Source organism: Solanum pennellii, chromosome 8, assembly GCF_001406875.1.
Source record: "Solanum pennellii chromosome 8, SPENNV200".
Classification (NCBI taxonomy): domain Eukaryota; kingdom Viridiplantae; phylum Streptophyta; class Magnoliopsida; order Solanales; family Solanaceae; genus Solanum; species Solanum pennellii.
The window spans coordinates 69965578-70106447 of NC_028644.1; the positions used below are offsets into that span (position 1 = coordinate 69965578).

General features: G+C 32.3%; 18 protein-coding genes and 1 long non-coding RNA gene across 21 annotated transcripts in view; 11 read left to right on the top strand and 8 right to left on the bottom strand.

Annotated features, from left to right (window-relative positions):
• Window positions 1-3269: 3269 nt before the first annotated feature.
• LOC107027190 (auxin response factor 9) lies at window positions 3270-8050 on the top strand. Its single transcript, XM_015228369.2, has 15 exons — window positions 3270-3360; window positions 3693-3775; window positions 3872-3984; window positions 4223-4318; window positions 4667-4726; window positions 4813-4965; window positions 5065-5149; window positions 5250-5340; window positions 5483-5647; window positions 5772-5885; window positions 6158-6230; window positions 6306-6459; window positions 6568-7112; window positions 7220-7407; window positions 7520-8050. The coding sequence occupies exons 2-15, from the start codon at window positions 3721-3723 to the stop codon at window positions 7602-7604; spliced, it is 1977 nt and encodes a 658-aa protein (XP_015083855.1). The 5' UTR covers window positions 3270-3360; window positions 3693-3720; the 3' UTR covers window positions 7605-8050.
• A 5217-nt stretch (window positions 8051-13267) lies between these two features.
• Window positions 13268-24168, top strand: LOC107028903 (cellulose synthase-like protein G2). Its single transcript, XM_015230144.2, has 7 exons — window positions 13268-13955; window positions 15316-15468; window positions 15666-15791; window positions 15989-16432; window positions 16822-17169; window positions 17442-17970; window positions 23939-24168. Exons 1-7 carry the CDS (start codon window positions 13320-13322, stop codon window positions 23962-23964), a joined length of 2262 nt encoding a protein of 753 aa, XP_015085630.1. The 5' UTR covers window positions 13268-13319; the 3' UTR covers window positions 23965-24168.
• LOC107028905 (cellulose synthase-like protein G3) lies at window positions 18271-24173 on the top strand. The gene is given in 7 exon segments (XM_015230145.2): window positions 18271-18950; window positions 21069-21221; window positions 21671-21796; window positions 21919-22362; window positions 22808-23155; window positions 23411-23576; window positions 23579-24173. Coding segments are annotated over 7 exon segments (2250 nt in total). The 5' UTR covers window positions 18271-18323; the 3' UTR covers window positions 23965-24173.
• A 132-nt stretch (window positions 24174-24305) lies between these two features.
• Window positions 24306-26255, bottom strand: LOC107027257 (probable E3 ubiquitin-protein ligase RHA4A). Its single transcript, XM_015228440.2, has 3 exons — window positions 25823-26255; window positions 25544-25629; window positions 24306-24923 (listed from the first exon to the last, which is right to left on the bottom strand). Exons 1-3 carry the CDS (start codon window positions 26033-26035, stop codon window positions 24530-24532), a joined length of 693 nt encoding a protein of 230 aa, XP_015083926.1. The 5' UTR covers window positions 26036-26255; the 3' UTR covers window positions 24306-24529.
• Window positions 26256-29697: 3442 nt separating this feature from the next.
• On the bottom strand, window positions 29698-32426 carry LOC107028872 (30S ribosomal protein S6 alpha, chloroplastic). The gene is made up of 2 exons (XM_015230108.2): window positions 32015-32426; window positions 29698-30119 (listed from the first exon to the last, which is right to left on the bottom strand). The coding sequence occupies exons 1-2, from the start codon at window positions 32363-32365 to the stop codon at window positions 29880-29882; spliced, it is 591 nt and encodes a 196-aa protein (XP_015085594.1). The 5' UTR covers window positions 32366-32426; the 3' UTR covers window positions 29698-29879.
• A 1249-nt stretch (window positions 32427-33675) lies between these two features.
• Window positions 33676-38269, bottom strand: LOC107026998 (immediate early response 3-interacting protein 1-like). The gene is made up of 3 exons (XM_015228151.2): window positions 38075-38269; window positions 34713-34964; window positions 33676-34066 (listed from the first exon to the last, which is right to left on the bottom strand). The coding sequence occupies exon 2, from the start codon at window positions 34959-34961 to the stop codon at window positions 34728-34730; it is 234 nt and encodes a 77-aa protein (XP_015083637.1). The 5' UTR covers window positions 34962-34964; window positions 38075-38269; the 3' UTR covers window positions 33676-34066; window positions 34713-34727.
• A 2275-nt stretch (window positions 38270-40544) lies between these two features.
• LOC107028920 (26S proteasome non-ATPase regulatory subunit 8 homolog A) lies at window positions 40545-45424 on the top strand. The gene is made up of 6 exons (XM_015230163.2): window positions 40545-40733; window positions 42449-42527; window positions 43182-43284; window positions 43621-43884; window positions 44755-44866; window positions 45050-45424. The coding sequence occupies exons 1-6, from the start codon at window positions 40629-40631 to the stop codon at window positions 45188-45190; spliced, it is 804 nt and encodes a 267-aa protein (XP_015085649.1). The 5' UTR covers window positions 40545-40628; the 3' UTR covers window positions 45191-45424.
• Window positions 45425-47372: 1948 nt separating this feature from the next.
• Window positions 47373-51779, top strand: LOC107029069 (protein ABIL2-like). Its single transcript, XM_015230370.2, has 9 exons — window positions 47373-48123; window positions 48970-49052; window positions 49168-49318; window positions 49707-49806; window positions 50032-50115; window positions 50538-50604; window positions 50672-50760; window positions 51014-51150; window positions 51370-51779. The coding sequence occupies exons 1-9, from the start codon at window positions 48019-48021 to the stop codon at window positions 51553-51555; spliced, it is 1002 nt and encodes a 333-aa protein (XP_015085856.1). The 5' UTR covers window positions 47373-48018; the 3' UTR covers window positions 51556-51779.
• A 200-nt stretch (window positions 51780-51979) lies between these two features.
• LOC107029068 lies at window positions 51980-62068 on the bottom strand. Its single transcript, XM_015230369.2, has 14 exons — window positions 61853-62068; window positions 60387-60615; window positions 60186-60260; window positions 59828-59902; window positions 58927-59024; window positions 57796-58030; window positions 57071-57168; window positions 56605-56740; window positions 56353-56469; window positions 55918-56025; window positions 53996-54335; window positions 53337-53527; window positions 52951-53015; window positions 51980-52528 (listed from the first exon to the last, which is right to left on the bottom strand). Exons 1-14 carry the CDS (start codon window positions 61958-61960, stop codon window positions 52346-52348), a joined length of 2058 nt encoding a protein of 685 aa, XP_015085855.1. The 5' UTR covers window positions 61961-62068; the 3' UTR covers window positions 51980-52345.
• LOC114078353 lies at window positions 53006-55800 on the top strand. The gene is made up of 3 exons (XR_003579988.1): window positions 53006-53340; window positions 53902-54435; window positions 55583-55800. It is a non-coding gene; the product is annotated as an uncharacterized LOC114078353 (long non-coding RNA).
• Window positions 62069-63224: 1156 nt separating the features above from the next.
• LOC107026821 lies at window positions 63225-68249 on the top strand. The gene is made up of 11 exons (XM_015227910.2): window positions 63225-63382; window positions 64282-64415; window positions 65621-65702; window positions 65904-65974; window positions 66072-66173; window positions 66268-66357; window positions 66761-66835; window positions 66934-66966; window positions 67081-67161; window positions 67650-67709; window positions 67800-68249. The coding sequence occupies exons 1-11, from the start codon at window positions 63328-63330 to the stop codon at window positions 67980-67982; spliced, it is 966 nt and encodes a 321-aa protein (XP_015083396.1). The 5' UTR covers window positions 63225-63327; the 3' UTR covers window positions 67983-68249.
• A 319-nt stretch (window positions 68250-68568) lies between these two features.
• On the bottom strand, window positions 68569-71862 carry LOC107027052 (signal recognition particle 19 kDa protein). The gene is made up of 4 exons (XM_015228216.2): window positions 71725-71862; window positions 71378-71565; window positions 70017-70116; window positions 68569-68912 (listed from the first exon to the last, which is right to left on the bottom strand). The coding sequence occupies exons 2-4, from the start codon at window positions 71552-71554 to the stop codon at window positions 68782-68784; spliced, it is 408 nt and encodes a 135-aa protein (XP_015083702.1). The 5' UTR covers window positions 71555-71565; window positions 71725-71862; the 3' UTR covers window positions 68569-68781.
• Window positions 71863-82681: 10819 nt separating this feature from the next.
• On the top strand, window positions 82682-87931 carry LOC107028461 (protein NLP7-like). The gene is made up of 5 exons (XM_015229537.2): window positions 82682-83242; window positions 83808-84385; window positions 85428-85475; window positions 85570-86488; window positions 86615-87931. Exons 1-5 carry the CDS (start codon window positions 82885-82887, stop codon window positions 87739-87741), a joined length of 3030 nt encoding a protein of 1009 aa, XP_015085023.1. The 5' UTR covers window positions 82682-82884; the 3' UTR covers window positions 87742-87931.
• A 621-nt stretch (window positions 87932-88552) lies between these two features.
• Window positions 88553-91894, top strand: LOC107027899 (protein NLP7-like). 2 transcript variants are annotated; one of them, XM_027918798.1, is made up of 6 exons: window positions 88553-88767; window positions 88922-89403; window positions 89578-89625; window positions 89713-90445; window positions 90572-90760; window positions 91274-91894. In XM_027918798.1, the coding sequence occupies exons 1-6, from the start codon at window positions 88596-88598 to the stop codon at window positions 91723-91725; spliced, it is 2076 nt and encodes a 691-aa protein (XP_027774599.1). In that variant the 5' UTR covers window positions 88553-88595; the 3' UTR covers window positions 91726-91894. The 2 variants fall into 2 exon arrangements, with proteins under 2 accessions (XP_027774599.1, XP_027774600.1); XM_027918799.1 differs by having other exon boundaries at window positions 88658-88767; window positions 88930-89403.
• A 476-nt stretch (window positions 91895-92370) lies between these two features.
• On the top strand, window positions 92371-97597 carry LOC107026990 (mitochondrial pyruvate carrier 1-like). Its single transcript, XM_015228142.2, has 5 exons — window positions 92371-92524; window positions 95457-95573; window positions 95661-95715; window positions 95807-95942; window positions 97350-97597. Exons 2-5 carry the CDS (start codon window positions 95481-95483, stop codon window positions 97381-97383), a joined length of 318 nt encoding a protein of 105 aa, XP_015083628.1. The 5' UTR covers window positions 92371-92524; window positions 95457-95480; the 3' UTR covers window positions 97384-97597.
• Window positions 97598-101408: 3811 nt separating this feature from the next.
• On the bottom strand, window positions 101409-104301 carry LOC107028137 (bidirectional sugar transporter SWEET4-like). Its single transcript, XM_015229189.2, has 5 exons — window positions 104052-104301; window positions 103752-103788; window positions 103126-103504; window positions 102560-102679; window positions 101409-101871 (listed from the first exon to the last, which is right to left on the bottom strand). Exons 1-5 carry the CDS (start codon window positions 104095-104097, stop codon window positions 101698-101700), a joined length of 756 nt encoding a protein of 251 aa, XP_015084675.1. The 5' UTR covers window positions 104098-104301; the 3' UTR covers window positions 101409-101697.
• Window positions 104302-120206: 15905 nt separating this feature from the next.
• Window positions 120207-125114, bottom strand: LOC107026703 (beta-amylase 3, chloroplastic-like). Its single transcript, XM_015227776.2, has 4 exons — window positions 124438-125114; window positions 121479-121689; window positions 121292-121402; window positions 120207-121203 (listed from the first exon to the last, which is right to left on the bottom strand). Exons 1-4 carry the CDS (start codon window positions 124944-124946, stop codon window positions 120439-120441), a joined length of 1596 nt encoding a protein of 531 aa, XP_015083262.1. The 5' UTR covers window positions 124947-125114; the 3' UTR covers window positions 120207-120438.
• A 2505-nt stretch (window positions 125115-127619) lies between these two features.
• On the top strand, window positions 127620-131848 carry LOC107028456 (luminal-binding protein). The gene is made up of 8 exons (XM_015229532.2): window positions 127620-127808; window positions 128897-129164; window positions 129255-129469; window positions 129559-129801; window positions 130080-130559; window positions 130665-130819; window positions 130936-131018; window positions 131101-131848. Exons 1-8 carry the CDS (start codon window positions 127751-127753, stop codon window positions 131597-131599), a joined length of 2001 nt encoding a protein of 666 aa, XP_015085018.1. The 5' UTR covers window positions 127620-127750; the 3' UTR covers window positions 131600-131848.
• A 575-nt stretch (window positions 131849-132423) lies between these two features.
• Window positions 132424-140870, bottom strand: part of LOC107029011 (glutamine-dependent NAD(+) synthetase) — an 8720-nt gene continuing 273 nt past the window's right edge. Inside the window, exons 2-14 of one of the 2 annotated variants that reach the window (XM_015230292.2) lie at window positions 140653-140857; window positions 139870-140175; window positions 138153-138376; window positions 137885-137988; window positions 137346-137480; window positions 136558-136726; window positions 135703-135838; window positions 134778-134916; window positions 134409-134585; window positions 133974-134141; window positions 133629-133724; window positions 133392-133520; window positions 132424-132812 (exon numbers count right to left, since the gene is read on the bottom strand). In XM_015230292.2, coding sequence (XP_015085778.1) covers window positions 132678-132812; window positions 133392-133520; window positions 133629-133724; window positions 133974-134141; window positions 134409-134585; window positions 134778-134916; window positions 135703-135838; window positions 136558-136726; window positions 137346-137480; window positions 137885-137988; window positions 138153-138376; window positions 139870-140175; window positions 140653-140846 — 2112 coding nt within the window. In that variant the 5' untranslated portion in view covers window positions 140847-140857 and the 3' untranslated portion in view covers window positions 132424-132677. Of the gene's footprint in view, window positions 132813-133391; window positions 133521-133628; window positions 133725-133973; window positions 134142-134408; window positions 134586-134777; window positions 134917-135702; window positions 135839-136557; window positions 136727-137345; window positions 137481-137884; window positions 137989-138152; window positions 138377-139869; window positions 140176-140652 lie in introns of both variants that reach the window. The other variant, XM_027919212.1, reaches the window with a different exon arrangement.

The window sequence follows — 140870 nt, forward strand, 5'->3', positions numbered from 1 at the left end:
AACGTAAATTTCTTCACATCTAAAACTCAAATCTAATGTCTTCGATAAGACTAAAGCAATCCCACAATTACATAATAATTAATATTCTTGACTTATTTTACACAATTTTTACGGTAGTAGTTGAGCCATTACACGACAAGCGGTGTTAACTCTACTTAGTTAATAACCAAGTGTTACAAACCCAACCCCCACCCCGCCCCGCACACACAAACACACACACACTTATATCCAAGGCAAGATTAAAGAAATCCCCCCGTTACATAATAATTAATACTCTTGACTTCACACGCTTTTACTTTTTAATACAAATTAACAATAATAGCATAATCGACAATCTTGACTTTCACACGGTTTTACGTCTGAATACAATAATGGTATCACTCGTAACATAAATTTCTCATCGTCTAAAACTTAAATTAAATATCCCTGATTAAGACTAAAAATGTCCCGTCGTTACATGATAATTAGTACTTCTTGACTTCTCACGCGCTTTTACTTTTTAATACAATAATCGAATCACTCGTAAGTCGTAAAGTAAATTTATCCACATCTAATACTTAAATTTCTATTAATGTGTGATAAATTTAATAATATTTGAATAATTTATGCAATATACCTAAAATTTCATATTGTCAATTGTGTAAATTTAGCAAGATTATTCAATATATTACTATTGTTCAAGAGTGTTATTATAACATAGTTTGCAATTGTTTTCTATTGTTGCAACATATATTATTACATGGAAAATTATATTTTCACTTTCTAATTTGAAATACTTATATATGTATGTTATATTAAAATTCATCTCATTTTAGAAAGTTTGAAATACACGATGGATATACACGTGCAATGCACGTGTTCATAACTAGTACATTAGCTATGTTTAAACATTAAATTTAAGGTTACATTGCTACTTTTTTAAAGAGGTGTGACATTTTTAATAACGTACGATAAACCTTTGAGTAATTCACTAACGCCAAGGTTTTACGCAATTTTCACGGTAGTTGTTCCGCTATTACATGACAAGCGGGTTAACTCTACTTAGTTAATAACCAAGCTTTACATATCCAACCAACCCACCACACACTTAAATCCAAGGTCCAATTAATACTCTTGACTTCACACGTTTTTACTTCTTAATACAATAACAGAGTCACTCGTAATGTAAATTTTTTCATATCTAATATTTAATTTAATGTCAGAGTAAAGAATTCTCAACATGATAATAAGTACTTTTTAATTTTCGCACGCTTTTACTTTTTAATATGATAGCGGAGTCACTTATGACGTAAATTTCTCCACATCTAAGACTACAAATCTAATGTCTTCGATTAAGACTTAAGAATTCTCACCGTTACATAATAAATAATAATCTTGACTTTTATGCAATTTTTACGGTAGTTATTCCACCATTACACGACAGGCGGTGTTAACTTTACTTAGTTAATAACCAGCCGTTACTTACCCAACCAACGCCCCACACACTTAAATCCAAGGTCCCCAATTAAGACTACAAAAATCTCGCGGTTACATAATAATTAATTCTCTTGACTTTCACACTTTTTTACTTCTTAATAATATAACAGAGTCACCCGTAACGTAAATTTCTCCACATCTAAGATTTAAATCTAATGTCCTCGATTAAGAGTAAAAAACTCCCACCATTACGTGATAATTAGTACTTTTTGACTTTCGCACGCTTTCACTTTTTAATACAATAACGGGACCACTCCTAAGTCGTAACGTAAATGTCACCGCATCTAACACTTAAATCTAATGTCCTCGATTAAGACTAAAGAAATCCAACCATTACATGATAATTAGTACTTCACGAGTTTCGCACGCTTTTACTTTTTAACATAATAACGGAGTCATTTATAACGTAAATTTCTCCACATCTAAGACTCAAATCTAATATCTTCGATTAAGACTTAAGAATTCTCACAGTTACATAATAATTAATAATCTTGACTTTTATGCAATTTTTACGGTAGTTGTTCCACCATTGCATGACAGGCGGTGTTAACTTTACTTAGTTAATAACCACCCGTTACTTACCCAACCAACCCCCACACACTTAAATCCAAGGTCCCCGATTAAGACTAAAGAAATCTCGCCGTTACATAATAATTAATACTCTTGACTTTCACACTTTTTTACTTCTTAATACAATAACAGAGTCACTCGTAACGTAAATTTCTCCATGTCTAAGATTTAAATCTAATGTCCTCGATTAAGAGTAAAAAACTCCTACCATTACATGATAATTAGTACTTTTTGACTTTCGCACGCTTTTACTTTTTAATATAATAACGGGGTCACTCCTAATTAGACGTAACGTAAATGTCACCGCATCTAAGACATAAATCCAATGTACTCGATTAAGACTAAAGAAATCCAACCATTACATGATAATTAACACTTATGAACTTTCGCACGCTTTTACTTCTTAAAACAATAACGGAGTCACTTGTAACGTAAATTCCTCCATATTTAAGACTCAAATCTAATGTCTTCGATTAAGACTAAAATAAATCTCACGGTTACATAATATTAATACTCTTGACTTTTACGCAATTTTTAGGGTAGTTGTTCCACCATTACACGACAGGCGAATTTAACTTCACTTAGTTAATAACCACCCGTTACTTACCCAACCAACCCCTCCACACACTTTAATCCAAGGTCCCCGATTAAGACTAAAAAAATCTCGCCGTTACATAATAATTAATACTCGTGACTTTCACACTTTTTTACTTCTTAATACAATAACAGAGTCACTCGTAACGTAAATTTCTCCATATCTAAGATTTAAATCTAATGTCCTCGATTAAGAGTAAAAAACTCCTACCATTACATGATAATTAGTACTTTTTGACTTTCGCACGTTTTTACTTTTTAATACAATAACGGGGTCACTTCCAATTAGTCGTAACGTAAATATCACCGCATCTAAGACATAAATCCAATGTACTCGATTAAGACTAAAGAAATCCAACCATTACATGATAATCAACACTTATGGACTTTCGCACGCTTTTACTTCTTAACACAATAATGGAGTCACTTGTAACGTAAATTTCTCCACCTTTAACACTCAAATCTACTATCTCCGATTAAGACTAAAACAAAACTCACGGTTACATACTAATTAATACGTTTGACTTTTACACAATTTTTACAGTAGTTATTCCGCCAATACACGAAAACGGTGTTAACTCTACTTCTAACCAAGCTTATAAAACCCAACCAACCCCCCACTCTACTTCACACTACACAGATGAAAAAAGGAGAGAAACACGTTCTCTGCAGGGAGCGGTAGAAAGCAACAAATCAAGCCATATATTAAGCTGTTTTTGGGTAAACTCCGTTACAGAGTTTTCTCTTTCTCTCTCTCACTTTCTCTCTTTCTCTCACATACAAAATAGAAAGAAAAAAAAATGAAATTATTAAGCTGTTGCTTCTTCTGTTGTTGCTCCTGTTTGTTCCAGTAGAACTAGTACTACTATTGTTAGTTAATTTTTTTTTTATTCAGCACTACTTTAAACTTTATTTTTAGTTGTTGGGGGTGTTTCTTTAAGGCTTTTATATGTGTTGTTGTTATAGCAGGGAAGAAATGTGGTGAATTTTAGCTAGTTTTGTGATGTTTTTTTGAGCTAATTAGTTGATTTTGAATTCTGGGTGTTCTTTAGTTTTTGGAATTGAAGGTTGATTATACTCATGGCAACTATAAATGGGTGGTGTTGTCAGTCTCAGCCGAATATGAATTCTTCAGGTGAAAGTTTGATTTTTTGAAGTTTAATTTGAGAATTTTGGAGCTTTTTTTGTTTTTGTTGTTTAAAATGTGGATTTTTTATTTTTTGAGTTTCAGGTAAAAAAGATGCTCTGTATCATGAGCTATGGCAGTTGTGTGCAGGTCCAGTAGTCGATGTTCCCAGGGAAGAAGAAAGAGTTTATTATTTTCCTCAAGGCCACATGGAACAAGTAAAAAAATTTATTTTAAAAAAATAATTGAATTCTGTTTGTTTTTTTTTCTTCTGTTTTAGGTGAATCTGGTTGATTCAAGGCTATAAGTCTTGTTTTTGAGTTATGGAGTTATGAATTTTTATTGAATTTCTCAATTTGAGTGTATTTTTTTGGTTATTTTTAGTTATGTTTTCTGGGGATTGTAAAATCTGTATCTTTCTCTTTTTGTCTCACTTTTTTTGGTTTTGTGGAAAAGTTGGTAGCATCAATTAATCAAGAAATGGATCAAAGAATTCCATCATTCAATCTCAAATCAAAGGTCCTTTGTCGAGTTATCAATAGTCATTTCCTGGTATGTTTATATTTCATTGTGTTATTTGATCAGTTTATTTTACATACATTGTATTCATACTTGTTAGTAATTCATCCAAAAAAAGTGATGAATTTATTGTTGGGTTCAAAATTCAAACATCGGAAGGTGAGCCTTGGCGTATTCGTAGCTGGCAAAGTTGTCGGTTTGTCGCCAAGTGAACGACCATGAGGTCACCGTTCAATGCGTGTAAGCAATCTCTTGCAGAAATGCAGGGTAAGGTTGTGTCCAACAGACCCTTACAGTGGGAGCTTTAGTGCACCTGAATGCGTTTAAAGTTCATACAATTTTGTATTTGAAATGTAAAATGTTTTTGATGATTGCTTGTAGGCTGAAGAAGACAATGATGAGGTCTATGTCCAGATCACTTTGATGCCAGAGGCACCACATGTAAGAAGTTAAAATTGTTGTAGTATTCACTTGTTTATATGCATTTTATTGATCAATTTGGTTTTAATTATTGATCTGATTTTTAGGTACCCGAGCCGACTACTCCGGATCCATTAATTCCGCAGGATGTAAAGCCTAGATTCCATTCTTTCTGCAAGGTCCTGACAGCCTCCGATACAAGCACTCATGGTGGATTTTCTGTTCTAAGGAAACATGCTAATGAATGCCTTCCTCCATTGGTAATATAAGTGTGATCATTTTGTATAGGCTAGACTACATTTCCCCCCCTGTTTTGACAAGTTGTTGAATTAGCTCTCCTGTTTGTTATACTTTGTTAGGACTTGAACCAGCAGACTCCGACCCAGGAATTGATTGCGAAAGACCTTCATGACGTGGAGTGGCGCTTCAAGCATATATTTAGAGGTAATTGTTTTGTTTGTAGAGTGTAACAGAAGATATCAATGAAGCTTTATCATGTATTGTAAAGGTCAAAAGTCATCCGTCTTTGTTTTAATTATAACAGGCCAACCTCGGAGACATTTACTTACCACAGGGTGGAGTACCTTTGTTTCTTCAAAGAAATTAGTGGCAGGGGATTCTTTTGTATTCTTGAGGTATCTCTCTCTGGTCCTAGCTTCTCGTATGAGTATGATATTTGATTGCATTGTCTATCACTATTGCATGTCATGTCATATATCCAGAACAGTTAATGTTGGTTTGTTAATAATCATATTCTAATGGATATGTACGCTCTAGGGGTGATAATGGACAGCTACGAGTTGGGGTCAAAAGGCTTGTTCGCCAGCAGAGCTCAATGCCGTCATCGGTGATGTCAAGCCAGAGCATGCACCTAGGAGTCTTAGCTACAGCATCTCATGCTGTTACAACCCAGACAATGTTTGTTGTTTACTACAAACCGAGGTTTGTCACATACGCCTCCTTTCAATTATCCCGTCATCCTTATGCAGTAGAGATCATATTCATGCCAGAGAACATACTAAATCTTTCATATGCTCTTCCAATTTTCTGCTATGACAACCTTCAGAACCACTCAGTTCATCGTAGGCGTCAACAAATACTTAGAGGCTCTTAAACATGAATATGCAGTTGGCATGCGATTCAAAATGCAGTTTGAAGCCGAAGAGAATCCTGATAGAAGGTAGTGATATCAATTACTCGCTAGATCCATTTTGATTTATCTGTCTTACTTTCCTTTATAGTTTGTTTAAAAGAATGCATCTTTCCCTTTTTGGCTTTAATTCAACTTAAATTCCGTGCCAAGTTAAAACCAGCAAATAAAATTGAAATGGTGGGAGTATTCAGAAGTCCTCCAATTAGATGTGGAAGTCTTTGATCAAGATGTTTATTTGCCAACTGCTTAGTTCTGACATGTATTTGTTTTTTCTTGGGCTCTCCCCTGTTATTTCTCAGATTTATGGGCACTATAGTTGGAATTGATGATCTTTCTTCACAGTGGAAAAATTCTGCGTGGCGATCCTTGAAGGTTGATATCTACATTTATATTTCAGCAATATTCTTTAAGTTCAATTGGTAATCACCAATTCTCCCTTCGTTCCAGGTCCGATGGGACGAGCCTGCAGCCATTGCAAGGCCTGACAGAGTTTCTCCTTGGGAAATTAAACCTTATGTGTGTTCAATTCCAAATGTCCTTGTCCCACCAACCGCAGGGAAGAACAAAAGGCATCGGCTACATAGTGAAATCAAAATATCAGGTCTGAATGAAAATTCTCAACAGCATGGTGGTTTTTCATGTGTTGGTTGCTGATATTTTAATTTCCGTTTTCATTTTCTTAATTATCTTGCCTTTCTTTTCCTGTTAGAACAACCTTCATCCTCAAATGCTTCGGCGGTTTGGAATCCTTCCCTTCGATCGCCTCAGTTTAACACCTTTGGCATCAACAGCAGTACTAATTGCGCATTAGCGTCTCTTACAGAGAGTGGTTGGCAGCTTCCTCATTTAAATACTTCAGGTATGCTTGTGGATGAGCCAGAAGATGGTAGGAGTGCTCCAACTTGGTGTGGTTTTCCATGCGTTTTGGCCCCGCAGTTCGGTCAAGGGACTAATCAGCCGATTGTTATTCCTACTGATGGGAGAAAATGTGATACCAAAAAAACCTGTAGATTATTTGGTATTGACTTGAAAAGTTCCTCAATTAGCACTACTGAGGCACGACTACAGCCACAGCCAGCCGGCATTTCTTGTGTCTTTGCAGAGAGAGCACCTCCAAACACGGTGCCTGCTGGTGATTCAGATCAAAAGTCTGAGCTTTCAGTAGACTTCAAAGATCAAATGCAAGGCCATTTGCGGTTACCCCTAAAGGAGGTTCAAAGCAAGCAGAGTTGTTCCACCAGGTCTCGCACAAAGGTATTAAATCAAAACCCAAAAAATTGCATTCTTACCAACTCATTTTCGCCACAAAACATATTATTAAACTCTCTAACATCTTTTCACATGTGGAATCCCTTGAGAAGGTGCAAATGCAAGGCGTAGCTGTAGGTCGTGCAGTGGATTTAACCATATTGAAAGGATACGATGAGCTTACAAAGGAGCTTGAGGAGATGTTTGAAATCCAAGGAGAGCTTCAGTCACGACAGAAATGGGGGATCTTGTTTACAGATGATGAAGGGGATACAATGCTTATGGGTGATTATCCGTGGCAGTAAGTTCTCTCTCACTTAAAACAATTTAAGACTGAATACATATACAACCACTGCATAAGATCTTTTCTACAACCTGTAATTTAACACATCACTTAAATCACTTAATTGCAGAGACTTTTGCAATGTGGTGAGGAAGATTTTCATTTGTTCAAGTCAGGATATGAAAAAATTGACCCTGTCTCGCGCAGACAGTTAAGCAGCTCCTTTCAAATGAAATGATGGCGGAAGATGGTGAAAGTTAAAGACTCCGCCTTTTGAAGTGGTACCGTTTTGTGATCTCTTTGGCTTCATTCTCTATATATAGTAGGAAAGAACGACAGGTTGTTGACATAGCAAGGCGTAGAAGCTTGTTTTTACGCTCTTTTTAGCCTAGTGCAGCTCCGTTTTGAGAGCAGTTAAGTAAGTAACTAGTTATAATAGGATAAGACTAGTAAAAATATAGTACTAGAAGTTGTAAAAAGTTAAGGGTGTTCTCTAATGGGGAGTCTATATAGTAGTAGTTTATGTAGTTTTCTATTCGCGCGTTAACCTGTAAATACTCATGTGTCATTGTAGTATTCTGGAAATACTACAATGTATCGTCTTGTTAACGTGCTTTATGCCTTATCTTATATGAAAACTCCATGGTGGAGATTGCTCTATACTTGCTCTTGCTGTATGACTTTTGTGATGCACAATAGGGATTTCTTGTCTAAATTTAGACTCTTTTGGCACAATCGTGCATCACTTTGTAACTTTTCCCCTTTACTAAACAAAAAATCTTTCAAAACGCTCCCTCGCGTGTGTGTTTGTTTTATTCTTTGCTAAAGGGTGATCCTAACATTTAAATTTGATACCGTTTTCTTTACTATAAGGGTGACTTGAACTCAAAACCTGTTTTATTAGTATGTTACTCTATTTAGAAGTTTAATAATTTATTAGATATGACATTTCTATTTACCTTGCTATTTCTTTTAACAATATTTACCTTAGATTCTATAAGTTTTTGATTCATTAACTGACTTTGGTTAAGATGTTGAGTGCAAAATAAATAGATGGTTCATCTTTTGAGCTAGCGTAGAGTCATTTTCCTTTAAACTTTATAAAGCACTTACAATCACATATTTGTGCATTCTTAGTGCACGTTTGACCATGGATAATTTTCACTATTTTATGGAACTGTATATTATAAATTTTTTGGAATTAGAAGAACTCAAAAAGACTCTTCTCATAATTTTATTTCGAATCACTCCTACAAAAATCAAAAAAAAATTTCAACTTGTATTCATTTTCAAGCAAAAGTTCAATTTCTCAATATCACTTTTAACACAAATATTTTCCCTCCGAATTTCACAATTTTAATGTTCAAACGGCCACTTAAGTTCCTTTTTGAGAACTTTTAGTGAAATTGGGCTTTGTGAATTGTTTGGTCTTCAATATCCCTATCCTAGCTAGGAAGAGTGTCCATATAGTCATGGGCCTCATGAGTTGTCAAATGTCACGTAAAGGTATTTATCTTTGCATGAGTGCTTGCTCACGCTCAAAACTTCTTTATTATGAGTCTGAGTCTTTGTGTTATGTATCCACGCTTGGCTTACATGATGTTTTGTGTCATTCCTAATCTTATTGAATGGACTATGAAGGACTTAGTCAAGTATAACTATAAAATGACGATAGCTTTATAGACAACTTCGTAGTTGTTGGAGTATACAACACGCTAACATCGACTTCTTGGAGTTTAGTAATCATAATTTCTTTTTTTTTTTAAAAGACAAATCTCCTCAATCAACTTCTTGATTTTAGTAGTAATCCATCGATTCAGGTACATTCATGACGTGATGTGTTCGATTAATATTTATTGTACTAAAAAGATTCTGAATTTTAACATAATATTTATTGTGATTTTTTCGTGAATTTTATATATAGATCAACATAAAATAATATTGATCTAGATAAATTTGGTATCACCTACTGCATTGATCATTACCTATATGTATAATTTTAACTTATAAGGGGTCCTAACTGAACAGAGAGAGATATATGGGTCATATATGAACTTACTTAAGTTCAATAATTTTTATTAAGATTATATTAGATAATGGATAAAGTTTTTATTGTGATATTAACTTGAGATCATTATAAATTCATAAAATTAAATCTTAAATCCGTCTCTGACCATTTGTACAGTTTCTATAGCCACCGGCTAGGAGTATAAAATGCATCCTTATAACAAAAAATTGGAAGTAGCCACAAACTTCACAGCTAACATAACTTTTTAATAATCCGTCGTAAGTAAAATATTTTCAAATTAGCGATAACTTTTATTATTTAGCTACAAAAGTCATTCACTAAGTTTTACTATTTATTCATTATATTTTCTATTTCAGATTTTATAAATGTGAACAGGGACATAATTTTACTTATAAAGATATAGTTTTTTTTTTTAATCATAATTCATTATATTTAATATACTTTACTCTGGGAAAATACTCAAACTTAATAACAACTTAAGATAAATTGCTTATAAAGAACTTTTTCTCTTAATAATTTAATTTTCCAAATCCAAAGATTGTGGAGCGTAAAAAAGAAAAAAAATAATAAATGAATGTTTTAAAATATAAAAAAAGAAATAAACTAAAAGTAAGTTTTAATTGGCTAGCTATCACCGTTAAAGTTAACTGATCGTGTATAAAAACTCTATACAGTTAGTGTACACAAGTTAATCTCGATCACCAATCACTACCACTTATATTTTATGGCTATTATGGCATATCATTTATTAGTCAAACGCTAGTAAGAGCGAAATTAAAATTTTCGTTAATAATATTTAAAATTTTAATTAAAATAAAGGTAACGTTGCTAGTCAATTATTAAAATTAAATGACTTTTTGAGTTATTAATCATATCAAAATTTAGACAAACATGTGTTTTAGTACTAATTCTAGGATACTATCACTAAGTTTTACTTAGGAGTTAGAAATCAAAAGATAATGACATTTTTAAAGATAAGATAAAAAAGTGATTATATATTAGACGTATTTTTTTTTCATACGTCTTTTTAAAAGAGATAAAAGATAATTTAATTATGATTTTTTTTAAGTGGAAAAGACTAGTAAAAGAATGAATTAATCAAAATGCCTTGAAAGCTATATCTACGACAACTAATGCTTGTAAATTTTAAATTCCATTTCTTAATACATGGTGATAAAACATGATATTCTTGTTGAGGTATATATGGTCAAGAATACAAGAACAAGAATACAGAGAATCTCATTATTTTATTTAACAAATCAACCTAATTCCACTTTTTTAATTATTTAAATGTAAATATTTTTTAAAAGGGAAACTTACATAAATGTGCTATAATAAAAAATGTTTACCATTTATAGCAATAATATTTTTTTTTCACTTGATCACTTTTAATTCATTTATAATACAAGTTTAATACATATTACAAAGAACAATTTATTATTCACATATAATACAAATTCTAATGATGCATAATACATTTATCACATATTTTAAAAGACTTATAATACAATGTGACTTTTTTTACCAAACAAACACAATATATTTCAAAAACAATTATAATTCAAATATATTGCATAAATAATTCACTTTTAATACATATTACAGAGTTATCACAGTATTGCTATAAATGATAATAAACAAAAAGTATCGCTAAAATCAGTAATTCTTTTCTAAAATGTATTAATTCATGTAATTTTTCCTTTTCAAAAAGTAAGATCTTATCTTGAGATTTACAAGTGTAAAAATGTAATAGCATTTTTTTAAAAAAAAAACTAATTATGCTTTTGAATTTTGATACATGCTAAAGGACGTCGGATTTCGGATCACCAAAAAAGATGGTGAATTATAGGCTATAGCATATGAAAATTGACAAAATGGGGGTTTACCTACTCAGGGGCCCGTTTGACCTTGAAATGGGTTGTTTTGGTCGTGCTGACCAACTCACTCTAGAGATAAGGTATTAATCGATATCCATATAAATTTTCGATAAAAATAACATCGCAATTTCGGATCACCAAAAATTTCATGGACTATAGCACACGAAAATTCATAAAATGAGGGGGTTTACCATCTTTAGGCTCATTTGACCTTAAATATGGGCCGTTTAGGCCGTGGTGACCAACTGACTCCATAAATAAGATTTTAAAGGACGTATATGTAAAGTTTTTGCAAAAAATGACGTCGAAATTTTGGATCGCCAAAAAAGATAGTAGACTATAGCACACAAAAATCAGCAAAATAGGAGGTTTACCTACTCTTGGACTCATTCGACCTTGAAAATGAGTTGTTTTAGCTGTGGTGACCAACTGACTCCATAGATAAGGTCTTAAGGGACGCCCATGTAATTTTTCGGCAAAAATTATATCGAAATTTCAGATCATTTAAAAAAATCCCATGGATTATAGCACATGAAAATTGATAAAATGAAGTGTTTACCTGCTCTGGGCTCGTTTGACCTTAGAAATTGACAGTTTTGACTGTGCTGACCAACTAGCTCCATAGATAAGTTCTTAAATGACGTCCATGTAAATTTTCGCAAAAATGACGTCGAAATTCTGAATTATCAAAAAAGATAGTGAAATATAGCACATGAAAATTGACAAAATATGAGTTTTACCAGCTCGGAATAAAAGAAAATTCTAATATTTTATATAAAAATATATATATATATGATTAAATCAATGAATATCAAAATTTATGAAAAATATTTTGTTCTTACTTATATTTAGGGAGTAGTTTTCAAAAATTGATGTACTTAACTAGAGTTATAATATTTGTTAATTATAACCTTAAAAATTTAAATAAGACATATCTTATATCTAGATGTGCACCTGACTAAATAGAGAAAAGGAATAATGAAGGAAAGCTAAATCCTGCTTAAAGAGTCTTCTTTCTTTCTCAATTTTTATACACAATTAATGCAATAAAAAAAATCAAAGTGAGAAAGTAGCTAAATTATATTTATGGGGTGAAATATTGTACACTAACCATGCATATAACATGAATTTTTAAATGAAAATTAATTTTAAAATGTCCGTTTCGTCAGGAAAATCTATATTATTACGAGCATTAAATTTTCATTTTAGTTTATGAAATTCAAGTGTAATAGAGGACAAGTTAGGCAAAGCATGCTAGGGTAGTTAAACATCTTTATCATAAAATAATATTTATTCGAGATGAAAATAAAATAAAAATTAAAAAGAGAAATATACAAATACAAATTAATTATTTAAAGACGTATACCAAGGAATATAATAACTTCCTCTTGCAAAAGAATAAAAAATTCTAACCCCATCTTCAAGTTCAAACAAAATTTTCTAACATCCAGTAATTCTTTTTCATAGTTTCCACTTCAAGTACTTTTTAATACATATTAAAATTCAACTAAAAATTGCCCGTACACCAACAACAACATTTATTCATTTTTATTTATTCTGTTTGGACTTTACACACATTTTAAAAAGAAAAATTGACATAAATATTTTATCATAATATTCAGTAGCACTTTTAAATATCTTCAAGAGCTAGTTTGGAAGTAATTATTTTTACTCGTAAAATTTTAAAGTATTTCAAGTAAAATACATGTCTAAACATAATATTAAAAATTTTAAATTTTAAGATCCAATTTCAAATTTTATAATAAGCTTAGTCTTAGATTTTAAAAATAATTTGAACAATAAATAACTAAGATAGGATCAAAGTAAAACATGAATGAAAAATATTTTTCTCAATCTCGATATGACAAAAATAATAAATAAAAATAAAAAATATATTTTTAATATAATCAAACACATAAAAATAAATGGACGAAATAACTTGGAATCCTTCCTATAAATAACACTCCTCTCATCACAATATATCTATCACTCCATTCTACTCTAATAACACACTTCAAGTAAAAATGGAAACCACCACCACCTCCACCGCTGCCACCACCATCACCACCACCGTTAACAACGGCGGTCTTCACTCCATCGAGGTAAATCCACGACACCACATCATCAACCGTGCATTTGCACTTATTTACCTTTTTGCCATCCTAGTTCTTTTCTATAACCATATAATAAAACTCCTAAATTCCACAAATTCATTTATAACTTTCTCCATATCATTTTCCATCTTAATTTCAGATTTAATCTTAGCCTTTATGTGGACAACGATTCAATCTTTTCGTATGCGCCCACTAACACGTCAACAATATCCCGAAAAAATAACCAAAAACTTTAGTAACGAAATTAATAATTTTCCGCCACTCGATATATTTATTTGTACGGCAGATCCTTATAAGGAGCCACCGTTAAACGTCGTCAACACGGCGTTATCAGTTATGGCCTATGATTATAATCCAATCGAAAAAATATCGATTTACGTATCGGACGATGGAGGATCGGAGCTTACGTTATTTGCTTTTATGGAGGCTGCAAAATTTGCTGTATATTGGTTGCCTTTTTGTAGGGAAAATAAAATAATTCAAAGGTGCCCAGATGCATATTTCAATTCTAATTACACACAAAATTTTGAGACAGAAAAAATCAAGGTATGTTTTTTTTACCCTCTAGAATTTATATTAATAAACAGAACGTTTAATGTTTAGCGATTTTCTTAATTAATAATAAAAAGTTGGTTGATTTTTAATATTACTAAATCATGATTATAATGTTTGAATTTTTAAAAAGTATCTTAACGTATATGTTGGATATTCCTTCGAAAATATATCATTATTATTTTGATATGATGATATTTTTAAGAATTCGACTAATATAGGAAAAAGAAGTTTTTTGGTACTGCTATTTCTGCAAGCATGCATGTGCGATGTACATTTAATTTATATTATAGCTTGCTTTTGAGATCTGGCTAAGTTTATTTATGAGATATTTTGGTAAATTTGTCGTATATTACAATTATTGATCATATAGGTTTGGTACGATCTATTTTATGGTCTATTATAAATATTAATTTTGGTTAAATTATATGGTCTTCTCTATATATAGGATGTCGGGTCCCAATTTATTAATATAGTATGTGCTAACTTTTGCTTTTCGAAAGTTGATTATCTAAGGTTTAAAGTTAAATAGAATTTGATTAAACTAATATTAGTTAAAATGTTTATCAAAGTTTAGATAAAATGAGTCTTAAAAATTGAAAAATATCACATAAAAATGTTATTTGTGATGAAAAATCATATTTCTCGCTAAGGAAAATAACAAATAGAATATTTGTCTTTTTCTTACATCATATCTCGTATTTTTCGTTGTTTAAGATTCAAGTTACGTTGTATTTTAATTATTTTAAAATATATTTTATACAAGAAGATAAGCAACTAGCAATTTGATTGACTAGTATCTGCCTGAGTTGATTTTATCAGTTATCTGAACACATTTCATATATTTATTGATTTGTCATTTTGTTTTTGAATTCAATCTTTGTGACGCTATAGCTGAAGGAGAAAAAACAGTATTTTCTTTAATTTGTAATTATTCGCTTAGAAGTCAGAAAAATAGCTAAACTAGTAGCATATAGTATATGCTCATATATCATGTATTTGTTATATAATGTATTTGACTAATAAATTTAGCCAACTCTTGTAAGGACACCTTATATTATTTTAAAATGTCATAAAACCTTTTTACTATTATGCTAGAATCTTATCTTATGTTATTGCATAAGAAAAACAATTTATTTTCTTATGTAAATCACGTCATAGAATTTTAACAACAGAAAATAATATTTTTATCTATCTTTCAGCACGTTGACTCAAATTATTATCAAAAAACTTTTTTGATTATTTATCTTATTTTCAATCGATCAGCTCGACTCAAACTATTGTCAAAAAGTTTTATCGACTATTTTTATTATTTTCAATCGAGAATTTTATGTGATATATATTGTATGTGTAGTTGATGTATGAAAACATGAAAACAAGGATAGAAGAAGTGATTGAGAGGGGAAAAGTGGATGAAGATTATATCAACAATGAGGAAGAGCTTCAAGCTTTTACCAAATATTGGACTACTGGATTTTCTCGACATAATCATCCCTCTATTATTCAGGTATATATTATACTTTAGTAGTTCAACTTATTGGTGATATTATTGTTTTGAACTTAATTCTATATAACTTGTCACTATAATTTTACGCTCGTTTCCTTATATATAATATTCTTTCAATATTCTATCGATATGAGACTTATATAATTTGGTAATATCGTCTACTTGACTTTATCCTTTTATCAAATTGGTTGGTGTAGGTTTTGTTAGAAAGTGGCAAAGACAAAGACATAACAAGTCATGGGATGCCAAATCTTATTTATATTTCAAGAGAAAAAAACAAGAGTTCACCGCATCATTTTAAAGCAGGTGCCCTCAATGCATTGGTAAGTAAAATCTCATCAATTTTTATTCTTAAAAATAAGGGTAGTAATATATCCCTCGACTTTGAGATACGGAGGGGATATACCCTCGTTAAAAAAAATAATGTATATACACATTCTAAATAGCAAAGTCGAGGAATATATTTGTCTCTTCTCCCTAAAATCTTATCGAATTGATTATTAATTTCTTCTTGCGATAGCTTCGAGTATCGGGAATTATGACAAATGCACCAATAATATTGACACTTGATTGTGATATGTACTCTAATGATCCATCAACACCTCAACGGGCTTTATGTTACTTCTTGGACCCAACATTACGGCCCAATTTAGCCTACGTTCAGTTTCCTCAAACGTTTCATGGGCTCAATGAAGCAGATATTTATGCAAGTGAGATAAAAGGCCTATTCTTTAGTAATCCAATAGGCATGGATGGGCTTAATGGGCCTACTTATGTTGGAACTGGATGTTTTTTTCGTCGTCGGGCCTTTTTCGGAACTCCATCTTCGTTTGAGCAGCCCGAAATTCCAGAACTGTTTCCGGATCATGTTGTGAATAAGCCCGTTAAGGCCCAAGAAATCTTGCGGCGAGCTCATTATGTAGCAAGTTGCAACTATGAGAGTGAAAGTAATTGGGGTGCCAAGGTGAGCTTTATTTTACATTTTAAGTAAGTGAATGTAGAGTATTATTGCACTAACAACTTTTTTTTTGGTGGCAATTTGTTCGAACTTACCATGTGATATATCTGTATACATGGTATATTCGAACTAATTCCCACGAAAAAGAATAATTGCACTGATAACTTCTTCGTGGCAATTGGTTCGAACTTGTGAAATATGTAGATCATGTTGCCACGAAAAGATTGCTAGAAACGAAGACAACAAGTTCATAAGTCAGGAACTATGGTGTATAATATATGTATAATCCGTGTTTAATTTGTATATTATCAGTATACTCAGTGTATACTCTATGTATACCAGATAGAAAAAGTAAACAATGAATCTGTCGGGCTAACAATTTCAAAATTATGCAGATGGGCTTTAGGTATGGATCACTTGTTGAGGATTACTACACAGGCTATAGACTTCAATGTGAAGGTTGGAAATCAGTATTTTGCAACCCTAAAAGGCCTGCATTTTTAGGAGATATACCAATTTCTCTCTATGATGTGGTCAGCCAAAACAAGAGATGGTCTGTTGGCCTTCTTGAAGTTGCTTTCTCAAAATATAGCCCATTGACTTTTGGGGTTCAGTCCATGGGCCTTGTTATGGCCCATTGTTATGCTCACTATGCATTTTGGCCCATTTGGTCAATACCACTTACCATATATGCTTTCATCCCTCAACTTACTCTTCTCAATGGGGTTACCATCTTTCCAAAGGTATGCACCAATTCATTTTGGTACTTTTGATATATGACTCAGCATATTTAACGTTCAATTAATTAAGTTATGTGTTTCGGTTCCCTTTCATGTAGAAAATATATTATAATATCGACAAATACAAAGCAACAATACATATATAGAGCATAGCACATGAATAATTAATTGGTAGAACGACTAGTCTTATGGTAAATTTGTGGATATTGACATGCAAATGAATAAAAATTGTAATTTTTTTTGAAGGTTTAATGTTCTTTTGATATTGATTTCAGGTTTCAGATCCTTGTATTTTCTTATATGTTTTCTTATTTCTCGGAGCGTATGGACAAGATTGCTTGGTTTTTATGTCTAATGAAGGGACATTTAAAAGATGGTGGAGTGACCAAAGAATGTGGATGATAAGGGGATTAACATCTTTTCTATTTGGAACAATTGAGTATTTAACTAAACACTTGGGCATATCAACACAAGGATTCAACGTAACAAGCAAAGTAGTCGATAATGACCAAGGTAAAAGGTACCATCAAGGAACTTTCGAGTTTGGGGTTGTTTCACCTATGTTTGTGATACTAGCAACAACATCAATCATCAATTTAGTAGCATTTCTCAAATCATTAGCACAAATTTTCAAGGGTGATCAAAATTTGGATGGAATATTTATCCAAATGTTTATTGCTGGTTTTGTTGTTATAAATTGTTTGCCAATTTATGAAGCTATGATTTTGAGAAGTGATAAAGGAAGAATGCCTACAAGGGTCACTATTTTCTCAACATTTCTTGCTTGTACTCTCTATATGGCATTTGCTTTTCTTTTAGGAAACATGTAATAGCAAAGGTTTATTTTTGTACTTTGGGACCTTTTGTTATTGGTCTTGTAGTCTTATTACTTAGTTTAGTTAAGAAGCAATATTAGATTTATTTGAAATATTCAAGAATAAAAGGAGTATTGAGATTTTATATGTGGAATGAAAATATATTTTTCTCAATCTTCGTACGATGAAAATAATAAATAAAAGTGAAAAATATTTTTTTAATATAATAAACACGTAAAAATAACAGAAAGAACTTTTTAAAATCCTTCCTATAAATAGACTCCTCTCACCATAATAATCTATCACTCTATCATCTACTCTAATAACACAATTCAAGCAAAAATGGAAACCACCACCTCCGCCGCCACAAACACCACCACCAATAACACCGGGGGTCTTCACTCCGTCGTGATGAACCCACGACACCACATCCTCAACCGTGCATTTGCACTTATTTACCTTTTTGCCATCCTAGTTCTTTTCTATAACCATATAATAAAACTCCTAAATTCCACAAATTCCTTTATAACTTTCTCCATATCTTTTTCCATTTTAATTTCAGATTTAATCTTAGCCTTCATGTGGACAACCAGTCAACCTTTTCGTATGCGTCCACTAACACGTCAACAATATCCCGAAAAAATAACCAAAAACTTTAGTAACGAAATTAATAATTTTCCGCCACTTGATATATTTATTTGTACGGCAGATCCTTATAAGGAGCCACCTTTAGACGTCGTTAACACGGCGTTATCAGTTATGGCATACGAATATGATCCAATCGAAAAAATATCGATTTACGTATCGGACGATGGAGGATCGGAACTTACGTTATTTGCTTTTATGGAAGCTGCAAAATTTGCTGTATATTGGTTGCCTTTTTGTAGGGAAAATAAATTAATTCAAAGGTCTCCAGATGCATATTTCAATTCTAATTACACACAAAATTCTCAGACAAAGCAAATCAAGGTATGTTTTTTTTCCTCTCGAATTTATATTACTAAACAGAATATCAAACATCTAGTGATTATTTTTAATCAATAAATAGAAAATTAGTTGATTTTCAAATATATATTATTACTACTTCGATATGTTACTTTTAAGAATTCGAACAATATGATATTGGGTATGAAAGTGATTAGTGGTTATGCAGAAGCTTACATCACAAAGTATATGGTTGATAAACTACACGACAAATAAAAGTATATTAAAAACATATTATTAATGTATCTACATATTATAAAACTAGTATTGAAAAACTTAAATGTATTGGGAGAAAATCTCCTCGTAAATAAAACTCTCTAAACAACTAATTATAATATTATTATTGTGTTCTGCAATGAGAATAAGGATCTTGAATTTTTACATTTCTAAATTTTTCCTCTAAAACCAAATATGAAAGAAAATTATATTTTTCTTTCAAAAAAATTAAAGCATTTATGAAAAAGAAAAAGATTCTTCAAATTTTTTTTAGAAATAACATAAGAAAATCAGAACAAAACCTAACACACAGAAATAAGATTTTTGGCACTGTTATTTCTACCAAGCATGCATGTGCGATGTAAATTTTAATTTTTATTATATCCCACGTTTCAGATATTTTGGTAAATTTGTTGTCTATAACAATTATTGATAAAGGGACATAATAGGTTTGGTACGATCGATTATGGGACCATAAATAATATTTTTAGTCATATTATATGGTTTTCTATAGGATGAGGGTCCCAACTTAATATAAATGGGTAGCTTTCGCTTTCTAGAAGTTGATTTGTTTAATTTATGAAGTTAAATTTGATTAAATCAATAATTAAAATTTATAAATTATTTAAAATTTGTAAAATATTTAAAATTTATATTATAATATTATAAATTATAATTTTTTCCACGTTAATATAACAAAATATATTTTATAAAAATATTTATTAATGTTCACACAATTTAAGTCTAAAAAAAATGAACGTGTTACAAAAACTGAAATATAAAAATTAGTAACATAAAATCTTTATAAAACCATTTCCTTTTTCTCTTTAATTATATATGATTTGTGATAGGGAATCATGATTCTTGCTAAGGAAAATCACGATCAAAATATTTGTCCTTTTATCTTACGTCATATCTTGTATTTTTGTATATTTTTGTTTTTTGAGATTCAAATTACATCACATTTTAATTAATATTTAAAATATATTTATACAAGATATAGACAACTTGCAATTTGATTGACTAGTATCTGGCCCGAGTTGATTCATCAATTATCTGAATACATTTCATGTATATATTGATTTGTCATTTTGTTTTGATTTCAATCCTTTTGACATTATAGATAAAAAAAAATTGATATTTTCTTTAATCTGTCATTATTTATTTAAAAGACTCAAAATGACTAAACTAGTATATATTATATGCTCATATGTCATGTTTCTTTTTTTGTTATAATGTATTTGACTAATGAATTTTGCCAAAAATATTGTAACAACTCTTATAAGGACACCTTAATTATTTTTAAGAAGTCATAAAGCCTTTTTACTATTATACTAGAACATACCTTGTGTTATATAAGAAAAACATTTTTTTTCTTATATATGTACATGATGCAACTTTGCATTTAAAATAGTAAATTTTTACTTATCTTTTAGCGTGATTCAAATTATTATCAAGGAAGAACTTTTTCTATTATTTATCTTATCTCCGATTGAATTTGAACTTTATATAATTTATAGGGAAAAAGGTTAAACATGTCCATAAACTATTCAAAAAGGTTTACATATACCCTCCGTTTTAAGTTTGGTTCACTCGTGCCCTAGCCGTCCAACTTTTGGTCTAAATATATATCTTTCCATTTTCATATAAATGTCATGTGGTAAGGTCAAAATGACATGGCAATTCTATGTGGCATTTAAAGAAATGAAAAATAAGTTAGATATGTCCAACATGACAACTAACGCCCATAAGGACATATTTGGACCAAAAGTTAGATGGCGAGGGCATGAGTGAATCGAACTTTAAATGGAGGGTATATCTAGACCTTTTCAAATAGTATAGGGGCATATTTGACCCCTTTTCCCTAATTTATATTATATGGTGTAGTTGATGTATGAAAACATGAAGAAAAGGATAGAAGAAGTGATCAAGAGGGGAAAAGTGGATGAAGATTATATTAACAATGAGGAAGAGCTTCAAGCTTTTACCAAATATTGGACATTTGGATTTACTCGTCATAATCATCCTTCTATCATTCAGGTAAATATATGTATATCGTAATTGTTCAATTGACTCGTAATATTATCATATAGAACTTAATTCTATATGATTTTGAAATTTGTCAATATAAAACCTGTCGATCAGATATATTTTCCTCAGAGTCTCGGTAAGATTTACCCCATGCACCATCATCAAAAATGTAGGATTCATCTAAAGGAGTACTGATTTGAATATTATTTACAACAATTCAATCCACTAGTGATATTGTCTGTTTGAATTCTATACTAGTATAATTTTAAAATGTGTCACAATAAAAAGTAAAAAAAAAAAAACCTAATTAGTTATTAATTAAAAATGCTTAACACGTGTTGCCAAATAGTCTAATTTGCCTTTAATCGTAAACATGTTATATTAAGATCATATGTGTGGTTATTAATTTGGTAATATCATCTATTTAATTTGTCCTTTTATCAAATTGGTTGGTGTAGGTTTTGTTAGAAAGTGGCAAAGATAAAGACATAACAAGTCACGGGATGCCAAATCTTATTTATTTTTCAAGAGAAAAAAAGAAAAGTTCCCCTCATCATTTTAAAGCAGGTGCCCTCAATGCATTGGTAAGTAAAATATCTAATCAATTTTACTTATATAGAAATTCTAAATAGCAAAGTCGAGGAATATATTTATCTCTTTTTTCTAAAATATTATCGAATTGATTATTAATTTCTTCTTGTAATAGCTTCGAGTATCGGGAATAATGACAAATGCACCAATAATATTGACACTTGACTGTGATATGTACTCTAATGATCCATCAACACCTCAACGGGCTTTATGTTACTTCTTGGACCCAACTTTACGGCCCAATTTAGCCTACGTTCAGTTTCCTCAAACTTTTCATGGGCTTAATGAAGCAGATATTTATGCAAGTGAGATAAAACCCCTATTTATTACTAATCCAATGGGCATGGATGGGCTTAATGGGCCTAATTATGTTGGAACTGGATGCTTTTTTCGTCGTCGGGCTTTTTTCGGGGCTCCGTCTTCGTTTGAGCAGCCCGAAATTCCAGATCTGTTTCCGGATCATGTTGTGAATAAGCCCATTAAGGCCCATGAAATCTTGCGGCGAGCCCATTATGTAGCAAGTTGCAACTATGAGAGTGGAAGTAATTGGGGTTCCAAGGTGAGCTTTAGTTTACATTTTAAGTTGGTAAATGTAGAGTATAATTGCACTAGCAACTTCTTTTTCGTGGCAATTGGTTCGAATTTGCCACACGGTATATCTAGTATACATGGTATATTCGAACTAATTCCCACGAAAAAAATTGTTTGCACTTAAGGCAATATGAGCATAATTGCACTAGCAACTTTTTCGTGGCAATGAGATTGTACTTGTCACATATTTTAGATCTTGTTGCCACGAAAAAAGTTGCTAGAACTGAAGATAACGTAGTAACTGTGGTGTAAAATTGAACCAACAACACAATCATTTCGGACTTTCTGATTATCGTTGCCAATAAAAATAATAATAATATATCAATCAGATGTATAATACATGTATCTTTAATGTATAATCTGTATTTGATCATGTATGTTATATACAAACTAACAATTTCAAAATTATGCAGATGGGGTTTAGGTATGGATCACTTGTTGAGGATTACTACACAGGTTATAGACTTCAATGTGAAGGATGGGAATCAGTATTTTGTAATCCTAAAAGGCCTGCATTTTTAGGAGATAAACCAATTTCTCTGTATGATGTGGTCAGCCAAATGAAGAGATGGGATGTGGGCCTTCTTGAAGTTGCTCTCTCAAAATATAGCCCATTAACTTTTGGGGTTCAGTCCATGGGCCTTGTTATGGCCCATTGTTATTCTCACTATGCATTCTCCCCCATTTGGTCAATACCACTTACTCTATATGCCTTCATACCTCAACTTACTCTTCTCAATGGGGTTACCATCTTTCTAAAGGTATGCCCTTTTGATATATGACTCGGCATATTTAACGTTCAATTAATTAAGTTATGCGTTTCGGTTCCCTTTCATGTAGAAAATATATTATAATATCGCCAAATACAAAGCAATACTACATATATAGAGCATAGCACATGAATAATTAATTGGTAGAACGACTAGTCTTATGGTAAATTTGTGGATATTGACATGCAAATGAATAAAAATTGTAATTTTTTTTAAGGTTTAATGTTCTTTTGATATCGATTTCAGGTTTCAGATCCTTGGTTTTTCTTGTATGTTTTTATGTTCCTTGGATCGTATGGACAAGATTGCTTGGTTTTTATGTCTAATGAAGGGACATTTAAAAGGTGGTGGAATGACCAAAGAATGTGGATGATAAGGGGGTTAACATCTCACTTATTTGGAACAATTGAGTATTAACTAAATACTTAGGCATATCGACACAAGGTTTCAACGTAACAAACAAAATAGTCGATAATGACCAAGGTAAAAGGTATCATCAAGGAATTTTCGAGTTTGGGGTTGTTTCGCTTATGTTTGTGATACTAGCAACAACATCAATTATCAATTTAGTAGCATTCCTCAAATCATTAGCACAAATTTTCAAGAGTGATCAAAATTTGGATGGTATGTTCATCCAAATGTTTATTGCTGGTTTTGTTGTTATAAATTGTTTGCCAATTTATGAAGCTATGGTTTTGAGAAGTGATAAAGGAAGAATGCCTACAAGGGTCACTATTTTCTCAACATTTCTTGCTTGTACTCTCTATATGGCATTTGCTTTTCTTCTAGGAAATATGTAATAGCAAAGTTTAGTTTGTTTTTTTTTTTTCAACTTTGGGACTTATTGTTGTTATTCTTGTATTTTTATTTCTTAGTTTAAGTTAAGAAGCAATATTAGATTTAGTTTAAATGTTCAAGAATAAAAGGATTGTGGAGGTATTATAGAATGTACAATGTTGTAATTCTTTATATTTGTGTATGTGAATCAAGTCTTGTATTTTGGAGATTAGTTAGTAAATTTTTTCAAATTTTTATCTTCTATGTCCATAAGCTCCTTTTTTTTTTTTTTAAAACAAAATTTCAATTGCATTTTGCATGTCATATGTCTTATCAAAATTATAAAAGTTTGCCATATATGATGTCATTCTAAAGTTGTGTCTATAAACTATATATATATTCCAATATGCAACACTTTTGTTTGCCTTACAAATTCCAAGAAATGCAACAAAATTAGGCAGTCCTTTAAATTCCCCTTTTGTCTTTAAAAGGAAAGCTTGGATCATTTCTCGATTTGTGTGAGTCATCTTCGTGTATGGACCACACAAATTTTTTCTGTATCATTCTAATTTTTTCTGCGATTGGCATTTATGTGTTAGGAGCCTTATCAATGTTGATAACATGAGTTTCTACATTTGAAAAATCTCTCTCAATATTGTCAACAATGCCAGATGATGAACCACTAGCACTAGACAATTCTTCAACTATCACCACCACATGTTGCTCATGCTCCTCTCTACTAACCGTTATATCGCGTTGTTCCCTCTCCTCCTCGATGACACCCGGAGGATTGTGATTAGAAGGTGGTGGTTGTAGAGGTTGCGGATTTTTGTTGGTAACAAGGACATGGCATCGACAGAGTGGACAAGAGAAATTTGAACGAAGCCAATGGCGTATGCATTCAACATGAAAAATGTGCTTACATGAAGGTAGTTGGTGTAACTCCTCTTTGATCTCAAATTCTCCCAAACAAACACAACACCTGTGAAATTTTTCGTCCTAATATTAGTAAATAAAAATACAATATCTCAGTTTCAAGCTAGTAAAGGTTGACTATATATATGAATCCTCTCTGTTTCATTTTATTATAGAATGACAAGTAAAACAGAATTCTTGAAGTAGACCGTTAGCATAACTAACTTTTTTTCCGCATAGATTTCAGGGGAAATAGCTTTTTCGAAACCAATCCCAACAATATCGAGATTGAAATGAAATTATAGTTAGACCCCACGTCCTTTTTCTTGGAACTAACTTATAGGCACTTGGTTTTTTTTAGAACAAGCCGAAAATGATATGCAACTTTAATCAAGGTAAAAAGGTGGAGCACAAAAGCCCTCCACCCTACCAAAAAGTAAAAATCTTGGTGCTTGCCCTTGACACATAGGACATACTTTTTCGTGATTACTATGAGATGTCAAACTCAATTCATCAAGAATCGAAAGAATACAAAATCACTCTCGGAAAAAAAATTAAAGAATCGTCCTTTTAATTTTGACTATTCTAGTCTAGAGGACTTGACGAACCACTTTAAAGGATGGACGGACGGAAAAAAACATGAATTTGACAAGTAACACAAACAAAAATTTAAAGTTTTTAACTTACTGAGAATCCCTCATCATTGAATCTTCATCAAATAGTATAACAGGAAGCTTATAGTTCTTGACCATCCCCTTTACATCTACATCTCCCTGCAAAACAAGAAAACTATTAGCTAACTTTTCATGGTTTCTTGAAAAAAATTGTTCAGACTCTCTAAAAACGCTTTTTACTCATGTTACATCCTCCAAGAAACAACACTACTATTTTTAAAGGATCTAACATACGCTAGTCGATATTTTTGAAGAGTCTAAATAGAAAAAGAAATCAAGAAGAGAAACTCACATGAATAATAACTTGATTTGAACTTCTTGGAAGGATTACAAGAGGGGAATTAGAACCAATAGAAGCTCTTCTTTTGAGGTAAAACAAGTAAAACAAAAGAAACAAGATTATAGAAAAAAGAATTGGAATTGAAAAAATGAAAGCTTGATAAAGTTTAAGTTGAAGTGCTTGAGGATACAAATGAGGTGGACTAGGAGATTCAGGTAACCCCATTGAAAAAAAAAATAAACACTTAAAACTAAGTTCAATGAAAAAAAATAAGATTATAAGCTATAAGCTTAATATGTATACAGAAACCTTAGCTTATATAGCTTTTTTATATACAAATCAAGATCAAGAAAATGAAAAAAAAAAAGAGAGGATGTTTTAATTTTTGGATTTTAATTGAGATTTGAAAATTTTGAAGTGCTTTTTTGGAATCAAATTAAGTGATGAAAATTGTATGATTACTTTATTTACACTTTTTAATTGATGTGACTTGTTCATAACTTGCCACTAAGATATTTTTTAACATATAAAAAGATAAAAAGAAAAGGCCCCTCATTCCACTCTTTCATGTTTATCTTTTTTTTTTTTTTTTTTTAGCATAAGATTGAATCATAGTTTCTCCCATTGGGAACAGATTAATAATGATAATCATAAACTTTGTCACTTACCTTATCATTAATAATCAATATATCATTTGAAAATCATAGGATTGCACAGTGTTCAAAATATCTTAATTTTTACCTAGTGTTACAATTCACATTCTTTTATTTTTAACCAATCGTTTCATAATCTCTGATTTTATTTTTAATAAGATAAAATAAATTTTACGTGTCAAAATATTTTAATTAAAAATTCAAAACTTACCCCCTACTTTACCTATGTTTCATAATCTCTGATTTTATTTTTAATAAAATAGAATAAATTTTACGTGTCAAAATATTTTAATTAAAAATTCAAGACTTACCCCCTACTTTACCTATGTTATACTTTAAATTAGACCGTTGTTATGATAAAATTACTAATGTATAACGATAAGTGAAATTAAGATATAGATATAAATAAATTATTATCTTTACACTTTTCACTAAAGTAAATACAAATATCTTTCTTTCTTACTATATTCTTTTCACTTTTGACAAGACTCCCACACAAAACTAAGTTTTATTTATTTATGATATTTTTTAGAAAGTTTGATAATCAATCAACTTCATTAGATAGTCATTTAGGTGGTGAGCACTGATCACATAAGCCTGACTAACCTCATGACACCTTTCAAAATCTCATTGGAAATGGAAGATTAAAAAAAAAATCTTTATATAAAGTTAAAGCTCGTTTGATTAAGCTTCTAAAAAATTTAAAATATTTATTGAATAAATTTAAAATTATTGAGATAATTATTTTAGTTTTGGTGAAAATAAAAATATATGTTGATAATAGAAAGCAAGTATTTTATTGAAAGGCATATATATAACTTACACTCAACAATTTTTCTTTTTAAAAGAAACTACCTCTAATTGAGTACTTCTTAATATTTGGCCAAACTTACAGGAGTACTGAAAAAATACTTTTGAACATTAGTAATTTCTATTTAACTAATCAATTAGAATAATATTTTGTGCTTGATTAAATTCCTTTATAAAAGCTACTTGCTTCTCAAAAATAATTGTTTTTTTTCTCTCTAAAAGTGTCATATGAAAATAAATTATTTATTTTATCTAAATTCTAATCTAAACATTTGGAATTTATTCTGTTGGCATCAACAAAATAAGTGGTTCTTCCACAAACTACACTTAAAAGTGTTTTTTTTTCTCTTCATATAAATGAACTTTTTCTTATCTAGAAAATACCTAGCAATATATTTTTTTTAGTACTACTATATACTATAGTGGCCCCTACAACATGCATTTATTCATATGCTCCTATCACTTGTTGATTATCATAAAAATGGGTCCATCCATAACTCTTGAAATGTCATATCATATTTTGCACTCTCTATCCACCAAAGCAAGGGATATTCTCAAAGAATAATTAATAATAATAATAAATAATTATGTTTTAATTTCAAATTAATCATTTTTACTATATTTATGTCGATTTTAGAATATTTATCATAGTTAAATTATCTTTATGTTGATGGAAAGAAAAGATAATACATATAAGATAAAATAATTAAAATTTGTGTGAACTGATGTGAACAGTGTCGTGTCGTATTTTGAAAAGGAAAAAAAACACTACTAGGAGATAGACCTTTAAGTCAAGCCAAAGGATTGTAAAAAATAGGATTCAATCTAATGATGTGAAGATAAAGTAATTCAACTTTACACATATGAAGACAAGTTTACCAATTGTTAAGAGACTTATATGCATTAGTGGAAGATCTTGTTTCCTGGTAATGAGCATTAGCCGTTAATGACGGGTTGATCACTTACATTAATTAACTAATTTAAACTAGCAAATTATTGTTAAGAAAATATCTTGTCTATACTCCACTATATCAAACCTACTAGCTCTTTTTGTGTGTGAGATAGTCTGAATTAATATGCGTAAACTTTGATTATTTCTGTGAATATTTGCTATTTTGTATTCAATAGCGAATATACAATTTTCACGAAGAACTTTATTATCTTTCTCTGAATATTTCTAAATCTTAAAAACGGAAATCATCGCTTGAGCCAACTAGGTGGGGTTTGATCTTTTGTCGTAGGTTAGCTTAGTTATCCAGACAAGTGAAAGACTCCACGTATGATCAGATAATTTTACTCATCAAGATTTAAGTATAGGGGAATTAATACTCTATCCACTATTATTTAGATAATTACGAAAAATAATTGAATATCTAGTTTTATTTTATGATTTTCATTTCACTTTATTGATAGTTGAACTGAACATCTTGGAACGTAACCAACTTGCTCTTTCTTTATGTCTCCATTTACTAGTTTTAAATTCATAACTTATCCTTGTCCAACAACTTTACAAAGATGCAATCTCACTTAATGTGAGCATTTTCTTGGAATAAATTCATGTTTATTGTTTGTGGGGTGGAAAGAGATTCTCATAATTCCTTAATCTTTCTATCAAAAGTGGGAAATGTGGTCATCCTCAAACTACACCATTAAATCAGATTCTCAAGATTTTCCATAAAGCTTAAAAAAAATAATCTTTATTTCTTTATTAAACCTATCTAGTATATAAAGTAATCTAACTTTAGAAAAATTCTTAGCAATCAACATAAATGACTATTTTATGACATATATGTTAAGGTGGAAGCCTACACTGTTGTCTTAATGCAATCAATACAAAATTTTGAACCAAATGTCTAGATCATAACCCATAAAAATGGAAGTAACAAAAAGCAAGAAAATGTAGACCAATAGTTGGTTCTAAAACTGTCCAATATACAAACCAACCACCAAACTTAAAAGGACATTGGTGAAGTATAAGGCCCAGTCCAACTTTCACACATCTCAACTAATTTCACGTGGTACTTGCTACCTCACATAAGCAACAATAACATATCTAGTGAAATCTCACTAATTGGGGTTTGGGGGAGGGTAGAGTGTACATAGACCTTACCACTACCTCGTGGTGATAGAGAGGTGGCTTCCAAAAGACTCTCGGCTCAAGCACAAAGTACCAAATAACTCTCCATCAAGGCTTGACAGATAGGAAGAAACGACCTCTGGTGTTTCTCAACCCATTTCATTGTCCATTAGGCCACACTGTTAAGTTACATTAATACACCTTCTCATACTAAGAATTCTATGATAAAGAGAAATGGTAAATCTGACTTGAAAACCAAAGAGATCAGAAAAGTAAAAATGAAGGTAATCAAGTGCTCAATAATGCTACGATTATATATTATATTTAAGAGCCAAATTGGAGGATACTTGAGCAGAATGTAATGGCAACTTTCAGTAATATAAAAGAATGTTACAAATTGATTCTGTTTTACTGTGAAAAGGACTGTCATGACTTAAACATCTGAAACGCGCGATGAGGAAAACTTGCCTGCTCTCTGTTATCGTCTTTTACAACTGAACAGATACACAAATTAAACTAACCAACCAAACTAGTATTTTCTTTTCCTAATCTTGAAAGTGGACGACCGGATAACATCATCATCAGCTACCAATGTTGCCTCAAGAGCTACAATGGATTCAGGTTTAGTAAAATAAGTGAACAGGAGGTAGATACCGTCCAAGTAGGTATTGGTCTCTCCAGCTTTGTTTTTCCTCCTAATGCTGTATGCAAGTGGAATAACCCCTCGGTTGAAGACCTCCACATACATACCACCACCAGCAACCAGCAACTGCCCAAGAGAAAGAAAAACAAAAGATTATAACTTGCATCGTCAAATAGCATGTGCAACTGAAATTGATCGGAGACAATATTAGTTAGAACTGTTCAATCCATAACAGAGTTACTATAAGTCTATTATGTACTTTTAGATGAGATGGTCAAATATAATTTTAATATTTCCCTTCACGTGTGGACTTGTGTAAATCCTTTTTTTTTATAATGTGTGGCAATGAGAGCCAGATCCGATACCATGTTGAAGAGAGTTTCTTTGGTTGGTTAGACGGAGCATCTGACTAAGAGAAACACAAAACATTGGCACTTACCAGTGTGTCTATTTGATTGACCTGTTAGGCAAAAGCTGAAACGCAGTAAATGTTGGAACAAACATAGAACAAAGACACGTGTGCTGATGCTTAACTTTTTTCTCTCTTCAAGCTTATCAGGAATTTAACTAAGTGAAAGTTTCCCCAATCATTTGTAGGTGAAAGATGACAGATAGTTTAATCAACTTTAAGTCCTTTCATACTCAGTGCAATCCCACATGCGGGATATGGGGATGTTGGTGGGTATGCAGCCTTGCCCCTACCTAGTAAAGGTATAGAGCTATTCCAAATAGACCCTCGGCTCAAGTGAAACAAAAGAACAATCAGTAAGAAACGGAAATACAGTAGTAAACGGGTCATGTAGAAAATAGAGTTTCATCAACTTTAAGTACTTCTATTATTGTCCTCCGCAGCTTTGCAAGCCTATTTTTCTTATAGACGTCGACTATAACATCAAAAATGAGATGGGCAAACAAAAATACAATTATCATCCATGTTCACAAAGAAGAATGATAAGGTGATAATAGTCATCAGACCAACGCTTTTGGACTTGAAAAGCAGATAGAGAAAAAGAACAAGATTAAAATGAAAGCTCTTACATGGGAACAAGAAGAATGAAAATTGTAGCAGAAGCTGAGACTAACTTTCTTCTTACTTAGATCATGTCCATGTCAGCTTAAATTATAACAAAATGTTGAATTATGCACCCAAACACTGTTGACTGTTGTTAGGTTCAAATATCCGATTTTTCCAAAGAATGGCCTTCTAGTGAGTAGACAAAAAACAAAAAGGAAGAATATTCTGGACAATCTTGTGCTTAAATAAATTGCAAGTTCGAAATTTCTTTTGCTTTCAGGCTTCCGCCTGTTAGCAGACAAAGAAAGAAAAAAAAAAGTTTTTTTAGCCAAGAGAGGGGAATGGAAGAAATTCTCATCATGTCAAACCGAATATCAATCACTTATTCTGTTTCCCAAATGATCTCCCTGTTTCAAATGAGTATAATTATCTTCATTTCTCAGTTCACAATGAAATCAGCTGAAGAGTATAAAATGATACTATATGCAGCTCAACTTCTGATAAAAATACTAACTCCTTTAGTCCTAATGCGTGGCAACTTTCACTTCTCATTCATGAACTATGACAAACATATTAAAAATTTATTCTTTGCCTTCAGCATAGATACTAAGAAAATTACAATAACAACAACAACAAAACAGTGAAACATCACAAGAGGGGTAGAGTATACGCAGACCATACACCTATATATTGGAGGTAAAGAGGCTGTTTCCGGAGAACTCTCGGGATACTAAGAGAATTATAATACTTTCTCATACAAAAGGAATTAGTCTAGTTCAATTTATCTCCAAAAGTCAGTCAAATTGACCCTAAATAAGCAAAATGCGCCAAACAAAATGGAAACAAACAGTATATTAGTTTCAAAAATTCAATCTTTAGAACTCTCAACTTCAACTCTAATGCTCAAACAGTCAAATCAGCAATTGAAAACTTAGAATCCACCCAAATTGAGCTTAGCACCTTGCAAGTTATATCAGTTTCCAAATACAAAAACAATCATTGTTACCTCTTCGTATTTCTGGGTAAGAGCAAGTCTTTCATCTTCAGACATATCAGGTCTCAATACCACCATTGTTTCATAAGGGCGTAACCCAGGTGGACACTGCGGTTCCTCTTTATCTTCAACTGCAGAAATACCCGACCATGGTGTAGTCGGTGGTTCATCAGCATTTCCTCCTCCAAATCCACCCTCGAAAAACGAGCCCGAAAATTCTAGAGTTTGGGCTTTCAAGATTTGCCCAGAATTGTTGACCCTTTTGGTGAAACCTTTGAAGTTGAAGGGTATTGAAGGTTTAGAAGAAGAGAGAGTGGAGGTAAGAGATGGAAGTACTGATGGAGAAGAAGAAGAAGACGCCATTGTTGAGGGAGATAAAGTGGATAAGAAAGAGGAAATTCACAATTTTCAGTTCAGAGTTGGTAAAATTGTACAAGTGAAATTTATTGGTTTTTTTGTTTAGATACCCTCAAGACTTGTAAATGCTACTTTACTCCTTTCTTTTTATTTTTTTCTTGCAAAATTTAAGTCATGGATTAAATTTGATTTATTTTTAACTAATTGAAAGCAATTTTATCGTGATGGTTAACTGTTCTATCACTTAATTATGAAGTTTGTATTGTTATTTCATATTTCACGATAATACTCGTCTAAAAACTTTAATCCTCTTTAAAAGAATTAATCAATTCAAGATTAAATGTGTTTAGTTCGATATCATAAGGATCAAAATCAAAATTAACCACGTTAAAGTGACTTATACGAAGCCATATTTATTTATTTATTGGCGGTTTGTGTTCCCTCTTAACTATAGTATAAGGAGGTAGAAGTAATTAAAGTTTTGAATAAATAATTTGGTGAAGATCTCCTAATGAACAAAGAATCTATTGTAATGTATTTAGCATAACAAAAACATAGCACTGTCTATATGTTAAATCAAATGCATTGTTCAAAAATTTCGAGTTATGTTTGTTGAATCGAGAATTGTGATCTTGTACATAATCATGTTGTTGGCAATGTACTTGATGAATGACTAATTGAATATATCAATTGGATCTTCCATTTATGAAAATAGAAGATAAAAAGGATAATTGGAAGTTCGCAATAGAAGTGGAAGCAGGTGTATATATTAAGTATATCCACAAAACAAAGAAACTCTATACAATATTGGCTTATGAGTTATGACATGAGCCCAACACCCAAAACAGGGTCTTAAGCAATAGTTACTGGGTTAGAAGAATTTACATGAGCAGCAAGGTGTATCCTTCACAAGGCATACATACACATCACCCTCCCCAAACCTGATGGGATCACACTGGATATGCTGTTTTTTGTTGCTAGAAAGATCAAAATCCAGTCTCTTTTGACCCCTCATCACTCTCCTAGAAGCATTCAGTATTCAGAAATACTATCTACATCTATACTAGTAATAGGTCTTACATCAGTATCTACAAAAAACGGGTTCTATCTCCTACACATGGTTAATAGGTAGAAGTAAAAGAGCGAGGAACTGAGCAAGAGTAGCCAAGAGGCCATTATAATTCGAACTTGTCACACTGAAGATCAAATATTTAGCATTTCCGTCCACTTAGCTATTCTGTGAAGGGGGTACACAAGTTCTAGGCTGGCACATCTTCAACAAGCTTAGAAACCGGCAGTCGATATATGAAACTACATAACAAAGGTACAGGTTTTTCTAACAATGAAAGGTTAAAGTTAAAGACAGGGGCTTTACTCATTATCATTACAATCCTAACTACAGGACTCCCTTTCATCACAAGAATTGGTTTCACATTAAAACAACATCCTGATAAGCAAATGCTGAGAAGAGATGGACAGTATTCCACATGTATTCAAAAAACTGCAGAAAGTCAAAACTACTATGCATAGGTAGTTGAACTGATGACCTATTTTACAACAGTTGTTCATGAAGACCGAAAAACAATTCTTAATCTAAAACTAATAGAAGAAGATCAGCTTGTATCAGGGTTTCGAACAAAATGTGACTAGACTTGCAGCTTTTCCTCAAGGAAGCTTCTACATCCATCCATCTATGAACTTTCGTGTCTGTAATATAAAAATTATTGATTCAACAAATAGATTGGTCTAATTATAAATGAAGAAATCAATTTTATACTGCTATTAATAAATATGCACTGCATTAAGCATAATGGCTGATCCTATTGATTGTAAGTTGTAACTACTTTATTACTCAATCTCAGTGTAAGTGAAACAAATGAAATTGCATGTAAGAAAACGAAAAATGTGTTCTGGTCCTTCTGAATGCATTATTGAACATTATATTGCTTGAGGGAACTGTAATTTGGAAAACAGATCACGCACCGACTACTTTGTGCACTACCCCCAACCCAACCCCCCAAAGAAATGAGAGAAGTACAAAAAATGTACAATCTAACCTCCTGATACTGCAGATTGAAACTGTCCCACCCACTATATCATACCATGGACATTGTCAGAGACATGAAGCATAAAAGATATTAGCTAGTTAAGGATACCCTTATTTCTAGGATCCCGACATTATTTCAAAAGTTAAGCATCACACAAAATCCACATATAGCTTTTGCAATGAAAAAAACAATTTCCTGGATTCTCCCCAGAATGTTCTGGTAGCCTTCTGTTAATTCGTAACAAGAAATAATTGACCAAATACAGCTCGAACTCAAAATATAGCAACCAAGTTAAACATGCATACCTCACCCAAGAATCATCATCCAGATACAAACTTTACAACAATACAGAGTGTGTTGAGGAGTATGAGAAGAACTCTCAGATATTGAGTTGCATAAATAAGACCAAGTAGCTGGCCCTTGAATGAATTTCTCCGGACCCCTGAATATTCCTGGAAGCTCCATCCTCTCGGAGCAAGGAAACGGTCTTCGTTCAATATTGCAAGTGCATTTGCAAGAAGCAGGCAGCCCTCGAGCAATGTCCACAAACCCATGCCCTGAATTATGTTGATATTATTAGTATCTCCATTCACAAGAATCCGTTCTCAACTTCTCACATCTCACTTTATTTGTATAATCTTTCTAAATCAGCTAAAACGTTTTAAAGATAACCCAACAACACAAAAGGTTAAGAAAATGTAAAATAAATAAATAAAAGAGATTGAGTAAATACAAGCTATATAAAATACTAGAAAGTTCTGCTTGCATTTAAGTCTATTTCTAGCCTTACAATAGACCTTACAAAGCGCAGTGTTTTTGCTGCAAATTCAGAAAATCATATTCAGGAGCTGGCTGATATCTCGGGATGTTGAATTGAGAAATTCATCCTACTCTCCCCAGACCCCACTAGTGGGATTACATTGGGTATGTTGTTGTTGAACTGAGAAATTTACTACAGTATATTTTGGAACTATTGGTGGCTTGTGGAAGAAGCTCATCCCTTGGGGAAAAAATATCTGTCTTTTGATGGAAGGCTTCCGCTGGTGAATAGTGTTCTTGATGGCATCCTACGTACATGATATTTCTCATGCCTATACCAGCAAGTATTGAGAAAAAACAATTAACAGTCTTATAAACGAGTTTTTAAAAAGGGGGAACTCAGACAGAAAAAGATTTCACCTTGTAACACGGAAACCAGTGACTAGGAATGAAGAAGGTAGTGGTAACACAGCATCAGAATAAGAACTTGCTTTGTAAGTGGCTCTGGATACTGAATGATAACAGAGAGGAGTTTTGGAAATAGCTTATTATCACTAAATGTGGCAAAAGGGATAAGTGAACTCCTAATCATGTGAGCATCCTTCCAATGTGTCTGGAAACATATTTGCAAATTATGGGAGGATTTCAAGAATCATATTACGCTAAAGGTGGGAAATGGAAGGAAGATACATTTCTGGGTCCAACAGATGAATTGATACAGGGACTGAAGGATAAATTTCCAACTCTCTCAGTTTTCTTGGTTAGGGATGCTCTTGAAAGTTGGAATTCACGGGAAGTTGACAAAGCCATCAAGAGTTATCTCGATGATGATCCCTGGTGCTAACTTACGGTGTTTATGGACAGTGAGGAACAAAAGATGTTTTGAATGAATTTCAACTACTAGAAATCTTTTGCGAGGCAATGTCTAGTTAGCCTTTTTAGCTGATCCAAGTTGACCCTGTATACAATTAGAACTTCTCTTGGATTTTTTTAGCTCTATAGTTTAGGAAGATGCTACAGGAATAAAGTTTGCATCTTCTTGATGCCTTTAAATGAATCAACTTACTTAAAAAAAAAAAAAAAAAAAAGCTCTCTACACTTTAGCACTCAAAAATATGTTATGGTTGTTGATTGTGTTGCTAACTTCGATAGGAAGATCTGATTTTAAAGAAACTTAAATAACCAGGACTCCAGGAGGTTAAAGATATCAGTTACCTTTTGACTCTATAACAGCCTCTTGATGACAAAGGGATGGACTCACAAAAAAGGCTTGCCTGCACTAGTGGAGTGCTTTTATTTTAATCATGGTGTATGACCTAGCTTGCGGACACCTCAACTAACTTCACAAGTACCTGTTATCTCCTACCAACACGAGTATCGGGTAACTTTGTCGACCAAGGCTTGGATAAATGAGAAGAAATCACCTAGTCATTTTTAGCCCGCTGGGTTTTGAACCTAATAGTTCTTAATCCACTACATTGATCATTAGTGGAGTTTTTCCTATTACAGGAAATAGATGGCAATTGAAAACAAAGCTGGCCTTGGAAGATAATTTGGATGACGAGAGCACCCAAACATTTTTGCTTTGACTGGATCCTTGCCCATAGAGCATGTGTCACACAAGTTATTTTGCAAAGAAGAGTTTTTTCCATGTGCAGTAAATGTTTATTATGTGGAGACTCACAAGAATCCATCAGCTATCTCCTGCAACATTGGATTTATGTTTGACAGATTTGTACATTACTTCTTAACATTTTGGGGGATGTTCGGATGATGCCACAAGATGTTAAAGGATTATATCAGCTCGCAAGGAGAGAAAATTAACAGAAAAAGAATGAAGTTTGGAGGGACAGATTTGAACATTAGTTCTTAACATTTTAGGGGTTGTTCGGGTGATTACGCAAGATGTTAAAGGATTATATCAGCATGCAAGGATAGAGAATTGACAGAAAAAGAATGAAGTTTGGAGGGACCCACCCATTACGCGTCATGTTACAATTTGGTGTGAGAGGAATAGAAGGTGTTTGTTGGGAAAACAACACTCATCTTTTGTAAGCATATAAAATTTACATTTTGGTGCGGGAGCAGCTTGATTAAGTCTCTACTCATTTTATGGATTCACTAAAGATGCAATATAGCAGGGAGCTTGTTCCTCTATCTTTTGTACTTTTGCTAATACCTACTTGGCACTATAGTATCAATACAATTAGCTTACCTTGTCAAAAAAATATCAAGTTGCTCAAGATATAGTATTGGAAATGCAATAGCACTTAAAGAGATAAATGGATACAAACATACATAGAATTCATGCGATCCAGCCCAATTACTTTGAGATAGAGGCCTAATTAATGGATTCGCTTCTCAAACATAGTTTACCCATGATCATTCAACCAATGCTTATGCATTTCCAAATCGTAAGCACGCAGGGAGAAAAATGAAAGAAGGCAGAATCAAATTGTCCAATTTTTCATTCATTTGATCAATATAATCACTAAAACATACTATATGCATACTCACTAAGCATGAAAGAAGGCAGAATCAAAGTTGAAGCCGCAATTTCTAAGTAGTCAGAAATGCATCCACATTCAAGTAAATCTATTTCTAGCTAGATTCTTTTGATCAATAACTAAACAGAATCAAGCATATTAAATTACAAATAACAGAACTCGCGGCTTCAACAAGCAGAAATCAGTGATTTGAGAAATATTTATTTAACCTAAGAACAAGGAATTCAAAAACTTCAATTACAGAGAATAATAGTCGACATCGCACCTTCAACAAGCAGAAATCACGCTTCAAATTAGTGTCAGATTCAATTATGGTGGTATAGTTGAACTTCTTTCAACAGATTTTTCTTAATCTTCAATTGTTTCTTTTGTAAAAAAAAAAGTGCAACGATCAAACTTACCTGACGACGAGGAAGACGAACGATCGGCGGCAGGTGGCAGGCGTCAACCGGCGGCAGCAGACGGAAACTCTTAGTGAAATATGAATAGACTTGATTTGGAACCCAGATCTGCAATCTGAACAATACGTATACTTTCACTAAAGAGGCAAAGGCAAAGGCAAAGGGCTAAGTTTCATATTTACCGTCTGCGTCAGTCACAATTTACGTCATACATTAAAACAAATATTTAAATATGGAGCAATAAAAAAAATTTTGGGCAAAAGGATGCGAAAGTATTTTAAGTTTGATCGAAATTGTTGATACCATATCAAATTTTATGGATGACGTTTTATTTGTTCACTATTTAATCGTATATTATATATATGTTCACGTGAATATATTACTATTTATAATTATACAATATTTATAATATTCAAATTAGACAATTGTATATCTTTAAAATATACTAGTATTAAATAGTGCAAGTGTAAAAAATCTTTTTCAAAATTCATTATTATTGTAACATTTTCTTTCAAAGTACGAATATACATCTGACCCTTTTTTCAAGTTTTTAATTTGACTCTTAAAATTCGATATTATATTATACTCCTATTAATTGATTATGTGAGATAAAAGACATAATATAAATCATATGATCAATTATTATTCTTTCTGGAATCATATATATACTATTTAAGAAGTACAATTTATCTCCTAAAATATCAAACTTCATTAATGAAAGAGACAAATATGAAAAAAAAATAATTAAACATCTATCTTAAGCTTTTAAGAATTTAATTAACTTGAATTAATGAAAAATTCCTTTTATTGATTTATAAGTGTATATTTTTTTAAGCACATAACTTATTAATAATGACAATTTTTCAATTATATGTCAACCACTAACCATAATATCAATCAATATGAAATAATTGTTATTGATAACCAATATAATGTTTAGTTTAGATTTGTACAGTATAGTAATCAAAGTAAAATTTAAAGAACTTTTACTATTTTATGCCGCTGGCAAAATTCTAATCATGTTAGCAGGGTGATTTATTGCTTGATTAAAAGATTTGGATTTTTTAAAGATTTATTAGATCTACTCTACGAAAAATATTTTTCTGTATAAATTATTCAATTTCAAGCAACATAAATGAAGTTAGAAATATAGGACACTGATATGCCAAAAGCTGTCATCTCCATATTTGTTTACTTATCTCCAAAATTGTGTGTGTCATTAGAGTACCTCTACGACCATTTCATCAGCAAACACCTGTTGTATATAGCAAGGTTTCACGTCCGTTGTTATTTGGGCAGAAAAATTATATCTCATTTTGCCAAACGAAGCGTGTATTGAGTACTACATCCTTCCCAAAGAAACTTCTTTTGAGTTGAAGTGTTCAAGTGTATTTTTTTAAATTAAAATTTTTTTTTTTAAATATATTAAACTTTAATTATTTTTTTTATGTTGACATTTGACTTTATGACAAATTTTAACCGAACTTAAAATAAAAATATTGCTATTTTTTTAAAGTCAAAATATGAATGTTCATTGTTATTTGAGCCTACAGTTTCAAAATTTTGATACACCGTCAAGAACAAACATCAAATACGATATTGTTAATTGGGAGAGAAAGTTCTCTGATGTCAAATTACACCTAGTATATTATCATTCTTTCAAAAATCTTTATCAAAATATTTTTAAAATTACTTTTTTTTTATTTTTTACTTTATATGTTATGTGCATTCATACTAAAGAAAAAAATATTTTCAATAATATGAATATATTGAATTAGTGGATTATTCATATTCTCAATTCATGAACTATATACATTAATGTATATTAATTATTTTCGATAAGAATATATCTATTTATTATGACAGTTAATATGATGCCTTTCGAAATGATTTATGAACCTATTAATAAGAATATTTATTCACCATTGTAAGAGACTCTTGGAGACATTTGAATAATATAATCTCTACATTTTACTTTTATGTATATCTTGTCTATATTGTTTGTAGTATATTATTTATGTTTTACAACATTCATTAGGTATCAAAAGTTTATAAAATAATAAATAATATATGTTGTCTATATTATTTGTAGTATATTATTTATGTAAACAACATTTATTAGGGATCAGAAGTTTATAAAATAACAAATAATATATCTTGTCTATATTATTTGTAGTATATTATTTATGTTTTACAACATATTTTAGGTATCAAAAGTTTGTAAAATAATAAATAAAATTATTTAAACTTAATAAAAATTGAGTGATTGAGTTATGACCTGTTATTAACCCGTTTTGATCCAATTCATTTGAGCCTAAACGAATTTGAATTCAATTAGATATTAACTCATTTATTATTATTTTGATCCATTTTGTCCCCCAACCGACCGAAATCAGCCCAACACAAAAGCCCATGAACTTCTTCGATGGGCTTTCAGGCCCCTTATATGAACACCAAGAAAATCGTCCAATTCTCTTCCTCCGTTTTCTTGTAAAGAAAGAAGAGAATCCTTCTACAGAGACCGAGAAGAAAAAGCTCTGAACAGAGATCGAACATGGATCCAAAGATTACAGAAGTTTCACAGACTTTCGAACGATTCAAAGCTGCTTTTGTGCGTAACGATTTTGATACTTGCACTAGGCTACTCTCCCAGCTCAAGGTAATCCCATCAAATCATCATCTATCATTGTTTAAACCCTAGTTTGTTTTTCTAAATTTTGCTCAAATCATGTGAATGTGAGATGTTTAGAGGTGTTAGTCTTTAATTGGCTTATCGCACTTGTATGTTGATAATTATAGTGATTTATATGCCGATTTTATGCGGAATGATTTTGATGCTTGTACTAGGCTACTGTTTTAGCTCAAGGTAATCGCATCATTATGATGTTACCATATGTGAATGCGGCGAAAACCCTAGCTTTTTGTTCTAAATATTGCTCAATTTATGAAAATGTAGAAGGAATGGTTAGATACACTCTTCAAGTGACTTAAAAGTTTATCACTATGTTGATAACTATAATGATATATATGTCGATTTTATGTTGAAGCAAAGTTGATAGTTTGTAATGGGCTACTATCTTAGCTCAGGGTAATCACATGAATGTGATATACCTGGGTGAACTCATTGAAAACCATAGCTTTTCTGTCACAATCTTACTCATCTTATGAGTTGTACTCTATTTAGAGTTTTCTTCTCTGCTGCCTTATGATTGCATTTATCACGAAATTCTATTGTTTGTTAGGAATTATATTGATACTTGCAATTGGCTGTCTCTCAGCTCAAGTTAATCGAAATTAATAACACAGCTCAAACTTTTCTAAAGCCTAAGCTGTTGTCATAATTTAGCTCTTATTATGAAATGTACCGTCACAATGATTTAACGCCTTAGAAGTCTACTCTCTAATATAGCCACCAAGGCTTTGATTCAACATAAAGGAAGTACAATGTTAGATCTATGTTAGGCACCCACCACATGTTTGAATCTCGTCAAGGAGTAAAGTTTGGTATTTAAATAGCAGGGCAGAGGTATGGGCACATGCTACCCCGAGTGTCAAGTTTGTGCCCCGACAGGGGTGGGCCAATTAACTATCAGGGAATTTATTGGTTATAAAAAATATTTCTCTTTATGATTACCTTCGTCACATATTCAAGCTTATACTTTGATAACTTTGCCCATGTTGTGTAACTGTTTAACATGTTCAATTAACTTGAAACAGCCTAGGGTACTTTCTTCAAGATTTACCTTGGTAGGAGATAAGATAAAAAATACTTCCTCCATCTACTTTTATTTGTCATGTTGTGCTTTTTGAAAGTCAATTTGACTTACTTTCAAAGTTAAATTAGATTACATTAATTCGATTTTTTAAACAAAACTTTAGATATTTAAAAACTAAAAAAAAAGTACTATAAAATGTGATTTCTTACATCAAGCTTCAAATGAGAGAAATATTCAACTTACAAAGTCGATTCTATCTCGTATTTTCCTTGAACATATGCAAAAGGAGAAAATGCAGGGTTAGTTACTTTTTATCACCGGGTCTTGTAACAAGCTGGACTGATTCACTTGCAAGTGTGAGATGTAGAGAACCTCTGGTTTTAGGGAAATCCTAATTGAGTATTGGAATGAGATGAGCCACACAAAGCAGAATTTATATAAAGTAGTCAGTATATCCGACCTTTAATTTGGGATTGCAACGTAGTTGATTCACTGAGTATATAAGGTACCAAATGTGTATTGTCTTTGTGAGATTCAAGATATAGCAATGACTACCTTGTATTTTCTTATTTTCATGATATAGGACTTCTCTACCTTGTTCAGATCGGTTGTGTAAATGTCTTTTATAACTTCGAGTTATTTTATTTTGACATTTTAGGTTCTTCTGACCTCTTTCACGAGCTTACCACCCCTATTCCAAGAAACATCTAATGCCATCCATGAGTTGACAATTGCAAGTAATGTTCTGCACTCTTGTTTATTTTATTTGTGTTTCATTATGTTGCCTAATTGCTTCTGAAGGCGCTGGTGGTTGGTTGCTGATTGTGTATTATGATTATCTATGAATTGTAAGTACATTATCTTGGAGATGCAGTGCTCAGTTCTTCCAATAATATGCCATATGCTGTACAATGGGAAGTGTAATGCGAAAGCAGTGAAGCTGTTTTTTCAACCAAAAAAAAAAAAAAAAAAAAAAGGAAAAGGAATAGCTTGTTTGAACAAATTTGATACGTTTGTTATCTTATTAAAAGTAAAATAGAAAATATTCTTCAATAATCCTTTACTTCATCAAAAAGATAAATAAATAGAAAATATTCTTCAATAAAATGCAGGACATGTATTCCATGAGGTCATCTGAATATAGAGCATTTTTATCCTTGTTAGGCGGGATGGCGGGATGCCATTTCAGTGTATTTCTGCAACCATAGGAAAGACAAGACTTGTTTGCTAGCTTGCTTGTTAATATTATTATTTTTAGATTTGCTTATTCTCGAGATTGTTGGCTTGCTAATATTATATGATTGATTTAAGCCATGTGAATTTGGAGCTTGGTGAAAGTTCATGGTTCTCACAGTCACACTAATAGTGTTCAATGGTATAACAATTCACAGGAGATATTTACGAGCATGCAGTTGTTTTATCTGTGAAGATGGAGGACCAGGATGCTTTCGAGAGGGACTTCTTTCAGCTAAAACCATATTACACAGATGCACGGTAACTATTTCTCAAGCTTTAGTTCCATATGCCATTTCATCTTCTGTACTTATTTGAGAAAATGGGAAAGCAAATACATATATCAAGTGTTGTATAGTTTGATATTTAGATTCCTCTTTTGCTTGCTTTGGAACCCAATTTCAACTATTTGATACTGAGGGTGAGGTAAAAACTGCCTTAGGGCAGAGTTGGGATGGGGTATGTTTATATCGTTCTAGTTATGCTTGTGATATCCTTACCCTTGTCATAGTAAGATCTGCTGGTTGAGTCTGTTTTATAGATGCATAGCAATTGAACTGAAAAGAAGGTGCTCCTCGTCTTTTTCTTGTGATGCAGTGGCCGTCTTCCAGCTTCCCCACAGGAATACCCTATCTTAGGTCTCAACCTTCTGCGGCTTCTTGTTCAGAATAGGATTGCTGAGTTCCACACCGAACTTGAGTTACTTTCACAGAGTGCTTTGGACAACCCATGTATAAAGCATGCTGTTGAATTAGAGCAATCCTTCATGGAAGGGGCTTACCACAGGGTGCTGAGTGCACGACAGACTGTGCCTGACGCAACCTATGCCTATTTCATGGATCTGCTTGCAAAGACTGTGAGGTAAATTGATTTGTTTCGCTCATAATTTTCCTTCCTCTCTGGTGCTTGGGAATGAATTTTCTTAAGAACATTTTGTTGGATTGTTTTTGGCTAACCTTAATATTTATTGTCCGCTTGCAAAGTTAGAATCATGTTAGCAGGGTCACTTATTGCTTGATTAAATGTGTTAGATCTTTTAAGGATCAATTAAATCTATGGGAAATGCTTTTCATAAAGAAATTATTCAATTCCAAGCAACATAAAGGAAGTTAGAAATATAGGTAGCTGGTGTTCCAGAAACTGTCATCTCCATATTTTGTTACTTTTCGTCCAAAGGTGTGTGCTATCACTTGCTGTGGCCCATGTAGCAACACTGTTTCTGCCAGTTTGCCAGTCTCTCTTCCAACTTCTGCGTAGTTCTTTGCCAAACCTTAGTGACTCGCGTGTTGCACCCAGTGGTAGTTTGACTGATATTTATTTTATTTATATAACATTATATGTTATAGGGGATAATCATAGTGCACATACATGTTCATGCATATTTAGTACTTCAGGTTTTTTTTACCTATATAAATACACAAACTGGATTAAGTCTAGTTTATTCTGAACTGAATATAAATCCACTAGTCTGGTTTATTGAAGCTGGACAGATTGAATGTACGGCCATATGCCTTCTAGAATCCCATGTTTTCTTTAAATTTATACTGCATTGTCAAGAAGCTCTCATTTTGCCGATATTCTTGGGTACATTTTATACATAGATATGTACTGATTAAAAAAAAATACATGCTTACATGTCTGTTGTGAGTGTGTATTATTGGCCAATTACCTTAGAAATCTTATTTTATACAATTTTATTGAAATTGTGCAACTCCTCCTGTCATTTTGTAGGGATGAGATAGCTGGATGCAGTGAGAAGGCATATGACCGTCTTTCAACTAGTGATGCTCGGCAAATATTGCTGTTCTCATCAGACAAAGAACTACTTCAATACGTTGAGAAGGTAAACTGTGTCCCCTTGTATCGAACCAAAATTTGTTACAAAAGTTGTCTAGTATCGCTTGGTTGATGTTTGCATTCACTAAGATAATAGGCCTGAAATAACTAACTAATTATTTGCATTTAGGCTGATCGATATCAGCAGTTTTTTTCCTCTCGAAATTATCTGATCAGAAGTGTTGTGTAGGAGCATCCTGAGTGGGAGATGAAGAACGGGTTTATCATCTTCCAGAAAGTAAAAGATTCCGTCCCTTGCAAGGAAATACCGTCCCTTCAGCTCATCACTCAAACACTCAGCTACGCAAGGGAGTTGGAGCGAATCGTCTGAGAAGATATGCCTACTCATCTCCTTTTGTGATTTCAGCATATACTGAATTTTCAGTAGTTGAACTTTTCTGTTGCTTTGAATCGAATTACTATTCCTTTATCTTCTATTACGAATTAATGATGATGAAAAGGATGCGTTACCAGGACTAGTATTTGTATCTAAACTATTTTATTCTGAAGTACACCTTTTTGTTTTGCTTCTTTGGTCTCAATTAAAATCCAATATTGTTCCTGAGACTAGTTTTTGGTTTCATATGTTAAGAAGTTTTATTAGTTAATAAAATAAATAAAGAAATCAAAGCTAGGTATGAGTTGGTTGGGTTGAGCTAAAATGATTAGATCAACTTGTTCATGTGATACTATGGTAATAATTGTTGTGTAAGATGATTATTTATGTCATAACGTTAATTTAACTTTAAAAAAATTAACAAAAGTTTAACAATCAAAACGTTGTAAATAAGTTTAGTTTCCTGTTTTTTTCAACGGACCATAAAAACTAAAAAAAATGAGCATTTTGCAATATATAAAGATTAGTGATTTATTTCACGTGCTGTCGGTGTCATATTTAATTCTAATTTGATCATAAACCAAATAAGTCAATATTAATTGCAGCACAAAGACAATCTGATAATGAAAGCCAAAATAAACTCTGACTTTTCAACATGAAAAATATTGTAGATATCTTTAAAAATAGTATTTTCGCTTCATAGTTTATTGAAAATAATATTTCCACTTTTAAAATCAGCATATAATCTTTCATAGACCCCACCAGTATGATTATATCAAGTATATTATCATCGTTATACCAATAATAAGAGGCACTTATCATACGTAACAAAAACATTAATCAACAAACAAATATTTACATCTATAATAAAAGTATGAAAAATAGCTCTCAACTGCCAAATAATTGCAATTAGCTAATCATATCCTATCATTGTCGTTTTCGTTAATGTAATGTCCGTGAACACCTTTATTTTTTTCACAAATAAAGTTACCTTTTTCTTCAACAAGCAAACAAGGACACCCTTAGTATTATATCACGAATAAAAAAAGAAGAAGAGATATTATTAGATTCAATCTTTTATTTTAAGCACAAAGTGGTGAAATCAATTTTATAAATAAATAATTATATATTTAGCAAAGTGTTGATATAGATAATAGGTCGTTCATGTATTCAGTATTTTTTGAATAATTTCACAAGCGAGAAAGAAAACATGATAGTGAAAATTCGTGAACAAAGTTAAAAAAAATAATAGATAATAATTTTCTTATAAAAAGTAGTAGGAGAGTTAATAGGAAAACTTAATAACAATCGAATTATTAATTGAGTTCCAAATCTAAATTATTGACTTATTTGAATCCAATTTAATGGCTATATTTATGTTCTTGTAACCTTGGTAGCTTTACTTTTAATTAAAGTTCGTTTCTTTTCTTCAATATTTTGGTGGAGTAGTTATCATTATGTACTTTAATACGGCAATATAAAAAATTAAATAGCTTCTAAGAAAACACCAATACCCAATAATTCCTAAATTATTAATTATTAAATTTTGTACCTAACCCCAAATTTTAAGCATGATAGTAATACATAGCATAGCCTACATAGTCAATTTTGGAACTTTTCTTCTAAAACAGACAAATTAGACTGCATATTTTCTGCTTTTAGAAAGTAAAGACAAAAAACATTTAAAAAAAAGATATCTTTTGATCTTCTTTTCCTAACTAAATCCAAAAATTAAACAATTCCAATAATAATAAACCAAAGCCTAAATAGAAGAAAGTTTAGTGCATCTTTTTTAACATATTGTGTGTGATTACTAACCAAACTATGTACATTGAATATAAATATCCTAATCTTTTCAAAAAATAAAATTTAAATTTAAAATCTTAGCTTATAGCTTAACGGTTCTAACTATAATAACGGACGTGAATTGATAAATTTCAAGCCTATCAAGTTTCTAAAGAAAATAAAAATAATACACTAAAATCTCAAACTAAGAAAGAAAAAAAAATCAAATATAGTGTAGACCGTGCACACATTCATATAATATGTTTTATTTTAATTTAACATATACAAAATATATTAAGATAAATTTTTAAATATTAATTGAGCTAAAACAGACAATATCTATATTAAGGATCTATTATTTTATATGGGAAGGGAATAAAGAAGAAAAACAAGATACTCTAACAAGGTAAAACATTTACAACCATGAATGTAGCACTAAAGGTTAAAAGACGGATTCAGAATTTAATATTTATAGATTCTGAATTACGACCAATCATCTTTATTTTAGTTTGAAGAGTCAGACTCTAGAAAAATAGCATCTCATAAGTTTTTTAAATAAAAACATAAAAATTAGTATTGATAAAGGAAAAAAACCTCATTCTGCTGGAATGAGTATTACTTTTTTTGCTTATTGAGTTGTAGATAAATTATTTATACATCAAGCAACTTTCTTTTTATGAATATCTATATATCGAGTTAAAATTATTGAGTTTGGTTAAATCCCGTTACTCGTGGAGTATATGTGAGCCCATTCTTTTAGATTCTTGGTACCCCACAACCCTGTCTCTCACACATCACTTCCCACCACTTGTATTATTGATGATCTTTTGTCCCTTTTTTCTGCTCACTCTTTTTCTTCTCAGTTTCCCAATAAATTCATTTTTGAATATTAGGTTTGAATTAAAAGTTTGAATTTTTATTTTACTTATTATTAGTTTATTGGATATATCAACTCTTTTATATTTGCAAGTTTGCTCTGTTCTATTTTTTTTTATTTTTTGTGTTATTTTCAAGAATCAAAATACTATAGTCTAAACATGGGAAATGAGAATCCATTTTGTGGAGCAAATGGTTCTCAAGAAGGTTCAAATTATGATGAAATCTTCATGCAGCATAGCTTGCAATTTTCTGATAGTTTAAAGGTATGAACTTTCATTTCTCCTTTAAAATATGCAGTCAAATTTTTTTATAACAACATGTGTGTACGTATTTTTTTTGATTGTTATAGTGAAATGTTGTTACAGCGAACAGATAATATGTAGTGGTTGTGTGCTATTGTTTCATTCTTCATTATTTTTTTTTCCTTAATGATTTGAATTTGTGTTACTTGAGCCGAATGTCTTTCAGAAACAATCTGTACTTCACAGGGTAGAGATAAGGTTGTGTATACATAATTCTTCTCATACCCCACTTGTCGGATTATACAGTGTATGTTATTGTTGTAGATAACATATAATATAATATAACATGATAAATCACTTCCAAATGAAACTTGATCGTTATAGTAAAACGTTGTTACGAGAATAACGGTTGTAAAAAGATTTGACTTTATCCGTGTTTAATGTGATAAAAGATTCAATCTTGGGTTTTTTATGGCATAAATGGAGGTTTTCATTTTGGATTTTAGCTATATGCATTGAATTTGTTACATAATTTTTTACACTATCAATGCAATTTTACTAGTTATAGCAAGTTCTCATTTCATTATCTAGATTATTATACCAATCTTTGATATGAAGAGTTACCTACCAAACGCGGAACTAAATTCAGACAAACCTTGTAGGTTTTGCTTAGACCATATATATTTAATTACGAAACTAATAACTAAAACGAACTATGAATTTGGTGAAAAGTTCAAAACGCCATAAACTTCTAATCTCAGCTCCGCTCTAATTGCCTATCATCACAAGTTAATTTTTAATGATCGTGTATAATGTCAACGTATATAACTTAAACTCTTTGTGTGTGTTTTCTTTTGGGCAATTTAGGACTTGAAGAATTTAAGGAAACAGTTGTATTCTGCTGCTGAATACTTTGAGTCATCTTATGGAGAAAATGAACACAAAACATTGTAAGTAATCCCTTTCTCATTGAATTATTTGTTGGATATTTTTATTTTTTTATTATTTATCAATTTTAGGTATTCATAATTCTTTTAATTTTTTTAAAATTAAAAATGTGTACAGAGTGATAGAGACTTTGAAAGATTATGTGAGTAAAGCTCTAGTTAGTAGTGTGGATCATTTGGGCTCTGTGGCTTGTAAACTAAATACTTTCTTGGATGAAAAAGTTGATGAGTTTTCTACAACCAAGCTTCGATTTTCGTGTATGGAACAGGTAATATACTTAACTTATATATACTAACAGTGTAAAAAATTCATATATATAATCAATCCCGACTTGTTTGGGACTGTGGCGTACCGTGATTATTGTTGTTGTTGTTATATTGATAGTGTAAGGAACTTTTGATACTTGTTAACATGTTGTAGCATGTAACATGTCTTAGTTTTGAGGTTAACGATCTTACTCTTTCATGAACGATTACTTGTAGTTACTCTTTTAGGTGATTTGGTATATGATAAGAACTTACTTGCATTCGATGTTTTCTTAGTCCATTATAAACAATTAGTTTTTCTATTACTAGAAATTTATTTCATTTGTAGAGTAAGAATTATGAGTCTCCTAACTTGTCATTTTCTTTTTTTGTGTTAATTTTTTTTAATAGAAATTGCAAACATGCCAAGAAATTGTTGGTCGAAGTGGCCTTTTGCAACAATCTTTGATAATTGTGACTCCAAAGCAACATAAGCGTTACGTAAATACAGGCAAGTATCTTGTTCCCTCCTCTTCATTAGTATTGTTGGTTACAGGTTTACGTGAATTCAGTAAATTTTACAAAAATTTACTAAATATCTATAAATATTTGAGTGTAAATACAATTATTATTGTATAGTATTAACTTGAGTTTTGTTATAGGAACCTATAAGCTTCAAATCCTGAATCCGCCTCTGATAACAATGATTTCATTTTCAAATTTTTACGTTTTGCAGCTGCAGAGACACAACCTGCAGTTCCAAAACCAAGACAAAGAAATAGTGAACAAAACTTGTGTCCTCAAGAGGAGTTGCAGCAAGGTACATTATTTGCCACATTCTTGTTCTCTTATTAACACCTTTGAATTCTGTTGAATCGTGTGATCATCTCATCTAAAAGCTATGTTAATCGAATCTTCTAGAGATGTTGAAGCACACGTATCAGATTTGACAATGCTTTAGAAGAGTCTAATTAACAGAGTCTAAAAGTTCAAGTCATCATAAGGAGCATATTTTTTACATTATAATCATATCTTCAACAGCTTAAACTTTTAGATGAGACGATCATGCAATTTAATGGGGAGTGTTAAAACAATAATGTAATTGAATAAGATTAAAGTATACTCTCTCTAACAATTTAAAGTTTCTGATGAGACGATTGTAAATCTACGGAATTCGTTAAAGCTTTGCCCTTTTGTAGTTCTTTTTGTAACTTCCTTTGGTTCTTTCTCTCTTGGCACTAGGTGATTGTTTTCCTCATCCTTTTCAAGCTCTACCATCAAAGCCTCATCCATCTATTCCAAAGTACATGTAAGTTCTCTTTATAACCTTTATTTTTTGTCTTCAAAATTAGTAACAATTTTAAAAATTGATACAGGAAAAAACATTCCAAGAATTCATGGACAGATGCTTCTCCAAATCCTCCTAAGTTCTCATTTACAAGGGTTCCATCCAACAAAGAAGTTGGTAAGTACAACTAACATAATACGGATTTAATTTATATACACGGACAACACAATACTATTTTTGCACTGTCGTAATTGTTAACTTATTCTATGAGGTAATTGGCCTTATTTTCCATGTTACTAATCCTACTTTTTGTGGTTTTTGTTAGTAGTTATCTTTTAGGTGATCTGATAGCGTAACCTTTTTTTTTTTTTTTTTTATGTTATCAGTATGTAGAAGATAAACTTGACTAACATATTGAATAATGAAACAGGGAAAAGATCAATTTCACCACTTAAATTTGGTGTCAAGCGTTCTGGATCAGTTAATAGATCAGTTTCTCCTCTCACTCGTTTTGGATCCGCTGTAACCAGATCAATTTCACCCAGCACTTCCAGTATTAAACAGAGGGTAAGAACTTTTATCGATGCAATCAAGCTATGTTACTCAGACTCTCCAAAAATAATTGTGGTATCCATTTTAGTTTTTTGAGGATCTGAAATGCACCTATCAACATTTTTGAAGAGTTTGAACAACGTAGCTGAATTAAGTACATTATGTTTGTAGAGAAGAACAAAATGGCTGGTTCATGCTAAGTGATCATATTATATGTTCTTTGGATATGTACAGTGTCCATCTGAGCCACGGAGAGCGATGTCAATGTCCATAAACCCGGAAAGAAACAGTGCAAAAGATATGCAAGAATACGCCAGAAAGAGTAAGAATTTACTTACAGCATTTCTTGGTCGTCATGGTCATGGTCAGGGATCAAGAAAGGCAGGTATACCTTCAAAATACCACGATGATAGAATATGAAACCAGTAAATATAGATATCGTCATGTTTTTCCGAGCTAAAAAGGCAGTGATTGATGGTATCGTCTACGTATAAAAAGTAGAACAGATTACAAGTATATGGGAACCTAGCTTACTGCATGAGCCAAAGATATGAAAATGCAGGGCAGAAGAAAGTTCAAAAGCTCTGTAAAATGTAAAACTACTATCTGTTATTGAAAGTTCATTGCTTTTCATCTTGTGACCATATCAAATTGTTTCTGCAAATACTGCTGCATACTCCCTCAGTCCCAATTTATACGACATAATTCAGATTTTGAGAGTTAACTTTTTTATTTTGACCAATTTCGGACATACATGAAAAATGATTTACATATTTAAACATTACTATAAGTCACAAGAATTAACAATGTAAAATATTTAAAAGGACATACAAATAAATCGTGATAAAATATTTTCTTGTTCGATTCTCGAAATCCAAAGTATTGACAATATTGCAATTTTAAACTTTCATGTAATATTACATGTAGATATTGACAATATTGTAATTGAATGTACAATAACATATCGAACTCAAAATGAAAAGTATATTATCTGAGTAGTCTATGGCTCTATGCACATGTCCTCACTTCCCACAAAAATTACCTAGTCTAGTAACAAGAACATCCACAAAGTCGTTAACTTCAATCTTTCAGTAAATCTTTAACTCTGTTTTCCCTCTAATCAAACAGTAATTGTGATGAAATTACGACCATTAGAAAAGCCTTGAAGATGGTACTTTGCTGATACATGGAAAGAACGAAAACAATAATCCTAGTCAAATCCAAGATCAAAACTCGGAAAATCATTTATTTTGCTTGCACTGATGTCATGCTCAAGTTTTATCGTAGTTGAAATGCAAGGGAACTGTGGAGCCGAATCATTTGAAGCATCACTGATCACACCAGAAAATCCGTCTTGCTGTTGGGTATTGATCTGCTTGTTATCCGCAGAAGGCTAAGGAAAACAGCAGATACTGTCAGAAAACAAGAATTGATGGCAGAAACAATGTTATAGTCAGCATTTTGTGAATCCATTTAAGTAAATAATGAATGAGAAGTTGGTGTTATAATCTTCTACTGTTAAAAGCTGATTGGTATACATATAATTTCCTAGTAGTTTCTATCAAAACCAATATTCCAACCTCAAAGTTCCTCTTTTCTTCTTTGTTTCGAAACTTCCCCTACTTTTTTTTTCCCGAAATTGGTAATGTTGTCTTCCCTACTTTTCAACTCATATTCCTTCTTGTCCTCTTATTCTTGGCTTGGCTGAATGCTTGCCTTGGGCCTTTTTCCTTTTGTTATGTAGGAGAAGAAAACCAAGTTTATCTTCTTCATATTTGACTCGAGGCTCAAAAAGGAACAGGGAGTTCAATTTACCTTGTTGGACATATTAGTTAAGGTGCAAACATCTGTTGATGCAGGCATTGAGCCACTAGGATTATCTGCATGGACAGAAACAAATGACAGCAAATGTAGTTAATACTTTCTGTCCATTTTTATGTCATTTAGCAAAACAATTTTGGTCCCAAATAAAATGTCGCTATGGGAAACCAAAAGGCATTAGCTTTTTCTTTTTTTTTCATACTACCTTGCTCTAATAAATGATCTATACAATTTTTTTTAAAAATCTCAGCAACAGTATACTCATTTTTTTAGGAGACATGATTTTCTTAATGGGAGTGCCAAAAACCTTTAAAGAGATTAAAATGGACCGGAGGAAGTAGAAAATTGATATGCTGCTATGAGTTCTTGAGGATGCTTGCCTTGGTAAGAGACTGACTCAGATACTTTCTCAATTTCTGAAATTTTGTTAGACCTGTCGTGGCAGAGTATTTCAACTGCTTGAACCTTAGAGTCTGACTCAGGAATAGCCAAATGCTTCTGCTTCGCATTTGGGGATCTCTCTGTGAGAGGGTATTCTAAATCACACAGCCATACCTCCGATGCTGCTACTCTGGAAAGAAGTAATTCAAACCAAATATGACAAGTACTAGTTAAAACTGTCATATAATCATAACACATATGAACAACAGATAGATATGTCTTATCCTGATATACCAAGTATCCATAGACCAATATTATTAAAAGCAAAAAGTGCAAAAAAGTGACAAGGTCCATGGAGTTTGATGTAAAAAGTGAGAAGTGAAGCTCACACTTCTTTGAGGCAAAGCACACAAGTTTCGTAAGACTAAAAAATATCAAATATCTATGAATTAAGTTGCAATTAAAATATCTAAATTCAGCATACATTATATAATAATGTCATACTAATCCAGCTTCTTCACCTATTAAGTGATAACCTCTCGCTTTGTGTCACTTCATGGCTAGATGGATTATCATAACACTACCATAGACACATCAGCAGATAAAGTTGACAAATCAAAGGGGGCTTAGCTGTTGTGATATGAACTTCAGTACTTACCCTGCTGACAAGCCTGGTGAATGAGTATGAGATACTCTTTGGTTGGCACAATCCAATAATTGGGATATGCCGTCCAATCGGAATGCATCAGTAACTTTCATCTCTGATATGTTGCAGTCGTTGCTATCCACCATGATAATTCCTTCTTCCCTATGCTCTGGTGAACTACCTTCAGCTTTGAAGCCTTGAGAGAGATGTTCCTCTGTTTGACTCTTAACAACACTGCAAGCACGACTTGATGACTGCAGTAGTTGGCATTCATCTGCAAATGTGTTGTCCCTTACTGTGACAGCACCTTCCGGAGTGACTGGTTTTCTAAGAAAGGACAAGATTTCATGGGCTGTCAAGAAGCATATAGCATCAAAAGTTAAAAAGATGAATTTAGCAATTGACTAGATTGGCAAAAATAAAACACTAAGGGCCATACTTGCCAAAAAGAAGTAAGTTAGCTTACTCAATGAATATCATATATGCATGTCTAATTCATCAGTTGAACTGGATAAATATACACCAGTACTTGATATTTATCTTTATATAATATGAACTTGGAGATTACTGACTGATTTAAGTATCAAGCTAAGCTGGTCTCTAACACAAACATTAATAAACCAAAGGCAGCCAGTGTTATCCCCCCCCCCCCCCAAAAAAAAAATAAATTATGGAAGTCATAATTGTCAATAAAACAAATGTACAACAGTGGGAGGAAAATCCATTTCCACTAATATTTTTTGTTAAGCTAAAACAGAGTAGTTACTGTCAGCATGTTCATTTGCATTAGAAGAAATAGAACATGTTATCTCTACCTATCATAAAAACAAAACATTAGTTAAAGGAGGGATTAGCTTTTGGGGGGGTTCATTTTGATGACAACATATCACAATTTTCCCAAATAAAACCTTATGACTTGCTTAGTCAAAAGAAAAAATTGCAGTTTGCTGACATTATGTTTGGTATCATGAAATTAGAAGGAATGATACAGAAGAGAGAAACAATTGATGATTTATTTTCGGTTATTTGGTGCAAACAAGGGGATTCAAAAAGTTGTTATACAGGAGAATCCAAAATTCAGACCACCATAGTTCGACTTCTGAGCATCATATAATCAAACCCCTCCACTTTTACTTTTGTGTATCCAAATTTCAAATCCCTCCATTTTTACACCTTCCAAACAAGGGAAATGATTTGCAACCCTCTTTTTCTTCCCCAGACCCCACTTAGTGGATTTCACGAGTATGTTGTTATTCTTCCCCTCTCCAATCATACCTTTTTTACCTCAATCAAACATCACAAAATGACTTAGTATAAGTTTTAAAGTCCAGTGCAACTCTTTACCCCCACATTCTGTTTTGCTGATTCTATTCTTGTTTCTCTGTTTGGTTCATTTTACTACTTTTGTCCTAACCCTGTTGCTCCCCCCTTGTCATAAATGGTTGAATGTTGTTCCTTTTTTGTGTAGTTAGAGAACTTACTTTAGAAATTACTTGTAATGATTTTCTTGTGACCTACATATGCCACTTTTTTAATAGAAAAAGCATTTCTAAAGTTATGACAATTAGATTAGCCACTAAGCCAGTTCCCCATGTGTAGATTTTCAGGAACTAATCCAAGGTAAGGAGGCTCAGCAAACTATAATTCCACAAATTCAAGAGTAGAGGTGCTTGTTAAGATGGTGAAGGAACAAATACTGAGAGCTTTCAAAAATTGCTGCATGAGTTTTACCATTTTTAAAGACTCTTTGATCCAGCCTAAGTAGTGTGCCACATACAGATCAATATGATTAAATTTTTTCAATTTGTTGTCTTAATTAGTAGTTCCATTGATTAACCAAAATGGCTGAAAGTCATGAGCGAATGATCTTGACCAGATCTTCTGGAGAAAAGTTAAATTCTGCTTCTTACCTAAGGAAAAGACCAACAGCTTACCTGCACGAACAGATTTAGTTTTGGAAATCTGACAACTAGTTGAGTTGTTAACACTTGAAGTCTCTAAATCCACATGTTCCAGTGAACAAGCTCCAATTTGAGGTTCCCCTGTTGAGCAAAGCCAATTGGAAGCAGGAAAAGTGAGCATAATGGAAGTTCTAGATGTTGAGAGTAAGATCACGAGTTCTGTAGCCTATAATATACTTATGTTGTAATCATGTGCGATACTATGTAACAACATGCTATAAAAAGTAGTGGGGATGAGAAGTTTTTGCTGTTACTTATCGATATCTAAATACTTGTGAAAAGTACAAAAGCTTGATAGCAGAAACAAAATAAAAGTGCACGTAAAGTTGAAGTAAGCAAAGAAAAGGCAAGATTGTTTTGTTTCTGGAGATCAACATCATTTATTCACTAAATTGCCAACAGACTTACTATGTGGAGTTGGCTTGTTAGAGGATATTCTCCTACTTAATTTGATTTTTTCGAGTCCAGATAATTTAACTTCAGGTTGTGCGTGCTCTTGGGAAGAAGCATTATTTTGAGGTTTTCCTGCACATAGCAATGAAATCAGGTCCATAAACATAGAGTTGTCAAGACAGTGAAAGCATGTGACTACTAAATGACAAACCTTACCTTACTGATTGAGAAGAGCAAGAATATTAGCCATGTAGCATAGAAAATTACCTTCTGAACTTGTCCTTATGTCGCCAACATCAACCATGTAATTTGGCAGATTCAGTGTAGTTCCAGTTGTGACATGTTCTGATAACTTGAGAAACCTTCGGCATAGTATGATCCCGTCTTCTGTAAGTAGAGTAACCTGGCTTGTTTGTGGTGGTATTTATGTCAGAATTAGCTAAAAAGATTGAGATCTGTACTATAATCAGCTAAATATTTTGATTGATGTTTGAAAATAATCCAAATTAGGAAGTCAAAATATAGTTGGTCAGTTAATGCTGAAAATCTGAATCAAATCTTGATGCAAAGATTTAGATGCCTGACTGATTAGGTTCCAAAAATCTACGCAACCATAAAAATACTAGGCAGATAAAAGTAAGATAAGAACAGACATGCTTATCAACCAAATCCTCGGCAAACTTGACAAAGATGACTAAATTACAGTTGCGGGAGTGTAGATGAATAGACTAACCTGAGATTGGTAGGAACCACAGGATGAAAGCCTAAGGATTCCATTGCAGTACTTTTTTGCCCTCTGAGTTATTTGAGTAGTATACATGACATCCCATTCTGAAAAAAAACATATAGAGTTGTAATTTAAGAGCAAGTCCTGGAGCTTGTCCAATAACTAGTAGCACTACATTTTGTCTTTTGACCTAGTTTTACATGATGCTAAGTTTAAGAGTAGAGTTTCATTGTTCACTGGTGTCAGAAGATGGTGGATCCAGAAATGGAATTGAAGATCATCATCGGATTGAAATGCTGTTAGGACTGCAAGTTCTAAATAATTCAAGTGACATGCTTATAAAGTTCAGACTGTTATACATAGATTTAGGACTATTACTATGACTAAACTTGAAGGAGGTGTCGTTTACACCAATAGAGACTAAGAAAAAGTTCTCATTTTAGGATAGCAGACAACTTCTTAAAATAGCCTAACAAGTGAAATATGATGATCATATTCAAAATACACAAACAATATTTTTCGGAAAAATTCTTGAAACACAATCTAAATTCACAGAACCTGGTCCATCCAAACCTAAAGACATGGAAACTTCAAAGTTCCATTTATAAGTCCAAGATAATAGGATGTGCAAAACTAGATAGTCATAATAAACATCTATTATAAGCTGGCCTACCTACATGAGCATTATTTTTACTTTACTGATTCTTTATTTTTGACAAAGTCAGACCTACCAGCGGAAAACTTATCGTGGACAGCGACTTCCCCGCGTATTGGTCCTCTTTTCACAAGATCCTTGATATGTTTTCCTTGAGGACTAATGTCCTTTCGAGGATTTTGGTCCTTCTCGCATTCTCCTATTTCCACTAAGTGACCATCAAATGTTACCGAGTTGCCAGACATGATGCTCTCGCTCTTTCTCAGAAATCTGCTATCAAGGAGTCTCCTGGTTGCATCATACAACATGATCTGGAAACAATCAGCAAATCATTTTAGTCCAAGAAAAAAAGGTTAGCAATATAAGGACATAATATTGAGCATAACTATGCACTTCTATTTGAAAATTTAGAAAAAAAAACACCATTTTTATTTTTATTTTATTTTGATAACAAGGGAAAGCTGCAGTCGCTACCCTTTTGGGTGCGCATAGGATAAAACCACCGCTCCTATGCCATAGCTCGCAAACCACACAAGAGAGGTAATCCGCACTAGGCAAGTCCAGTGTGGCGAACTCAGCCCAGAAAGCAAACCCCTTGCTTTCATTGGCAAGGGGTTTCACAAAGTTTTACAGCTACAAATAATACAATTCAGATAAGCTAGTGTAGAAACAACTTTTCAATATTCATCTTGCTCCACCCCTGATTCCCTGGCAATACCTTGTTGGTTCTTTGTATGTGGACCTTAACTGGAAGTCCAGAAGTTAACAAATAGGAGTAACAATTTTTAGTAAAGATAAAAAAGGTTTTTCTTTAAATGCACGGTTTGATCATAAGTATGAAACTTGAGGCCATATACACCTTCAAGTTTAAACTCACCGGAGACCCAAAGACAATAATCCTGTGTGGCTATGAATATATGTATGCTAGATAATCGGAATACAACATTTACTCTTGCATTAGCAAGAGTTTATAAAGGAACTTCATTGATGTCTACGGGTTAAAATTTTACAATGCTCTTATAAGCAAGCAACAACAAGCTTTTTGCTTTGGCTGAGGGAGGGGGAGCTTAAGGTTGGTGATGCTATTCTAATACATATTATAAAAATTAAGCAAAAAAAGGAGCAAAATATACTTTATTGATTCAAGCAAACAGTGGACGATGTTCAATACATACAAGTTAGATGAGAAATAATTGCAGAAGCCAACCTGCTTGCAATGTGAACTAGACATCACAAGTTGTAAAAATCCATCATGGAACTTCTTTGCCTTTTGAGTCATTTGTGTTGTGTACAATACCTGCCATTCTGGATTAAGGAACAAAGTAGAAACTCATTCTCAGAAAATACTGAAAGATGGAGAGAAACTGCAATCTATGAGAACTGAATTTTCAAATCCAGTAATGGAAACATGATAGCCAGTTTTACGTCTATTATCATCTCAACTTAGTTGGTTCATTCTAGTAAGCATACCCTAAAAGAAGAAGGTACTAGTGTGTTTCTCATAGTAGTTTGGCCTATAGATTGTTCAAAGTATAGTTCAGGTTCGAGAAAGTAGGACTTTTGTTAAAAGTACATTACACCTCGAGTAAAGCAACTCATTTTACAACTTGACTGCAATTTTTTTAGTTCATCCAGAGGTAGGGGGTTTAACACGCACCATTCTGTAAATTTCAAAACCCAAAAGATGAATACATGAACAAGAGGAACATAAAAACTAGCATCTTCATAACCTGATAAAATGATGAACAAGCTCTTTTTATATAGATATACACACACACACACAAGCTCATTTTTTCGAAAAAAGATTGTGTCCGTATGATGACTAGTTGTGCATGGGTACATGAAGAAACATCCAGCTATGCAGCGGTTTGAAAATGAAATGGGTGGGGGTATGCATCTCTTTACAAAGAAGAGTGAACATAAGATTATGAAGAGCGGTCTTTTCTTTTTCCATGAAGAATGGACTAAAAGAGAAACTAGATCTACTAAATTTGGACTAGAGGAAGTAAAAATAGCAAAGTTCTCTAAGCTTGAAACAAGAAAATTATTTACCACAAAATGTACCCAAAATAATAGTTAGCATAGTTGCTGCAAAAGTATTTTCCTACCTTCTGTGCTTGACTTTGTCATGTCAAGGGAACTTGGAGAAGAATTATATTTGTGTACTTCATTCTTCTTGAACTCTGCAAGTTGAAATTTGTTATTAAAATATAGTACACACTCGGAACAATAACAGAGAAAGGACATTAGATAGATTAATAAAGGTCAGCTTGAACTTTCTAACTCATATAAAACCCATAAGGCCCATAATCTCACAATCAGAGACTCAATGATAGGAAATCATGTGTTTGTACAGGCCCTCATGAATTCATGCTGTGAACTTCATCATGTCAGAAACAGTGACCAAAGAAATAAGCATATTATTGCACTTCACTGATATAGAAGGACAGAGATCATCTGAAGAACCTCTGATAATCTTTTGTGATGGACTTAGAGTACTTGACAATGCTATCCTTTTCCCCAGATTAGATTTCCTATTATCTGAGGGAAAAGAAAGAAAATGTTGCAAAAAGAATAATCATGTGCAAACTATAAAAATGAAGAACAACATCAAATCATAAACAATCTGCGAAATCCAAAAAGAAAAGAAAGAATGTTCAGTGATACCAGCAGCAGCTGATCTTTTTCCAGAATGCCGTAGCTCAGATTCCTCAGCAACTTCCTTTTTCATCAGTTTACTACTATTTAATACGGATATAGGTTTGTAATCACCGTGAGGATCACCAATATCAACAAGGTAAGAATCAAATGCTAGTGTTTCGCCTGTTTTGACATCATTATCGTTCTTCAAAATCTTAACACCTAACAGCTTCTCACAATCATCATAGAGCATTACCTGTATAAAACCAGAACTTTTTATTGTGTTACACACAATTGCTTGATGATGTATTTTATGGTTTTACCAGACCTAGACCCTTTCTATTCAACCGCCAAGGGTAGTCCGTACATCCCCTTCCAAACATTTTATTTAGGTACCAGTAGCCTCTTTGATAGTAGCACTAATATAACTCTAGCAGCTTGAGAAGAATCCAGTATTTAAAGGTAGTGAGTACATCAAGTAATCCATAATCCACGCCATTAACACGTTTCTTTACATCTTCTATACATTCTGCTTCCAATACTATCGGCACTCACTGCTTATTTTGTTGGATCTTCTTTGCTTAAGATGCTACATTTCCTTACTGAAGTTTCATTTGCAAGCAGCTCATAATAGTTACATATATATATTCGTGCCCCAGATGACTACACAGATGGACCCAAAAACAAATTTCATGATATCGCTGCCAAGTTATCAAGTTTTTGCATAACTTAAGATTGGAAAGCAATTTAGATTAAACGTGAGTAAAACAATACATGGAACTGAACTTGCACATAATGTACAGCTTAAATAAAACATATGAAGTCCAGACTCATTGTCAAAAAGGAGCGATGAGCACAGTGCTAATTCACACTCAGTGACGTAAATTCCCAGATCAGACTCTCATTTAAAATCAAATGTGTATCACAACTCGCAAACAACTGGTTAATTTGTTTTTTTTTTTTTCTCAAATTACTTGAAGCAGCACATAATTTACATCTTAGTAAAACATACTAAGTCCAGACTCATTTTAAAAAAGGAGCAATGAACACAGTGCTAATTCGCACTCACTGACTTAAAACTCCCAGATCAGCCTCTGATATTTTATCCAATTGGCATCACAAGTATCAAACAACTAGTTAATTTGCTTTTTTTCGCAAATTACTTGAAACAGCAAATAATTTACACCTTAAATAAAGCATACAAAGTCCAAACTCATAGTCAAAAAGGAGCAATAAACACAATGCTAATTCACACTCACCGACATAAATTTTCAGCTCTCAGCTCATCTGATATCAACCCAAAGGGTTTCATGTATTGACTCCCAAACAACTGTTTGATTTACAATTTTTTCCTCAAATTACTCTGAACGTGATATCTACCAAATTAGAATACTTAGCAGGTAAAATATGGTATTTCAACCAATTTCGAAATGTATAAACAGGCAAACGGATCTAAAAATGGGAAATCTAAGTATGGAAATATGAAAACACACCTTGTGGCTGGAGGATTGAAGCTCTAAGAATCCATCTTGATAAACTTTTCGCTTCTGCTTGAGATGCTTCGTGTAAGTAACGCTCCATTTCTTCTTCACGTCCCCCATTGTCGCCGACGGTCGAGGAGATAGCAATTCGGCGATTATTTTCTCTCGGAATTCGACGGATGATTCAAAAAAACGTCGAGAGAAACGTGAGCTTGGTGCGACAATTAGGCGGGAATTATATGATGGTATGTATTATATATAGCTAAAATATTCAAAAAGTTAAAGAAAATAAAATTTTAAGTGAATTTTAGTTTTAGTTAATAGTATTAGTTTAAAGTGTGAGTTGATTTCTATCGAGAGAAAAAAAAGTAATATAAAAATATACTTACGGTGGTTCCACAAATTGAGTCTAGTAGGATGTATCTTTAAAATTATCCAGCACATTAAGTAGAGGGATTGTAATAAACGATTCTAGATAAAAAAGTAATTTTTAAAAATATATTAGTAAAAAGTAAAAAAGACAATAAAAAATAACGTATATTAACACATAGGAAATTAAGGTCCAAACAATTGCAAATTTGTGTAATCAAACCATGGCAAGAAAACTCTACAATATTGATTTGGTATTATATTATCTCTTTTATTCCAATCTATGCAATCAGTTTAATTTAGTAATGATTCTTTTTTTAAAAAAAGTACATAGAGTAAAATATTAGTAGCTTAATTGATTAAGTATTTGAACTTCCATCCTGTTAGCGATAGTCCGATTCTCCACCTTGTAGCATATTTTTTTCTCTTAAATTGAAGAGGAGATTACGTAATGGAGAATCGAACTCTCACCAACAGAATGACAATCCAACTAGTTAAACCAACTGAGCTACCATAATTATCTGACATGAATAGATTTAATATTTATTATATAATATATAAAAAAAAATACATATCCAAATTAATTTTTTGTCAAAAAAAATTATAAATAAATATCCCGCTCTCTAGCTCTGCTCTCAAATCGAATAGTAAATAGCTTAAATATGTGATTAAGAATCGGTAAAAACTAATTTTCTCATTTAGTATTTATTTTCCTCTTTTTCTCGTATATTAATTTCAATGAATAAATTGAAAAAAAAAAAAAGGATACTATCAAAGGCTAATATAAACCACCATCAACTAATTAATTTGAATTCACTTGAAAGAATTTTCTAATAAGATAATAACAAATTTAAAATTTTTGAAGTCTTTAAATAAAGATAAAGAGAATATTTATAATTCTACAAAAATCATGTGGCAGTTTTTCTTAAACAGTAAAATGTAACTTTCAAATATTTTTTCCCAGTAATTTTGTGAAATTAAACAATTGTATAACAAATGACTGTATATTAATATTAAAGCATTCAATAAGTTGGACAAAAAGGGAAAGGTATAAGTTCGCCGGAGATATTGAAATTCAACGATTAGTTCCACCGTCGGCGGCTTCACAACACCGAAACATGGCGATGCAAACCGGCGTTGCCACTTCCAAAGTACTCATACTCGTCGGCGCAGGTGATTTTTCTGGATATATATAGAGTTCATCAGTTTATATTCCGCTTATAGTTGTTTTACTTTTAAGTAGTCAATGAAAGGAAGGAAGGAAGAAATCGAGATTCATTTTGCTTCCGAAGCTCGTGGAAATTAGCTTAGTTTAGCTGCTAATTTGGAAATTGGAACCTTGATCTAACAGAAAGTGATTGTTTGAGTAATTTTTATTAGTAGTAATGAATAAATAACTATGCCTCAATCCCAGATAGTTAAGGTGGACTATATGAATCCTCTATATTCAGTCTGCTTTGTTAAGTTCCTACAGTATTCAGAGAACTCAGTATAGGCTTATTATACATTGGCCGTTAAACTAGTATCCAAAACTTCCTTTATTTCCAGGAATTTGGAGAAAAAACATTCAAAAATTTATCAAAGGGTTTGCAGAATTTCTTCTCAGTTGTGTAGAGAGTGTGCAATGTTAAGTGTACACTCATAATAGCTAATGTTTAACCTTGAGGCTTGAGGGATTTAGAGGGGGAAGAAGGGGAGAGGGTGGGGGGTGCTTATTTGATGTAAGAGCTGAGCCCCCTTCCCCTACAGGACTAGGAACGAGAATGGAAAGCAGATCGTAGTCGTGGTCAATTATTCTTATGTGGCGCAGCGACTCTTCTATCGTGTTGCATTTCCTTTGGTGGACCAACCCCGCCCTCCTCCTCCTCCCCTTCTATGGAGTTACTTTTAATACTACCATAGAGCAGAATTTTTTTTAGGACACAGACACATGATATTGGATGTTAGGGGAGAAAGCAGTCTTAGATTATTGACATCTTCAAGTTTTTTGCAGTTCGAATCTGAGTTAATAGTTCCTTCAAATATTTATAGGTTCTTCCTTTGGGGGCAAGACTAATTTGGTTGTGATGTAGGTTTGACTGGGTCAGTACTATTGAAGAGTGGACGATTATCCGATCTGATCTCGCAGCTTCAGGAGGTGATAAATGGCGTGAATGCAGCTGAGACATCTCCTGGTAAATATGACACTGCTCTTCTAGCAGCTCAGGTATTACATTATTTTTTTGTTAGTAAATTACATTCATCTCGTGCTTATCAAAGTAGATTCATCAGTTGTTTTGAAGGAAAAGAAGATAAAGGTAAAAAACATAACAATTTTATTTAAGACATTATGTCATATGATACTTCAGATTTAGTGGCACAAGGTAGAGGGGAGAAATAATCAAAAGGGTTAGGGGAAGCTGAATAGCCTTGTCACAATGTTTATCATAAAATATACTTTGAAGCTCATTGGTACTATCTTCATTCCTTTCAAATAGAAGAAGAGGATATTATTTTGTTGACCTAAAATAAATAAATAAATAAGAGCATCTTTTGTGTGATAGTTTAAGCTTTTAATAAGGTAGTCACACAAATTCAACATGGTAGCATAGTATGTGACATCCTTGGTTTGAGTCTCATCTCTATCCATCAGCAAAACAATATTTATACGCTCGTGACTCAAGAAAAAAGATCAGAATCGAGGGCATATTGACAAGCTTGATAAATAAATAAAAGCATCTCATTTCTAATGATTTAAGCATTTAGATGAGCTAGTCCGTGGTTGTTAAGAAAATGGGCATTGCACCTAACTCAACCCCAAAAGCTAACTCAAGAGGTGAGGATTGTCCCAAGACCATATAAAGAGTCCAAATTTCCTCCCCATTGCAGATGTGGGACTCTTCAGTCTTTTCAATACATCTCTCACGCCCAGGGCTGAACATTTGGAGTGTGGACAATTTTATAGTGGGTCCAATATCGATAACTCATGACTTGGGATGGGATGGCTCTGATACTATGTTAAAAAATGAACATTGGGCCTAACTCATCCCTAAAATCTTGGTCAATAGTAGAGCATTATCCAAGACCATATAAAAGGTCCAAACTTTCTTCCTAGTGATGTGGGTCTCTTCACAATGGTCAATACAATTCAACAGTTTTGAATTATTACTCTTGCCAAAATATGTTTCATCGATGAACTTGACTTTTGCACTTTAATGTGCATGGCATTTGTATGTAGCATCAATACTAAAATTGGGTCAGTTATTATGAATCTTCTATGTATATACTTATTCAATGAAGAAGGAAGTGGCAAGGCAGAGCTCCTGGTATATGTTAATGTGATGTCACAAATTAATAAGTACCTAGCATGTTTCCTATATAACTCCACTATTACCTCATCCAAGCCTTTCTTTGTTCTAATATTGCCTTTAGATTCGACAATTAGCACAAGAGATCCGGGAGATGAGCATATCAAATCCAATTACTATTTTCAATAAGGATTCTTCCTCCAGTGGTATGTTTCCGTCTTTTTATGTTCACTTTACATTGTGTCTCCCATCGTAGTGCCTGTGCTGATTTCTCTATAATGGAACAGCAGTTTCTTAAATGGACTCGGATAATTAAGTTTTGAATTATGTAAACCCTTTCTTCAATAAGTGCACCACTGCCCCAGTTGAAGTAGAGCTGACATGGTTCTGAACCTTTGCTTTTTTAGGGAGCTATGGTTCTTACATTCTTCCGGCTGCTGCAGTTGGGGCGATGGGATATTGTTACATGAAGTGGAAGGTAAGTATTCTCTGCTGCAGTTTATATCTATTGACACCCCTAGGATATTTTTTTATATGTTTGTTATAAATCTTATGCTCTTACTAATCCTCCGCAGGGTTGGTCATTTTCTGATGTAATGTATGTCACAAAGCATAATATGGCGAATGCTGTTGCATCTGTGTCTAAGCAGTTGGAGAACGTATCTGATGCATTGGCTGTGAGTCAAGAATTAGCAGGAGTTTCCTGGATTATCTGTGTAGTATATGCTAATAACTATACTCATACTTTTTTCACTGATACTTCTTTTATAGTCTACAAGAAGACATTTGACTAAGAGGCTGGAAAACTTGGACTGGAAGCTAGATGAGCAAATTGAGATCTCAAACCTTATTACTAATGATGTAAGGAGAATAACATTTCTCCCCATTCTCCTTTTAACATTGATGTATTATGAAGGATTCTTTTATCTTAAGTGAGAAGTAGTTTCCTGTAACTCCTGTTTCCGCACTTGCACACTAAAGGAAAAAAAATATTAAGTTTTGCCTTAGTTATAGTAAGAAAAAATTCATGAGGGGAATGAGGTAACAATCAAGTTCTTTGCCAAAACTTGACAATGCGAGCTGAATTTTGTCGGTTGCTTGTAAAATTAGAGGCCAGAATTTATTTTTTTAAAGGGTAACGGTTAAGGCTAGAAAATAATTATAGCTGGCTACTTGCTTGAATATCTCAGTCATAGATTTTATGCATCGAGGCACTGGGAGACTTTCTTTCTCAGTGCTCAACATCAGATGTTTCTTTATGCAGGTGAGAGATGTTAAGGCTAATCTAAATCAAATTGGTTTCGATATAAACTTAATCCATGAGATGGTGTCTGGATTGGTGAGTATGTTGTTTGGAAAATAGTGTCAATATGGCATTGCTAGTAAAAATCCGTTGGCTAGTCATTTTGTAATCTCAGTTGTTGCTCAATTTGGCAGGAAGGGAAGATTGAGCTTCTTGAGAGTAACCAGGTGAATATCTGTATATGTCTGCGACATACTTTTTGTCCCTTCTTCCTATATTCTGTCTATTACTATTGCAGTTGCATCACAACTTTTGCTTGTTTAACTTTCCCCACCCCACAGGATGTGACTAATTCTGGTTTGTGGTACTTGTGCCAAGCTGCTGGGGGCATTAAGGATGTTCAAAATACTAAGGTTATTCAGGTACTTTTATTATGTTAATAGATAAAAGCCTTTCAACTATTGTTGTCCTTCCTCTTTATTCACTCTCTTCCTCCCGTAAGAAATACAAGCAGCTACTTAAGTTTTTTCTCGTCTTTTCTCTGTTGCATTTTGAATAAGTGTTGGCTCTTCCAATTAAGGCTGTGATCAGTGGCTACCACTGTATTTTTCCATTCTGCTGAACAATGATTTCTCCTTTGGTGCTTGGCAAATTATCCTATAAGATTTACTTGAAAGGACTTGGTAACTGACCTAAACCATAAAAACTGTAACTATGCTACTGTTAAGAACAACTTAGGCGTCTTTTCCATAAAAACACGTTCTCTTGGAACTTTTGGTGTTTGTTACTCGTATCTGTAATGGAACTGCAGTTTTGCTTGGTGGGCAAATGTTCCATTTGTCCTTCACTATTCCTTCTTCTTCAAAACATGAAGATGTATTCTTATTTTGGCTATTGGAATTTTGGAAAGGGCATCGAGGCTAAGCTGATAGAGCATTCAAAGGCGACTCCCAAGGAAAGTTCTGTGAAGGTACGTTGACTCTCTTGAACCTGATTTAAAGGGTTTAGTTGTCCGTTCAATTGTTCACAATGTCTAATCACACAATGTATTGTAATTTAGGGGCTTGAATTCATTGTCGAATCTAATGAATCAAGTGTGCCACCAAAGTCGGTTACACATACAGAAGGAAAAGATATTACTGACAATTTTGCCAAAGGTCCAGTTGCTAGCAAAATGAGGATTCACAGATCTTATCCGGTTGGTTTGTCTTTAACAAGAAGCGTGCTGGGTCCAGGATTCTGATCTCAACTTTTCCTCTATTCGAAGTTGGAATAAGTGGATTTGATTACCCGATTCATTTCGATTATATTGATTAATGGCTGGTTGATTTGTGGCCTCTATGGTCACGTACAACATTATACAATACATACATACAAGGTTGTCTCTTTCTTCCCTTCCTTTCAAATGTCATATAAAGTTGTATTTAAAACAAAACAATATAATAAATGTATTTCATTTTGGTCATAGATTTGGAGCCAAATTTGTCAATGAGCAACTTCTAGCTGACTACTCAGTCATTTTTTGTTGTTATATGTTAGTTTCTTGTACTTCGATACACTCTACTCTTTTCAAACCTTAGATAGGGAGGATTCCACATGTTATGTTAAGGTTTAGAAATCAAATTTGATTATTTTCCGGAAATAAATTTTTCATTGCACAGTTTACCAGTATGTTGGACATAATAAACCAGATGAAGCATCAGCTCATGCCAGTAGCTCATATTGAGAGTGCACTCTATCATCAGTGCTGACTAGTTTGAGATCGATCCATATTGTTGACTCCAACTAATTTGGATAAAAGCATATGTAGATGAAATCAAAAGCAAATATTAACAATCAAGAGCTAAGTTTAGGCTGTAAAAATAACAAAAATGTCTCAATCGATGATACAAATATGGCAACATTCTTCGATAACTCATACATCCTCTCTTCTTTGCAATACATTTCTCAAATCAAGTAAAAAAAAGGACTAAAATATTCCGAGATAAATAAATCTATGATCTCTAAAAAGTTTGAAGAAATTGAAATGTTGCCTTCTGAAACTATCTCTTCTTTTTACCTCCCTTGCCAGACTTTGAAGAACCAGCTGCAGAAGAGGCTGCAGGCTCCTGCTTCTTAGTCCTATTAGGATGTCTCCGAACCAACTCTGCGACATTGATCATCAGCTGTTTTCCTGCAATATACAACCCTAGAAAGTTAGTGTGTTTCAATAATTAAGCTTTAGGAAGGAAAACAAGTTATAGGAGCTTGACTAGAGAAGACGAGGAAATATCCCCAAATACCACCAAAACCATCAGTTAAAGCTCTGCTGTATGACATGTTCTTTTACAGACTATACACTTGTCTGTGACTTGATTTCTCTCAAAACACGACATATCTCATAATTGAAAACAACCCCCACACATGCACAAAGTCTCATATACTAGAGACTTATAAACCAAAAAGAATCATGAAAAAAGACCAAGTCGCTGAAAAAAAAAACATGTACAAGTGTGTATGGTGCCCAACTGAATCCATCCAAAAATAATTTATACTAGTAGTAGTTGCTCGGATACTCCTCCTTCACAGCCATATTTAGAACATTACATCAAAAAAATTAAGAAAGCATTTCCCTATTCATAGCATGAAAAACAGTCTAGCAAGATCTCTTTTTTAAAAGTAAAAGTGTAAGACTTAAAGGAACTTTAACCTTCGAGAATCTCCTTTCTTATGGGTAAATAATATATTGTATAAGATAGTTGCACTAAGCCACTACAGCCTTAGAGAATTTTACAGAGACAAATTAGAGTGTTGGAATGAACTGTGACCAAATAGAGATTGAGAGGACATAGACGATGGATTCATATACTCCTACTAGTTTGAGATTGAAGCATAGAATGTCTCTTCTTTGTTGTCAAATGTCAACGAACATTTTGATGACGCAAAATATTCCAATTACACTACGTAGAGTGGCCCACGATAACATCAACTAAGAATGGTGGCTATAGCTTCATAAAAGTGGTGTAGAACAATTTTAGGTTATAGATAAATGGTATTCACTTCCATATGAAATATTTTTAGCATTATCACCCATATGACTTTTTTCCACAGTTCAAGAACATAGACAATTTTCCATATAAATCAAACAAGCTCATTGTTTAAAGCTTAAAAGAGAGTTTAATCAAAGTATGAAGTCAATCCACATGTTATGAAACTATAGTGCTTTGCAAAAAGCTTTAAGAAAATAGAGGATAGAACAATGCCCAAAGGGTGGGGTGGGTGGTGGAGATTTTCTTACGTGAAGGAATGACAGGATTGTAAGGAGTTCCATCTTCCCGCTTCAGCAAAACTCTCACTCTTCCTCTTTGCATGAAATCTCGTGGATATGCCTTATCAAGCTGTAACAACCGATTCACATAATAACTATAAGCAATTTTTTTCAATCTTATATGTTCAATGATTCAATAGTTCAGAAAACATTAATAGAAACAATACAGCTTGCAAATTGGCATCGTTATTTTTCAAGGCAAATCATGTCCTTAAGAGACTTAAGGATGCTGCAGACATCACCACAATAAACTTAGTTTGCACAAGTACATTTTGTTTTTAACAGTTTACCACTGATTTAAGGCACATCGCGTCCTTAAGAGACTTAAACATGCTGCAGACATCACCACAATTAACTTATTTTGCACAAGTACAATTTGTCTTTAAACAGCTTACCACCTATTTCATTGGGAGCAATTAAATAAAAATACAACAGTCTATTCAGAAATTTGCTCCTACAAGTAAATATTAACATTTAACTCAACCATTCACACAGTGATAAATGCCGTTACCAAAGTTCAGGAGATCTGGAGAACCTAGAAAGAGTCGATCCCAGCTGTTATTCAAAATTCTAATCCCTGCACATTTCTTTTTCCCCCATATTTCTTTATCGTTTGTTGCCCTAAAGAAAAGAAAAACGAAATACAATGAAACCAAAGGATTCATATATATGATATTAACTAGTTGGGAACTTGGAATGAGGACTTAGTTGTTGTTACTACACTTGCATTAATTCCGTTACTTGCCATAGTCTGATTATTCTCTCTTTAATAACAATGTTATCTACCACAATTTGCGTGAACCTCAACTAATTCCTACCTACTGCCTCCTAACAACACAAGTAAGACTTAAACAGATGGGAAATAATCGCCCTAGTATTATTTTTTTTAGCTAGAATTTGAATCTAAAAGCCACGCATCTAGGCCACACCCTTGGGTAGTGCCCATAGTCTTATTATTCTAGATAGGTTTATGTCTGTTGTGTAGAAATGTGAGACTTAAGGAGTCTACGGAGCTCAACACAGCACTAAGTTGCCCTTAAATATGAATTATTTTAGCATTCCAATGAAATGATCCTGCTTACGGCAGATAAATACAGACATTTATATGGATGACTTAACTATTTTGGGATCAATGCATAGTTGAGTCTTTGTTATATATATATATCGTCTCTTGCCCTTTTATATAAGGTCAGGTACAAGTTCAAACTACATATACATATTCACATATGATAAATATATAATCTTTGAATCAAGCAAAGCAAAAAAATTTTAAAAACAAACCAAAATATAATCTTTGAAACAAGCAAAGCAAAAAATGCAAAAACACAAACCTCAATTGCACAAGGAATTTTGAGGAAGTTGCAGCAATCACTAATCTCAGTACAAGTAGGGTTTTCACAAGCTTTCGTCACACAAATTCTTCTTCCTTCCGCTATCGTCTTTTTTGAATTTATATAAACTGGATACAGTATGTTCCACTTCTTGATGTTCTTAATTTCACCATCCATGATTAAGATCTCTTCAAAAACCCAAAAAAAAAAAAAATTAACAAAATTCAATGGATCGAGAAAAAAAATTAACTCTTAATCATAACAAAAAATTCTAACAAAAACAAGCAAATTAAAGTATGATTACAATCAAATTTGCCTTAAATCGATTAAAATGAGCAAAAATGTACCTGATTAACGAGAAAATGGAGATTGAAACTGTTGATCCGATTGAATGAGAAAGGGGATTTGCAGAATTTCGGGTTTTGTTGGGATGTTGAAGCCAGTTAGATTGGGCTGGGTCTTTTTTGGGCTTCTTACAGATGAATATGGGCTTTTTAAATTTAAGTCCAGTTCTTCTTTTTTGTCGTATTTTGTGTTGGTCTTTAATTTTTATTTCTCGAGAACAATAATGTGTTGGTCTTTAATTTTTATTTCTCGAGAACAATAATATTTTGGTGGAACATAAGCCTAGATATTTGCATCATAATAATACAGATGCAATGATCTTGCTAGGCATAAGTTCGATTACGAAAAGTACACATAAAGATCAATCCATTTGAATGGAAAAATGTGGGATGAATTACTCCAACATTGCTTTTGGATATGAGTAGGGAAATTTCACTAATAGCCACTTGTAAGCCTGTGATTGAAAAATAGTGATGAAGTTTTAAATTTTAGAGGCGAAATTTATTGATATTATTGTGAGATTTTAATTGTGAAATTTAAAGCTTCATGATAACGTGTATTCTTTTCTGTTCTTTTATTTAATTTTACTTTTTAACAAAAGAATATTTCACGTAATTAATTTTGGTATATATGGAGATCGGAGTTTTATTTTAGTTATTGCAATCTTTCATTTTTACTTAGATAAAAGAAGGATTTATCTCACAATAAGTCTTTTCTACTGAATTTCAATGATTTACCTTCTTTACGATACAATATTATTAGAATTTTCAAAGTCAAAGTCAAAAGATTGTTATGATTTTAAGTCATGAAACTACTATTTAAATTATGATCTCTTGGCCATTTCAAATTGTCCTTTTGGAGGTACGATTTTTTGTGTCCATAAATAAAAGCAAAAACTTTTTTTTAGTGCTTTTTGTTTAAACAATATTTGTTAATTCAAATTGGATCAATAATGACCATTATGATATAGTTATATATCTTTATCATTACTAACAATCATTTGTATAAAATAATAAAGGGTCAAGTACCCATTCGAGTCCTTCAAAATTGTGTTTGCAATTTGTTGGTCGTACGTTCTAACACTCATCTTGTCACATATTTGGACAAATTAAGTAGGTTGAACACTTGAACCAACTCCCACTGATTAAAAGAGTTGATAGTAATTGTGTAGTTCGACTAATTCAAATTTTTAAAATTCAATATTTAAATTTTTTATCAAAAACTTCTTTTAATACGAGACATGTTCAATTATGAGGGGGGAAATATTATTTCCTTGCAGAAGCTTCAAATTTCTCTCTTTTAGCTTTTTGGGTATTTCAAATTTGAGAATCATTTAAATAACACTTTATTCTAATTATTTCACGTTAATAACGAGTTGTGATAAATCGCCGTAATATATACTCATAATTTTATTCATTCAACTCAAACCTAAAAAGATGCAAGATATACTTTATGGATCAAGCAATCCTTTTAGAAATAAACATGCTTTATTTCCAAGATTATAAGCTCGAATTTTTATGCATATATATTTTTGAATGATCTATAATTTATTTTTGATGATCTATAATTTAGTACTCTTATTTTTATGAAATAAAGTATCACTCTATATTATGATAAAAAATTCCTTTTAATATAAATTTACTTTTAATTATTGTCATTGTTTCATAAACTCAGCCGCCAACTCCACTTTGTCACAAGACTCATGATTAAACATAATTAGAAGAATGAAGATTCATAATCAACCATCCATTTTTACAAATAAATATGTTTGACTATAAAATTATATTCTGTCAAATAAAAAAAAAGAGGCAGCTTTCGTAATTATAATAATAATGTGTCAAGTGATGTGGTGATGCACTAATAAAAGTTTAACCACTTTGATTAATTATTTATAATTAACAGCCGACTTCTATAAGATTACTTGATTTTTTTTTTAGAATTAATTAAATAAATAGATCTCGATGTAAACTATAAAATTGTACTTACGTAATAAACAATACATGTGCCAAAATAATATGAGAAAATTACTCGATAATAAAAGTTTATATATTGATTGGCCAGAAAAATAATTTTCTTAAAAATGAGGATAATAATTTTCTAAATATCAAATACTGAAAAATAAAATATGTTTCAACAAAAAATATTTCTATTCGTACCAAAAGCATCGCAATCATTGAGAAAAAAATGATATCATGTTTTAGGAATTTATTTAATAGTACTCAAGTTGCAATATTTATATTGGTATAATATATATAATAATACGTATAGATAAGCATGAATTGTATAGACTTCTTCAATGAAAGCAAAATATTAATATGAACTTACAGTTCCAAAATAAGGGGAGGGAAAAATTAAATAAAACAACATATAATATTATTTAATTTGGGATTTTTTTAATAATAGTATGTTTTCTTCAGGAAGAAGTCATAAGAAGAATTTAATTTTGATTTTGATTTCTCAAAGTAGTTGGATGCCAATTTGACAACCATCAAATTTGATTCTTTTATAAATTCTATAAAATCAAATAAAAAGAAAAAAAAAAAGATTCTTTTATGGAAGATATATTCTACCCCTACTTCTTGGTGGTCCTCCGATTGGTTGAAGTATATAAAATAGAATAAGATGTATATAAAATAATTACATATAATAATTTAGAGTAGTATATAAAATAATTTACACTACTATTTCAAATTATTTATGTATTACTTTATATTACATGTTATTTCAAAAAAATGATTATTGTAGGTATGTCATTTCTAGATTTCATTTAACATGAATGTTTTATTATACTATTATTTTCTTTTTATGTATTTGATTTTGTTTATATTTTACTTGAGTTTGATAGTTTATCAGAAATAATCAACTCTCTACCTTTATGAGCTAAGGAATTGATTGAAATTACATCGAATATGTTATGCGTGTTATATATATATATATATGCCCACTAACCCACTGTTTTTACACCATATGTCTTTTTTTGTGAAAATATATTCACATTGCTTTATCAATTTCTTAACATTTTCTTTAAAAATATGCAGCATGATCTTGTTAAATATTATTTAGTTGTTATCTCATCGTGCCTACTTGTTAATTTGTATCAATATCTTGAAAAGTAATAAATATTATGATTTATTTTATACATTTTAGCAAGTTAGGAGTATATTCTGATCATAAATAGTAATAATGATTTTAAACTGACTCGGTCTTAATAGTTATTTTTAAAAAGAAACATTGCAAGTCTTTTCTTATACTCTTTAGAACTTGTCTTGTCACAAATGATATATTCTTTTCAATCATAAATGGTTATGCTAAGAATCAAAACCTCCAATTTTTCTGATTAATAAGCAGAAACCCAATATATAATAAGAAATACTATTACAATAGATATTGTAGTCAAAATATTATTATTTTTGTTATTATAATTGTGAATTTGATCCTAAGTTATAGACAAAAAATCTAGAGACACATATTTTGTGGTCCCATTGTGTTTATGACAATTATCATATATGTCTTAAGTTCCTAAAACAAGACAAATAATTGGTGGTAGGCCTCCTTTTTAGAAAGTGAATTTGAAAATGACAAATAATAAGTTGTCCTTATAAACTGGAAATTATGTCATGGACAACTAATTTTTGTTGTACAATGTGCAAATTGCAATAAGAGCACATAATAAAGAAGAAAAAGGGGACATAATACTGTTAGTCAAGAGGCCACAATGAAGAAGAATACATATGATGACTATGAGGCATGAATTGGATAAAGGGGAAGGAAATAAAAGAGTAGTATAATCTGGGGCGGCGCTATATTATTCGATATGAATTTAGATGAATTTCGATAGTTTTTTTATTAGGGTATGTATTATATAGTGTTATGAATTCAATGACATATTCAGATTAATTTATAGTTTCACTCGGGATGATATTTAAGAAATTATAAAGACTTTTAAGACTTGTGAATTTTAAATATGTAGTATTACTTATTTATATGTGTGACTAATAAAGTTTTTAATTAAGAAAATATGAAGACGACTCGTTCTTTTTAAAATGAACAAATAAAAAGAGAGCGTTAAATAAAATGGAACTAAACTAAGATAGCAAAATCACCATAAAGGAAGAAATTGATCGTGGAGAAAAAGAGAAGAAAAAATTAAATATTTGATAAAAGAATGAAAAATCCTTAAAAGTAAAAATATCGAGAAGAGAAGAGAAATGAGAGAATCAAATATCTTTCAAACACAATTATATGATGCATGATCTCGACAAAATAAAGGTTTTTGTCCACAAACATGACGCCCATCAATAATGAATATTATAAACTTATCTCATAATGAAATCAGTTATTATTGATACCTCGTTATCGATTGATTTCAGCGTAGCTAATTTTGTCCATTCGTTGTACAACTTTATTTATTATTTCCCTTTAATGTACCCTAATTCATATCACACATAATTTGCTAACTTTGCAAAATGGGTCATCCACCTTGACTTCTTGGTTAATTTAATTTAATTCATAACAAAGAAAGTGGAATATAATCTACATATTAACCTCTCTTATTTTAATATTTAATCTTTTTGGCCACTGGGGAAACATAGTAATTAATTAACTTACTGTCACTATAATGCTCACAACACTTTCTTCTTAATTTGTATATGTATTATTAGACTTATTTCCTTTTTAAAAGCTTATATATGATAATGAACTTTAATTTCATTATTAGTCAATATTTTTCAGCTAAAGAAAGTGATTGCTTTCTTATCTAAATTTCACCAGTTGAGTTTTCATTCAATTAGTTAATTAATTAGCTTACTGGTGGAGAAGCTAAGGGGAGGCTTTAACTATAAATGGCCACAACATAATTATTTTTTGGAATTTAGCTGGAAATTTCATGTTTCTAGAAAGTACGTAAGAAGAAAATTGGAAAGGAGTCCAAAGATAAAGATTTCATTACCAACCTGGGTTTCACGTGCAGTAATGAGATTGTTTTATTCTTAACTTGAGGTTTCAAGTTTGAGCTTTGAGGATGTAAGGGGTTCAAATTATTTGAGAATATTTTTATCGTGTATATATAAAGATTATGATTTTTCCTTCTATTAAGGCTAAATACATAAAATCTCTCCTAAATTTGATAGCAAAACTCACTTTAACACTTAAACTATACGGGTGTTTAAATACATCCCTTAACATCTTTCAAGTGAATTTATATACACCCGAATAGCTGACCTGATAAGTACAAAAAAATCACTGCGCGTGAAAAAGACTAACTGACCCCCCTTCTTTTTAGCCAATAATCTTTCTTTCATTCATCTTCTTTACACCCCACCACCCTCAAGTTCTTAATACCACCATCCCTTTCATCTTCTTTACACCCCACCACCCTCTCCCACCCTCAACCGCACTTGCACCACTTTTTTCTTCTTCTTGACACCCCATCCACCCACCTCATTTTCCTTTTTTAAACTCCCATCCTTACTCTATATCTCCTCTTCGAAGAACTTTCCAGCTTCTTTCTATTTCTTTGAAATACTCCATCTCACCGTCACCCCATCCTCCCTTTTTCTTTGAATCAGTAAAGGGTGTGATGAACACATAAAAAAAAAAGTCAATAATTTATTTCTGCTTCTAAATTATTATTTATCGAAGAGTTTGAATGTGCTGAACTTAAAGCTTTTGTTATTGAAAATTCTACAATATCTTCATCTCTAATTAAATTTTCATTCATTATTTATTGTTTTGATAATGTCTTCAAAATTGATTGTTTTTTGGGATTGTGCGAATATCTTTGAGATTTTGAATTAATATGACTGAGTTTGTTCAATTGCAATTGTGATTGAGTTTTTTTTTTTTTTGAGGATTATGACAGTTGAGTGACAAGCTTTGATTTTTTTTCTAAAGAAAATTGTTATTAAATTTGTGAATAAATAAAAAGAAACAAAAAAATTAAAAAATCAAAATCTAAATAATGTCCTATGTGGCAATTATGTGGCCCTGACGTATCAATGATTTGGAGCGTCTGTAATACACTTGTCAATGTGAGAGTGATATTATAATTTTAGGGTGATATTAAATTCACTTGAAAAGAGATTAGGGGGCTAAATAATTATCCGTAAAGTTAAAGTACTAAAGTAAATTTTGTTGCCAAATTAACGTGGAATTTTATGATTTTCTTTTCTATTAAAAAAATGAGATAATTACCATCAACACCTTTTTCACATCCTTTAAATCAGTATATTCTTTTATATAAGATTTTTTCATTTGATTAGAATCGTGATATACAAGAATCGATAGCATATTTATAACAAATCTAACCTTGATATTATATTAAATTAAACCTCAAAGGGGGGAAGATTATTCAAATTTGGTGTGATTTTCGTGAACAAATAGGAAAAGGAAATATCATAGTATAACTAAAATATATTTAATTATAAAAATAAAATTTCAAAAAAATAATTTTATCTTATTTATACATAGAGGCATCGATATGTGTGACTCTTATGTACTAGAAATACCATAGAATCTAAAAGTTTATAAGGATAAGGGTGTCCATTCCTTATCGAGGATGGGCTACACAAATAATAAGTTTTTGGTTTGTTTGTAGTAATTAAATGACCAAATAAAAATGGACCATTTTATTTAGTTGAAGATGATGTAACCTCTTTTTCAAGTTTCAAAAAGTTTGTGATTAATCTCCACTCTTCCTCAAATAGAGTTTTTTATATTAACAAATCTTATTCACCTTTTTATACATCACATACCATGTTTAATTTGTTTGTTTATATTGGCTTCTTTTTTATTCTTTTTGTCTTTTATCTCCACAATTGATTTGCAATGAGTAATGACACATCTTTGGAGACATCTTTTGATCGTAATTCAGCAACAAAATCAAAAAAAATTGATATTTATAAATTTTAATATATATATTATAATTTTCGATACAGCATATTTGGAAGTTGCTCTTGAATTAATCACCTTTTTTTAACTTTATGTGATCAATTGATTTTTTGTTGCATTTTAGATTTCTCTTATAAGTTATATTGGACGCAATATCAGTGTTAGTATGGACTCAATAACTAGTTATTCGATCTCACTTTATGTGATATAGATAAAATTTAGAGATACAACTAAATTTTATATGATTTTTAAAGATTTTAAATTGTTAACTATTATAATTTATAGTACTTTTACGTAATTTTTTAATAATATATATGTTACTTCTCTTGTTCCTATATGTGTAGTACAAAGAGGTCGCTATATGTGTTAGTATAAAGACAATTTCAAGAGTCAATATATTGTTGATATTTGCAATGCTTTTAGGTAGTTTTCAAATTAAATACATGTTATTTCCATAGTCCAATTTTATGTGACACAAATAGATTAAGTTTATGAATTAATCAATTCTCTTAAAACAAATTGAATCTTTTATATGTTTTTTTCAAAAATATTTTAAGTTATTAACTATCATGATTTATATTTTTTTTTATATAATTTTAAATATATTACTTTTTTAAAAAATAAAACAAATAAATTAAAACCGATGAAAGATATATTAGAAGCGTGGAAGGCATGTTGATCGGTTATCCACACTTATAGTTAAGTAGTAGATAGTAAATATGATTTAACTATCTCTAAATAAGTAAAGTATCTAATTTAAACATGATTACAAAAGTTAAATTTCATTTTTATTTTTTTAAAAATCATTTTTATATTTGATATTTATAATAAAATTTTGACTAATTTAATTTATAAAAAAATATTTTAGATATTTGTAATCTCGATTAGGTCATATCTAGCTAGCTAGTACTTATATATGTAAACTTTTTTAGAGACTCAAGAATATTGAAACAACTCTCCTCAATCATGATTTTAAAATTATAAATAAGAAAAAAATTGACGTTATAAAATTTCAAAGAAACAATTTAAATATTTGTTTCTATATTATCCATTATGTATTATTAAAAGTATTTATGGGATTTGATAACTTTTAATTTTATCAATCTTCTAAATGAATAGATACAAGTAGCAAGAAGTTGAATTTATTAAGGAAAAGTCATTTTCTTTTACATGGATTAATACTACTTAGGGTGCTAAAATTGAACAAGAGGCAAGTTGTAGAAGGATTATTGTTAGCTAAACAAACTTTAATCATCAATTAATTTTTCTAATTATTAAAGATGAATTATTTTAACATCCATGGACCCATCATACTTAATTCTCTTAAAAAAAATACTTCCAAAAGATACACTTTATGTAAGCAACCAATTAGCTTTATAAACCGATTTCTAGTATACTCTAAAATTAAAAAAATACAAAAAAAATAAAATAGATTTATATTTGCTCCACATGATTGAGGCAGGCACTTAATTAATATAATCTTTTATTTAATCCATTATTATGATGATGTTGCAAGAAGGGTACAATTTTGACAAATTTAACCTTGCCCAGTACTAATTTGCAGTTAAAAAAAAATTATTAGTGGGTATTATCGTCAATTTGAATTTAAATAAGATGTAGTAGAAGTTAATCATCATCCATTAGCACTTAAGACAAACAAAGTAAGTTTAACGCTTTTTAATAAATCAATTTAAACAAATCATTTCCTTAATCTAATGTTAATTAAGGGATCTACGACAGATTCCACTCATGATTTCATTAATTTTCTCGTCACTTGCTATTTTTAAAATAAAGATTTAATTTAGAAAAAAAAAGAAAAAAAAAAGATAAGTCAATATGTTTAGATTTTACTGATTCAGTAACTGTAAAGGTCACCTACTTAAACAAAAACAAAATATATTTTTTTATTGGTGATGAGCGGATTTAGTGAATAACTTATGATTTATATGAATCAATAGTTTTTTACTCGAATTATGCATGTATATTAAAATTTCACTGAATATAATAAATATATTTCAAACTCTATAATTTTAATAATGTCTGAGCAAATAGCAAGTCAGACATAATCAATTATTGATTGAATAGGCATGATCGTTTAATTATGAATTCATCTCTAACCATTATTAGGTAATAAAAACGAAAGAAGAAGGACTTTAGTATGTCCTTATTTGTTTGATGTAAAATACACTTAAAGCTTCAACGTTTTTCAATGTGATTGGTAAGTAAGGTTTGACAAGTTTTTTCATGGATCAATTAGGGTTATATATTTAGTCTAAATCAGTCAAACGTTCATATGATTGAATTGTACAAACCATATACTAATAATTAATGAATTGACCGGTCATAATTAACATGTCTAAATTTAAATGAATTAGATGGGTTTTATTATCATAAATAAGTTTTACTACCCCTAATCATAATTAATTTACTAATAGAATATTGTAGTAAAGACCAAAATGAATATGAATATGTAATCCACGAATGACAACGTATACATGATACGAAAAAGTAGGTGAAAGAGAATTTCAATATAAATATTTCATTCCATAAAGTGAAGGGAAAAAAGAGAAAAAGAATAGGGAAAAGAGTTTGAGAATATATTCGATGGCCTCCAAAAGAAGAAAATTGAAAAAATATAAAGTTACCAATAAAAAATGTAAGATAATACTTCAAAAACTTCTAGATTTTGTAAAATGTGGAATTTATGTTATCATATGGACCCTTCCCTTTGTATCTCATTTTTTTTTTTAAAAAAAAATCAATCGATATTTCATATATATTTAATTTCTGATTAATTTGATTTTGTATCACATAAGATATTTAAAGAATAATATTTTGATTTTGTATCACATAAGATATTAAAGAAAATTATTTCAATTACGCATGTATAAAATATTAATAGGAGAAACACCCTCAATTAAAATATTTTTATTTTTAAACATAGAACATGAGACTTATAATTAAGCATAGAATAACCTATTCATTACATCATTTCGCTGATCTATGTATCACTTTTAATTCATGTATTAATAGTTTTACTGTTTATTTTGATCTAAAATTTTATAAATATATGATTTTTTTTCTTTGTTTCTGTTGTTAGAAATTAAATAAAAATGAGATTTACTAAAAAATAAATATACGACGTCAAAGTTTGATATACTATAAAAAAGTCATTTCAATCTGACCCCAATTCTTTTTTTTTTCCTTTTCATTTTACTATATTTGAATATTATATTTTAAATTTCTTATAAAAATTATGCTCAAATCTGAAAGTTATAAAAACCAAAAAATTAACGCAAGTCTAATTACAGGCCAAGTCAAAAAAAAAATAAATCAAAGTCAAATCAAATTTATTTTGATTTCGTATTAGCCTATCTTATACAATTTATATATTATATATTTAACAAGAAGAATGAGAACTATAATAAGTAATAATCAAAGTAGTTCTAAATTTTTAATAATCAAATGAAATGTACACCACTAAAATTAGAAAGAAACAAAATAATACTAAGTCAAACTATTAATGAACCATTAACTAAAAACATTAATTATTTTAAATAAAATGTACTTACATTTTAATTTTTATTTAAGACTCAATATTACAGAAATAAGTGATTGAGACTACACAAACTAGAATTTGAAAAAATCTTTTCTGCTTATTTGCGTGAACTTTCCAACAACTAAAAGAAAGTATATAGGAAATGGTAGATTCCTTTGTAATTTTACTTTCTAAAATGTGATAAAAAGGTAATCTCCTTTTTCATCTTTAATTTAAAATATCGGGATGAAATTTTTAATATAGACAAAATTATAATAAAGAACATGTTGAATGGATCGAGGGATAAATAAAAACTCAAAATAGTAATAATTGAATATTAAATTCAATACTCATATGTATTTAATGAATATTTTTTATACAAGTCATTGTTTAAGTAATAATTATTAAGTTCGATCGAATTCATATTCAAATTTTTATTTTTTGTCATTATAAATATTTTTTAAATGATGATTAAAGATGTTTACTATCCGAGCAATTTGAAGTAGTTACTGTAAGGTGGAAAGTGTCGTAGGGAATAGTTGTTTTAAGTTTTTTTTTATGGATAAAACTTTGTGGAAATGCAAGTAGGTAATACAACTATTAGATTCCAAGTCTCAATGGAATCACACTCCTCAATTAACCATTATCGTCATCTTCTTCGTCATCTTTCTCTTCTCGCCACATACATAATAGAGAGAGAAAATCTCCATCATTATCACTTCACATATTTTCTTCAATGTCCGAGCCGGAAGAAGAAATGAATTTCATTTTCCGTTCAAAGCAAAAGGACTTTGCTGCACATCCACCGCCGGCGACGGCGCAGCAGCAGCAGCAGCATGCGGTGGGGGAGAATCATAGGGATTCGTTGATGATGGATCTTGATTTGGATCTCGACGCTTCCTGGTCATTTGATCAGATCTTCGCGGCAGCTGCTTCAGCTTCAAATCCTATGTCGCCGTTTCTCGTATCGGCTGCTTCTGAACAGCCTTGTTCTCCACTCTGGGCTTTTTCTGATGAAAACGAAGATAAGCCTAACGGAAATGCTCTCTCTACCGGCAGTTTACGGCTCTCCAACTACCCTAGATTTGTCACTTGTAAGCTATGGGCTTATACTTGCTGTCTCCAACTTTTTTGGAACTATGTGTGAAGTTTAGTTGACTTCGGAAAATTTCTTTAGAGTATTAATACATAATATTAAACAATTTCTTTAGTTCAATACATCATCAAGTTATACTAGCTATTTGGTTTAATTGTGAAAAAAAATGGGGATTCTCTTGGCAATGAAGATTGCACAGTAGTTGTTTCTATCCTAGAACATTGACATAGCACGAGATCAAAATATGTATTACTTTTCTTCTTTTGACAAGTGCGAAAGGTTGAACTTTTTGTTACTCCTATAGTTTTTTTGCCCATCTTTAAATGTTAGTATGACTAGCAATGTTCTTTCTACAATAAGCTACATGTAGTGATTAATGTAAGCATCTTTAACTTATATCATGTAAAGTGGATAAAGGATATAGATTAATTCATATAATTGTCCCCAAAATAGTTTTGGATTTTAGACGTAGTTATTGTTTTTCCAAGTGAAGTATAATTGATTCATTTGGTTATTGAGACCAACGAAAGATTCATAAATTTTCCCTTTTGTCTTTGGAGCAGATGCTAATGAACATGAGGCTGCACCTGAAACTGTGTCTGTCACTGATGATAAGAAAAGAATCCCTCCACCAATTAAAGGATTAGCCCCGTTAGATTATCTGGATAGTTCTTGCATAATCAAGGAGAGGATGACACAGGCACTTCGATACTTCAAGGAATCAACGGGAGAACGTGTGTTAGCTCAGGTCTGGGCACCTGTTAAGAATGGCGGTCGTTATGTGCTTACAACTTCAGGGCAGCCCTTTGTTCTTGACCCAGACTGTAATGGGCTTCATCAATATCGAATGGTTTCTTTGATGTATATGTTTTCTGTGGATGGGGAGACTGATGGAGTTCTAGGACTTCCAGGCCGTGTCTACCGGAAAAAGTTGCCAGAATGGACTCCAAATGTGCAGTATTATTCCAGTAAAGAGTTCCCCCGTCTTAATCACGCCCTGGATTACAATGTTCGTGGAACTTTGGCATTGCCAGTATTTGAACCATCTGGTCAGTCTTGTGTTGGTGTACTGGAGCTCATAATGACCTCCCAGAAAATCAATTATGCTCCTGAAGTTGATAAAGTATGCAAAGCACTTGAGGTTTGTTCTAGTCATTCCTATACATAAAACTTTAACTAGTTGGTATGTCTCTCACGGACACTTGATAGCTTGTTGCTGCACCAATTTTTTGTTGTCTAAAGGCTAGAGTTATCTAATAAATTTTGTTTTACTCGTTAGCGGCTGAGGTTATATTCATTTATCAAAGGGGTGACAAGCTTTCAGTGAGTGCTATGCCATATTCCCATCCATCATTCTGTTCTTCTCTAAGAAAGTGCACTTTTCTGTTAAAGGAATACAGCTAAGTTAAGCCGGTTTACCAGATAGACTCAACTGAAGTGTTTTCTGGCATGCTGTATCATATTTCTAGCACTCAGTTAAAAATATTTTGTCAAAAAAATTATCAATATGAACAGTTGAAATGTAGTGGTTTTTGAAATTGTTCTCTTGCTTTTGAGTGATGTGTATTGGTGCCAAAATCTCAAAATGGACGATCAACAGGCCTCTGTCCGAAAATTTTAGAGAGTCTGGATGAATAACCAATGCCAATTTTATTCAAGTACATGATGCGATTTAGAACAGATATCTTATGATCTGTTAGTATATACTATAAAACTATGTCGGTATTTGTATGCTAGAATCCAAGACTGGATCAGATGTTTCTTACTTGTGGTGAGGAACTGCTGGAAGTTTCTATTTGTGTATTATTATTAATATTGTTTTTTATTTTTGTGGATATTTGAGTCTGTTGCATGTGGTCTGATGAACTGGAATTCTCCCTGTTTAAGATCACAACTGTCTTTTGTTTTCATATGCATGTAATGGATTTCTTTCTCTCCTGCTGTGATTTTATGTATTGCTGGTTCGTGAAGGTCCATTAGTGCATGTGCTCTTCGCTGCATGGGATATCAAATTATCAGCTAGTGTCTATTTTGATTAGTACTTGTGTAGTTGCTAAAATGTTTTTATCAGTAAGATGCATCGTCATGTAAACCAAATGCATAGCTTTTCCAATCCTTTTTTCTTACATTGAAGTTGAGCTTAAAACATTCAGTTTTGTTAAGTGATTTCAGTTTTTCTGCAGGCAGTGAATCTGAAAAGTTCAGAGATATTGGACTGCCCAAACCATCAGGTGAGAAGAAAAAAGTTTCTGGACACATCTCATCTAAGCTGTTGTTGATTGTCGTCTGAATAAGTCTTATGTCGTTGGCTATTCTATGAACCAGATCTGTAATGAAGGTCGTCAGAATGCATTGGTCGAAATCTTGGAGATAATAACAGCTGTATGTGAAACTTATAAATTGCCTCTGGCTCAGACATGGGTTCCGTGCAGGCATCGCAGTGTGCTGGCTGATGGTGGTGGGTTTAAAAAGAGCTGTAGTAGCTTTGATGGAAGCTGCATGGGACAAGTCTGTATGTCTACGACAGATGTAGCATTTTATGTGGTTGATGCTCACATGTGGGGTTTCCGCGAGGCCTGTGCTGAGCATCACTTACAAAAGGGACAGGGAGTTGCTGGAAGGGCATATGCTTCTCAAAAATCATGCTTTTGTGAAGATATAGGGAAGTTTTGCAAAACAGAGTACCCCTTGGTGCACTATGCACGTTTGTTTGGGTTGTCCCGCTGTTTTGCAATCTGCTTACGGAGCACTCACACTGGCAACGATGATTATATTTTAGAGTTTTTTCTGCCCCCAAATGATGGAGACTACACTGACCAGCTGGCCTTGCTGAACTCTCTCTTATTGACAATGAAGCAGCACTTTAGGAGTCTTAGGGTTGCTTCTGGTGAGGAACTTGAGCATCACTGGGGTTCAGTTGAGATTATTAAAGCATCCACAGAAGAAAAACTTGGTTCAAGGTTTGACTCTGTGCCAACCACCAAATCTCTTCCTCAGTCTGCTAGTGTAGCAAATGGAAGGACACATCCTGATCTAATGGAAGAGCAGCAGTCCCCTGTGGCAAAAGGTGCAGAGGGTGTAAATGGTACAGCTGAAGCCCATAATCATGCTTCTGTCCCCCAGAATAAACAGACTGGTAAGAAATCAGAGAGAAAACGTGGAAAAGCTGAAAAAACAATAAGCTTAGAGGTTTTGCAACAGTATTTTGCTGGAAGCCTTAAGGATGCTGCGAAGAGTCTTGGCGGTATGCTATTCAAAATATTATGAACTTCTTCTTTACCATGTTTTGCTCACATAAAGTTTTCATTTCCCCCCTTTCCCAGTGTAATGGCTGATTTGACTATTCTCGTTAATTTTCTCGCAATTACAGTTTGTCCAACTACAATGAAGCGCATTTGCAGGCAGCATGGGATCTCTAGATGGCCATCTCGCAAGATAAACAAGGTTAACCGGTCCCTTTCAAAGCTAAAACGTGTAATTGAATCTGTGCAAGGAGCTGATGGAACATTCAGCCTGACTTCACTTGCACCAAATTCACTTCCTGTTGCTGTTGGTTCTATTTCTTGGCCTGCAGGCATAAATGGTTCGCCGTGTAAAGCTTCTGAGTACCAAGAAGAGAAGAATGAGTTCTCCAACCATGGAACACCAGGAAGTCATGAAGAAGCTGAACCTACGGACCAAATGCTTGGAAGCCGGATTATTGGGAATGAAGAGCTCTCTCCAAAGCTGAATGGTTTTGTGCGTGAAGGGTCACATAGGTCCAGAACCGGGAGCTTCTCGAGAGAAGAGAGCACGGGGACACCTACCTCCCATGGATCATGCCAAGGTAGTCCTTCCCCTGCAAATGAGTCCTCCCCTCAGAATGAGCTGGTCAATTCACCTACACAAGAGTCGGTCATGAAAGTGGAAGGCTCTTTGGAACCAGCTCGTCAGACCACAGGAGAATTAAACTTATCCACTGCATTCCTAATGCCTGGGCTTTTTATTCCAGAACACACTCATCAACAGTTTAGGGGAATGCTAGTTGAGGATGCAGGCAGCTCACATGATCTGAGAAATCTCTGTCCGACTGGAGAAACCATGTTCGATGAACGTGTCCCAGAATACAGTTGGACAAACCCACCATGTTCTAATGGAATTGCTACGAATCAAGTTCCTCTTCCTGTCGAGAAGATGCCACAATTTTCTTCCAGGCCTGAAGTAACATCCGTGACGATAAAAGCAACCTATAGGGAAGACATCATAAGATTTCGACTTTGTTTGAACTCTGGCATATATAAGTTGAAGGAGGAAGTATCCAAGAGGCTAAAGTTAGAGATGGGAACTTTCGATATCAAGTACCTAGATGATGACCACGAGTGGGTTTTAATCGCGTGTGATGCAGATCTACAAGAATGCATTGATATCTCAAGTTCATCAGGCAGCAATGTAGTAAGATTGTTAGTTCATGACATAATGCCCAATCTTGGCAGCTCCTGTGAGAGCTCAGGTGAATGATTAGAATTTAGGTTGTAAATATATAAAAACTAGTAAAATCATTCTTGTAGTGTTAGGTTTGTTGTCCATGTGGAGTGTAGGTTTTGGTTATGGCAGGGTCCTCTGTAATTGTAGAAAGTTTTTACTTTTCAATTGTATTCATCTTGTAAGCTTAAGAAAATAAGTTTTTTGCTTTTGTTGTTGCAACTTACGTTCATTTGTCCATTTGGAATTTTTTTATATAGATAGTAAAGATTCATATAGTCGATCTCAATTGTTTTGAAAGTGAAACATAATTCTATAGTTATTTATTTGAGCATATTAGAAACAACACTCTATGCATACCATTCTTTTCTGACTTCATTCATGAAAGTTATGTTTTTATTAGTGGAACAAATTTTATGATTGAAACATAGGATTTGATAACTTCGCTATAAAATGAACTGTGACGAAAATTTAGTTAATAAGTATCGGAAACTCTGTGAACCACTATTTTTTTTTAGTATCTACGATTCATTAATTTCTTTCACAAATTATAAGGCCAAGTCAAACATGGTAAGTAAGTTAAATTATTATAAAGTTAGAGTTAAAATTAAAATGAAATAATTTTTTGATTTATGTGAGTCGAAATTTATCAAAACAATCACCTTTTTTTTATAAGGTTAGGTCCTATAAAAATTATTTTCCTCAATTTTCATATTCTACTTATTAAACTTATATCGAATATATTATTATTGTTATTAAGAAGTAATAGTACATATGTGTGAATTCATTGACTTGTTATTATAACTTATATATATAGAGTCAATGACCTTTGTGGACCGATCAAAAAATAAAAAAAGATTAACAATATTCCTTTTGATCATTCTGCAAATATGATGGAACAGATAGGGAAAAATCAATATCCTATGATTAATGATGATGTTTATGAAGTATATACATCATCTGAATTCATGAATTATATTGGAGAACCATTATCTTGCTCTGAAGAACGTTCTAATTTCCATTTAATGGTTTTTTGGACAAACAATCAACCTCAATCTAATTGTAAGTAAATAACTTTTCTTTTTAATTAGCTACGGATTTATGTTATATATACTGACGGTATAAAAGAAATTTCACTCAATTTAACGGATTATAGTAAGAAAGTGTTTTATCATGTATTTCTTGGAAAATAAATGAGTTAAACTCTTTCTTGAAGCTGTGAAGGAAAAGATCAAATTAGCACTTCAGAGAATTGAAACATCCCAAGTAATTTTACTACAGTTTTGGGGACTGGAAAATATTGAAGGTAGAAAGTTTCTATCAACTTCAGGACAACCATTTGGCCTTAGATATCTATATAAAGGACTCTGTTGGTATAGAAAACATTGTCAAGGTTACAAATATAGTGTCGATAAGGGCGAAAATCATGAACAAGGAATGGAAAAAACTCATCTTTTTGGTCCACCTACACGAGTTTTCCAGCAAAAATTGCCTGAGTCAAGTACTCATGTGGGGTATTACACGAATGAAGAGTTTCCGATGAGGGATCATGTTCTCCAGTGTGGTGTTAGGACTTATTTGGCTTTGCCTGTGTTTGAACCTGTTGAGAAGAATTGCATTGGTGTGATTGAGCTTGTTACAGTTTGGAAAGGTGGCTACTTGACTTGTGAAGTTGAACGAGTACTCAATCCGCTTGAGGTTCGTCCTATCTCCTTATTATTGGCCTCTATACAGACACATATATGTAAGTTTAAGTTATAGTTTGAGTTTCTTGAGCCAATGATCTACCTTTAAACTCTCATTTTCAGTGTTTTTTTTAAATAGTTTGGTGGATTTTTGTTCTTTTGGACTAAGATTTTGGTCTCATTGCAGGCAGTAGATCTCAAATGTCCTAAAATATTTCTCAATAAAGATAGAAAAGTAAGTTGCACAATTCATACCTTTTATCAGTCATCCTTTGTAAAAACCAGTACTTTTTTTTATCTGAACAAAATCCTTTGTAACCAGGTACAAGCAGAGAAACATAATGAAGGGGAGGAATTCAAAAGGATGTTAAAAATCGTGCGAGAAACACACAAGTTGCCTTTCATTCGTGTCTGGATTCCCTGTGTGAATCTAGAAATGGACCACAATGGCATGTATGTTGGCTGCACCGAGCTTGCCATGTCTGCTAGCAATGAAGTTTACTTTGTCGCGGATGAGGAAATGGATGCTAACAATCATGTTTATGATGACTACTATTATGATGATATGTTATGTTTCCGAGACATCTCCAAGTTACAACCTTTGCAGAAAGATCAAGGGGTTGTTGGGAAAGCATTTTCTTCTGGCAAGTTGTGCTATTGCAAGAACATTACTGAGTTCAGCATAATCGAGTATCCTTTGGTACATTATGCGCGTTGGTGTGGATTGACTACTTCTTTTGCTATTTGCTTGAAGAGTAGAGACGATGCGTACATACTAGAGCTGTTTCTTCCCCCTGATAACGGAGATACAAATATGTTGCTTGGATCAATTTTGACTACAATGGGACAGCATTTTCAAAATTTCAAATTTGCTTCAGGTCAAGAACTAGGAAATGATTCAAGTGTTCAAGTTGTTAAAGCTTCTTCAGATAAGAATGTGGATTACTTTCATATTTATCAAACTAGAGATAGTACGTTTATGCCTGAAGTATTGCATGTTGAAGATAGTCGGAACCAACTAATGGAAGGCAACGAAAATCACATAGAGAAAGAAGGTAGAAAAAATATACTTATTCTTAGTTGCCATCAAAATTTTGTACTCCGTGGCGATAAGGTGAATATGTCTGAATCCTTTTTACATATTGAAATGAGGTATTGATTATTATCATCTTGTGCTGCAGACAGAAAACAATCGATGGTTCAATCCAATGTGTTAAGTATCGATTCACATGTTATATCAGAGAAGCAATGTGTAAGTGTTAGTCATTTGCAAAAAGAAAGCAGAACCAGAACTAAAGACTCTGTCAACTATGATGATCTCAAACAGCATTTTGACAAGAACCTTTCTGATGCAGCTAAAAGCCTTCAGAGTAAGTTCTTTCCTCATTTTGTTTCTTCAATTCCGACCCCTTTTAAGGTACAAAAAAGAAATATGCCATTGGGCTGCACCAGGGGCGGAAGGACGCCATGTAGGTAGTCATGTAGGACGTGAATTGCCACTATGAACAAGTGTGTCTGCTTGCTCAATTCTATACAAATTTAAGTGCTTAGTTATGCACACCCAAAGTTGGAGAACATAGATTCCAGATAAGGCCAAGTTAAAAGGGCATGTATTACGCCTATCTTTTAGCTGACTTGACCGTAGAAATTACTTTTAGTTATCTTTTAGCTAACTGACTTGTCAGTACAAGTCACTTATAATCATCTTTTAGCTGACTTGACATAACAGTCGAAGTTACTTATAATTATCTTTTAGCTGACTTGACCATAGGAATTACTTATAGTCATCATTTAGTTGACTTGACAGTTGAAGTTACTTATAGTTATCTTTTAGCTGTTCTGATAGTAGAAGTTAAAACTCAAATATCTTTTTCTTGTTTCAGTTAGTCGATCTACACTAAAGCGATTATGTAGAAAGTATGGTATTCGAAGGTGGCCATTATCGAAACGAAAGAAGTCTAGTGAATCTGATCAGCAGACATTAACTATGGTTTCAAAGAAGAACAAATCAATAGGTTCAGAAACTACAACACAAAAAGATCATGAGAGTTGTAGCAGCAGTTTTACAGTGAAGGCAACATTTGGAGATGATATGATGAAGTTTAAATTGTACACATTTTCAAGAAAAGATGATTTGGATAATGAAGTGTCTAAAAGGTTGAAATTACCAATTGGAAGATTTAGAATAAATTATATGGATGAAGATAATGATTGGATATGGATTGCTTGTGATGATGATTTGAGTGATTGTTTAAATAATGCTCAATCATTAGGGAACAACACAATTAAGATGTTGGTTTTACCAGCAGCCATCAATCATCATCTTGAATTGTAATTTTACACTCCCTTACCTGGATTCTACGTGCATTGGACTGTCTTTTCTTTTACGTGCTCATATATTTATTAATTCGTTGTTATATATGATGTTAGTAACATCATGTTATGTTACTAACTTATGTGACACATTTACCCTCTTAATCTATCTCAAAAGAATGATTGATACCTTTTTCTTTTTTGAAAATTAATTACTTTTAACATTTTACTTTTAAAGTAATGATATGACTTGTTAAGACTCTCTACACCCGTTATTTGTATTAGAAAGCACATGGAACTCTTTTTATCCCTAGTCTAAAATGATAATTTTGGTACTTTGAGTATAATTAGTTAACATAGGAAACTCTTCTATTCCATCTTCAATTTTTTTTATGCATTTTTATACTTGATGTTAAGTTAAATTTCGTTACATAAAATTTAATTAAAATACATTATATTTAAAGCTATTTTAAAAGTACATTATCATCAACCATCAAATAAAAAGAGATAGAGAAACTTTACATAAAACGACTAATAATTCTGAAAATGTATGAATATTTATAAACAAAAAGATCAAAATTGCACATTCCAAATAATTAAAAGCTAAATATATTTTCTTTTATATTAAAGAAGATACCTTTTGTTAAATATTAATTACTACAAGGACTAAAATTGGAAACTTACAGTAATAAAGGGACCAAAAAGGTTATTAAGCCAAAATGATTTTTTCCCTGCCTTTGACGAACACCACCAACTAAAGAGTAGCACCACTTTATACACAATCGCCAACAGAAGCCCTCAGTTTCAGATCTCTCATAAAGGTAAGATTTTACTATAAATTTTGATGTTAAATTAGTTTATTAATAAAGGGTGTTCGTGTTCTTGTATTTTTACATGTTTTTTTAAAATCTAATTTCTGCAATTCTTGTTTTTTATCATCCTTTGAGAAAAAGATTCAATCTTTATTATATAGATATAATCTTTATGAATTTTAAACCGAATATTACTTGGTTAATTAGCAAAAGAAAGCACCCCATAGAAGTAACAGTATTGCTACAGCATCCTGGATTGGGGATGGGGTGTGTGTGGAGGTGGGGGTAGGGAGGGCTTTTATGTTGCTCAAGTTTTGATTTTTCTGTTTATTGGTTGCGAATTGGAGGAATATAATGGGCTGAATAGTGCAATGGTGTAGCAAGGAATTTCGCTAAGCGTGTTAATTTTGAGCTTATGCAACTTATCAGGTTCTTGATAAATTATTTATATATATTAAGTAGATTTTTAGACAGAAGCATATGGTTTGAGTCAAAACTATCGGGTTCTGCCCAATCTGTAGGCGAAGATCTAGTTTCGCCCCTATGTTGAACATTTAATATATGTGTAAGAAGTAAGAGTTAACCTATATATGCACTATAGTTTTTCAGTAAAAAGGTGTCCAACTGAATTGACCACCCTTTGGTGTACATAGTTATGCCCCTGGGGATATAGTGTATTCGGTGTAGAGGATGTTATATAGAAGGGGCTAAATAGTTTAGGATTGAGGCTAAGTTTATTAGTTGATTGATAGGTGAAAATAGTCAGTGACATGTGTGGAGATTGAATTAATAAAAAATTATCGTGATTCAGAATTTGTGAATTTTGCCCTCAATGTCTTTATTGTATATGGAGTGGAAGATATAGTATTATTCTGCTTCTTGTGCTTGTTAGGTCTGTGCTTTTTTGCTTAGTTAAAATGGTGCTTGTTCACTACTATGTGTTTATTTTCATAGAAGTTTGGTTGGTGGGTTGTTCTTAGTGCTAGAGTTGAAGTTGGAAACTAGTGGTCGCGGAGGTGGTTTTAATTGGATGGTGACTTAATGAGTAAGAGGTTCAAATGATTGTGCTTGGTGCCAAATTGTTGGTGAAAGAACATACTAATTATATGCAAAATACTCACCCTCATGGCAAACTATGATCTATATTGGCATTTTCCGGTATAGCTCTCTTTTATATAAATAAATAGATAAATAGCTCTATATCTTTATCAAAAAAGGGCCTAAAATACCCTCGAAGTATTGAAAATGGTACACAATTACCCTCCATTCACCTATTGGCCCCCAAATACCCTTCATATCCACCTTTGGGTCCAAATTTACCCCTTCATTAACAGACCAAAATTAAAAATAATTAAATAATAATTTTTAATGACGTGGCACTCAACCATTGGTTGTAATTTAATTATTTAAAATAATTTTAAACCCACCCATTACCCACCCATTTTAACTAAACCCACCCATTACCCACCCAGATATTGATGAACAACCAGTCGTTCTAAAGAGGTCGGGGAGAGCTTCTATGTGTCCCATTGCACACAGGATTCTTCCTACACCTGCTCCACGCCGTAACTCTCTAATTCCCATACGCACTCTATCAGCTGTACCCAAGTTGCCTACTCCACTTTTTCCATTGAGATCAATTCAATCAGAGGAGATGGAAGATGCTGACCGAGTTGATTCAAAATGCTTACCTGAACCAACTCCACAGGATAGTCCTAAAGAGCTTAAGACAGCCAGTAAGAAGCTCAACAGTGTCTTGCGACGAAGTCTTCAGAAGAAAATGCAGTTCAAGCCAGTATAAACAGTAGTATATTGACTTAAAAGTAATGGGTGGGTTTAGTTAAAATGAGTGGGTTTAGTTAAAATGGGTGGGTAATGGGTGGGTTTAAAATTATTTTAAATAATTAAATTACAACCAATGGTTGAGTGCCACGTCATTAAAAATTATTATTTAATTATTTTTAATTTTGGTCTGTTAATGAAGGGGTAAATTTGGACCCAAAGGTGGATGTGAAGGGTATTTGGGGGCCAATAGGTGGATGGAGGGTAATTGTGTACCATTTTCAATACTTCGAGGGTATTTTAGGCCCTTTTCCGTATCTTTATTAATTTTTCATTTCCTCTCTCTTAAATAGCTGTGTCCTGTGTTAAAACCGGAAACATCGGAATAAACACATAGGATTATGAGTAAGAGAATTTAAGGGAAAGATGATGTGAGACTGTTAGAAGTATGAGTAATTCATGGCTCTGAACAAAGCATATGTTGGTTTTGGTTGCTTTTATTACAAGTGTAAGTGTTCTTTGGAATGACTGCGTGTAAAGGGCACGTAGACGGTGAATTGGGTTGAGGATTGCTTAAAATGGCAGGTCATTTGGCAAGTAGGGGTTGTAAATTGTGGTTGGAACGGTTCTGTGGAAATGCATGTAACAACATATTCAGCTTTTCTCCTTTTTATTTGAACACGATTGAAGGTTACACAAAAGGCATAACTCTTTAGAATCTTACTTATTGCATCTAAAAGATTCATATGTCATTAGTGCTAGAAGTTTCAGAGTTCCTTCCTGATATTCTCACTGCTTCGAACCACTTTTGCAATCTCGTCCACGGTAAAGTGATATTTTCTGTCCATTGGTGGTCTAGCACTGACTGAACTTTCTCAGGAGTGAAGCACGGTATTAGATACTCTTCTGGTGATTTTGCACAGTGTTTCTTGATAAGTCCCGACAGGTCACATAAAAGAAATAATGTTTAGCTTTCCCCTTTTTCGATGTTATATGTTATCTTGGCTGCTGCCTGCTGCTATATGGACGGCATCCAATTATTAACAGGATATTTCATGTTTTTACAGTTCTGGCAATACTCAATTTAGTTGATAACTATTGTCATATGTTTATGTCTCAATTGCTGTTCATATACCTAAGTTTGTTTTAACAATTGCAGGATATTTCATATAGCTTGTCGGAAATGGCTTCATTCAAGGCATTTTTGAACAGCCCTGTTGGCCCTAAAACAACTCATTTTTGGGGTCCTGTTGCCAACTGGGGATTTGTCATTGCTGTATGCCTATCTATTGCAAAATTTTACATTATGTTATTCGCTTCTAGTTAACTCTTTTTGCTGAGTTCCATTGATGGTACGTTGTAGGGACTGGTCGACACACAAAAACCACCAGAGATGATATCAGGCAACATGACCTCAGGTAGAAAATGTGTACTTAAATGAACGTCGAGTCGTTGACTTGAAATGATATGCGCCCACCCTCACCCTTCTTTTCCTTCTGGATATTGCAGCAATGTGTGTTTATTCGGCGTTGTTCATGAGATTTGCATGGATGGTTCAGCCTCGGAATTATCTTCTTCTGGCATGTCATGCCTCAAATGAGTCAGTGCAACTCTATCAACTATCACGTTGGGCAAAGAGTCAAGGGTAAGTGATCAATGAAATATCACTTTCTTGATGATTAAAAAAAAATATCACTTTCTCTGTTTCATTCTATTTACTTGGTTTGACTGGACATAGTTTAAGAAAGTAAATGAGACTTGAACATTGTACTCTTAAACTAAAGATGTGTATCGTGTAGCAAAAATTTCCTTTGAATTTTGTACTTTTTTAGTCTTAAACATTTCCATGCAGCATGTTGTAATTGAAAAGTTACACTACATAAATTGACAATCTTTCTGAAACATATAGATTGCGATTTTTATGAGATAGAGGGAGTACTAGCTAGGGAAAAGAGTGAGAGAAAGGAAGAAGAAAACATACATACAGCCAATGGACCCTTAGGAGAGATAAGGAAGGTATTAAGAAAAGGAATCCTGTCTTTGACGATCCAGTTTTAGCTAGCAAGTGTGTAAACTCATACTTTGACGACTCCATAAGGTGCCAAATATCTACTAGGGGGAAGGGTTGATATGGATTTGTTCAGGTAACCTGCACTAATAGAAAATAACTATTTTCCCATTGAAATTTCCCACTGAATAATGTTCAGATAATTTGATTGCATTAGCGAGAAAAGAAAAATAGTAGTGTTTTCACACTGTAAAATTACGAAGACCCCGGTGTTTCGATGAGAATTTGTTTCTTACATGTGTTTTCCCCATGAGCTAGTTTGGTGGGAAATGGGTGGGAAAATCATGTTCTGTAACACAACTTCTCCATTAATTCACGGTGGGAAAAAACTTTGTTTTTCGTTGTGCCCTTTCATTGTCTATGTCTTTCTTCTCCGGTACGCCCACTCCTGAAAGAGTCCCATAGTCCATTGTCAAACGACACTGGATTAAGAGGGAGGGAGAAATATTGATCATATGGGTATTATGCCACGATTACTCCTTTACAGCAGATTATGATTACAACACTGTCTGATTGGGACTTAAAGAGGAGGTGCTGAAGGTATATAACTAATGTGGTATGTTGAAGTAGGGAAAACGGGATACGGCAAAAGATTTGATTGCATATCTGATTTTTTCCCATGAGCACTTGCACCATTTGGCAGTATAGTTCTAGACGACATGCACACAATTTTAGTTTTCTTTCAAAGATGCCGAAAACAAGTGCTGTGGCCAGTTGTTATAGCTTTATCTATGACTTGAGAGTTTGGACTGCCTACTTAAACTTTTTTGCGAACCTACCTACGCTAATTCCGCAGGGTACGTGCTATAAGTCTCTCCACTAACACTTGGATAGATGAGAAGAAATCAACAAGTGTTTCTTGTGAACTTAGATAATCCAAGGATTTTATTGTGCTTTCGAATCTTCTGCTTGCAATTACACTCTAATAATATTTTGCTACATGTGCTTTTCATCTGATGTTTCTACTTTCTCTTTTCCCTGCAGATATTTGCAACAGAATGCAGCCAAAGCAGAGTGATCTAGTGTTCTTTCTTGTTTATTTTTGGACAGATTTGCTTGGCATTTCTGAATGCTTTCATCAATTGTTGCAAAAATGTTTATAAAGAATACATTAAACTTTTGCAGTTTGAATGACTGTTGGATCTACACGTTAATAAACCTAGAAAAAAGTAATAACTTTTGGAATCGGTTGAGAAATATCTGCTGATATAAAAGTAATAACGATTGATAGAGTTGTTGTCATGTGATTGAAAAGAAATAACTTTTTGCAGAAATACCTGATGGTATACTATAAACCTTTGTGGTGGTCTGGTATTTTTATGGAGCTTATACTGCATCGTGCTGTCCCTTTTTAGCGACATAAATATTAAGCTCGATTAAAATTGTATCAATAGCGGTGTCAATAAATAAATATCGTATCATATTTGTATCTCGTAAAATAAAAATTAACTAAGTCCAAAACATTTCTCTATTCTAGTTCTTTAATATGTATCGTTGATAATACATAAACGTTTTTCCATCTAGTTCTGTAATTTGCATTGCTGCTATTACAAAAATGTTTTTCCTTTTATTCTCGAGCAAGTAACTCAAATCCTCAACAACATTGAGAGAGTTATAATTCATACAATTTGCAAGATATTTAGGAGAGTTTCTCCTTTGCACACCATGCTTATTTTTCTATCTTAGATATCAGGTAACTATCATATGAACGTTTGGTAATGAAGGATTCTTTTAAACAGATTGATGATTTTTGGTCCCTAGCTTCGATTGATAGAAAATTGTTAAATAGTAATCGACGAGTATCTACAGTTTCTTGTTCTTCGATTTCAGTTGCCATTTGATATTTTTTCTACTTAGATTATTGTATTATTTAGCTATTGTTACTGTTCTAATTATTCTTTTTATGGACTGCTTTGGACTATTTTTCTTAAGCCGTGGGTCAATCAGAATCAACCTCTCTACTTCTAAGGCAGAGTAAAGTTTGCGTATACACACTCTATCATTCCCTAACCTCATGGGATTATTCCGAGTATGTTGTTTTGTTTTTGTAAAGGTGTAGAACACAAGAAGAAAATAAAAGGCATGATGAATATGTTTGTTATTCGTTAACAACAAAAACTTTGTTGTTTCGATTTTTAAGTTCACTGGATATATCGCATAGGTCAAGTGATATTCATTTCTTCAACATGTTTCAATAAACTTATGATACATCCATATAGTTTCCCTGATCAAACATGAAAACTAGGCTAACCTAACTGTGTTTATGACAACAATGTGAGAGTGGAAGGCCTGGAGTCTCTTCACTACCATGACAACAACTTGGGTAACAATGAACGAGTTTGGAGCTTAAAAGGTGAAAAATGTTAACAAAAATTTCAAAACGATATATGAAATCTCTTTTTAATCAAAACGGCAAAATCGATCACGAAGTAGCGATTTTATCCGTCGAAAAAAACAAAATCGCTGCTATAGCAGCGATTTGTTAAATTTGATTTGTTTTTAAACAAAATCGCTCCCAAAAGGAGCGATTTTCAAAATATTTTTTTTTAATAATCTTTTTAATATGTCGCTGCCTCAGCAGCGACTTAAGTTTAATTTTTTATTATTATTAACTTTTGCTTCTTTTTTAAAAAAAGAAGTTTAAATCAATTTTTTTATATCACCGGCGATTTTTAATTAATTTTTTTTTAAAAAAATCAAATACAAAAAAAATTAGCGATTTGATTTTAAAAAAAAAAATAAATTTAATTAAAATCGCTGCCTTGACAGGAATTTGATTTTAAAAAATAAAAAATAAACAATTGATTTAAACTTTTTTTAAAAAAAAAAAAAGAAGCAAAAGTTAATAATAAAATAAGTTTAAATTTAAGTCGTGCTAAGGCAGCGACATTAGAAAAATTATTTAAAAAAAGATTTATTTTTAAAATCGCTCTTTTGGGAGCGATTTTGTTAATTTTTTTTTTAAAAAAAGAAATCAAATTAACAAATCGCTGTGACAGCAGCGATTTTGCTTTTTCCGGCCGCCAACATCGCTACTTTGTCAGCGATTTTACCGTTTTGGTTAATAACAAATTTCATATACTGTTTTAAAATTTTTATTAACATCTTTCACCCTTTAGGCTCCAAACTCAACAATGAACCATCCACAGAGCAAGGTGCCTTAACATTTGAATCTGAGGTAAAATACTGCATATTTCATGACTCCTTAGAACCCTAGGCACCTGGCTTTGTGTTAGTAATCCAGTATTTCACCTCTCCTTGTTTATTTTCAATATTGGCATGTCTTGCATCGGAATAAGAGGGAACAATCTAGAGTTATACAGAGATTAGTACAAAATTCTGAAATTTTTTAGATCTTTTTTGAAAGGCTTTAAAATTCTCTAGAGTTATAAAAATCCTTTGTAGCAAGGACATCTCATTTGCACAGAAATCCAACAAGTTGTAAGCAATCCACCATCAACACCCTCATAACCACCAAATTTATACATGTGCTCCAAAACTTGTATTTCTGTCTGTCATAATCGTTAACTTAGTCTCCATCTTTGCCACCTCATATAAGTCTTACGGCGCAAAAAAACTTAGGTCGACGCTCGCATATGACCTGTAATAAACCCGCCATTTACCATTTCCATCTTTAAAATTGACTGAATTTATCATCAGTAAATACAACATACATATCCTCAAGTAAAATTCATAAGAATAAAAATTCTGTGACTTCATCTTTATTTGTTCTTCTCTATAGCTATGGCGATATGGGAAGAACTGCCTAACGATCTCCTTGTTAAGATCGCGAATCACGTTAAAGTGATGGAAGATTTCATTGCTTTATGTGCTGTTTGTACCTCGTGGCGAGTTGCTATCGCTAAGGGATGACATGTTTTCGCGTCAAGTTCCATTGCTTATGTTGCATCCTCCCAAATATCACAAATATCAAAAATTTTACTCTTTTTATCACAAATATCGAAAATTTTACTGTTTTTCCAATAAGAAAATAATACGAGTATCAGAAAAATGATGAACTTGTTGCACCCTTTTCCCGTACCCAAATTCAACTTCCTCTACTAATGTCAATGTAATTTTCACGAAGATAATGGGATAAGAGATTGATCAAAAAAGTTGTCTTATCTTCCAGTCCTATTACATCACGTTACGTAATTATTTGGTTTTTTGGCGACCAGAAGATCGCAAATGGAGTCGTAGTAATATTAATACAACTAGTCATACATGGGGTAACGGCGCTAGTATTATTTACTATAATGGCCAATTTTATTGTGTGACTTGTTATGGCCATCTTTGGGTTTTTGACATTGTTATGGAGTCAAATTAACCCACGCTTTGTTGCCTGGTTAGAGGGTGTTATTTATCCATGTAAAGTCTAATTGAGCTATTTAATTTATTTTCCCTTCATTGAAACAAAATATTGTATTTAATAAATTCTAATGTGCCATATGCAACATATATTTTTCATCTTATAAAAAGATGATTTATGTTCAATCTTTCAATAAAGATCCGTGACATTTAATTCACTATATTTATAAGATTATAAATTCATCTATACTATTCTTTGCAAATTTAATGAATATTTACATATAAATCTATTTTCCCCCTAAAAAGTAATGGGGTTGAGATGACCCCCAACCCTAGTGCTACTATGTTTTATCCACCTCTAGTAATTAATTTGATCAAATTAATAGCTTTTGTTGGAACAATGGATATGTTTTATGAAGTTTATTGATTACTTACAAAAAAAATTAACTTAAAAAAGCAATTAATTTTTAAATTCATAAATTTTAAATCTTAATTATGGAGAATCTATAGGTGTCCATTATATTCAACTCAATGGACATGACATATATGTATAACACATGCATCAAACATTGATGATCATGTCTTTTGCTTAAATTTCGTATATATATAGTTTTAACAAGTTTAAAAAGTACGACGAAGGGTATGTTTATACTAATGTGTTTTGGATCAATAGGAGATAATTTACATGTTGACTAAAATAATGTGTTTATTGACAAAATAAGATCACCCCTCAAATTAGAAAAAAGTTACATATAAAAGATATCAAATTTTAAATTCAGAAATCATATAACCAAAAGAAAACAACAATTTTCTATTATGAAAACTGTTGAATATTCAGCTTAATTTCCTATAACTATAGGATATTTCTATCTTTCTTACATATTGTAAGGGGTACCTTGGGTGGGGTGGGGGATGTTGAGGGGGTGGGGTGCTAAGAAGGAGTCATGAAAAACAGTAGGCCCAATGAAAGTTGGGCCCAAACATCAAAATAGAAAAGTTAAATGGGCTTTCAAAAACTCCAAACTTAAACTCTAGAATCACTTCTCGGGTTTTGGGCCACCCGACCCGCAGATTTTTCAGTCATAACCGTTTCTCCTTTAGCCTCTCTTGCTGCCATCTGTCTCTTAGTGGACTTGTAAAATGCAGCATAAATCAGTAATTGGGCCAGCCCAAGAAGGGTTCCCATTGAATTAGGTGCCTAATAGGAGGAAGAAAAAAAAATTATATACACTGATCGTATACAAATAATTTGCACTATCAGAGTATTTTAACATGTCGTAACAGATAAATCATATTGTTATTTTAGTAGATAGTACGAATTGACTAATCGGGAAGTTTAGAAGTAGGACAAAATACTTTTCATTTTCTTATTGATTCTTGGGACAAATAATGATATTTGTTAGCTTAATTAGATAAATTACAAACCAAGATAATTTTGATATGGTGGTTAAGTTAGAGATATCATACTAAAATTATCAAAGAATCAAATCAATCAAAATAAAAGTTCCTATTTACTTCTCTTTTTTTTTTTAGAATGGTTGCTGATAGAAGTACCAAAAACATAAACATAAATAGAGTATAAACTAGTTGTCACAAAAAAGATGTCTATCATATATGCCACAAAATAAAAGATATTATGTATATGATCTAATAATTACTATTTACTATTATCATTTACATTTAATCCTAGATTACATAGAGTTAATATCATTTAATTTATAAGACTAATTTTATCTCATTAAAGTCATTGAACTTATCAAGAAAAAATAATTCGTCAGCATCGAAAAATGACATGTGATCAATTATTGCAAGTGTGTCTCCACTCTAAGAAAAATTAAATTTTTCTAAATATAAAGTTAAATAAAACTAATTTGTATTATACTTACGAGAATGTAGGCATCAAAACGGATGAGAGCATAAGTAGTCCAACTCACACCATTGAGAAATGAGAAAAGTGAAAGGAAGAAAGGCATGTACTCCACACTTTTGGTCTTGATCACCAGTTTCTGCAATTAAATACAATATAAACTTTAGTTTAAAAATGATATTTTCATGATTCCTTTTTTTTAAAAAAATAATCATTTTCTTAAATGGCAAAATCAAGATGTACACAAATTAAATAACTTTTTATATACACACATCATAACTTTTTAACAAATAATATTTAATTAACCATCCTTCGCAACTCGTTTGCAGGATTTTTCTTAAACGAGTGATAACAATTGAATAAAAATTAATAATAACAAATGATGTTTCTATATATACAAATATCTAATAGAATAATTCGATTAGATACTAAGCCGGGCCGGGCTTGGTGATGCTTGGCCAATACGGGCCGGGTTGGGCCATGATCAAGCTGTGGACCAACTTACATATATACTTCCTCGGATAAATTCAAAAGACACATTTTTCGAAATATGCAAGATGTAAAAAGGAGGTGAAAGATATTTACCATGACGGATAAAGGAGCAGCATACATCATAATGTTGCCCACCATGGAAATGCTACCAACAATGGCTGCTCTTTTCTTAGGTTCATGGACAAAAGTTAGAACAATAAAGCCAAGTGCAACAATAAAAATAATCTCAACGATGATGATTAAAATAACTTTCATCCTTTGCTTACGGTCCGAGTACAACAAAAACAGCATAAGGTACACGATCTCGATGCCTAGACCGGTCCCGTTAATAGTTATAACTAAAAGACTATTAGGTGTGACCCATGGGAGACCGTACATCACCCAAAGCCCACAATTGATAAATGTGGCTAGGTATGGAATTGGAGAAAATTGCTCCACAGACTTGCTTTTCCATATACGAACGAAAGTCGTCCTAGAAAAAAAATCAATCAAAATCACAAATTTTAAAAGTCTTTTTTTTTCCATTTTAAAAGTTAAATCAATCAAATAACTAAATTTGAAATGAAACGAAAAGTAAATGCTATAAATAAATGAATTACATTATATACATCGATGATGTGATAGTGTAAAAGGTTCTTTACAAAAGCGGTGCATAAAGCTTAAAAACTTTTTTTATTAGAGTAAATAAAGGGGAAAAAAGCATGAGAATTGAAGCTTACAAGGGTGACAAGAACAAGATGAGTGCAATGATATTCCCTGAAAATAAAAAAAACAAACAAAAAATCAGTAGTTTCATAAAAATAAAATAAAATTGATCATGAGCTATTTTCTCTACACATGTTTTTATTGAGTGTGGGTAGGGACAGAGCTAGATAAGCGAAAGGAGTTTATTTAAATCTTATTTCACTATAAATTAATTTAAAAAAATAAACTATATATACGATAGGTGATGAATCATAAGATAAAATTCTAGATTCGTCATTCTATTTTATAGAGACATAAAAGTACTAAGAACTAACCAATAACACCAACAGCAAACCTAGCATTATCCCTATTAAAAATCATATCTACGAAGAAATATAGAAGAGAAAAAATTCAAGAAAATTTTTCTTGATTCTTTCTTCTTCTTCTTCTTCTTTTTTTAAAAAACTTGTGGAGTGAGTGTGTGAATCAAAGAATGAAGATGAATAGCCTTATAAAGGGTGAAGGGGAAGGAGTTGATTTTGGTTTGTCCAAAAAAAAAATAAAAAGATATCAAAGCATGCGAAGTCTCCCTCTCTCTCCTCTTTGGATTACATGTATTATTATTTAGTTGGTCAATACAAGATAAATAAATGAATAAAAAAAAGTCAAGAAAGAAATAAATGGAAATCTCAATTTACGTGTTATATTTTTTATTTTAATTTTAAATAAATATTATTTTATTAAAAAATAACGTCATTTTATACTTAAAATGATTTATAATCATACAGATGACTATAATTTATTTAGAATTCTTGTTATTTTGTTATATTATGAGAATCAAACTACATAATATTTGACCAACAACTTAAGATGCAGTTTCTTATTATATTATTCATCACATTTTGAATATATAAATAATATATTAATTTATTTAAGAAAGCTTCGAAAATTAGTTAAGTTAATTAATGTAGGCTAAATGAAGAGAGAAGAACATTATAGGCACGCTATTCAAGAATTTTCAGCAAATATATTTTTGTAAAATAGAGAATTAATTATTTTTGCATGGATTTTACTTTGAAGCGAACACTGAATTCAAAGCTAGGCTTATCCATATTATCCTTATCCATTTGAGTCTGGTAGGAGTTAGCATTATGAGTAATTGTTGAATGGGGTGCAATAATTTAAACAAATAAAGGCTAATTTAATAAATAAATTTTATGATTAAATATTTTTAATTAGCATTTCAAAAGCTTAAATTGAAAATAATAAAGAATGAATGGAGTAGCATCTTTTATTTTAGCAAAATTACTCCCTCCATCAAATATTACTTGTCAACATTATTAAATAGCGTGTCTAAAATACTTACTCTATTAAGTTATAAAATTAAAATAAAATCTATTATTTTTTTTGAAAAGTGTAAAGGGGAATAAATACAAAGTATTTTTTTATCCATAATTTTTAAAAGCATATAAAGAAAAACGTGATCGTTAAGGGTAATTTGTACAAAACATTTTTTTTTGTTTGGAATTTTTTAACAGCATGTAAAAGAGAACTTACTAATTAATCTCATTTGTGTAAATGAAATATATTTTAATTATATGTTAGTGATAAATTTTTATAACTATTTATTAGGTTATTTATTATAAAAATATTTGACTGAGGGGTCCATGGAATTTTTTCGAGCAGACAACGTTGTATTGGAAATTTCAGAACTTTATGTAGTGTTTGGTTAGTCAAGGGAAATTGAGAATATTGAATTGTTGCCATTGGTGACTGGTCACTAATGTGAAATATGTAATTGAAATTATAACTGAAGTAAAAAAAAAAAGTAAAAAATGGAAAAGTTTAAAATATTAATTTTTTAAATGTGGTAGGTATCATGTGTTAAAAACATTGACGTGACGTTTCTCTTCTTTTCTTATTTGCACTTCTATGTTTTATTTTTTACTTAAATCATTCGATATTATAATTAATTGATTCAACTAATTTAAATTTATATAATATACCAGATATATTACGGTAACAAGTGCTTTTTATCATTATTTTCTTTTTTTGAGACTCAAATTTTACACTTATTACATTATTATGTCATAACTTAAGGTGTTTGATATTTTAATATTTTATCATATATAATGAACATCGTATTAAATACGAGCTTTTTAAAATTGATGTATAAATAACATAAGCATATATAAGAATATAGTTTTATTTTCTACTTAATATTGTTTGTTATTTTGAATCCACTTATAAAAAGAATTAAAACTTAATTTCATACACCAGACACTTAAAATGTACCACAAAAAGAGGTGGGCTGGGGGAGGAGATTTAAAACTATCTGATCGAAATCTATCAGACAGTTTTAAAAGAATTCAAAAATATATTATACAATAACAATATTTGATTTTGGACTGAAATTTTATCAAGGAAGTCTAAAATTTTTCAAAAATTTAAATTTGATTATATAACTAGATCGGAATTTGAAATTTTTTTTTTCGAAATATAAAAAAAAATAAGATAGATAATCAATTGATATTCCAAATTTTCAAAAAAGTAAAATAAATTCTTTCAGAAATTAAAGTATATAAATATTGTATTGGACTTTTAACTTTGATCTATCAGATAGTTTTAAAATAAATCAGAAATTATATTATACAACAACAAAGGAGAATCTCACTAGGAGAATTTAGAATTTCTTTTTCGAAATATAAAAAATAAGATAGTCAGTCAATTGATCTTCTAAATTTTCAAAAAATAAAAAAATTCTTTCATAAATTAGAGTATACAAATATTGTATTTGACTTTTGACCAAAATCTATCATGTAGTTTTGAAAAAAACCAGAAATTATATTGCACAACAAAGGAGGAGAATCTCACTAGAAGAATTTGAAATTTCTTTTTCGAAATATATATATATATATAAAAGATAGTCAATCAATTGATCTTCTAAATTTTCAACAAAAAGAAAATCTTTCAAAAATTAGAGTATACAAATATTTATATTTGACTTTTGACCAAAATCTATCATGTACTTTTAAAAAAATCAGAAATTATATTGTATAACGAGGAGAATCTCACTAGGAGAATTTGGAATTTCTTTTTCAAATTATTAAAAATAATAAAATAGGCAATCAACTAAACTTCTAATTTTTTGAAATTTTGAAATTATTTCAGAAATTAAATGACCAAATATTGTAATTAACTTTTGACCAAAATCTATCAATAGTTTTTTTTTTAAAAAAAAATCAGGCATTATATATTATACAACAATGATATTTGACTTTGAATCGAAATTTTATTAAGAAAGTTAAAAATTTTCCAAAAATTTAATTTTTATTATATAACTAGGTCGGATCAGTACAAATGAGTGAAATAATTGTATCACGTTGACTTAATATTTGGACTAATCATATAATGGTATACAAAATTTGTAAATTCACACCTAGTCCAATCAATCATTAGTTTAATAACGTCTCATTAGTCAAATAGTCAATAGGTTTAGGGGCATTTTAAGTAAAAATATACTATTCAGATTTATTCAATAGGAGGATATTTAACTAATTTTTTACTGTTGTAACCATTTAATCTAACAAGAAGGACTAATAAATCCTTAATTAGCAATGTACTACTAATCACCAAACACTAATTAAATTATTACTATTATTATGTCATTAATTACTTCATTGACCTTTTGAGCAATGTGTAACGTTCTTTTTTTTAAAATTATTGTTTTGTTTTACTTGGTGACAATATATGTAACGTTTGCAAATGTGTAACTAGTAAACCAAAAAAATATGACTAAATATAGTGTAGGCAGAACAGAAAGTAGGAGACAAAAAGACGAAAAATAAGTAATTATTTTATTGAGTAATAATATAAGGACAAAATTAACCAGTCATTGTGAAGTTATTATAATTTGGTTGAGACATTAAGAAGTTTGCTTCAACAAGTTTTTTGAAACTTAAATGCTTAGGCCTATGACAATTCATATGTCACAAAATGTACTTAATATTGAAGTTTATGAAAAAGAATTATGATTTTCGATTAAATAATTATATAAAGATGTCTGGTTAAACACGAATAGCTAGTCCAGTAAATTATACTTGTATTTACATAATGAGCTAAAAAGAAATGCTAGAATAACACTTAAAATAACATGCATTAGTTATTTACAATTAACTAATCAAAACGAACTCTTAAAACTTTGAAGAACATCCAATTTCAGTTGGATAAATATTCAATGCATTTGCGTAAACATTTTTGATACTAAGAGAGTGACAAAAAAATAAGTACATACTTTAAGTACTTAGAGAAATCCAACTCAACTGTCTTCATTTCTCTGACAAAAATATTAAATTCTAATTAACTAGTTAGTTATGAAGTGTGTAGTTCGTAAAATTAATTAAATACATTTTTTTTTATGTGTTTCTTCACTTCTGATAAGAAATTATAAGCACAAGTCTTTCAAAATAAGTAAATTTTGTGGTAGGAATGCTTCTGTTTAATATGACACGTGATCAAATTAGTCGAGTTATAAAATAAATAATTGAGTTAATAAAAATTGAATACCAAATAAATACAAGTATATAGAAGGAAAATGAGAAAAGGAAAAGACCATCAATTGTGCCCAAATAATATTACATAAAACCTTTACTTCGGATTGAACGTAATTAAAGATTTTTAGTTTGAATCTTGAAAATAAAAAGGATAGACCATCAATTGTGCCCAAATAATATTACATAAAACCTTTACTTCGGATTGAACGTAATTAAAGATTTTTAGTTTGAATCTTGAAAATAAAAAGGATAGACCATCAATTGTGCCCAAATAATATTACATAAAACCTTTACTTCGGATTGAACGTAATTAAAGATTTTTAGTTTGAATCTTGAAAATAAAAAGGATAGACCATCAATTGTGCCCAAATAATATTACATAAAACCTTTACTTCGGATTGAACGTAATTAAAGATTTTTAGTTTGAATCTTGAAAATAAAAAGGATAGACCATCAATTGTGCCCAAATAATATTACATAAAACCTTTACTTCGGATTGAACGTAATTAAAGATTTTTAGTTTGAATCTTGAAAATAAAAAGGATTCATGATCGGTATTATCTCCTTTGATGTATTGTGTATTCAAATTGTTTAGACAATTGTTATCCGTTTTGTATTGTGTATTGTTAGTTTAAATATTGTATTTCTTTTTTGTTATTACATAAATTCTATTGTATCGTATCTAATTCATCGTGGTAACAATTGAAAATTTCATTTAATGTAACGATCGATTTGGTGTAATCGAATTATTTCCTTTATATTTTTTCTCAATTTGTTTTTATTTATAATGTAATAATTATGTTTTATCTTAATCCTATATTTTCATAGTAGCTCTATCTCGTACCCTACTTTTCTTGGAGAGTTATGATTCGAATTATGAATATATACCATTATGTAAAGATGAAGAACGATAAAATTTCTAAAGTATTATCATTATTAAATCAATATTATACAATAAAATATAACACAATATAATATAATACGATAAATAATAAAAAGATACATAGCAATCATCGGAACAAAATGTTGAAAGTTAGTGATATATATCAAATACTAGATGGAAAAAAAACTAAAAAGAGGAAAAGAGCATTGATTAGATGAAAGAAAATTGAAAGAGGAAAAGAGCATTAATGATTAATTTCTGCCCATTTAATAGGCATAAATTCATTATTTTCGAATCTAAAATTTAGAAGTTAAAATAAATATTAAAAGAACTTTTTAATTCAATAAATTCTATAGGATGTAAATTCAAATTAACTCACATGACTTATAGTTTTAAATTCAAAACTGCAAAGTGGAAAAGATCATTTAGTGTGACCAATCAATTTGTATAATACAATTTTTCTTTTTATGAAATGAATATGAACTCTACTATTCTTTTCCTTTATGATAAACTATATATATAAATTGAAATCAGTCAAATTAGTGTATAATTTTATTTTCAGATTATAAAAATAAATATAATATCTTCAGTGAAGCTCTTATAATATTTCATACATTTCTAATTTAAATATAAAAATACATTTTTTTTTATAAAATAAAAATATCGATAACACTATCGAGTAATTTTATTGGTGGAACAAAGTGAAAATAGCATTAAATCGTATCCAATTAATGTGCATAGAACCTTTACATCCATAGCCACCGTCCCCTTTCACCAATAATCCATTATGATTCCATTTTATGCAAAAAATGAACAAACAATTTCCATTTTATAAAAATTATCGATGTAATAATGGAAATAAGCATTATTCAATTGTAGATAGCAAGTTGTTCAAAATACTTTATTCGTTTGTTTTTACTTTGTCAATTTTAAGTTTTAACTAACACTAACGGTTAAAAACATTTTCTAAGAAAGCCTAATAATATATTAGTATGAACAAATATAGTAAAAATTTTATATCAATCATTATTTACTAAACAAAATTTGAAATAGACACATAAAAATAAATGAGGAGTAATTATTTTTCTGGTTTAAAAATGGTCCATCCAATCTATTTCATGTAGTTCACTTTAACACTTAAATTTCAGTTTTAGGATAAGTTCGAATAGCAATTGGTTTAATCTTAATCTAAAATATACTTACCACACTTTCTTTCTAATGGATAATACATTATCGGAGACGTCATATTTTCTCAATGAGTTCATAATAATATCAGAGATGTCATAACTTCTCAACGAGTTCCGAATAATATCAGAGACGTCATATTTTCTCAATGAGTTCATAATAATATCAGAGATGTCATAACTTCTCAACGAGTTCCGAATAATATCAGAGACGTCATATTTTCTCAATGAGTTCATAATAATATCAGAGATGTCATAACTTCTCAACGAGTTCCGAATAATATCAGAGACGTCATATTTTCTCAATGAGTTCATAATAATATCAGAGATGTCATAACTTCTCAACGAGTTCCGAATAATATCAGAGACGTCATATTTTCTCAATGAGTTCATAATAATATCAGAGATGTCATAACTTCTCAACGAGTTCCGAATAATATCAGAGACGTCATATTTTCTCAATGAGTTCATAATAATATCAGAGACGTCATATATTCTCAACGAGTTCAGAATAATATCTGAGACGTCATATCTTCTCAATGAATTCAGAATAATTTTGATTTTATATTAATTTCAAAATGATCAAAGATAAGCTTTTTGCATAAGCTTGGTAATGTTAGGATCGAAAATAAGTAGGTGTAAATTCGGAAGCTAGCAAAGCAAACCTCGAAAAATCACGAGTAAGAAGACAACGAAAAATATACCAAAAGACACAAAGATTTAACGTGGTTCGGTCAATCGATCTACGTCCACAAAGGAGATGAGCAATCCACTATAAATATGAGAGTACAAAATACAGAGAGAAACAACCTCAACCAATTCACTCGGAATACATGGGAGGTTCACACAAGTGATAACGTATCAAGCTTGTGACCCACAAATTCTCCCCCTAACTAAAACTCTCAAAGCTCTTAAGACTAACCTTTTTCCTACCAGAAAAGGATTAGTCAATCCCAAAACCTTTTCCTAAAAGGAAAAACCTATTTATGGTAAGAAATAGAGCAAATAAAACCCAACAAATCACCCCCTTGGCCTGAATTTCTGACAAAATAAATTTGTCCACCTTCTTTACTTAATCTTCAACAACTTGCTTCTCCTATCCATAATCTCCTTTGCAAAATTTATGTCTCAACACAGAGAATCTCTCTGAAACAACTTTTCCAACAAAATCTTCATTACTGTCAAAAAAAGTTGCGGCTAGAACTACACCCGTCAAGATGAACACTTCTTTCTAACCTGGTTCAATCATCGATTATTGAACCACTGAACCTGACTCCATCATTGAATCTAGCTCTGATGCCACTTGTTTGGACCGAAATAAGTAGGTGTAAATGCGAAAGCTAGCAAAGCAAACCTCGAAAGATCACGAGTAAGAAGACAACAAAAAATATACCAAAAGACATAAAAATTTAACGTGGTTCGGTCAATCGACCTACGTCCACAATGGAGATGAGCAATCCACTATAATAAATATGAGAGTACAAAATACAGAGAGAAACAACCTCAACCAATTCACTCGGAATACATGGGAGGTTCACACAAGTGATAACGTAGCAAACTTGTGACCCATTAATTCTCTCCCTAACCAAAACTTTCAAAGCCTAAACTACATTGTGAATGCTGATTAAGTTAGAAGGGACACTCCTCTATTTATACTGCCCTGAACCTTTTTCCTACAAAAAAAGAATTTAGTCAATCCAAAACTTTTTCCTAAAAAGAAAACTTATTTATGATAAGAAATTTAAGGCATTTAATAAAACCTAACAGGTAACTATAATAAACTTGTGGGTACAAACTTCTTTAAGGAATAACATTTTAAAACAAAACTTATGTCTATATTGGTACATACTAAACTAAACTTAAGCGATATATAACTTGTTAGGTCAAGTCATACTTTGCAATCTTTATTTTTTTACTTTTCGTACTATTCTGACTAGGTCACTCAATCAACATTATAAACTCAAAATAGTTTAAGGTAAAATTAATAGTTCGATACTCTAAATTCAAAAAAAAATCAGTGCAAAAAAATCAAAATCCCAATATTCCATGAATCCAATTCCACTTTAAAAATCAGTGCCAAAAAATATTCCAAATAATTCTAGAAATTATTGAATTGATAGTAACATGTCTATGATGGTACAACTAATGTTTCAAAGCTGGTTTTTTTCCTCCTATTTATGTCACCTTATTCTTCATGTTTCTTTTTTTCTTTGAAAACCTTGTAAAGCCTATCACATGTCTTATCATGCATGTAGATTTGTAGAAAATTGAAAGGTGCAAAAAGATTACCATGTGAAAAAATAAACCCAATAAGACAACCCCTTTTTATGAAACAATTCTTAAAAATAGTTGACACTTGAAAAATTGTTAATAATAACAATTTTTTGAAATATGAAGAAGTTGTGTTGTTTAGATTGAAAAAAGTTAAAGAATCCGAGTGAAAGTGAAACTTGCAAAGACGGATAGGAATTTCAATTTTTAAATTTTTTTTTATGAAAAAAAAAAGTTTTCATAATCTATGATCGAACAGAAGTTTACTATGAATTTAGGCAAATAAACATTGCACAAAAAAAATTCATTAAATATTGTATAAACTTTCAAACTCATTCACTCGACTTGCATGTTTAACATTAAAATTTAGAACCTATAAATTTTTCTTACATATTGTTTTTATCTCCAATTATTTATGTTGTCATCATTGGCACCACATTAATATTACCTTGATTTTTTTCAAATTGAGATGAATGGACCAAAATTTTCATATGTTGACATCATGGTAGAATATAATTATTGTTGGTTTTGTTTTGTTCATTTGCTTTCTTCTTAAAATGGTAAATAGAAAGAGACCATTGGATTGGTGCTACACATTGAGAGGTCTGTCTTTTTCCACTTAACTTGATTTAGTACACTTTGTGACTATACATAGGTAATTAGATAAGTTGCACATTTAATTAAAACATAATTAAGTACTAATTATATATAGTTCTAATGAGTTGACGTAACGTAACCACGACTGGCACACCTAGCGGATATTTGCAGCGTGAACGATAGAATATGAGAAAACTGATTTATGTACGTAATTTTCTTTTTTAACTTGTAATTTATTCATCATTATCACTAAGACACAAAAATTATGGACAAACTCATTTCACTTGACAATAAAAAAAGGTTTATGTTTGAAGACGAAAACGAAATATAATATACTCATAGTGCATTAAAATTTACAAATCTATCCACTTCGTAACAACTTCAGATAGGAATGAATTTCAGTTTGCTCGAATCATACACCGCAGATCTAAAGTTACTTCAACAATTACATCACTTTTTGTTTCACTTTTTTCCATTATCCCTTGTTACTTTAAAAATCTCCAAATTCCTTATTTCTTTAATGTATATGAGCTACATATTAATGTATTCGAGCTAATCTTTAATGTATCCAAGCTGCAATTATTGTAAAATAGACTTTTAACTTTTAAGAGATTCATTAGGGATAAATAGTAATTTATATTAATACTATGGAATTTGCACAAAATTTTACCCAAATGGACAACATAAAGAACTGAATTGGGTAAGAAATTGAATCCTATGGGCTTTTGGTACCTCAAGGTTAAGGCCAATTACAAATGGTCCTTCCAAAAATAAAAATGTTTTGGGCCTAAATTAAAATGTTGAGCCCAAGTAGAGCCCATGTTATCATGAGGACTGAAGTGCAACTTTATGGGTCTTTAGGTACCAAACTTGTTATTCTTCTTAAAAAAAGCAACTTGTTCTGGTGTTTCTGCTGCTAACATAGAAATGCAGAATCTACATAACAATATTTACTGAGTGCAATTCATTTATTATTTCAAAATCTTTTGTAAGTTGCAAAATTCAAACTCTACCCAACAAAAATCCAGCGGTAAAAAAACACACAACTAAACTGAACTAGCATTGACTATCTAAACTATTACTCTATTTATATAGCATTGAGGTGTTAATATGAAAAGAGTATAATTTAAATAAATAAAGAGAATTGAGTATAGTGTTGATGATGTGTTTATAATCATTAACTCAAATTAGATTTTTTAAAACTTCATTTAATCATTTTTCGAAATAAAATCAGTTACCCGAAATCAAAAGATACAAACCACATAACAATTAACAAGTTATCAAAATCACCTAGAGCAACAATACTTAAATAAAATAGAAAGCAGAACATATATATACAGATATGGATACAGCAGTTATATGATGAACATTTATGACTGCTCTACATGGTATTCAATCTTATATTCCCTCTACTGAGAAGAGGGGTGACTTGAGGACTATATTCATCAAAGAATATACAAACCACATAACAATCAACAAGTTATCAAAATCACCTAAAGCAAGACGTACTTAAATAAAATAGAAAGCAGAACATATATATATATATATATATATATATATAGATATGGATACAGCAGTTGTATGAACATTTATGACTGCTCTACATGGTATTCAATCTTATATTCCCTCTGCTGAGAAGGGTGACTTGAGTTGGAGAGTTGATTTTTTAATCTAGGTAGGTACATACAAAATTAAAGACGAAGGAAAAGTTGATAAAAAAGAGGACTATATTCATCAAAGAAAAAAAAAATCATTTACTTTACTTTCATTTACAAGAATGTTGAAACAGAGCTTCATGGCTAAAGCCACAAAAACAGCCCCACAGTTGAAACAAGGTAAATTAATAATTAAAGCTAATATTTGTCATATAGAAATCTTTATAGCTCATCGCAAATTTTTCTGATTGACATTATTATTCTGATACTTAATGATCTTTTAAAAAACACTTGTCATTGTTGGGCCCGTACTATATCCAAAGGTGTAACAAGTCGACATTGAAACTGCTCCTAAGCTAATGATTTTTTAGGCAGAAAACGAAATAGAACACCAATTATCCAAAAGGAAAAATGAGGACATTACCTTATTCAGAGCAGCGAGACTAGGACCATGAAGCTTCTACACCGCTAACTTAACTCTAACAACCAGAGAATCATACTAGCTTTCGATTTTTCGTCCTTTGCTTCTCTTCATTCTTCAACACTTTTTATTATATTTTTGTTTCTATTTCTCCCTCAAACTCTGAAGAAGGTGGAAGTTTATATAGGATTGATTTAGGGGGAAAACGGTCGAATTTCAAAGAGATAAGGTTGATGAAAGCCGTTGAATAGTACAATTCCTCAACGGATTGAGAGTTGAAGCCGTCCGATGTCAAGCAAGGACGATGAGGCTACGAGATTTCGACACCTCACAGTTCTCAAACGGCTCCTTCTATGGAAGGATAAAGAGAGAGACGTTTGGACTGCAGCTTTTTTTCAAATTGATGCGACGTTTCTGGGAGAGAGGAAGAACGAGGCGCGTTGGGTTTTTTTGGCATGAAGAAGACAAGATGGGGTTCGGGTCCGGTTGTTTTTGGTATTGTTTGGACTTGGGCTGAGAATAGGATAATTGGGCTGGAGTTTGGATAATATAAAGTTATGTTGATGGGCTTTCTTGTACATATCCAATAAGCCCAAGTAGTACCAGCCAACAAATCCATGTTATCATGAGGACTCAAGTGTAACTTTATTTGTTGGTACCAAACTTGTTATTCTTCTGAAAATAGCAACTTGTTCTGGTGTTTTTGCTGCTATCATACAACTGCAAAAACTACATAACAATATTTATTGAGATTATTTCAAAATCCTTGCAAGTTGCAACCTTCAAAGTCTCTACACAACAACCAAGTGATGGAGTGATAAGTATTCGTTCATCCTTAATCATAAGAATTTATAATTGAACTCTAGTCTTATTAATATAGTTGAGAACGATTACATAGATTTGAGAGTTCAATACATAAAACTTAAGGTTTTATATAAGAAATACAATTAAAAATTAATTAACAACTTTGGCTTCTATAGGAGGGTTCCCTTTGCCTGGGGTATGTGAAAAATTTGGTCCACCTTCATCGTAGTCCACCGTTGCACCCACTCCTAAAAGCTTGCGCACGTTCATTTGGCCAATCATCTAACCACAAAGACGAAAAAAATTTATAGTAAGTTATTTATATAAATCTGATAGATAATAATATATATTTCACAAAATTTAAATTAACGGAGTCTCAAATGAAGATAATCGAACAGCAATTGAAGACAGAAAACTACTCGTATACGGATGCTACATGTTTAATAGCTTGTCAAAGTTTTTGAAGCACAAGAATTGAAACTAATAACTCTGAATTTATTTTTTGGATGTTCCTTTATTTTGATTTCATATTAAGGTAATTCAATTTCTAATATAGATAATTTTATATCTAAATCTCGAATTCTAAATATCTCACCATCTCTAAAATTCATGTATTTATTATAAGCATTCACAAAGTACAAATAATCTATATAAAATTCAAAAAATTACCTCTCTCCGTAGGTTTTCTGGCCTAGCCATATCTTGTATACCATTGGCGTGACCTATAGAAAAAATAGACAAATCAAATTTGACTTCTCGATTTGAAACTTAATTAAAATCGATTATATGAAATCTCTTTAAATTTATCATTTAGGTCGAAGTAAAAACATGTTCGATTTTTTTTTTTAAAAAAAAAAACAAGTTGTTAAGTTAATTCACCTGGCCATGAGCAAATGAAGATGAGACAAATAACTAAAAGAGAAGTCTTCATATTACCACACACTTGCAATTTCTCAAACTTAAAATATTTTAGAATTGTTGGCAACATTTGTTTGAATGAAATTGGTGAAATCATGTGTCTTATAAATACATTGTATTGTAAATGTCATTAATTACATAATTCCTTGTTAAGTTTGTAATTAAAAAAATTTCCTAATCAGACAAGATTGTAATTCAATAAAGTTGAATTTGGCTTCTCTCCAATTCAAACATTTTCATATCTGAAAATTTAAGTCAAAGATTACATTAATTTCATTTTCATATTTGAAAATTTATGTTAAAGATTACATTAATTTTGACCAGCGTCTTGACTACAGTTACAAAACAAATAAGAAAAAAGATTCACTAATTATGATTTAAAAATCTATTTTTGACTCTTCATCAATATCGTCACTTTAAATTTTAATTACACTTTCTGATTACTCCCACTCTCATTTTATGTGACACTTTTCGGATTTCGAAATTTAAACAAAACCATAAGTTTTTCACAAATCTCTCAAACATTTTGAATTATTATAAATTATTGTGACTTATAGTATTTTTTACGTAGTTTATAATATATAAATTTTATTTTTAAAAAACTGAATATCTCATGCGCAAATTTTCGATCAAACTTAAACTATTTGACTCTAAAAAAACGAAAAGTATCACATAAATTGAAACGCGAGAAGTATTATTTTTTTTTAATGTATAATTAAAGAGACGTTAATAGATTTCATAGTTGGCTTGACACTGTGGGCAAACAATCCAATTAGATTGAATTGGCAAAACTATGATGACTACATATATAAATTGCAAATCACATACATAATAATAGTAGTTGATAAAGCACAATATATAGGAGATACATTTATTTAGCCTCATATCATACATTATATATTTCTTTAAATTTTAAATAAACTTATATAGTATAGTACTATGATATTTAAAAATTATTAGCATTATTGGCTCCTTTTGGAGGGTACCCTTTGCCTGGGGTATGTGCAGTATTTGCTCCACCTCCACCATTGTAGTCCACCACCACATCCACCTCTAAAACCTTGCGCATATTCATTTGGTTAATCACCTAACAACAAAGAAAGGGGTAGATCGATGATTAAGTTATATACACTGACAAATCATAACGAATAAAACTTACCATTAGTCAAAAGGAAGAGCAAAACTAGGTTGATATCTATTTTCATTATTATGATACACGAAGAATATGCTGGGAGACTGGGACAATAAATAATTTTTCTTTCTTAATTAGAGAACATAGATTTGTAGAATCATCTAAAGTAGAAAACGTCTTATCCATCAAAAGAATCTTTCTTATACGAATCAAAATTAATTACGTCCAAAAGCAGATATTAAGCACTAACGTGAAAATTCAAGTGCAAATAGTCCCCCCAAAAAATTGATCTACTTGAGAAAGTACCTCTCTCTGCAGGCTATGTACCTTTGCCACATCTTGTATGCCATAGCTGCAACCTATAGAAAACCAAAGAACTTGAAATTAGTTAACAAATATAAATTGAATATTTGAAGTTAGAAAGCCTAGTTGATTAAATTAGAAAAATAGTACAATATAACTATTATGTCTCAGATTCTAAATTAGTTGAGATCGACTATGCGAATTCTCTCTAATCACATGTTTTTCCGTTTAATTCATCTTAATTAAGCCAACATAACACAAAATAATTATTGTAAATTATTCACCTGGCCATGAACAAATGAAGATGAGACAAATAACAAAAAGAAGAGTCTTCATATTACCAAACTTGCAATTTCTGAAACTAAAAAAAATACTTTAAATTATTGCTAATATTTGTTTGAGTTACTTGAAATTGATGAAAACCCAACTGCTTAAATAGTAGCAATTTTTTTTTTGTGTTAGTTCACAATTTTTACGTAAATTATTACTAGCTAGTTAGTGCGTCTGTCTTTGTACAAACTTCACTCGATGACTTCTTTGAAATTATTCACAAATGCATTCAATTCATTTGTCACCTTCATATAAAAGTCAACTATCCATGCATATATAAAAATGTCCCAACTTATCGTGTCAATTGCTACGTACCATTGTCATTTATATAGGATAGCAATTTATGTTTTAAAATACAATTTAAGTTAACAACGTATAGTACTCTGAGGTAATGTTTGTGTACGTACATCATATATTTTCTTTAGATTTGACTTGCAACTATATTTAGCATGTAATTGTTGATTTAAGTTGGCGTATATTTTATATTCATTTAATTTCCGAGTTAACTTAGTACGATGTACATCACATTTTTTCACGTATGATATTTGCATAATTTGGAATTCTCACAAAATTAAGGAGGGTATTATTAAAAACATCTTCTCTATCTAGATAGGGATAAAATTTATATATACTTTATCTTTTTCAGACCCTATTGGTCATTTCGTGGGATTACCTAATGGACTTTTTCAACTAAAATTGCACATTTTGGGACAAAATTCCTTAATCAATTATTTACTTTAGTGTACCTTGTTTGGCATAAATAAATGTAGGCCACAACACTTAAAGTTAGGTACGAATCCATGTTTTAGTACGAAATTGGTTTTCATTATCACTTATAAGCATCTTCCCACTTTCTTTTTCCTTGGATTTAGTTACCAAATAATGATGCAAAATTGGCTTTGTATATTAACGAAAATACAAGGAAAACTTGGTCAAATAAATGAATAATTGATTAGGACTCCATAAATTTTAATAAGTTGCGGTAGAATCATGATCTCAAATTATAATAATGTCTTTTTAATTGATTTTGTATTGGTATGTACTATTTATTATGGATGTTCTGTAGATCACCTCATTTTCCTCGTTTATAGTGGACTGACTGATTTGACTCCTTTCACTCCACAATTTCACATGGACTCCCCCTGTTGGAGATGAATGAATCTTCCAACTTTTGTAATTCAATTTGCATAATCATTCTAATCAGGACCATGTGTTGGTTTTCCATTTTACCCAATAACGAAGGATTAAAAACACACCTAAAGTACATTATCATAATCCTTCTTCTATTAGTTTATTTCCCTTAATTATATTGGTCACAAACAAACACCAGATATCAGAAGATTAGAATACTAAAAGGAGTTAATTGTCATATTGACCTGAATTATCTAGCCCAACATGAGCTGAAATAGAGAGGGGCTGGCCATCCAATCTCAAAATAATAGGAAGGAAAGCAGCACCGTTATGATACAAAGGAAAATACTCATTTTCAACCTCATAGTGAACCATTTCAGTACAAGGACAAAAAATTTACGCGAAAAAAGACAAAGCTTTTGCTACGCAATTCACAATAACAGATCAGAAGATGCAACAGATATACACACCCTTGACTTGTTGTGGGTGAGAATATGCAACTACCATTAGGAATGACTACAGGTTGAATTTTTCTTCCTACTATGCAAGAACTACTCCACCAGTGGAGGATGCTGATAAAGACAAAAATGGCATATCACCATCCCCGAAGCCTAGGTTGGGTCGAAAAAATTTGGCATCTGACATTTGTCTCACAAAACGTGTAAAGCTAACCCAATTCCGATATTCAAACAAGGTCTTGTCCATCCTGACAAAATTGAATGAGAAGGTTGGAGTTGCTGGACCATTCGAGTAGAACCTAGACATCCGTAATACATGTTGAAATGATCCGTCATCCAAGCTACTAGCACAGTTTTCACCTTGCAGAGGAATGTCACATAACCTAGCGGCTAGTGAAAGTTGTTTTACAAAACTTTCAGGACTACTGTCAGGATTCACCTGCTGCGCTTCTGCATCTCGCATTTCAAAACATGTACAACACATGGAAAAACCATATCTGCCAAACAGGCGAGCAATTGGAAGCAAACCATCTCGAATTGATGTATTGTAGTAGCCAGCCGTTAGCTCAGACGGGTGAGACTCTGTACCATAATGCCAGTGAATCCCAGCCACTTTCCCTGACAAATTAACTTCAAGACCACGGAATATAGACTCTGCTTCCCTACAAATCCTCTCACCGTGAAGCAGCAACATCCCTGAGTACCATGCAAGGAAGAACTCTCCATATGGTGAGTTCCAAGAACCATCACTTTTGAAAAACTCTGAGCCTTCATGACTTTGCGATAAACTGGCCCACTCATGCATTCCTATCTCCCCAGCACAAGCATTTAAAGATGCAAGCATATACTGCCAGCTCAAAAGAAGACAATCACAAATTTGGTTGGAGGATGACATGAAAAATCATTGGAGATACATAAAATCATTTTATTCACACCTTGTCATGGCATTGGAATTCGCCAAGTTCACGTGAACGCAAAGTCCGATTCTGTAAAGAGCATGAAGGATATCTCAACTCACCAGAAGGGCCCATTCCAACTTGGATACCCTGCAACATAAATTTAAATTGCATAGGTATAATACCATTAAAAGTTAGTTGGTGAAGCATTAGGTGAGCATCATACAGTTATGACGCCACCAAAAAATGGTATGAAGGTGTCACGGAAGCTCCTCATAAATTCAGTATATGCTTGGATCGGAGATCGTCCATGTAGAACGGGAAGAACATCACATCCTAGGGATATATATTCCATATTCTGTCTTCCAAACCTGTCTGAATATGCTAAATCTGGATTTTTCTCGATTTCATCACGAACCCACTGAGGAAGAGGAATCCTAGCAGCAACAAAGGAGAAATTTTCAGATTTTGAATTATTAACTAGCAGCAATCATTCTAATGGAACAGCAATGGGAGAGGCAGAGTAATATCAGGAGAGCACAACGCTTAAAAAGTTCAACATTTATTCTCCATAATCTCTTACTTACCACAAACTTAGCCAGACTAGGACCAGCTGAAAACAATCTAACTCTTGTTAGCAAAATAACAATCGAACCCATTTCTCTACTTGTGACAAAGAGGAACTACCACTGATGATGAAATTAACCTAGTCATTGCAACTTTTTAGCATATATTTAATCTGTACTAAGATTTTCTGTTTTCCTTTTTTAAGATAATTCAAATTTTCCATTAAACAAAACATTCATATCTATATAATTTGTTGGTTATAACATTCAATAGGGTATTCTCCCTTTACACCAAAAATACGAGAAATAAAATCATCTTCTTATGCTTGCTATATCATTCTCGCTATTTTGAAACAATCTTCTGTATCATTCACTCCATAAGAACGTAAAGACAAAATGATTTAATATTAACCCGTAATACGAGAAATAATAGAGAATCCAATCTTTTCAAAAACAAAAAAGGATCAAGTACCCTTCTACTAAACCTCCAAACTGATTGGATGAAGAAAATGTCCTTATTCTAAAGCAACAGTTCACCAAAAAAGATTAAAGCAAGAATTTCTACAAAGAGAGAGCAACTTTTGTTTAGCTTTGGTCATGCAAGGGTGCTGCAGAGAAATGACTGCGCTACACATTCCATAGGGAAGATCGTGATCTTTCTTCCATCATCACATCTTCACAGACTACCTTTGTAGAGAGCAGGGGGAGAGAGTGACTTTGTGCATTCAAAATGGCAAGTACACATCCAAGTGGATCTTTTGGCATGTACACCCTCCACCCCAAATAAGTGTCAACTTAGCAAAAATCACGTCCATTAAGAAATCAATTAATACAATGTTTAGTTATAAACTACCCCTGTTTAATAAATGTCTCTTGAAAATTGAACACTATTAAGAAGATGGAGTGTAAGAGTATAGCTGGAAAAACATATTAATTTTTGTCTTGAATCCCTAAGGTAACACTTATTTTGGGACGGAGAGAGTAAACATTATACATTTATACTATAGCACATTTGTACAGGGAAATCCGTTGCCATTTGTTAAATTATGTTACCTCATTTAAGTGGAATAACGACTAATACTACACCTGTTCGGACCAACTATGAAGACAACAATAAGCTCATCCTAGACCAGTATTACACGAAAACAACAACAACAATAACTACAATATTTAATACCAAAGTTCTCTATATTTTTGCAGCACTTTAATTCAGATATGACTAAAAACTACGAGAAAGCATAAGACCTGAAGTGAATGTACTAATGCGACTAAATAATAATCCCAACTATTAGGTATCACCTATATAAATCTTTTACTTTTACTTTTACTATGTCCTATTTTTTCGCCAGATATGAGTGGGTTCAAGAGATTATAGGTCTTTTGACATAACTTCCTTCCACTTGATTTTAGGTCTACCTCATCCCCTTTTTAACACCTTAATTAACTATAGCTTCACACCTCCAAACTGGTGCATGTGGAGGTTAAAGCCAGACATGACCAAACTGACCTTCTCTCGTTTAGTTATCAATGTGATCATTTCTAATCTTGTATGACCACACATCAATCTTAGCATGCGTATCTTTTGCCCTAGCCCTGCATATTTTTTTGAAGTTTCTACTCCTGAAAGAAAACTAACCATCAAACCCACTTTTATATAAAAAAGGATCCAGGGTTTTAACTTGTTTGTGGAAAATTGAATTGAAGGTATAGGCTCATAGAATTAGTTATAATGAAAAACCTCAGTGTCTATACAAGTTATGTTGTTCAAAACCAAAAAACGTTTTTCTAAGATCTTATTTGAAACTCCGTAGAGCATTATCTTTTTATAAGTACTAGTATGAACTTTTTTTGGACTTACTAATTTAACACATACCAGTATGAAACTTGACAGAATATACAGTAGTCATCTTCAATTCCAGGGAACCTGACAGTACAAAACTGAGCATTCTAAACATGTACCCCAATAACTAATATGTCAACTAGTTTGATATTAAGGATTCTCCTTAAAATCAGTTGAATCTAGTTCAAGACAGTCCAAGAAGCATCTCTTACTCCGTTCCAATATGCAATCACTAAAACTAAGTAAAGGTGCTTAAGCTATATATAATGTGAAATTGAACACATACCTAAGTATTATTTCCAACATACGGATTTCCAAGCCACACATCCCATAAGCTTCACTTACTGGCTTAAGCACCCTCCAGCAAGCCCTAATGCTTGCTAGAACACACAGACACACACACAAAAAAAAAGAAGCTACACAATTATGAGTCAAATGGTTACTGTCAAGCTTACTGGAACACCAAAAGAGACGATTAGAAGATGTGCATTCTACCATACTACAGGTAAATGTTATTCAAAAGATTCAACTAATAATGTCAAACGCAAAGAAACTTAAATTCATGTAATAGTCAATCATGTGAACTACTAGCGGCAGCTAGACATTCTACTCTTCAAGTTAATTTGTTTTGTGATCTGAGAGTTATATTCGTTTTCAAGGAATAAAACAAAACGTAATTGAAGGAGAAAATAAAGTAAAATGTTTAACCACAAACAAACAACACTTTGTTTTTGGTATCCAAACAAGAGCAAAAGAAGAGATTCGGAACGTGTACGAACCAGAAAGGATCATCAGGCCCTGTACCGTATTGATGAAATGCCATTTCAACTCGAACTTTCAATCCACAACGTTTAGCCAACTCCACAATCTCCAAATACCCTTCCCAATTATAAACCCTAGGCAATTCACTCTCCACCAGTCCCCACCATACCTCCATCACAACTCCTTCAACACCAGCGGCCGCCAAAGCACGAAACGATTGCACCATCGCCTTCTTCCTCTTCATAGTCCCTTCGGGAATATTAAGAGTATCAAGCGGAAGCGTGACGAACACCAGCGAACCGCACCGTCGATGGTCAGTAGAAACTCCATGCTGAAGCTCGTACTGGAGATCGCCTTCGGATTCATTTGATGAAGGCCCAGAGGACCGACAAGAGAACGTGAATTGCCGAGATTGAAGCCGAGTTTGGATCGGCGGGAATCGAAGTGAACGAGCTGGAGTTAAGTCAGTACGAGTACAGCAGATAGATGCCGAGAAAGACGGAGCCGATGGCGAAGCGATTGCCATTGTTGAAAAGCGCACAAAGCTTCTTTAGGGGTTGATAATGGTGTATTTACAGAAAAGGCAAAAATTAACCGCTTTGTAAACTAGATGAGAAGAAACCCAAGCAGTTATACCACGCTGACCAGAATTGATTAAAGCAAAAATTTAGAAAAGTTATATTTATAGTGCTTCATAACAATTTTTTGTAACAAAATAGAGAATATATATAAAAATTATTGGATGTTACATAATATTCCATGCTAAGAATTAATCGATCTAAATTCATAAATAAGGTGGTTTTAGCTATGAATTACAATTTCAACGATAAAGTTAAAATTTATGTGTTATAAAAATCTGAAACTTTTTGCATTTTTAGGAAAGGTACTTTTCAATATTTTGGAAGCTAAGTTAGGGATGTCAAATGGGAGTGTTTTGATTGAAATTGGAGATTAGATTGAGATAGAAAATGAGTTAGGTCATCTTTAGTTCAAATTTACTTTGAGCTTAAAGGGGCTAAAAATAGAGTTGATCATTATCTGTACAATTTTATTCGCTTATCTCAAAAAAATTTATAGTATATTATTATTCATTCACTTTATATAATCACAATTTGAATTTCAACTCAACAAAATAAAAGAATAAGTCACAAATTGATAAATAAATATTAGAAAATAAAAAATATATAATAATATATATCTTCTGAGAATGTATATTACACCAATACAAATAAGGAGTCTTCAAAATAGATTGAAATTAGAGATTAAGTTGGGCGCAATTGAAGATTCTCTAAAAATGGACTAAGGTTTAAGTAAACTGAGATTGATCCGATTCAATTATGTTGAGCTCAACCCATAGAATTATGGTGGATTACCTATATTTCAGCTAATTTTTGACACCCTTAAAACTAAACACCAACAAGAGTTGTGATAGAGTGTTAAATATTTTTTCATCCTTAACTAGAGGTGTCGAATTCGAGTCACCACAAAAACCAAATCGACTTTGTTAGAGAACGTCTTACCATCGATTTGGGACAGCTCGACTGAAAATTAAAAATAAAAAAAGCTAGGAAGGGCTAGAGCGAACACAATATCACATGATTGTGTGAAAAGCAACATAAAGTATACAATGTAATTCTTTTAATTTTTGCCCTCGTGGTCTAATCTAATTGGCAGAAATACTAGGAAGGACATAAATCTCAAAAAAAAAAAATTACATTTACAGGATACACACTTTCTACATTACAGAAGTCAAGGACGGAGCAGAATGAAGCATCACATATTGTATATAAAGCAACACAAAGTATACAATATAGCTCATTTAATTTTTTCCCTGTGACCTAATTTGATTGGCGAGAGCATATGTAAAGACACTATATATATATATATGTGTGTGAGAGAGACATACATCAGACGACATAAATCGCGATAAAATTATATATATAAAAGATATACCTTTTATATTATAGAAGTCAAAAGTGGAGTAGAATGTAGCATCACACAGTTGTAAATAAAGCAACATTACGTATACAGTATGACTCTTTTAATTTTTGCCCCGTGGCCTAATTTGATTGGCGAAAGTGCGTGGAAAGGCAATATATATATGTGTGTAAGCAACAATTGCCTCTGGCGTACACTCAAAAACTGAAAGGCAATTGGAGGGCTACTCTATGAGCGACCTTCTCTCGACTCTTAATCCGCATCTCAAACTCTTGCAGATCGATCTCTTTGAAGATTGAAATTGGTGAGCTTCTTTTGCCTTCTTTTGCGTATTTCTTTTTATTCTCCTTTATATGATTTTTGTTATGAGTATTCTTTCTCTATTTTTATTTGTTTGTTTCGGTGATTAAAGAAACATAGATATACACTAAAAATCATAAATGTATGTAATTTTCGAGTCTTAGTTTCTTCATTTCTTAATCTTCATGGACAAAAACATTGAACTTTGCTTCATTTGATTTCTTAATATATAAACCTGATAAAAAAGGGTTTGAATGCATCTTAGAAGTATCAATTAGTCCTAAGATCTCTAATTAGCGAAATTTTGTTCTTTTATCGTTAAAATAAAAATAGCCTACATGTGCAAAATGAAACCCTAGATTCTTCTTCAAATCAATCAGAATATAATAAAATTACTTTCTCATTAAAAAGAGACTTTCCAATTAAAATTAACCAAGAATCATTCGTACACAAATTCTTTTTCATGGTTCTTCGCATTAAAATAATTTTTTATGTGATTTAAAAAAAAATAAAATTAATTGATGTACAAAAACATTAGTTTATAAACTAGAAGCTTACGCGCAATACAAGTATATCAAAAATTGGTCAATTTTAATATTAAATACATATATTATTTATTTTTAACTAAATTGACCAATTTTTGAAATACATTAAAGATCTATCCAACAAATTTCATACATTAAATTCAAATCCCCTTATTTTGATTATTTACTTATGTCTCTCTATGGCAAGTGAGCGTACTTGAAATTCCTAATAATCTCTCATGCTGACACGTGTACAGAAGCGAATCGTACGCTCCTGATCATCCCAGCACAAGATCAATCGCTATTGGCTCAAGAATTCACCCTCCTCTTCCTATTGGCCCACGTCATTTAATATGACGTGTCTAATGTCACTCTTTGAACGGAGACCCCTCGGGTCTTTGTTCAGTTTCTCACAGTATAAAAAGCTCCCGATCACCTCGCGAGGCTCTATATTTATAAATCTCTCATCATTTCCAGTTCTTCATAACTGAAAAAGATAAACAGAGGGATCACATTGTGTTGTACCTGTAGCTCAGTGTATTCTACGTTGATTACGAAGGAAGAAGCTATGGCTGCCTGTTCGAGGCGAGGCAATTCTCTCGTCGTGCTAGCGATCGTTTTATTAGGTAAACTTTCTGTTTCTATTTGCTTGTAGATCTGTTTTGATTATTATTTTTGAATTTTTTCTGGTTTATGATATTTGATTTGTTATGTTACGATCTAGAATGTAGTAGATCCTAGATCTGTTAGCTTTTGTTTATAATGTATGCGTTTTCATTGTAGATTTGTAGGTTTGATGTGCTAATTTTAGATCTAGCGATAGTTTTCATATAATTTCACATCTGTTTGAGGATTTGTATGGTGTTTTCTGTGATTGATATGGCTTGTTTGGATTTCCTCGATTGTGTTTAATGGAGAAATGATTTAGCACTGGAATAGAATAGTCGATGGATGATTCATGTGGTGCACCACAGGAGAATTTCAAATGCTCGTTGTTTGAAGTGGAAATAACGCTGCATCTGATATGAAATTAGTGTTTAGGTGCTTTATCATTTATAAATATAAGCAAACATTTATTAGATTCTCACTGCTATTTTCTTCTGTTCTTGTTTTTGATTGAAGAATTACATTATCTAATCAGATGTTGATAACCGTGGTGTGTGTATATTATCTATTTATAGTCCCATGGCAAAGGTAGTTGGTTCACATGCACCCGTGCATCTGTCCGTGTATGTATTCTAGTTTCTACTCTAGATCAGATTTTAACTCCAGATAGAGAAACAAGGTCACTGCTACTCTGGCATTGCATATATCCTGAACCTTTAAAACATTTATCGTTGTACTTGCTAGAATGATAATAATTTGGGATGCATGTTTGGACTGTGGTTCTGGATGATGTACATTTAGAAGGATCGTTTTCAGATCCTATGGATACTTGAAAACCTTTTTATTTAGCTGAATGATCGTTTAAATATGCGAAAAGTTGCTGGTTTTTGTTCTTAGCTTATCTATGTTCTAGGACCCTTTTTTTATTTCTACTGAATAGCCTGTATATTGACTTGAGTTGAGTGGAATAGGTACGAATGATTTATATGACTATGAGTTCCATACGTGCAACATATATTCCTTTTGCTGTGTTATGTCATGAATTTCATATTGTACTTCTAGAGTCTGATGAGGGTCATCTGTTATCTTACTCTTTTCCTTGAAACAGGCTGTCTTTCTGCACTTTCCACTGCAAAGGAGGAGGCTACAAAACTTGGTACCGTTATAGGAATTGATCTTGGGACAACCTATTCCTGTGTTGGGGTGTACAAGAATGGTCATGTGGAGATTATAGCTAATGACCAAGGAAACAGGATTACACCATCATGGGTTGCATTCACTGATAACGAGAGATTGATTGGTGAGGCTGCCAAGAACCTGGCTGCGGTCAACCCAGAAAGGACAATCTTTGATGTTAAGAGGCTGATTGGAAGAAAGTAATGGACAATTCTCAATTAGTTTCACATGTTTTGTTATGATTGTATATCTGTCATGCTAAGAGATGCTTTATCTTTTTTTTTTTTCAGATTTGAAGATAAGGAAGTACAGAGGGATATGAAGCTGGTACCATACAAGATTGTCAGCAAGGATGGAAAGCCCTACATACAAGTCAAAATCAAGGATGGAGAAGTTAAGGTATTTAGTCCTGAGGAAATCAGTGCCATGATTTTGACAAAGATGAAAGAGACAGCCGAAGCATTCCTTGGGAAGACTATTAAGGATGCTGTGGTCACTGTTCCTGGTATGTTGTTATCAGGTCCTAAATGTTCAATTTTTTTGTTTTCATTTTTCTTTTCTGTCATTATTTAGAGACTTGTCTCGTCTCTGCAGCATATTTCAATGATGCACAAAGGCAGGCGACGAAGGATGCTGGTGTTATTGCTGGATTAAATGTTGCTAGGATCATTAATGAGCCAACAGCTGCAGCCATTGCCTACGGACTGGATAAGAAAGGTGGTGAGAAGAACATTCTTGTCTTTGACCTTGGTGGTGGGACATTCGATGTCAGTATTCTGACCATTGACAATGGTGTGTTTGAGGTTCTTGCAACAAATGGTGACACCCATCTTGGAGGTAAGGATCTATGGTATAGAAACAACTTAAAGTTGAGCATGACACATTTTGATACTGCTAACCATAATGCTGTTAGGGTGTCCTTATTGTATTTTCTAATGGACTTCTCCTCAACTTGATATCAACTAATGAAATGCTAAAACACTTTTCTATTGATTGCACATTAGTGGGGTTGCTCTTTTGGTTGGGTCTTTTATGATAGCTGAGGAAGCTTCAGATCCCATCCTATGAGATAGTTATTCTTAGATTATATTTTGAATATCCGATATATCTTGCAGGTGAGGACTTTGATCAAAGGATTATGGAATACTTCATCAAGTTGATCAAGAAGAAGCATGGAAAGGACATCAGCAAGGACAACAGAGCTCTTGGAAAGCTAAGGAGAGAAGCTGAGCGTGCCAAGAGATCCCTTAGTAGCCAGCACCAAGTCCGGGTTGAGATTGAATCATTATTTGATGGTACTGATTTCTCTGAACCATTGACCCGTGCTCGCTTTGAGGAGTTGAACAATGATCTCTTCAGAAAGACAATGGGACCTGTGAAGAAGGCAATGGATGATGCTGGGCTACAAAAGAACCAGATTGATGAGATTGTTCTTGTTGGTGGAAGCACCAGAATTCCTAAGGTGCAACAGCTCCTGAAAGACTATTTTGACGGGAAGGAGCCCAGCAAGGGTGTAAATCCTGATGAAGCAGTTGCTTATGGTGCTGCTGTTCAAGGTGGTATCCTCAGTGGTGAGGGTGGAGATGAAACTAAAGGTACACGATCTAATTAGTTTTCTTGCCATAATTTGCTTATTGGTTTTGATAACGTGCGAGTTTGCAGCTTTTGGTGAATGATTGTGACATGTTTCTTGTATGCAGATATCCTTCTCCTGGATGTCGCTCCTCTCACCCTTGGTATTGAAACCGTTGGTGGTGTGATGACCAAATTGATCCCCAGAAATACCGTTATCCCAACCAAGAAGTCCCAGGTCTTCACCACTTACCAAGACCAGCAGACCACTGTCTCCATTCAGGTATTGCTTTGCTTCATATTTGTGCAATCCTACAGCTCATTATCCAGAAATGTTCATTAACCTGTCCTCTGGTATGCTCCGATTCTCACTGTTTTTTCTCCACATGTTGATTACAGGTTTTTGAAGGTGAAAGGAGTCTTACCAAGGACTGTAGGAATCTCGGAAAGTTTGATCTCACAGGAATTCCTCCAGCTCCAAGGTCAGTTACATTTCTTCTCTTTAGATAATTGTTCAAACAACTTTTTGGGATCTGAATTGGAAACTTGATATTGTTTGAACAGGGGAACCCCCCAAATTGAGGTCACATTCGAAGTTGATGCCAATGGTATCTTGAATGTCAAAGCAGAAGACAAGGGTACTGGAAAAGCAGAGAAGATTACCATTACAAACGACAAGGGCCGCTTAAGCCAAGAAGAGATTGAGCGTATGGTTCGTGAAGCAGAAGAGTTTGCTGAGGAAGACAAGAAAGTGAAGGAGAAGATTGATGCCCGTAACGCTTTGGAAACCTACGTGTACAACATGAAGAATCAAATCAACGACAAGGACAAATTAGCTGACAAACTCGAGTCTGATGAGAAGGAGAAGATTGAGACAGCAACAAAAGAAGCCCTTGAATGGTTAGACGATAACCAGAGCGCCGAGAAAGAGGACTATGACGAGAAGCTCAAAGAGGTCGAGGCAGTTTGCAACCCAATCATCACAGCTGTTTATCAACGATCAGGTGGAGCCCCAGGTGGCGGTGCATCGGAAGAAGAAGATGACAGCCATGATGAGCTGTAAGCTGTTCCAAAGAATCTCCATTGATACTGCAAAGATGCAGGAAATGAGGATATATAGAATAGTTTGAAGTGAGGGTTAGTGCAAGTTTTGTCATTCGTTCTGAAAAATCTCTCCCCCCTTCGCTTAGTATTTTTTAGGTGAAGATTTTACTAAAGGATGTTTCCGTTCTTTGAGAACGACGGCTTGTATGTTGCTTCGATCTGTTGAATACAACTTCAGAATTTTATTTAGTTCATCTTTTGAGCATCATAATCTGACTCCTATTTCAACATAGTTATTAAACTGGACATGTTCTCTTGCTGACAAGTGCCAATACTTTGGATGACTTGTACCTAAGAATACAATGATACAACACAAATGAAATAAGACAAATAATACCACATATAGTAGAAAGAGGAAAAGGAGGAGGTTAGCCTCCTAATCTTATTGTTAAAAGTAAGGATATAAAGTAGTAAAAGTCAAATTTAGAATTCCGAAACCTTATTAATAAAGTTCGCTTAAGTTTGGTCGGAGTTGGATTATTTCGATATAACCTTGAGAGTGAACCTATGGTTTATTTAGTTGATAAAATTGCTTATGGTCGGGATAAATTGTACTCCCTAGCAATTGCGATTTTTTAAATCCTATTTCGAAGTCAGAATCAAATATCGGTGATTTTGATCCAAATGATCCCTAAGTTCTCATCATAGTCCGGCAAACTTCCTTGCAAGGAGGCAAATGCTCCTATTGGAGCTTCTCGCCTTTTTACCCTCGAGATTTCGATATAACTCAAGAAGAATGATAGATTTGTATCTCAAAATATAATTTTTTGTTTATACAACAGATCACAAATAATGGGGTTTTCATTATTGAAAAATATTGAACTGATTTTCTTAAAAACAGGAAAGAAAGAGTAAATTCGACGTACGTAAATTAGACTCAATAGTTTAGAAAACATTTGGAAATCCTGTATCTCCTTATCAGCTGTATTATGAGCTAAACTGTGTTAAGTTAGAATTAGAAGCCAGCTCTTGGATCACCGGAGCCTGCTGCCACAATACCCATCCCACCATCAGCTGTAACGTTCACATTTTCCCCATCAGTCGATTTTGTAAGAGCATTTATCACCATCAAGCTCGTTTACAAGTTCATCAATCTTGCGAAACTGGTAAGGCCATCGGACATTGTACAGGAACTGGCGCAGATCAAACCTATTGTCCTCGGGTGAATAACTCTGCAATACAAAAAAAGTCATATGCTTGTCTAATGAAACATCCAAAGATCATATAGCAGTTTTATTTTCATTTTACTGTGTGTAATGACGGTCTAAGATGCGATATAGTAAGTGAAAACTCGTATGGGCGAATTTGACTTGGTTGGGATGATGATGAGGCTTCTCTGATGAAACAAACATAACAAAAGCATTAAAATGGTTTTAAGCCTTCTGGGTTTAAGTTGCATGGATATATAAGTATTCCCATAGGAGCATTTACAGACTTTCTGCATATGTTTGAGGTATCCATGAAGTGCCTAAAAGCCATCTCATGAGGCGAGGATTGTCCACGACCATATAAAAGGCCATACTCCATCTGTAAACTTCAATTCTTTTTCCCCCTCTTTTTTCTTTTTTCTCACTCTCTTATGAACCGCGAAGAAGAAAGCTTACGATTCTATTGGTGTGACTTGAGCTCTAACATTCAAAGCGGTGACTTGCTAGTAACTTTATTCAATGCCTTATGTGGGAATACTCTAACAATACCAGACAGATATTTCAATGCAAGTAATGGATCCATGCAACATAGAAGTGAAGTACCTCAGCATGATATGAAGGTGTCATGACAGTCATCTTGTGTCTATTGATGGAATAGTATTTAAAGAAGTATTTCACTTTGTCAGCCACCTCTGCAGGCGTCAACTTTGTTCCCCATTTGTAACACAAATTCTGCAATATGATCATTCAGTACTTGTCAAGGACTACAAAAATATGTGGAAGAAATGGTCCTATAACAAGTCTGATTCTATAATGTCTTACAGAATGAACAGGACAAACCTTAAACATTGATAGAGGTCCACAGCGGAAAATCTTGCGCAACCGTCCGTATACTGAAAGTTCTTCATAGGTCATACCCATATCCACTTCATCCAACTGTTAAACAAATATTGTAATGTGAAAACTTCTAATTGCGCTTGATCACTTCTTCATACATAACCAAACTCCACATATTTAGTTAAAAGAGATGTCAAGAACTTTCATGCTAAAATTATTGAATCTAGGGGTGAGAACTCTCCCAAACGGAAGGATGAGAAAAATACCAGAAACAGGAAATAATGGTCACCAGCATTACTAGGAAAAGCATCATAAAAACTGAAATTAGCGGTAAACTAAATCAGATACCTGACTGTAATCCGCACGTATAGGCTCCAATTCAGCAGTGGGCGGTGCAGCTTCAATCTCTGCCAGGGATGAGTAGCCAAGATGAACGGCAGCCCATTTCAGAAATGTTCGAAGATCCATCTTACTGATACTTCCAATTGGATTTATATCTGCTGAACTACAATCATACTGCATGATAGACAGTTATCACCAGGATATGTGTTAGAGAAACGAGAGATCAGCTAAAAGAAAACCGTGAATCCAATTTGTTACTATCTGTTTATTGACATTCTCCAACCATAGAAATAAATATACAAGGAGAGTTCAAGACGGCCACAAATCAATTCCAAACGCACTACAGTAGTAGTTTCCCCTAAATCCTCGGTTAACAAGATGCTATTATAGGATAGATGCGGTCAATAGTGACACAATATTTCAAAGAACAATTTTTTTTACCTTTGTTAAGTAACCACGTAATCCTTCATCCACATTGGAGCTACCCAAAACCAGATAAAACCCAGGTTTGTTATGGACCCATGGCAGCAGAGATGCTAACATGAATGCCAGGACCATCCGGACCCGAGCTTGAATGTTTTGCAACCCTAAATTTTCAATGTTTGATCCCCCATCTACCTGCAGACAAATAAACAGGTCAAGATTGCACTGTGAAGCAATAGCTTAGTCTTTATTCCAGATATGGTTTCTCTTAGTCCAACCAACTATTAGTTGACCAAACAACATGAGGTTAAGGGTTTCACTTCAGTTAAGCGAACACATAAAAGCAAATAGATAGATAATGGTAAAATTTATTTCAAACTTTTCTACCTTATAGCGTGGACGCTTTCCAGTGAGTGTTTGAAACAGAGAGATTAGCGAAGAGACCACTCCATCGATGCTCACATTAAGATGCCATGATCCTACCTCATCAGCCAACACCTTTGCCCGAGTTGTTGTGGCTTCTGAACTGTCATATGCATATACTATCAACAACACAAGTTTATCTCAACTATAAGTCAAATAGATCATTTTTCAAACAGAGTTCTGGAAAGAAGAGTTTCAGTGTTCTACAGAAGAGAGACTCTACTGAATAAGACATCTATGAATCAATAGAAAAGGTCTGAAATCTTTTATTTAATCATCTGCTTCAGTTGGGGATGATCATTCTTGCTCTAATATACTCCACCATATACAAGTGAAACATGCAAAACCCTTAAAGTTCAAAGCAAAGGTGTCATTAGAATCATGGTGACTATGTAGTTCTCAGACTGGTACTGAGTACCTTGATGTTAGAGAATAAATTTCATTTGAGAACAAATCATAGGTAGGGCTGACCCCTAGAATTCCTAAGGACGGGTATAAGCTTGGTTTAGCAGGCAGTAGCACGACAGTGAGTCCAGCCAAGAGTTCACGATGACCCAAATTCTCATATTTGTGAAGTTCAAATTTCCTACATTTATTAAGATTACTAAAAGGCTCCCTAGACCCCACTTGTGGGACTACACTGGGTATATTGTTGTACTAAAAAGGCTCCCAGTTCTGAACCAGAAGTATGCTGCCCAAGGCCAGGCAAATAAAAAAAATTCCAACTGAAAATTAGCAAAGAAGTTATAAAGAATACATATAGATCAGCAAAGCAGTCATTTATTACTTCGGAGTTTCAATTCCATGCCAATTAAGGAACCAGAGAATACATATAGATCAGAACAGAATCTGAGAAGGACAGAATAATGGGACTTGCTGACATTCTTACCTATTTTCAGATCCCATAAAAACAGTGTAAAAAATGCGTTTAGCGAATTCTTTGCTATCTGTTGGAAATTGACCATCAGTGTAATGGCCAATTCGAATAGCATCTGCTTTTATCTGCTTGTCGCCGTTTGCAATTTCTGCATTGACAGTTATAATTGAATTATAAAGAAAACAAAACTCAATAGTCTGCTTATCTTCAGACATGCTGCTCATGCTGTTTACCTTGAACTAAAATGATGAAATAGACATTACTAGCAGCATGATGCAATTTATCAGCCAGCACAACATAACTGAAGACATAGTATGTGTATAGGAGAACATGCACCAATAATAAGATCATTCATACAAAATACTTGCCAGCTCTAGAACATTAGACGAAAAAACAGTTGATCTGAAGCAGAAACAGAACCTTGACCACGAATACGATAAATCAAGGATCCTCCTAAATTTTGGCCATGTTGTAGCATTTTCAGTTCAGTAACGCCACAAGAAGTTAAATCCTAATATCCTATAAGTGAACCATCATTCTTTAGAAATTTGTGTACTTTACCAAAAAAGAACTCTATGCTCTCACTTTTTTAGAGAAGAAATCATCAAATTTAGTAATCATACAACACAACCATTACCTATCATTTTCCACCGGCGGCTATTAGTTCACATAAGAAACTAGTAGAAGGTTCAAACAGCTATAGAGGATAGGGAAACATACAACTGCATTTTTATCCTGCACCCCCAAACTACGGAAAAACCTATGTACTATGACGACAATACGAATGTCAAAAACTAGCTACAAGTACAGGGAAATAGCTAGAACACAACAATATATATGTTTAGAAGGCCAGTTAGTTCAATAAACCTTTTACTACAAGCTGGCACATTGAACCAACTATAGCAGCAACGGAGGAACTATCAGCACCACCAGAAAGTGGAAGCAGAAAACCAGATGCACCACTTCTTCTTAGATAATCCCACAGCCAGCAAGCAGGTCCAAGTGCTATTTCCTCCTCAGGAGAGTGGTATCTAATCTGGAAAGAGAATGCAGTTCACTAAGCCAACTTAATCAAGCAACGGAAGAATCCACAAAACATTACACTTGAAACAAATGGCTTAAGATGCAACAGAACTCAAAATAAGATAGAACTAAATGTAGTGTATAAAAAGCTGAAATATAAGATGCTTTGCAAGTCCTTTTCAGTAGATGGATGGACGCATTTTTTAATTTTGGCCAAGGTTGTGGAATAATTTCAGCTTGAAAAACTCAATTGAATAGAAGCATGTGATCAGAGATCAATCTAATGGAAATGATCAGAAAATTAAAGCCTCCAACTCCCCACCGACACACAGAGGCAGGAGAAGAGGAAAGAGAGGAAGTATGAAATCCTTCATATAGACAGACCCTCTTTCTACTGAGAGACATAAACTAATGGCTCCTAAAAGTTCAGTCCACGAGTATCTTAGCATAAGCAAAATATCCATAAGTTGTGACTAGGAGAACAACAAAATCTTTCTATGAAAAAGGTGGAAGAGGGTGGTGCCTAAGGTTTTGACTCAGAAGAGCTACTTAAACAAGAAAAAGTACGGGGATTACTCATTACAAGGGCATATGTAGGTTTTCAAAACCATCGACCTTACACAACAACTTACCTTGAGTGGACTTGAAAGTGACATTAGGAGGTTAAAAGGTTGGCAAAGCTTGTAAGGCACAAATACTTTGGAAACTTTAGCTTTACAACTTGCTTGCTCTTGAAAGCTACTGATAGATGATCTGAGACTTGCAACCTGGTACAGAAGGGGAACTAAGAACCATTGTCATTGAAAAAAATGGATAACTAAATAAAAACATCAGAGATTTCAGCAGCAAAAGATTTCACACAATTATGCATACATCAAAGAAGCCTCCACAAAATGCAAAATATGCTGAAGTTCGTACCACTACATTGTGTTATTTCTTTCAATAAAACAATTGTAGAATCAGTACTAAAAAACACGGATGAGCAATAAATACATGCAGATTACGAAGTTGAGTCGGATCATTATTTACACCATAATCTGATCCAATTTGTTGGCATTAGTTTGGTAACTGCAAAAGACTTAGGCATCCACTTACCAATTAGCAAAAAAGGAACAAGTAATGATATTATATAACAAAAAATTTAGATATTGAGTTAAAAATTCTAACATACCGCATCTAGATCAATTTGAGCAAAAACCATTTCAACATCCTTCAAAGAAAATTGTGACCCTTGTGCTACCATATCTCCGTTTACAACAACACAAGAGCATCCATCTGCCAAAGGTAAATGAATAATGAATACACGGTCATAATAAACCTGCTGAAATAGGTTAGAAAAGTGAGTTAAACACAATTATCTTCATATGACCTAAGCTATACAGCTTATATAGATTACTCATATGGTAGATTACTACGAGGACAAAAGACAGGCTTGCTACCATAATAGAGACGGCCACCATCGCATCCTTGGTGATTACTGTACATGTAAACTCCCCCTCGAGTATGTGTGGCACTTATGAAAGCACGATTGCGAAGATCAAGCTTTCGTAATTGATGATGACTTCCACTTGCATTCATAAACACTTCAACACCATTTAATGCAAGCTCAGCATGAGGAGGTTGAGGAGTAAAAAGTTCCTCACAAACTTCAGCTGCAACAGCTCTGAAAGCAACATTAAAATGAAGCTTAAAACCATATAATATGATGGTCAAGTCGATAAGCTGTAACTTATCTATTGATCCACATGCATGATTTGTTTGACTGCTAAGTTCGGGAATGTGTATTAAGTAAGAGAAATCTCCCATGATATGTGGCCACAAAGAAGAATTTAGGCTAGGCAGAGAATTTTCATTTTTGTTTCTCTTATTCCAATTTTCTTTTGCCAGATGAGCACATTGCAATCAAGAATTTTATCATTTTCCTTTTTTTTTTTCGCTTTGCAAAAATAAAGAAGTTTCACAAAACTACTAAAAAGAAAACATAATGTCGAGTTACTAACTAAAATCCTCAACTTATGTCATTGTTAATATTTCAAATCCTAGAAGTGTTTACAGAGATTAAACTTAGTTAAGTAGCAGTTTCTCAACCACTATGGAAACCATACAGAATGGCTGACACCAAATCGCTAGTCTACAAAATGGGGCTGAAATTTTGTGGATGCTGAAGTATAGCTCCTTTCTAAGTGACTTCTATACTCTAGCTGATGAAAGGATTAATGTTATAAGCAGACTTAGAATGTTCTGCACATACACTTCAAAAAACTGGTTATGAAAGGATAATCCTAAACAATAATCCCCATTTAATGATAAGAAGAAATGGAGAATTTATATTTTAATCTCTTATAAGTTGTTTCGTGTCTAGTTCAAGGCATGGTCTACCTTTTTCAGAATGTTTTCAATATTTCATGGTAGAAGTAACTTATATCTTAAGTATATGTTCATATAGGTAATATTTAGTGCATCGGCTATTAAACTAGCTGGTCTTTATGTTTTATTCAGTTACTCACTTTCTAAAAACATGTTATACTAGAGGATATTTTTTTATATATAAAATGATCAAGTGAAATGCAAAAAAGCCGATAAACCCAAATACATTGAACTAGAACCAAAAAGCAAAAAGGCCAGTTCTTTAACACTCCTGAATAGTTTTTGGTTTTTAATTTTAAGTTTCTTAAATATAGATGTGTTTTGGTTTAGGCAAAAACCGGATCACCAAAACCATGCACATTACAAGCTAAAGTGACAAGTTTCGAAAATTTAGTGCCTTCCACAAATATGTTTTACCAACTTCAATGCTAAATTTTGGTCGCCCAACTTAATACAAGTAAATTCTAAAAACATGTGTTTTGAAACATAACACTGCAATTCTAAACGTGACTACTTTTCAGTCTTCAACTCATTGTTTGTTTGTTATTCACAAAGCTTTCTAATTTTGAATGACCAGGAAAGATAGGTTCCTTGAACGACATCTATATCAAATAATACTAAATAGAGGGATTAAATTCTCTTGTAGATCAAGTAGGCTATAAACTAAGCAACCAAGAAGACACATAAATTCTGTTTTCAAGTCGCCCAATCAACAGCAAGAAAGAGAAAGAGAGGCAGAAAAGCAAAACAATATCTTAAAAAAAATAAAGAAAATGAACGTCAACATACGTGTCTAGAAACTGGACATAGCCATAACCAAAAGGTACTGTTGTTTGAGACAAAGCATCTGAAACTTCACTTGGAAGATGGAAGTCCTCAAGATGATCTTTTGATTTCCATGCTGTAAACCATCGAAGTTCTCGATAGTTGCCATCATTTGCTAGCCACATCTTTGGCCTTATCATGATTATTTTTCTGTTTAGGCACAACACTTGACAGTTGTAACGTTCTGAATCTTTGATAACAGGCATACCGAAGCTACATAATATCCCATCAGTCCAATCTCCTAACAGTAATTCTTTTAAGCATTCCCACCTGCGAGTTTGTGAAGACATTACAAAAGGGAAATGAGCTCAAATGATTTCCTCACTGAGGTGAAAGTACTCTGTTCAGTGAAACACAAACACATTATATCTGTTTCTAATCTATGTGGGTATTTGGCCGTGAATATATTTACTTTTTTCCTGGAAGTGATCTGGAAATCATGTTTGGCCATAAAATTCCAGAATTCAACTTTTGTGAAATTTGAAGAACACAAAGAAGTCCTTTTCACTTTCTCGACTCCAAATCAATCACAAAATTCAAAAAATAACACAATTTGTATTCATACTCAAACTCCAATTTACACCCCTTTTCACCTTGAGAACACAAATTACATTTTTCCAATACACCAAACAAGCCATTAAACTACCCCTACTGAATTGTGTAAGCTAATTCATATAAAGTTTGCATTTTTATAGCCGAAAACGCTTCATATTTATCAATTTCAGCAAAAAAAAAAAAGGAACTTACGCATGAGCAACAGTATCGAGTTCTAAAAAATGATCTTCACAACCATATCCAGTGATTTCAAGCTCTGGTCCAAGCCTGATCATAGCTCCAGCAGCTTTAGCCTCCGCAATAGATTGCTTAATGTTGCTTAAATTGCAGTCGAAATCCATAGCCCATTGGTTCAAATTACACGTAGCTACCTTCAATAGCCTCATCTTCAATTTCTCTGTAATCAAAAA

Bases quoted from the DNA above. Each gene is read 5' to 3' on its own strand.
- LOC107027190 (XM_015228369.2), top strand. From the start codon at position 3,721: ATGGCAACTATAAATGGGTGGTGTTGTCAGTCTCAGCCGAATATGAAT. The intron at 4,319-4,666 runs GTATGTTTATAT...GATTGCTTGTAG, and splicing joins TTATCAATAGTCATTTCCTG to GCTGAAGAAGACAATGATGA. The intron at 5,886-6,157 runs GTAGTGATATCA...GTTATTTCTCAG, and splicing joins GAAGAGAATCCTGATAGAAG to ATTTATGGGCACTATAGTTG.
- LOC107028903 (XM_015230144.2), top strand. From the start codon at position 13,320: ATGGAAACCACCACCACCTCCACCGCTGCCACCACCATCACCACCACC. The intron at 15,469-15,665 runs GTATATATTATA...TGGTTGGTGTAG, and splicing joins ATCATCCCTCTATTATTCAG to GTTTTGTTAGAAAGTGGCAA. The intron at 16,433-16,821 runs GTGAGCTTTATT...AAAATTATGCAG, and splicing joins AAAGTAATTGGGGTGCCAAG to ATGGGCTTTAGGTATGGATC.
- LOC107027257 (XM_015228440.2), bottom strand. From the start codon at position 26,035: ATGGGGTTACCTGAATCTCCTAGTCCACCTCATTTGTATCCTCAAGCA. The intron at 25,630-25,822 runs GTGAGTTTCTCT...CTTGTTTTGCAG, and splicing joins CAAATCAAGTTATTATTCAT to GGAGATGTAGATGTAAAGGG. The intron at 24,924-25,543 runs GTAAGTTAAAAA...AAAATTTCACAG, and splicing joins TCAATGATGAGGGATTCTCA to GTGTTGTGTTTGTTTGGGAG.
- LOC107028872 (XM_015230108.2), bottom strand. From the start codon at position 32,365: ATGGCGTCTTCTTCTTCTTCTCCATCAGTACTTCCATCTCTTACCTCC. The intron at 30,120-32,014 runs GTAACAATGATT...TCTCTTGGGCAG, and splicing joins TTACCCAGAAATACGAAGAG to TTGCTGGTTGCTGGTGGTGG.
- LOC107026998 (XM_015228151.2), bottom strand. From the start codon at position 34,961: ATGGGTTTGTGGACATTGCTCGAGGGCTGCCTGCTTCTTGCAAATGCA.
- LOC107028920 (XM_015230163.2), top strand. From the start codon at position 40,629: ATGGATCCAAAGATTACAGAAGTTTCACAGACTTTCGAACGATTCAAA. The intron at 43,885-44,754 runs GTAAATTGATTT...GTCATTTTGTAG, and splicing joins CTGCTTGCAAAGACTGTGAG to GGATGAGATAGCTGGATGCA. The intron at 44,867-45,049 runs GTAAACTGTGTC...AGTGTTGTGTAG, and splicing joins TACTTCAATACGTTGAGAAG to GAGCATCCTGAGTGGGAGAT.
- LOC107029069 (XM_015230370.2), top strand. From the start codon at position 48,019: ATGGGAAATGAGAATCCATTTTGTGGAGCAAATGGTTCTCAAGAAGGT. The intron at 49,053-49,167 runs GTAAGTAATCCC...AAATGTGTACAG, and splicing joins GAAAATGAACACAAAACATT to AGTGATAGAGACTTTGAAAG. The intron at 51,151-51,369 runs GTAAGAACTTTT...GGATATGTACAG, and splicing joins CTTCCAGTATTAAACAGAGG to TGTCCATCTGAGCCACGGAG.
- LOC107029068 (XM_015230369.2), bottom strand. From the start codon at position 61,960: ATGGGGGACGTGAAGAAGAAATGGAGCGTTACTTACACGAAGCATCTC. The intron at 53,528-53,995 runs GTAAGTACTGAA...ACTTCTTTCCAG, and splicing joins TCACCAGGCTTGTCAGCAGG to AGTAGCAGCATCGGAGGTAT. The intron at 53,016-53,336 runs GCAAGCATCCTC...CTGTCCATGCAG, and splicing joins TGAGTCAGTCTCTTACCAAG to ATAATCCTAGTGGCTCAATG.
- LOC107026821 (XM_015227910.2), top strand. From the start codon at position 63,328: ATGGCGATGCAAACCGGCGTTGCCACTTCCAAAGTACTCATACTCGTC. The intron at 65,703-65,903 runs GTATGTTTCCGT...TTGCTTTTTTAG, and splicing joins TAAGGATTCTTCCTCCAGTG to GGAGCTATGGTTCTTACATT. The intron at 66,358-66,760 runs GTAAGGAGAATA...TTCTTTATGCAG, and splicing joins CAAACCTTATTACTAATGAT to GTGAGAGATGTTAAGGCTAA.
- LOC107027052 (XM_015228216.2), bottom strand. From the start codon at position 71,554: ATGGATGGTGAAATTAAGAACATCAAGAAGTGGAACATACTGTATCCA. The intron at 70,117-71,377 runs GTTTGTGTTTTT...CGGTTGTTACAG, and splicing joins AAATTCCTTGTGCAATTGAG to CTTGATAAGGCATATCCACG. The intron at 68,913-70,016 runs GTAAGAAAATCT...TGTATATTGCAG, and splicing joins CAATCCTGTCATTCCTTCAC to GAAAACAGCTGATGATCAAT.
- LOC107028461 (XM_015229537.2), top strand. From the start codon at position 82,885: ATGTCCGAGCCGGAAGAAGAAATGAATTTCATTTTCCGTTCAAAGCAA. The intron at 84,386-85,427 runs GTTTGTTCTAGT...GTTTTTCTGCAG, and splicing joins AAGTATGCAAAGCACTTGAG to GCAGTGAATCTGAAAAGTTC. The intron at 85,476-85,569 runs GTGAGAAGAAAA...TCTATGAACCAG, and splicing joins TGGACTGCCCAAACCATCAG to ATCTGTAATGAAGGTCGTCA.
- LOC107027899 (XM_027918798.1), top strand. From the start codon at position 88,596: ATGATGGAACAGATAGGGAAAAATCAATATCCTATGATTAATGATGAT. The intron at 90,446-90,571 runs GTAGAAAAAATA...CTTGTGCTGCAG, and splicing joins AAATCACATAGAGAAAGAAG to ACAGAAAACAATCGATGGTT. The intron at 90,761-91,273 runs GTAAGTTCTTTC...TTCTTGTTTCAG, and splicing joins TGCAGCTAAAAGCCTTCAGA to TTAGTCGATCTACACTAAAG.
- LOC107026990 (XM_015228142.2), top strand. From the start codon at position 95,481: ATGGCTTCATTCAAGGCATTTTTGAACAGCCCTGTTGGCCCTAAAACA. The intron at 95,574-95,660 runs GTATGCCTATCT...GGTACGTTGTAG, and splicing joins ACTGGGGATTTGTCATTGCT to GGACTGGTCGACACACAAAA. The intron at 95,943-97,349 runs GTAAGTGATCAA...TTTTCCCTGCAG, and splicing joins CGTTGGGCAAAGAGTCAAGG to ATATTTGCAACAGAATGCAG.
- LOC107028137 (XM_015229189.2), bottom strand. From the start codon at position 104,097: ATGATTTTTAATAGGGATAATGCTAGGTTTGCTGTTGGTGTTATTG. The intron at 103,505-103,751 runs GTAAGCTTCAAT...TTTTTTTTCTAG, and splicing joins ATCTTGTTCTTGTCACCCTT to GACGACTTTCGTTCGTATAT. The intron at 101,872-102,559 runs GTAAGTATAATA...TCCTCCTATTAG, and splicing joins GTTTTGATGCCTACATTCTC to GCACCTAATTCAATGGGAAC.
- LOC107026703 (XM_015227776.2), bottom strand. From the start codon at position 124,946: ATGGCAATCGCTTCGCCATCGGCTCCGTCTTTCTCGGCATCTATCTGC. The intron at 121,690-124,437 runs GTTCGTACACGT...TGTTGCTGCTAG, and splicing joins GGGCCTGATGATCCTTTCTG to GATTCCTCTTCCTCAGTGGG. The intron at 121,204-121,291 runs GTGTGAATAAAA...TTGAGCTGGCAG, and splicing joins AATTCCAATGCCATGACAAG to TATATGCTTGCATCTTTAAA.
- LOC107028456 (XM_015229532.2), top strand. From the start codon at position 127,751: ATGGCTGCCTGTTCGAGGCGAGGCAATTCTCTCGTCGTGCTAGCGATC. The intron at 129,165-129,254 runs GTAATGGACAAT...TTTTTTTTTCAG, and splicing joins AAGAGGCTGATTGGAAGAAA to ATTTGAAGATAAGGAAGTAC. The intron at 130,560-130,664 runs GTACACGATCTA...TCTTGTATGCAG, and splicing joins GGGTGGAGATGAAACTAAAG to ATATCCTTCTCCTGGATGTC.